The sequence below is a fragment of the Chlorocebus sabaeus genome, chromosome X, assembly GCF_047675955.1.
Source record: "Chlorocebus sabaeus isolate Y175 chromosome X, mChlSab1.0.hap1, whole genome shotgun sequence".
Classification (NCBI taxonomy): domain Eukaryota; kingdom Metazoa; phylum Chordata; class Mammalia; order Primates; family Cercopithecidae; genus Chlorocebus; species Chlorocebus sabaeus.
The window spans coordinates 81589470-81730739 of record NC_132933.1 but is presented as its reverse complement, the minus strand read 5'-3'; the positions used below and the strand labels follow the sequence as shown (position 1 = coordinate 81730739).

At 47.4% G+C, this 141270-nt stretch overlaps 5 protein-coding genes across 11 annotated transcripts in view; 3 read left to right on the top strand and 2 right to left on the bottom strand.

Annotated features, from left to right (window-relative positions):
• Window positions 1–47930: 47930 nt before the first annotated feature.
• On the top strand, window positions 47931–50378 carry GJB1 (gap junction protein beta 1). The gene is made up of 2 exons (XM_007992023.3): window positions 47931–48042; window positions 48401–50378. The coding sequence occupies exon 2, from the start codon at window positions 48417–48419 to the stop codon at window positions 49266–49268; it is 852 nt and encodes a 283-aa protein (XP_007990214.1). The 5' UTR covers window positions 47931–48042; window positions 48401–48416; the 3' UTR covers window positions 49269–50378.
• A 13377-nt stretch (window positions 50379–63755) lies between these two features.
• ZMYM3 (zinc finger MYM-type containing 3) lies at window positions 63756–79176 on the bottom strand. Of its 7 annotated transcripts, none has more exons than XM_007992027.3 (25): window positions 79125–79176; window positions 77055–77740; window positions 76026–76069; window positions 75643–75715; window positions 74897–75191; window positions 74493–74670; window positions 73930–74148; window positions 73488–73638; window positions 73155–73270; window positions 72906–72992; window positions 72630–72780; window positions 72203–72375; window positions 71814–71979; window positions 71069–71166; window positions 70824–70986; window positions 70458–70570; window positions 70112–70286; window positions 69783–69929; window positions 68941–69044; window positions 68453–68621; window positions 67982–68133; window positions 67125–67239; window positions 66324–66578; window positions 65369–65486; window positions 63756–65256 (listed from the first exon to the last, which is right to left on the bottom strand). In XM_007992027.3, the coding sequence occupies exons 2-25, from the start codon at window positions 77719–77721 to the stop codon at window positions 65064–65066; spliced, it is 4122 nt and encodes a 1373-aa protein (XP_007990218.1). In that variant the 5' UTR covers window positions 77722–77740; window positions 79125–79176; the 3' UTR covers window positions 63756–65063. The 7 variants fall into 7 exon arrangements, with proteins under 7 accessions (XP_007990218.1, XP_007990220.1, XP_007990217.1 ...); XM_007992029.3 differs by lacking the exon at window positions 79125–79176 and adding an exon at window positions 78948–79115 and having other exon boundaries at window positions 75643–75709; XM_007992026.3 differs by lacking the exon at window positions 79125–79176 and adding an exon at window positions 78948–78970.
• A 28790-nt stretch (window positions 79177–107966) lies between these two features.
• On the top strand, window positions 107967–126677 carry NONO (non-POU domain containing octamer binding). Its single transcript, XM_037988906.2, has 12 exons — window positions 107967–108092; window positions 108767–108819; window positions 116215–116377; window positions 117132–117325; window positions 119560–119861; window positions 121861–121956; window positions 122151–122347; window positions 122684–122768; window positions 123140–123242; window positions 123763–123802; window positions 123997–124106; window positions 125456–126677. Exons 3-12 carry the CDS (start codon window positions 116224–116226, stop codon window positions 125588–125590), a joined length of 1416 nt encoding a protein of 471 aa, XP_037844834.1. The 5' UTR covers window positions 107967–108092; window positions 108767–108819; window positions 116215–116223; the 3' UTR covers window positions 125591–126677.
• An 86-nt stretch (window positions 126678–126763) lies between these two features.
• ITGB1BP2 (integrin subunit beta 1 binding protein 2) lies at window positions 126764–131424 on the top strand. The gene is made up of 11 exons (XM_007992032.3): window positions 126764–127373; window positions 127646–127695; window positions 127785–127841; window positions 127920–128065; window positions 129092–129186; window positions 129291–129349; window positions 129463–129533; window positions 129641–129740; window positions 130016–130129; window positions 130371–130433; window positions 130802–131424. Exons 1-11 carry the CDS (start codon window positions 127310–127312, stop codon window positions 131027–131029), a joined length of 1047 nt encoding a protein of 348 aa, XP_007990223.1. The 5' UTR covers window positions 126764–127309; the 3' UTR covers window positions 131030–131424.
• Window positions 131425–140343: 8919 nt separating this feature from the next.
• The window catches only part of LOC103232155 (zinc finger CCHC-type and RNA-binding motif-containing protein 1-like), a 1476-nt gene continuing 549 nt past the window's right edge, over window positions 140344–141270 (bottom strand). Inside the window, 3 exon segments of the mRNA XM_073013198.1 lie at window positions 140344–140604; window positions 140947–141138; window positions 141140–141270. The exon segment at window positions 141140–141270 is cut by the window's right edge and continues 549 nt beyond it. Coding sequence (XP_072869299.1) covers window positions 140403–140604; window positions 140947–141138; window positions 141140–141249 — 504 coding nt within the window. The 5' untranslated portion in view covers window positions 141250–141270 and the 3' untranslated portion in view covers window positions 140344–140402.

Sequence of the window (141270 nt, the reverse complement as noted above, 5' to 3'; positions counted from 1 at the left end):
AAGTCTTCCCACACTTCTGGTCTCTTGCTTTTGTACATGCTCCAGGTTGCTAACATCCCTGTTCATATATGGTAATCCAAGGCTAAAGACAATCATCCACTGTGGTCTAATGAGCAGACAGGAAAGCAGAACTGTAATCTCTCCCATTCCAGACCCTAACATATTAGCATTTGGGGCAGCTAGTGTCAAAAATAATGAGGTTACAATTACTCCAAACACTTAAAACCTTTTCACACATGTCTCTCTTACCTTGCACTTAAGCATTTGGTTTTAAAAACTTGATTATGAAACTTTACATTTCATCTTCCTCGTTCATTATGGACTCTTGGGATTCTTTCTGAAGCCAGCTTCACGTCATTTGCAAATTTGATCAGTGTGCCATCAATGTCCTCATCCAAGTCATTAATTAAATTATTGGCTAGGCAAAGGACCTCCCTCCAGGCTGACAAAGATCCATTAGTCACCAGCTGTGAATACACCCAACTGTCCTGTCTTCACCCCACATTTTTCCTTCTTATCTACAAGGACATCTCACGCCAGGGCATTCTTCAACAAAACAAGATTGCATTTTGAAATTCTTTTTGGAAACAGGGAGTGGGGAGGAGAAGGGAGTGGGAACGAAAGGAGTTTGACCTTTAGATCTTCTCCTCCCTTCTCCCCAGCCCCCAGGATGAGCCCTGTGGCTTCAGTCTCCAAGAAGGAATTTTCCAACCAACAGCTCAGATGTAGAAAGTTGAAATAACTGGACTTAGGGTCAGAAAACATGCATTCAGATCCATCTCTGCCTCTTCCTAGCTGGATGACCTTGGTTGAAGTGTTTAACGTCTCTGAGTCTGTTTGCTCATCTGTAAAATAGGGACAGGCCGATTACACCTACCTCACAGGGTTGTTGTGAGGATTAAATGAGATGTATGTGAATGTGCTTTGGAAACTGTAAGCGTTATACAAATGTAAGATATTATTATTATGACTGAATGCCTACTGTGTTCCTCAGTATAAGCTATAAAAAGATGAATACGACATAGTCTTTGCCCTCAGGGAGCTCACAGTTCTGTAGGGGAGATATGTTCATAAATAGCCATGGTATAAAGTATAACAGGGCAAATGACCCAAGTTGTTACAGTAATTCAGAAGAGGGAGCAGGCCCTTCAGACTGGGGGGAACCAAAAGAGAGGCTTCAAAGAGTTTGATCTGTACCCTGACAAATGGGATGGATCTGACACATGGACACGGCTGAGAGAGGACAGCATTCCAGGTGGAGGAGTCTAGGAATGGGTATTTATGGAACGCGTCTGCGGTGCTGGAAGCAGGCCTGTTTGATTGTAAGAAGTAATGAGGCTGGTCAGCCACATCACAACTTTTTTAGACACGGTCATTTTCAGCATGCCCAGGGTAGAGCATATAGTCCTTCAGAATGAGGACTAGAATTTAAGCAGAGCCTCTGAGGTCTCATGTCCACTGTTCAACTGACCTCCTTGGAGAAAAACAACTCTTCTGGAGGGTGGAGGCATCCACAAAGGTTCTAGGAAAATCACCCTTTTCGAAACTCTTCTGAAGCTGAAAAATAGGTCTCTGGGAAGAGCAGGGACTAAGGCCATATTTAAATCCTAAAAATTGGCCGGGCGCGGTGGCTCATGCCTGTTATCCCAGCACTTTGGGAGGTCAAGGCGGGCGGATCACCTGACGTCAGGAGTTCCAGACCAGCCTGGCCAACGTGGTGAAACCCCATCTCTACTAAAAATACAAAAATTAGTTGGGCGTGGTGGTGGGCACCTGTAATCCTAGCTACTCGGGAGGCTGAGGCAGGAGAATCGCTTGAACCCAGGAGGCAGAGGTTGCAGTGAGCCAAGATCACGCCATTGCACTCCGGCCTGGGCCACAAGAGTGAAACTCCGTCTCAAAAAAATAATAATAATAAATCCTAAAAATCTTCAGCTGGAAGTGGCTCTGGCTTAAGAATTTAAGAGTTTTAATTGAAGGAGGGTCATCCACCATATCTGAAAGGCTTCATACTCTTCAATTTCATGTGGGGAGTGGGGAGGGAGAGGAAAATAGTTCAAGGGCTCTCAAGGTCCATTTCCTGATGGTTTCTTTGGAGCTATGGTTATGATTTGGTGCCATCTGGTGTCCAAGACAGAATATAGCGCCCTCGTGTAGAAGCTGCCTTCCCCCTCCTTCCTAAATCAAGAGCACTGAACTGCTTCCCAGCATCTAGGGATGGGGCTATCTTCCTTCCAGCAGGATAGAGCTAGTCATTCAGAGGCATTCTGGGGTCTGTGTAAATGGAAAAGAAGAGGAGGAAAGGGAAAGTCCTGCACCAGGCCTCATAGCCATCCTTTCCTATGTTACCAAAGTTTCTATTTTTCCCCAGAGCACCCCTGGGGTAAACAGAGTATCTTCCCTCAGAGTACTTTCCCCAGAATACTACAGGACTGGGTTTGCCATGTCCCCCTCTCTCCACCCACACGCATTCTCTTATGATGGCTTGAGTATCCACAAAAGATTATTACAATACCTCTCTCTCAGACGTGACCAAGAGAAATTGTCATGATTGTCTAGGGTGGCCAAGGGAGGAAGAGTAAATGAGTCTTGTTCCCCACTCAGCTCAAGTTTAAGTGCTGTTTCTTCCTGAGTGGGCTATACTATTCTAGAATGACTGAGCTAGAATAGCTCCTCCGTAAGAAACCTGTTCATTGAAACTACACTTAGAAATCCTACAGCCCCTCTTAAAGGTTAGGGGAGGGAAAAACGGTGCCTCTGATAATAGAACAGATGGTGGCCCCCTTTTCCCTCAAGCCCCTTTCCTAAATAGATTCAAAAGGATCAATAAAACTGACATTGCAGCTGGGTGTGGTGGCTCACACCTGTAATTCCAGCACTTTGGGAGGCCGAGGTGGGCAGATCGCTTGAGGTCAGGAATTTTCAAGACCAGCCTGGCCAACGTGGTGAAAACCCATCTCTACAAAAAATACAAAAAATTAGCCAGGCATGGTGGCAGGTGCCTGTAATCCCAGCTACTCTGGAGGGTAAGGCAGGAGAATCACTTGAACCTGGAAGGCCGAGGTTGCAGTGAACTGAGACCGCGCCACTGCACTCCAGCCTGGGAGACAGCATGAGACTGTGTCTCAACAACAACAACAATAAACAAACAAACAAACAAACAAAAACAGAAAAAAACTGGAGTGGTCTGATGATGTCTTATAAAGGAGTATTAGTAGAGCATAGTTTGAGGGGATGGCTTGAACTGGGATGGCCAGAGCTGAGCAAGGACAAGACTGAGCTAATGAAAAGGTTAATCCTTCTGCCACTACTTCCATTCCTAGGTACCCTTAAAGTCTGAGTTTCTGTTGTGTCCACCTCAGGCTCTTCTGGGTGCTGGAGAATCCTGGACCAGCTCTCAGTTTGGATTGTCAATTGCAGGTGAGGGGCATGAAAATGGCAGAAGTGCAAAAGAAAGAAACCATCAGCTAGATTAGCATGCTTCAATTCATGGATCACTACTTTTATTTGCCTCAATTCTTCCCTGGTCCCTACATTACAGGGCTGCCAGAGTGCATGCCCTCTAACTGTACTGGCTAAGAAGTAAACAAATTCCTTTTTATCTTTTAGTTAAGACAAGGCTGCAATTTTTGAAAAGTAACATTTGCTAGGACACTAATGGATAAGAGAGTAACCAAAAAAGGTAACAAGAGAACACACAAACAAATGGGCTTACAATGTTCACATTTCTTATCCTGTATCAACTAAAGTTTAACCATAGTTGACCGGGCCTGATGGCTCACACCTGTAATCCCAGCACTTAGGGAGGCCGAGGTGGGCAGATCACCTGAGGTCAGGAGCTTGAGACCAGCCTGACCAACATGGTGAAACCCTGTCTCTACTAAATAAAAATAAACCCCATCTCTACTAAAATACAAAAATTAGCTGGGCATGGTGGCACACTCCTGTAATCCCAGCTACTCAGGAGGCTGAGGCTGGAGAATAGCTTGAACCCGGGAGGTGGAGGTTGCACTAAGCTGAGCCACTGCACTCCAGCCTGGATGACAGAGCGAAATTCCATCTCAAATAAATAAATAAATAAATAAAGCTTAACCATAGAGGAGGCCGGGTGCAGTGGTTCACGCCTGTAATCCCAGCACTTTGGGAAGCTGAGGCAGGTGGATCACCTGAGGTCAGGAGTTCGAGACCAGCTAGGCCAATATGGTGAAACCCTGTCTCCACTAAAAATACAAAAAATTAGCCAGGCGTGGTAGCAGGCACCTGTAATCTCAGCTACTTGGAAGACTGAGGCAGGAGAATTGCTTGAACCCGGGAGGCGTAGGTTGCAGGGAGCCGAGATAGTGCCATTGCACTCCAGTCTGGGCAACAAGAGTAAAACTCCGTTTCAAAAAAAAAAAAAAAAAAAAATTAATAGAGGAAGTTATCTGGTTCAACGTATAGGGCACCTTAGCAAATCCTTTTTTGCCAGGGCAACCTTTCCCAATTAATGATAGGTCAGAGGTTAGACAAAGCTGCCTAGACCCGAACCTGAAGGTTGGTGCAAAAGTAATTGCGGTTTTTGCAATTAACGTTAATGGCAAAAAACCGCAATTACTTTTGCACCAGCCTAACAGATCTACTGAGTTTCACAGTCCCTGGTGGAATCAGTTTCCCATACTGCTCTGAGTGCAGAGACCCTAGTGGGTGCCTTCTATCCTGGCACGTGCTGCTTGCCGGTTCTACAGTCACCCTGGCCCTTGGGTTTCCCCCACCCTCCTCCCACCCTTTTCAGGCCTCCGGAAAGAGAAGACCCCCAGTGAAACTCTACCCCTTCACATAGTTTTGATGACTTAGGACATGTGTTTGGACAAATACAAATAAATGTGCTTTCGATTCTAATTAGAAAAAGACACTTAGAATTGAGACTGCTTCTGAAAAATCTGATCCTGTGCTGGCAGTTCCTGTTGATATCAGCTAGTATTTCGTTTTAGTCCCCTAAAGTGGCCATGTGACCTTGATGGCAAACGCCATCTTTCTGCGGAGCACGCCTGCGCTGCATCAGGCTGCCCTGACGGCTCTCTCGCGCTCCGCCTTTTCCGATTTCAAAAGCTTTAGACCGCCCACTAAGACCCTTTTTCCGGTAGGAGAGGCCGGGTAGGCTCTCAGGTCATTTGCGGAGCAAACGTGATTGACACAATCTGCGTCTAATGAATGTTCGTCTGCTTCCCAGCTCGGATTACTAGTTCCGCTCCCTTTCCCAGCTTCTTTTTGATGACTCATCCCTCAAATTCTTCACACGCTCGCCTGATTCCCGCCCCTCCCGTCCTCTCTCGCCTCGTTCCCACTTGACGCCCACCCCCCACCTCCGCCGCCTTGCTCTAGGGAAATGGATTTGGTGAATCCTATCGAGGATCGTTTTTTACAGTGTATTTTGAACATATAGAAGCAAAAAGCACAATTTCCGCACAGGAAAGAGGAGGTTCATTTCCTTATAAGGAGCTTAACCCCTCATTGTTCTTTGAGCTTTCTCCCTTCCGCAAGATCGGGGTGGGGGCAGGGGCGGGAGAAACGACAGCGGGGCTTTTGCCTCTCGGTTTCCAGTTCAATTCCAGACCCCCCGCAGCTCTGAGTCCCTAGCAAAGGTCAGCTGCCTTGCCCCAACCGCCAGCCCCACCGAGAGAGGAGTCCGGGGAAGTACAATCAGGGTTGAAGGTTTACAAACATTTCTCCGGGTCTTGGGCATCTGCAGTGGGCACCTGCAGTGGGCACGTATGACAGTTTTGCCGGGGACTGCAAATGCAAAATTACAGCCCTAAAGAGGAAACAGACCTTCAGTCGTTAATAGGAGGAGGGGGAACGGTAGGGGAAGTAAGAAAAGTAGGGAGCTGAGACTGAAATAACAAGCTGTTCTGGACCCAAACTCCTGAAATAGGCGAATGAATGGACTTCCACCTGCACAAGAAATCCTAGCTTTCCTGGATAGGGTCAAATGAAGCCAATAGAACATCCATAGTGGGAAGTTGGCAAGAGACTGGCTAAGTTTGCCCCCTTTGGGCTGCTGCTTGTAGTCTCATTTGCTCTTTGATGCTCACGCAACCATCACCACTTCTCTGCTGTGTCTCTTCATCCCACAGCTAAAGCATGTGATTGAAAACTTGCAGTTTGACCTAAGTTTAACACTGCCTTGTATAGAGCTTTGTGAATAATGGGTGCAGGATCAATTCCCCGGAGCCTGAGTATCATACCAAAGGCTAGAGACTCAGGGGCTTCCCAGTCTGCAAAGTGCTCTCAGACTCAGGCACATATTCTGAGAGAGCTTTTGCATTTTGGTATTGGATCTCCAGGAGAGGGGAGGAGTTTGCCGATTGGGAAAACAAAGAAGGTGCTAAGAAATAGGTGGCCACCTTATTTTTCGATTCCCTCCTAAGCAGCCCTGCTGCTCTCCCTTTGGAGGCCCCTTGGCTAAGTCTCATCCAAAGTTCATTTGCATTGTCCAGCTTGCCCCTCTGGCCTCAGAGAGGAATGTAGCCAATGAACAGGAAAGAGGAGGCATGCTTTCTGTCCCTGCTGGGGTGAAGAGTAAGTGGAGACACAAATCCTACCCCCTCCCCAGCTTCTGCTTCCAGCGCCTCTCCTTCATCTTCATCACAAAACGTTTCTAAGGCATTTCTCTGTCCAATACTCCGTCCACATTAGTTTACACGCAGTCGTTGCCTTGACAATCAGAGACAACAAGGGCTGAGTGACACTGAAAATGCAGAAAGCGGCCAGTCATGGTGGCTCATGCCTGTAATCCCAGCACTTTAGGAGGCCGAGGCAGGCGGATTACTTGAGGTCAGGAGTTCCAGACCAGCCTGGTCAACATGGCGAAACCCTGTCTCTACTAAATTACAAAAGTTAGCTGGGCATGATGGTGCATACCTGTAATGCCAGCTACTCAGAAGGCTGAGGCAGGAGAATCGCTTGGACCTGGGAGGCGGAGATTGCAGTGAGCCAAGATTGTGCCGCTGCACTCAGTGAGACCCTGTCTCAAAAAAATAAAATAAAAAAAGAAAGAAAATGCAGAAAGCACATATATGCAGGGTGGGGAGAAGTAGGTTCATGTGTAAAATATGTAATCCACAAATGTTCACACCAGCCACACATCCGAGATCAGTGCAATTTCAGGGGGAAGGAATCAGGATAAATGCATGTAACAGATGAAAAGTGGGAGTGGACAATTGTGAGAGTTTTTTATTTATCTAGGCAGATTGGGACCAGGAAAGCTATTGGCTCTCGACTGCACAGGATTCCTAGAGGACATGGGATTGCAGAAATATCTGAGCGACAGAACCAAATGGTGATAAGGTACTTGCCTCCTGAGGTGGGAGTGGGATTAGCAAATGGAATAGACTTTGATCAGGAAATGGAATAACCAGTGATTGTTATTTCTTTTCCTCCTCCCCTCTCAACACACATTTGTTGAGTGCCAATTCTGTCGTAGATACTGGAAACATAAAAACAATAATGATAGAAAATAGTTCTTGGATATTTACTTGGGTGCCAGCTACTATATTAAGCATGTTATCGTCTTTAAATCTCACAGTGACGTTCTGATGTAGGTATCATTATCATGCCCATTTTGCAGATGAGCCAGCTGTGGTTCAAAGAGATGAAATGACTTACCCCAAGACCACACAACTGGTTGTAAGTGAAAGAAGTGGGATTTGAATCTAGGAAATTAAAGTCTAGAGCCTGTGCATTTAATCAGTATGCTCTACCTTATCTTTTAGCAGGACAGTGATAGAAATTGGATTCCTTTGGTGACAGGGGATGCTAGAACAGGGAGGGTCAGGACTGTGAGAGCAGACAGATGGTCCAGGGTAAAGCAGAAGATCCCAGAAGTAGAAGCAGAGCCTCAGCCAGCTATTTAGACAGGCAGGTAGAGCAAGCATCTGGGTAACCAGGATGCAGCAGAAGCCAGGAGGAAGCCCAGACAGGCAGGTGGTTGGCAGCCAGAGTGTCTGGCAGCCAGTGACAGAGGCCCTGCCATGGGGCCTGGGCTTCCAGGGAAGGATGCCAGGTGTCAAAAGGTCTGGCAAGAGCTAGACAAGCACTATCCCTGTGAAGATGAAGGTGCCAGACAGGGCACTAAGGTAGGATGCAGGAGCTGGGGGCACCAGAACAGATGCTTCAGGTAGGGGCTTCTGTACAACAAAGCAGGAAACAGTCTTATGAGAGCAGGGACCAGCTTCACTCATTCACCCTTCAATCTACTCTTTCAACAACATTTTTTGAGCTCTTGCCATGTTCCAAGTACTATGCTAAGCTCTGAGGTAACACACAGTCCGGCAGGGGAGCCAGACCTGTTTTACAGGTATCTCCAATACTGTGTGATAAGTTCTATATTAGAGGCACAGACAGTGTGGGGATGGGGGTGGGGAATACTAACTTAATCCTGACAGAGTTCTCAAATAATTGGGTTTTTTTTGTTTGTTTGTTTGTTTTTTTTGATGGAGTCTCGCTCTGTTGCCCAGGCTGGAGTGCAGTGGTGCAATCTCGGTTCACTGCAACCTTTGCCACCCAGGTTCAAGCGATTCTCCTTCCTCAGCCCCCTGAGTAGCTGGGATTACAGGCATGGGCCACCATGCCCAGCTAATTTTTGTATTTTTAGTAGAGACAGGGTTTCACCATGTTGTCCAGGCTGGTTTTGAACTCCTGGCCTCAAGTGATCCGCCCTCCTCAGCCTCCCAAAGTGCTGGGATTACAGCCATGAGCCACTGTGCCTGGCCCACAAAGAATATTAACTCTGAGCTGGGTCTTTAAAGAAGAGAAATTTTGGCCGAGCGCGGTGGCTCACGCCTGTAATCCCAGCACTTTGAGAGCCCAAGGCAGGTGGATCACGAGGTCAGGAGATTGAGACCATCCTGGCTAACACAGTGAAGCCCCGTCTCTACTACAAATACAAAAAAATTAGCCGGGCGTGGTGGCGGGCGCCTGTAGTCCCAGCTATTTGGGAGGCTGAGGCAGCAGAATGGCGTGAACCCGGAAGGCGGAGCTTGCAGTGAGCCAAGATCATGCCACTGCAGTCCAGCCTGGGCGACAGAGGGAGACTCCATCTCAAAAAAAAAAAAAAAAAAAAAAGAAGAAGAAGAAGAGAAATTTTCCAGGCTCAGAGTGGTGGGGAGGATTTCAGACAGAGGGAATAAAGTTTTGAAAGAGTAAGGCACATTTCGGGGACAGTAAGCAATTCATACAGCACAATGGGTACATGGTAGGGAGGGGTGGGGAACATGAATCTGAAGAAGACCTAAGGCAAAATTTTAAAGGCTTTTCTGAGAGCTGCTGAAGATCTTGGATACTCTCCCATAGGTAAAGGGGGGCCAGCTGTGGTCTTTATGTCAGCAAGTACCTGGATTACACTGGGGTGTTTTAGAAAGACCGCAAGGGACAGTACCCAGATGCACTGGAGGCAGGCAGATAACCCAAGAGGTTCTTGCAATTGTGCAGGCAAAAAAAAAAAAGAATGATAGGAGCGGCCGGGCGCAGTGGCTCACGCCTGTAATCCCAGCACTTTGGGAGGCCGAGGCAGGCAAATCACAAGGTCAAGAGATCGAAACCATCCTGGCCAACATGGTGAAACCCTACCTCTACTAAAAATACAAAAATTAGCTGGGCATGGTGGCACATGCCTGGAGTCCCAGCTACTCGGAAGGCTGAGGCAGGAGAATCACTTGAACCCAGGAGGCGGAGGTTGCAGTGAGCCAAGATTGCGCCACTGCACTCTAGCCTGGCAACAGTGCAAGACTCCGTCTCAAAAAAAAAAAAAAAAAATGATAAGAGCTTGAACTAAGATAGTGACAGAGAAGATTAGTTTGGGAAAACATTTCTGAAGGAGAATTGACAAGACTCAGTGATTGATGTTGTCGGTGAGGGGGGAAAAGGAGTCATAAACAACTCAAAAAATTTTGTGCTTGAGAAACTGGGCCTGTGGTGACATCATTCACATAGGGACTGGGAATCTAGGATGGGGAGCAGGTTTTACGGAGGGAGATAAGTGATTCAGTTTGGCATATGTTGAGTTGGAGGTACCCAGTGGTGTGCTGGAAGACATTTAACTACTGGCTGTAGATGGTGGGAAAAGCCTTGATGAACCAATTCCTGTGGTAAATACTCCCACCCCTAATTTCAAGCCACCCCTAATGTGACATCAATCACTCGAAAAATTCCTAAAATTTTAACAACTGGTCTCAGAGACCCATGGAAAGAACTATACCAGATACTTTGAGAGCACAGGCTTCTGATGGCATTGCTTAAATAACTTTGAGACTGTACCACTGGACTAAGTCGAGATTTCCAGAACTCCAGTGGAGAAGCCGATGGGGTCACAAAACTGCTAACCCAGTATCTTAACAGAAAAAGAATTAATTACATAGGACTGAATAAACTGATGAAAGATTATTATGGTTTTTATTTAGAATATTGCTGCTGGATTTAAGAAAGCCCTTTTCTCTTTTCAGCTATCTATACTCATAACAACTAGTAGATTATACTTTTATTTATTTGTTTATTTTTATTTATTTGAGATGGAGTCTTGCTCTGTCGCCCAGGCTGGAGTGCAGTGGTGCAATCTCAGCTCACTGCAAGCTCCGCCTCCAGGGTTTATGCCATTCTCCTGCCTCAGCCTCCTAAGTAGCTGGGACTACAGGCGCCCACCACCACGCCCAGCTAATTTTTTTTTTGTATTTTTAGTAGAGACGGGGTTTCACCGTGTTAGCCAGGATGGTCTTGATCTCCTGACCTCGTGATCCGCTCACCTCGGCCTCTCAAAGTGCTGGGATTACAGGCGTGAGCCACCGCACCCGGCCTATTTATTTATTCATGTATTTATTTTTGAGACGGAGTCTCACTCTGTCGCCCAGGCTGGAGTGCAGTGGCGTGATCTTGGCTCACCGCAACCTCTGCCTCCCAGATTCAAGTGATTCTCCTGCCTCAGCCTCCCTAGTAGCTGGGATCACAGGCGGTGCCACCACACCTGGCTAACTTTTGTATTTTTTAGTAGAGATGGGGTTTTGCCATGTTGGCCAGACTGGTCTCGAACTCCTGACCTCAGGTAATCCACTCACCTCAGCCTCCCAAAGTGCTGGGATTACAGGCATGAGCCACCGTGCCCAGCTTTTATAAACAGAAATGAGATATTTATCTTCTCTCCCTGACTGATTCCTATGGAATTTGGGAACTCTTATTGAGTACTCTTATTTTCATGGCAATATAATTATCTGCATAAATTCAATAAGAATCTGTCCTCTTCTAACAGGACATAATTGAAAACATTGGTTCTATAACCAGGACTCTGACCGGAATGTCATATTCAAGAATAGTATGCATAGAATGAGATATGACCAAACAGTTTTAAGAAGCTAAGGTTGACTTTATGGACCAAATGCTTACAAAGCCCTCATGAGAAAACTGACCTGGTACCTGGCTTATAGGGATCCCAACCTTATTCTTGTTTACAAAACAAGCCTGGTCTCATTAGATTCAGTGTTATTCCCCGGGCATGATGGCTCATGCCTGTAATCCCAGCACTTTGAGAGGCTGAGGCGGGTGGATCATTTCCCCAGGTAAGACAAGGTCACTTCATGGCAGGCAGGCTCAAAAACCTTAGGATATTTGTGGGACCTTGAGAAGAGAGGAATTCACCCAAATTTATAAGTACTGCAGGTAAAATCTGGTCACAAGTTCTTGGCTTGGCTTCCTAGCCTCCAGATGGCTTTTAAAAATCTAATATGAAACTCCAGGCCTGGCACCGTGGCTCATTCCTATGATCCCAGCACTGTAAGAGGCCAAGGTGAGTGGATTGCTTGAGCCCAGGAGTTTGAGACCAGCCTGGTCAACCTGACAAAACCTCATCTCAACTAAAAATATAAAAAAATAGCCAGGGATGGTGGCATGCAACTGCAGTCCCAGCTACTAGGGAGGCTGAAGTGGGAGGATCACCTGAGGCCGGGAGGTCAAGGCTACAGTGAGCCGAGACTGCGCTGCTACACTGCAGCTGGGGCAACAGAGTGAGACCCTATCTCAAATAAAAAGAAAAGAAAAGAAAAAACTAATATGAGTTTCCTTATTAAAAGTTACAGCAAAGCAAACTGAAAAAGTCCTATGTGGCCACATACCATTCTTCCTGCTCTTATGTAAATAATAACCCCAAGTTATTTTATTTATTTATTATTTATTTATTTATTTTGTTTATGTATTTATGTATTTATTTTGAGACGGAGTTTCGCTCTCGTTGCCCATGCTGGAGTGCAATCGCACGATCTCGGCTCACTGCAACCTCCGCCTCCTGGATTCAAGCGATTCTCCTGCCTCAGCCTCCCGAGCAGCTGGAATTACAGGCATACACCACCATGCTCGGCTAATTTTTTGTATTTTTAGTAGAGACAGGGTTTCTCCATGTTGGTCAGGCTGATTTCGAACTCCCGACCTCAAGTGATCCACCCGCCTCAGCCTCCCAAAGTGCTGGGATTACAGGCGTGAGTCACTGCACCTGGCCCATTTATTTATTTTTGAGACAGGGTCTCACTCTGTCATCTAGGCTGCAGTGCAGTGGCATGATCTTGGCTCATCGCCACCTCTGCTTCCTGGGTTCAAGCAATTCCCCTGCCTCAGCCTCCGGAGTAGCTGGGATTACAGGCATCTGCCACCACACCCAGCTAACTTTTGTATTTTTTAGTAGAAACAGGGTTCACCATGTTGGCCGGGCTGGTCTCGAACTCTTGACCTCAAGTGATCCACCTGCCTCAGCCTCCCAAAGTGCTGGGGTTACACACATGAGCCACCATGCCCAAACAATAACACCAAATCTAATGAAACCAGACTTGTTGTGTAAACAAGAATAACCTTACTGGCCTGGGTGTGATGGCTGGCTCATGCCTATAATGCCAGCACTTTGGGAGGCCGAGGCAGGTGGATTACCTGAGGTCAGGAGTTCGAGACCAGCCTGACCAACATGGAGAAATCCCATCTCTACTAAAAATACATTAGCTGGGCGTGGTGGTGCATGCCTGTAATCCCAGCTACTTGGTAGGCTGAGGCAGGAGAATGGCTTGAACCTGGGAGGCGGAGGATGCGGTGAGCTGAGATTGCGCCATTGCACTCCAGCTTGGGCAACAAGAGTGAAACTCCATTTCAAAAAAAAAAGAATAATCTTACTCTGATGATTTTTTGTTTGTTTTTGTTTTTTGTTTTTGTTTTTGTTTTTGTTTTTGAGACAAAAACAAAACGACCCTCTGTCACCCAGGCTGGAGTGCAGTGGCGCCATCTTGGCTCACTGAAAGCTCCGCCTCCCAGGTTCACGCCATTCTCCTGCCTCAGCCTCCCAAAGTGCTGGGATTATAGGCGCCAGGCGCCCGCCGCCATGCCCAGCTAATTTTTTTTTTTTTTTCTTTTTTGTATCTCTTAGTAGAGATGGGGTTTCACCATGTTAGCCAGGATGGTCTCAATCTCCTGACCTCGTGATCCGCCCACCTCAGCCTCCCAAAGTGCTGGGATTACAGGTGTGAGCCACTGCACCCGGCCTCTTTTTGTTTTTAATTGAGACAGAGTCTTGCTCTCTCACCTAGGCTGGAATACAGTGGCATGATCTCGGCTCACTGCAACCTCTGTCTCCCGGGTTCAAGCGATTCTCCTGCCTCAGTCTCCCGGGTAGCTGAGATTACAGGCACGTGCCACTATGCCTGGCTAATTTTTGTATTTTTAGAAGAGATGGGGTCTCACCATGTTAGCCAGGCTGGTCTCAAACTCCTGACCTCAGGTGATTCCCCTGCCTCGGCCTCCCAAAGTGCTGGGATTACAGGTGTGAGCCACCGTGCTGGGCCTTGTTTGTTTGTTTTTAAACTCCCCTTCTGCACACTGATTTTGGTTGTCATTGATCAAAAAAGGGGGTGACTATAGAAAGAAATTTTATGTTTCAATAGAAAACTTTAGCACACCCTTGTGGGTTATTAGATTCTAGTCCTGTTCATTGTCTTTGAAATATTTTTCACCACTTGGCAATCTACATTTTACGTTTTACTTTGTTATCTACCTGTAAGTTGGACTAGATTCTGCTGTCCTGTGCATTTTGTTAGTCCTCAACAAATTCTCAATTCTTCCAGTTTCCTTCAATATCTAGCTACAACTCTCTAAATTGATCTTTCCAATTATTTTCCCACCCTCCTGACTTGGTGACACTGGGAACTAAAACCTGACTGCCTAGATCCTTACTGGGACTCTAGATTGTCTTGTAGCTGACTTTCTTTCTCCCCAGGATCTAAAGAAGCCCTACAAGCGAAAGCAAGACACCTTGATATAAAACTTCAAGAGGATTCATCACCAAAGCCGATCATGTATGAACAACCTTCATGCCTGCTGCTGTGTGGGCCACTCAGGAAGTTCAGTGGAACTTCCATGCTCTTCCATGCTTCGCTCCAGGAAATAACCATGCAAACTGCAAATCAGAAAATCCCTTGGCTTGCCACTGCAGTCCTCACTCCACCATCTAAAGATGCTTCAAGCCCAGTGTATAGAAATCTTCTCAACTGGTTGTCCTCTGGACTCATGAATTTATAGTCTGCTCCAACCATCAGTCTTTTTTTTTTTTCTTTTGTTTTCACAGAAACCACCCTCATTAAATACCTGATTGCAAATATCCTCTACTACCAAGTCTCAACACATGGTTCAGCTGGTCCTTAATGAACAAAAGGCTACTGAATAAGAAATTATTTTAAATTGTTCAGAGGAAAGAAGAATGTCACTTCTTGCCTTGAACAAGAGGAAGGACTGAAAAAGAATCTCGCATTGACCAAACTTTATTTAGGCTCCTCTGAGCTCTCTTTTTGACTAGGCCTCTACATTGGCCCTTGTCCTTCCTTGTCCTGCCCAGTCAAGTCTTAGCAGGGAATCCTGCTAAGTTATCCCCATCTCGTTAATATCTGATCAAGTTCTTCATTGCCCCACTTTTTGGTTTTTTTTTTGTTTGTTTGGATGTTTTGTTTGTTTGTTTTGAGACGGAGTCTCGCTCTGTCACCCAGACTGGAAAACAGTGACACGATTTTGGCTCACTGCAACCTCTGCCTCCTGGGTTCAAGCGATTCTCATGCCTCAGCCCCAGAAGTAGCTGGGATTACAGGCAACCGCCACTACGCCTGGCTAATTGTTGTACTTTTTTTTATTGTATTGTATTTATTTATGTATTTATTTATTTATTTTTGAGACAGAGTCTTGCTCTGTCGCCCAGGCTAGAGTACAGTGGCATGATCTCGGCTCACTGCAACCTCCACCTCCCAGGTTCAAGCAATTCTCCTGCCTCAGCCTCCTGAGTAGCTAAGACTACAGGCGCCCGCCACCACGCCTAGTTAATTTTTTGTACTTTTAGTAGAGACAGGGTTTCACCCTATTGGCCAGGCTGGTCTCGAACTCCTGACCTTGTGATACGCCCGCCTCGGCCTCCCAAACTGCTGGGAATGCAGGCATGAGCCATGGCACCCGGCCTTATTTTATTTATTTATTTATTTATTTTATTTTATTTTATTTTATTTTATTTTATTTTATTTTATTTTATTTTATTTGTGGAGACAGAGTCTCACTCTGTTGCCCAGGCTGGAGTGCAGTGGCACGATTTCAGCTCACTATAACCTCTGTCTCCCAGTTCAAGCGACTCTCCTGCCTCAGCCTCCCAAGTAGCTGGGATTACAGGCGACTGCCACTACACCCGGCTACTATTTTTGTACTTTTAGTAGAGACGGGGTTTTGCCGTGTTGGCCACTCAGGTCTCAAACTCCTGACATCGTGATCCGCCCACCTCGGCCTCCCAAAGTGCTGGGATTACAGGCATGAGCCACTGTGCCCGGCCATTCCCCTACTTTTGATCTCTAAATCCTTAGTCCTACTCTTGATGTCTCCTCTCAGTAATTGTCCATCCACTGACCCCTTACCCCACTCCTCAGCTATAAATAAATCCCCACGTGTCCTTACTGTATTTGTATTGTATTTGGAGTTGAACTCCACCTTTCTTCCCTATTGGAATAGAATAGTCTTTTCTTTCTTTCCTTCCTTCTTTCCTCCCTCCCTCCCTCCCTCCCTCTCTCTCTCTCTCTCTCTCTCTCTCTTTCTTTCTTTCTTTCTTTCTTTCTTTCTTTCTTTCTTTTCTAGAGACAGGGTCTCACTCTGTCACCAAGCTAGAGTGCAGTGATGTGATCATAGCTCACTGTAGCCTTGAGCTCCTGGGCCCAAGTGATCCTCCTGCCTCAGCCTCCCAAATAGCTAGGACCACACCAGGCTAATTTTTTATTTTTTAATTTTTATCTATTTATTTCATTATTTATTTATTTATTATGAGACGGAGTCTCGCCCTGTCGCCCAGTCTGGAGTCCAGTGGCGTGATCTTACCTCACTGCAACCTCTGCCTGCCGGGTTCAAGCAATTCTCCTGCCTCTGCCTCCCGAGTAGCTGGGACTACAGCTGCCCGCCACCATGCCCGGCTAATTTTTTGTATTTTTAGTAGAAACGGGGTTTCACCATGCCAGCCAGGCTGTTCTCAAACTCCTGACCTCGTGATCCACCCGCCTCGGCCTCCCAAAGTGCTGGGATTACCAGGCGTGAGCCACTGCTCCCAGCCTATTTTTTAATTTTTATTTGTTTTTCTTAATTTTTAAAGTATTGTGTAGAGATGAGGACTTGCTGTGTTGCCTACCCAACTACTCGGGAGGCTGAGGCAGAAGATTTGCTTGAACTTGGGAGGCAGAGGTTGCAGTGAGCCAAAATTGCAACACTGTACTCCAGCCTGGGTGACAGAGTGAGACTCCATCTCAAAAAAAAAAAAAAAAAAAAAAACAGGCCGGGTGCGGTGGCTCACGCCTGTAATCCCAGCACTTTGGGAGGCCGAGGCGGGCGGATCACGAGGTCAGGAGATCAAGACCATCCTGGCTAACATGGTGAAACCCCGTCTCTACTGAAAATACAAAAAAAATTAGCCGGGCGTGGTGGTGGGCGCCAGTAGTCCCAGCTACTTGGGAGGCTGAGGCAGGAGAATGGCGTGAACCCGAGAGGTGGAGCTTGCAGTGAGCCGAGAGCATGCCACTGCACTCCAGCCTGGGCAACAAAGCGAGACTCCATCTCAAAAAAAAAAAAAATTAACAATTGGCTGCCAGTACAAGCTGACTTCAGCACATCAGTAGAGGTGCCTGAGGAACATCCAAGAGATGTTTAGAAGAGCACTGGAAACACAGATCTAGAGCTAGCAAGTTTGGGGCTGCTCTGCCTTTATCCTCGTCCTTGCCCCACCCCAGCTGTTCCTGCCTATGATGAGCTGATGAGTCCAGCTGATGAGCCTGCCCACGCACCTGTACTCTGAGGCTATGCTCCCCTCAGCCTTGCCTTCGAGTCCAGCAGGTCAGGATGAGGAATCTGTCCCCCGCATACCATACCAACTGGATTGGTAATTTAACCTTTTTCACAATTAAATGCAAGAGTGTCTTGCTAGACTCTCCCAGGACACAGTTTAGCTTAGTTCTCACCTGAATATTCTGGCAAAATTTCCCAAACTTTAGTTATTCAAGTATCACATTCACAATTTTTGCTCTATTTGCATGACTACTTGTACTATTATTTACTTAACATTTTTCTTTAAATTGCCTTTAAATCAACTCCTTCCCTCTTTTTGTAATATTGCCTCTTCCGAAGCAACAATAATCTAACTCACCCTAAAAAAAAAATCCATGAGGAGTATGTCACACTAGAGACCAACATTCTTTCTCTCAAGAAATTCAACACAGTCATCTTGAGACAGATTTCTGTTTCTTTCTTTTTCCTTTTTTGTTTTTGAGATGGAGTCTCGCCCTGTTGCCCAGGCTGGAGTACAGTGGCACGATCTCTACTCACTGCAAGCTCCGCCTCCCAGGTTCACACCATTCTCCTGCCTCAGCCTCCCAAGTAGCTGGGACTACAGGCGCCTACAACCACATCCGGCTAATTTTTTGTATTGTTTAGTAGAGATGGGGTTTCACCGTGCTAGCCAGGATGGTCTCCATCTCCTGACCTCATGATCCGCCATTCTCGGCCTCCTAAAGTGCTGGGATTACAGGCGTGAGCCACCATACCCAGCCCTTTATTTTTTCCTTTCTTTCTTTTTCGAGATGGAGTCTCGCTCAGTCACCCAGGCTGGAGTGCAGTGGCGTGATCTTGGCTCACTTCAACCTCTGCCTCCCAGATTCAAGCATTATCTTGCTTCCACCTCCCACTTAGCTGGGATTACAGGCGTGTGCCACCATACTGGCTAATTTTGTATTTTTAGTAGAAACAGGGTTTCATCGTGTTGGTCAGGCTGGTCTCGAACTCCTGACCTCAAGTGATCCACCTGCCTTGGCCTCCCAAACTGCTGGGATTACAGGCGCGAGCCACCGCACCCGGCCTTCTTTTCTTTTCTTTCTTTCTTTTTTTTTCTTTTTTGCTTTCCTTTTTTTGAGACGGAGTCTCGCTCTGTGGCCAAGCTGGAGTGCTGGAGTGCAGTGGCATGATCTTAGCTCACTGCAACCTCCACCTTCCGGGTCCAAGGGATTCTCCTGCCTCAGCCTCCCAAGTAGCTGGGACTACAGGCGTACGACAACATGCGCAGCTAATTTTTGTATTTTTAGTAGAGACGGGGTTTCACCATGTTGGCCAGGATGGTCTCGATCTCCTGACCTCGTGTTCCACCCACCTCGGCCTCCCAAAGTGCTGCGATTACAGGCGTGAGCCATCGCGCCCGGTGTGTTTTCTTTTTTTTGAGATAGGGTATCGTCCTGTCACCCCTGCTACAGTGTAGTGGCGCAATCTCAGCTCACTGCAGCCTCGACCTCCCAGACTCAGATGATCCTCCCACCTCAGCCTCCCTAGTAACTGGGACTACAGGTGCATGCCACCACGCCTGGCTAATTTTTTATATTTTTGGTAGAGATGAGGTTCTGTCATGTTGCCCAGGCTGGTCTCAAACTCCTGGGCTCAAATAATCCTCTCACCTTGGCCTCCCACAGTGCTGGGATCATAGGCATGAGTCACAGTGCCCAGCCTGGAATCTCATATCAGATTTTTAAAAGTCTTCTGGAGGTTAGGAATCAAGTCAAGAACTTGAGACCAGATTTCACCTGTGGTATCTATAAATTTGGGTGAATTCCTCTCTTCTCAAGGTTCCATAAATATCTTAAGGTTTCTGCCAAGAAGTGACCTTGTGACTTACCTGGGCAAGTAATCCGCCTGCCTCAGCCTCCCAAAGTGCTGGGATTACAGGCATGAGCCACCGCACGCCTGGGCAATAACACTGACTAATGAGACCAGGCTTGTTTTGTAAACAAGAATAAGGCTGGAATCCCTGTAAGCAAGGTACCGGGCCAGTTTTCTCACGAGGGCTTTTTTAGCATTTGGTCCATAAAGTCAACCTTAGCTCCTTAAAACTATTTGGTCATACCTCATTCTCTGTCTCAAAAAAAAAAAAAAAAAAAAAAAAGGAACAGGATGTGGTCATCACCCCCAAGGTCTCATAGTGTAGTAAGAGACAGACATCGAGATCCAGGAGCACAAGAAGGGAAGATAATTTCTATCAGAAGAAGGGGTTGGGAATCTGAGAAGCCTTCACGGAGGAGATGACGTTAGAGTTGGGATTTGAAAGATGAGGAGAAGTTATCCCAGTGAAGAGTGGGGAGGGCATTCCAGGTAGAGGGACACATGAGCAAAGGCATTCAGATGTAAATGTCTGTGACATGGTTGGGGATGACTAACAGTTCAGTGCAGCTAAACTGCAGGCTGCTGGGGGCTAGACTGTGAAGGGACTCCTTTAGCCATGTTCAGGAGTTTGGACTTTATTCTGTAATCTAGATAATGGGAGCCTTCAGAGATTTTTTTAAGCTGGATTGATCACATGTCCGGAATTGGAAGGGTAAAATTGCAAGTGGCGAGACCATTTGAGACACTTTCATAATTGTCTGAGCAGGAGGGGATGAGGGCCTGTTCTAAGCCAGTGAAAAAATGCTGGGGGAGAGTGAAGTAGAAGTAGAAATAGAGAAGTAAGGGAGGTGATCTGATTTAGGAAATAAAGATAATGACTTGATTTTTAGATCGATTATAGTGAAACTATTAAGCTCTCAGGCTGTGGAATCAGGAAGAATCTTGACTACATGACACCCCAGTTATGTGACCTTGGACATTATTTAACATCTCCGGGCTGGGTGCTGTGGCTCATGCCTGTAATCCCAGCATTCTGGGAGGCCGAGGCGGGAGGATCACTTGAGCCCAGGAGTTCGAGACCAGCCATAGGCAACATGGTGAAACCCCACCTTTACAAACAATAGAAAAATTAGCCATGCATGGTGGCAGGCACCTGTAGTCCCAGCTACTCAGAAGGCTAAGATGGGTGGATCACTTGAGTCCTGGAGACGGAGGTTGCAGTGAGCCAAGCTTACGCCACTGCACTCCAGCTTACGCCACTGCACTCCAGCCTGGGCAACAGAGCAAGACTCTGTTTCGAAAAAAGAAAAAATCTCTGACCCTCAGCTTCCTCATCGACAAAGTGGGGATAATAAAATACCTACTTTGTAGGATTGTTATAGGATGTAAAGAAGATAACATATGTGATATGCTTAGTACAGGACTCACAATTAAGTACTGAGTGTTAGCTATTATCATTAGTATTATTAATTTTACTGCAAGCTAAATTTAATAATTTAAATAATACTATTTAATTTAATACAATTTAAATTTAAATCATACTATTATCATTAGTATTACTAATTTTACTGCAAGCTCAATTTCAGTGACTGGTGGAAACGTCCAATAGACAGTTGGAAATGTGAACTGAGGTGCGAAAGGAAGGTGTGAACCAGAGATTTCTGATCCACCTTGTAGAGATAACAGTTGCTATAGGAGTGTGACCAAGTATCTGTGGAGGGCAGAGAATGAAAAAAAAATTTTTTTTTTTTGAAGCGGAGTTTTGCTCTTGTTGCCCAGGCCGGAGTGCAATGGTACGATCTCGGCTCACCGCAACCTCCACCTCCCAGGTTAAAGTGGTTCTCCTGCCTCAGCCTCCCAAGTAGCTAGGATTACAGGCATGCGCCACCATGCCCGGCTAATTTTGTATTTTTAGTAGAGATGGGGTTTCTCCATGTTGGTCAGGCTGATCTCAAACTCCCAACCTCAGGTGCTCCGCTCGCCTTGGCCTCCCCAAGTGCTAGGATTACAGTCGTGAGCCACCACGCCCGGCCAGAGAACGGAATTTTACAGAATGTTCACATTTAGAGATGGTAGGAGAAAGGTCATAGAAAATTAGTGGCTTGAGAGGGAGGGGTCCTTACCTTGGAGAGGATCTTTAAATTGCTAATCAGTGGCTTCATTTAAGTCCTCAGTCTCTGATGCCTCTGCAGCATTGGATGCAAGTGACCTCTTAAAGCCTCCTTTCAGAATCTCTCTTCAGTTTCCATGGTGTTCTGTACACTTCGATCTTCTGTGATTATGCATAGATGTCACAGCTGAGAGCCTTATAGAGCTTACTTACTCCAGCCCCCTCATTTTACAAATGAGGAGACTAAAGAGTCAGAAAATGGAAGTAGCTTGTTCAAGGCTCACAGTCAGTTGTTCCTTCCTTGTCTTCCCCCCACCAGCTTCTCTCACTTCCCATGGTTCTTCGCTCTTTGCTCTCATATACTCATTTCCTCTTTTGATAAACTCATCAGTCTGCATAGCTTCTAGTGTTGCTTTCAGGCTTTTGGTTGCCAAATCGAAATCTCTCCCACCCTTGCCTCTCTTCAGAGCTGCTATCCCACCCTTTGTACAGTCAGCTAGATGTTCCACTAACACCTCACACCCAGCATGTCTGCACATCATCTTTCCCCATACAACTAGCTTCCCTCTTTGACTCCACTATCCTATTAATGGCACCTCCACTTTCCTAGTTAATCCTTTACCAAGTCTGGTCAGTTAGTCCTACATAAAGCCCCTTGCAGTATAGTCGTTAAGCACATTCCAGCTGTAGGAAACCTTAAAGGTATTTATTTCTCCCAGCTTCGCCTTTTCCTTTCTCTTTCTTTCTTTTTCCTTTTTTTTTTTTTTTTTTTTCTGAGACGGAATTTTGCTCTCGTTGCCCAGGCTGGAGTGCAATGGCGCGATCTTGGCACACCGCAACCTCTGCCTCCCAGGTTCAAGCAATTTTTCTGCCTCAGCCTCCTGAGTAGCTGGGATTACAGGTGCGTGCCACTACACCTGGCTAATTTTTGTATTTTTAGTAGAGAGGGGGTTTCGCCATGTTGGCCAGGCTGGTCTTAAACTCCTGACCTCAGGTGATCCACGTGCCTCGGTCTCCCAAAGTGCTGGGATTAGAGGCATGAGCCACCATGCCGGGCCAGCTTCGCCTTTTTTGAAAGAAAAAATTGAGTCTGTGGGAGGCAAGGCAATACAGCCTGTGAATAGAAGTCAAGACTAGAACCCAGGGGGCCAGACGTAGTGGCTCACGCCTGTAATCCCAACACTTTGGGAGGCCGAGGTGGGCAGATCACCTGAGGTCAAGAGTTCAAGACTAGCCTGGCCAACATGGCAAAACCCCATCTCTACTAAAAATACAAAAATTAGCCAGGCATGGTGGTGGGCGCCTGTAGTCCCAGCTACTTAGGAGGCAGAGGCAGGAGAATTGCTTGAACCTGGGAGGTGGAGGTTGCAGTGAGCGGAGGTCACGCCACTGCACTCCAGCCTGGCCGACAGAGTGAGACTCTGTCTCAAAAAACAAAAAAAAAAGACTAGAACTCAGGGATATTGGAAACCCCGTCCAATGTACTTTGTACCACACCACATTGCCTCTTGCAATCTTATTAGATTTGTCACTTCCTTTTCATCATTATTGCCACCTCCCTAGATTAAACCTTCATAATCTCATGCCTAGATTGTTGACATGGCCTCCTACCTACCTTTGCAGCCTCTAGCCTACCTAGTTCCCCAGTGCATCCTGCCACATTAATCGCCCTAAAGCATTGTTTCCACCTTGTCTTTCTCACTGCAAAGCTTTTAGTGGTTCCTCACTGCCTACAAAATAAAAAATAAAATTCAAATTTCCAAGCCAGGCACTAAAACTCCTCCAAAATCTGGTGCCAGCCCACCTTTCCATGCCTCATTACCCACACTACCCTTTTATACCCTATGGCCCAGCCATATCCAGTACCCTGTGTTCCTTGAACAGCTTATGCACTTTCATGCCCTGTTGCCTTTTTACACGCTGTCCTCTCAACTTCAAGCGTTCTTCCTTTGATTTTCTCCTGATCCAATGTCTACTACTCACCTTCCAAGGCCCAACTCAAACGTCCTAGTGCATGAAATCATTTCAGATTCCCCTAGTCAGAATTAATCTCTGTGAAAACATGTGTGACAAGACTTCCTGTCATAGGTGTTCAGTAAATGTGACTTCCCATCTCCCTTCCCCTTTTCACCTGTGTTCCCATAACATATTGCTAATACCTCTGTTTGACACTGATTTCACTTACCTTGTAGTAGAGCTACTTATTTAAACAACCAATGAGACTCATCTCATTCCTTTTGCATCCTCCACAGCCCCTAACAGAGCTCCTGGTACACGATAGGTACCAGGAACTTAACAAATATTTATTGAAATGAAATCTGTGGTGCCAAGTTTCATTAGTAATTCAGCAATACCCACTCCTGTTTCTGAACATGAAGTGATATGTTGAGAGAAGAGAATCTGGGAAACCTTGTTGGAAAATCGCCAACAATTTGCTTCAGAGCAGCCTCAGTAACTTTCAACCTGACTGTTTGCTTGAGGATAATGAGGTATGAGGTAGGAAGGGTGACAACTCAAATAAGGTTCTTGTCCACACATTCTTTTTTTTTTTTTTTTTGAGACAGAGTTTCTCGCTTGTTGCTAGAGTGCAATGGTGCAATCTCAGCTCACCACAACCTCCACCTCCCTGGTTCAAGTGGCTCTCCTGCCTCAGTCTCCCGAGTAGCTAAAATTACAGGCATGTGCCACCACGCCCAGCTAATTTTGTATTTTTAGTAGAGATGAGGTTTCTCCATGTTGGTCAGGCTGGTCTGAAACTCCCGACCTCAGGTGATCCACCCACCTTGGCCTCCCAAATGCTGGGATTACAGGCGTGAGCCACCAAGCCTGGACTGTCCACGCTTTCTTTCTTTCTTTATTATTTATTTATTTATTTATTTATTTATTTATTTATTTATTTTTTGAGACAGAGTCTCACTCTGTCAGCTAGGCTGGAGTTCAGTGGCGTGATCTCAGCTCACTGCAACCTCCATCTCCCAGGCTTAAGCAATTCTCCTGCCTCAGCCTCCCAAGTAGCTGGGATTACAGGCGTGTGCCACCACGCCCGGCTAATTTTTGTATTTTTAGTAGAGACAGGGTTTCACCATGTTAGCCAAGCTGGTCTCGAACTCCTAACCTCAGGTAATCTGCCCGCCTCGGCCTCCCAAAGTGATGGGATTACAGGCGTGAGCCACCAAGCGTGGCCTGTCCATGCATTCTTTAAAATCAGCTGAGGTCCAACTGAGCACGGTGGCTTACGCCTGTAATATCAGCATTTTGGGAGGCCAAGGCAGGAGGAACATGAGGCCAGGAGACCAAGATCATCCTGGCCAACATAGTGAAACCTCGTCTCTACTAAAAATACAAGAATTAGCTGGGCGTGGTGGTGCGTGCCTGTAGTCCTAGCTACTCGGGAGGCTGAGGCAGGAGAATCACTTGAATCTAGAAGGCAGAGGTTGCAGTGAGCTGAGATTGTGCCACTGCACTCCAGCCTGGCGACAGAGTGAGACTCTGTCTCAAAATAAATAGATAAAATTAAATTAAATTAAATTAAATTAAATTAAAAATCAGCCTTAAGTCAATGCAGGCCCATCATCCCAAGCTAGTGGGTTACAAGTAGTGGGTTACAAGCCAGTGGGTTACAAGACAGCAGTAACTGGTGCTGAAGAGGTGAGGAAGTGGAAGCAGAAGCTCCTTGGAGCCATTCAGAAAAAGAGGCTACCACGATCCAGAAGTTAATCTTTCCCTGGAAAGGAATTCTTGACCTTGGAAGAGTGGGTAACCATGATGGATGATGCAGGCCAAGTAGGTTGGCATGTGTGACACACCTTTATGGTCTCTCCAGGCCATACTGGACACAGCTTTTATAATAGCTAAGGCTGCTGTGCAGATCATTCCAATTCTGGAAGTGCTGCCTGAAATGTGGCCAAGATAAAAAGATGACTGGATTCTCATGCTGACAGCTGAAGGACAGCTTGAAGGCCTCAAGTCATTTCTTTGTTGATCACCTTCATTCATTCATTCATTCATTCAGTCAATCATCATCAAACATATTCTAAACACCTACTATGTGCAAGGCACATAGGTGCTAATACAAAGATGAATGGTTCCCTGTCCTTAAAACGTATTTTGTCTAGGCCAGGTGCGGGAGCTCATTCCTGTAATCCTAGCACTTTGGGAGGCTGAGGCGGATGGATCATTTGAGGTCAGGAGTTTGAGACCAGCCTGGCCAACGTGTTGAAACCTTGTCTCTACTAAAAATACAAAAATTAGCCGGGTTTGCTGGCACATGCCTGTAATCCCAGCTACTGGGGAGGACGCTGAGGCAGAATTGCTTGAGCCCAGGAGGTGGAGGTGGCAGTGAGCCAAGATTGCGCCACTGCACTCCAGCCTGAGTGACAGAGCCAGACCCTGTCAGAAGAAAGAAAGAAAGAAAAAAGAAGGAAGGGAAGGGAAGGGGAAGGGGAAAGGGAAGGGGAAGGAAGGAGAAAAAGAAAAAGAAAAAGAAAAAGAAAAGCCGGGCACGGTGGCTCATGCCTATAATCCCAGCACTTTGGGAAGCCGAGGCGGGTGAATCACCTCAGATCAGGAGTTTGAGAGCAGCCTGGCCAACACTGAAATCCCGTATCTACTAAAAATACAAAAATTAGCCGGGTGTGTTGGTGCGCACCTGTAATCCCAGCTACTTGGGAGGCTGAGGCAGGAGAATCACTTGAGCCCAGGAGGCGGAGGTTGCAATGAGCCGAGATGGCACTGCTGCACTCCAGCCTGGGCAACAGAGCAAGACTCTGTCTCAAAATAATAATAATGTCTCATGTGATGACAATTTTATTTTAAAAGCATATATATATATGTATATATTTCTTATTGAAAAATGAATTTAAGGGGCTGGGCACAGTGGCTAACTTCTGTAATCCCCAGCAATTTGGGAGGTCAAGGTGGAAGGATTACTTGAGCCCAGGAATTTGAGACCAGCCTGGGCAACAAGGTGAGACCCTTCCTCTACAAAAAATTAAAAAATTACCGGGATATGGTGGTGCATGCCTGTGGTCTCAGGTACTCAGGAGGCTGAGATAGGAGGATCACTTAAACCAGGGAGGTTGAGGCTGTAGTGAGCTGTGAGCTGTGATCGTGCCACTGCACTCCAGGGGACAGAACGAGATTGTCTCAAAAAAAAAAAAAAAGAAAAAGAAAAATGACTTTAAGGTTTCACATCTGTTAGTAATGTTTTTTGTTTTTTGGGTTGTTTTTTTTTTTTTTTTGAGATGAGATCTCACTCTCTCTCTCAGGCTAGAGTGCAGTGGCGTGATCTTAGCTCACTGCAACCTCCGCCTTCTGGGTTCAAGCAATTCTTTTTCTTTTTCTTTTTCTTTTTTTTTTTTTTTTTTTTTTTTTGAGACAGAGTCTCGCTCTGTAGTCCAGGCTGGAGTGCAGTGGCATGATCTCGGCTCACGGCAAGCCCCACCTCCCAGGTTCATTCCATTCTCTTGCCTCAGCCTCCCTAGTAACTGGGACTACAGGCGCTTGCCACCACGCCCAGCTAATTTTTTTTATTTTTATTTTTAGTAGAGATGGGGGTTTCACCGTGTTAGCCAGGATCGTCTCGATCTCCTGACCTCGTGATCTGCCTGCCTCGGCCTCCCAAGGTGCCAGGATTACAGGTGTGAACCACTGCGCCCAGCCACTCAAGCGATTCTTGCGCCTCAGCCTCCAGAGTAGCTTGGATTACATGCATGCACCACCATGCCCGGCTAATTTCTGTACTTTTAGTGGAGACAGGGTTTCATCATGTTGGCCAGGCTGGTCTCAAACTCCTGGCCTCAAGCGATCTGCCTGCCTTGGCCTCCCAAAGTGCAGGGATTACAGGCTTGAGCCACTGTGCCCGGTGACTATTTTTATTTTCACCCTTACCCTTATGATTTTGTTTTTTCTTTTTTTTCTTTTTTTCCTTGTTTTTTTTCTTTTGAGACAGAGTCTCACTCTGTTGCCCAGGCTGGAGTGCAGTGGCACAATCTTAACTCACTGCAACCTCCACCTCCTGGGTTCAAGCAATTCTCCTGCCTCAGCCTCCAGAGTAGCTAGAATTACAGGTGCATGCCACCACACCCAGCTAATTTTTCTATTTTTAGTAGAGACGGGGGTTTCACCATGTTGGCCAGGCTGGTCTCGAACCCCTGACCTCAGGTGATCTGCCTGCCTCAGCCTCCCAAAGTGCTGGGATTACAGGCATGAGCCACCATGCCTGGCTGATTTTCCTTTTTTAATTTTCAGTTTCTTATTTTATTATAAACCATTATTTCTTCTTTATTTTCTTTATGTTTTAACTTTTAAGTTCAGGGGTACATGTGCAGGTTGTTACACAGGTAAACTTGTGTTATGGTGGTTTGCTATACACATTAAACCTAGTACCCATTCGTTATTATTCCTGATCCTTTCCCTCCTCCCACTCTCTGCCCTCCAATAGGCCCCAGTATGTGTTTTTCCCCTCTCTGTGTCCATGTGATTTTCTTTGTACTTCTCAGTTTTTCTGTAAAGAACAGGCATTACAGCCGGGCATGGTGGCTCACGCCTGTAACCCCAGCACTTTGGGAGGCCGAGGCAGGTGGATTGCTTGAGCTGAGGAGTCCGAGACCAGCCTGAGCAACACAGTGAAACCCTGTCTCTACCAAAATACAAAAAATTAGCCGGTCGTGGTGGCATGTGCCTGTAGTCTCAGCTACTTGGGAGGCTGAGGCAGGAGAACTGCTAGAACCCAGGAGGCGGAGGTTGCAGTGAGCCGAGATCGCGTCACTGCATTCCAGACTGGATGACAGGGCGAGACTCCGTCTCTGGGGGGTTAAAAAAAAAGGAGAAAAATAAAAGGGTGAAATGTTTGATGAAGGTGGGAATGGTCAACTGTATCAAACACCTCAAAGAAGTGCAGTGAGGCTAGTCCTGAAGGGTGTCCATTGGATTTAGCAACAAGGTGACCTTGGCAAAAACCATTTAAATGAAATGGGGAGTGGTGGAGGAAGCCAGGTTGGAGGGGAATTGAAGAGTAAATAGGAAACGAAGAAGTGTAGACAGCAAATATAGAGTTGTCATTGAGGCCAGGTGCAGTGGCTCATGCCTGTAATCCCAGAATTGTGGAAGGTCGAGATGGGAAGATCACCTGAGGTCAGGAGTTCGAGACAAGCCTGGTCAACATGGCAAAACCCCATCTCTACTAAAAATTTAAAAATAAAATTTAAATTAGCGAAGCGGGTGGGGCGCGGTGGCTCACGCCTGTAATCCCAGCACTTTGGGAGGCCGAGGCGGGCGGATCACAAGGTCAGTAGATCGAGACCATCCTGGCTAATATGGTGAAAACCCGTCTCTACTAAAAAAAAAAAAACAAAAAAATTAGCTGGGTGTGGTGGCAGACGCCTGTAGTCCCAGCTACTCGGGAGGCTGAAGCAGGAGAATGGCATGAACCTGGGAGGCGGAACTTGCAGTGAGCCAAGATCGCGCCACTGCACTCCAGCCCAGGAGACAGAGCGAGACTCGTCTCAAAAAAAAAAAAAAAAATTATCCAGGCATGGTGGTGGGCGCCTGTAGTCCCAGCTACTTGGGAGGCTGAGGCAGGAGAATCACTTGAACCCAAGAGGCAGAGGTTGTGATGAATCAAGATCAGGCCACTGCACTCCAGCCTGGGAAACCGAGCGCGACTCCATCTCAAAAAAAAAAAAAAAAAAAAGTGTCTTTCAAAATATGTGGTTAAGAAGGAAAAGAGAGAGAGCAGAATCCCGGTTTAAGATATCTTCCAATTTGGGGGCCAGGCACTGCGGCTCACGCCTGTAATCCCAGCACTTTGGGAGGCCGAGGCCGGCAGATCACTTGAGGTTGGGAGTTCAAGATGAGTTTGGCCAGGATGGCAAAACCCTGTCTCTACTAAAAATACAAACAGATTAGCCAGGCATGTGGTGCACACATATCATCCCAGCTACTCAGGAGGCTGAGACATGAGAATCGCTTGAACCTGGGAGGCAAAGGCTGCAGTGAGCCAAGCTCGCACTACTGCACTCCAGCCTCTGCGACAGAGTGAGACTCCGTCTCAAAAAAAAAAAAAAAAAAAAAAAAATCTTCCAGTTTGGGAATCCCACACTAAGTGTGGTAGCTTTGAACATGCTGAAGGGAGTAGGTTATGAAGGTCATCTGACATCCAGTTTTTCAATGTAAGGGGTATATACAGCAGAATGCGGAATTGGAAGTGGTAGCCAGCTCAGGGTATCAACATCAGAAATTGCTCCTCAGAATCAGAGATAAACTTATTATTATTATTACTACTACTACTATTATTATTATTACAGGCACCTGCCACCATGCCTGGCTAATTTTTGTATTTTTAGTAGAGACGAGGTTTTGCCATGTTGGCCTGGCTGGTCTCGAAATCCTGACCTCAGATTATCCATTCGCCCACCTCAGCCTCCCAAAGTGCTGGGATTACAGGGTGAAGCCACCGTGCCCCGCCAATAAACCTATCATTATTAAAACTGAGCAAAATAGCTGGGCGCGGTGGTCATGCCTGTAATCCCAGCACTTTGGGAGGCCGAGGTGGGTGGATCACAAGGTCACGAGTTCAAGACCAACCTGGCCAATATGGTGAAACCCCGTGTCTACTAAAAATACAAAAATTAGCTGGGTGTGGTGGCACGCGCCTGTTATCCCAGCTACTCAGGATGCTGAGGCAGGAGAATTGCTTGAACCCGGGAGGTGGAGGTTGCAGTGAGCTGATGTCATGCCACTGCACTGCAACAGAGGAAGACTCCGTCTCACACACACACACACACACACACACACACACGCCTCCTCCCCGCCCCCAACTCCGCCTCCAAGGCTTGTGATGAGTATGAACTAGTTATGGAAGTTCGTATGACTCATGTAACAACAATAAGGCGCTTCTTCTCCGAGAAAACACCAAATGGCGGATGACGCCGGTGCAGCGGGGTACCCGGAGGCTCTGGTGGCCCTGGGATGGGGAACCACGGTGGCTTCTGTGGAGGTTTCGGCAGAAAATGTGGCACATATACACCATGGAATACTATGTAGCCATTAAAAAGGATGAGTTTGTGTCCTTTGTAGGGACATGGATGCAGCTGGAAACCATCATTCTCAGCAAACTATCACAAGAACAGAAAACCAAACACCGCATGTTCTCACTCATAGGTGGGAACTGAACAATGAGATCACTTGGACTCGGGAAGGAAAACATCACACACCGGGGCCTATCACGGGGAGGGGGGAGGGGGGAGGGATTGCATTGGGAGTTATACCTGATGTCAATGACGAGTTGATGGGTGCTGACGAGTTGATGGGTGCAGCACACCAACATGGCACAAGTATACATATGTAACAAACCTGCACATTATGCACATGTACCCTAGAACTTAAAGTATAATTAAAAAAAAATCCAAATCAATAAAGTAATAGTATATAAACTGTAAAAAAAAAAAAAAAAAAAAAAAAAATTGAGTTCTTCTAAAGGCCTGAGGTCATTCAATGACATTTACCTCCAGGTGATAGTAATATCTTCGGTTTTCTAGATGGCATGTATCTTTTAAAGTCATGATGCTGATTGCTGCTATCTAAATAATTGACCTACCTGGAAACTAGGCAACTGAATTATAACAAGGTTTTGTGGTATTGTTTAAGCTTTAAAAGATCAATTCTATTCAAACTGAAAAACAAAACTGTGGTTTAAGAGTAGTATTGAACATTTATTGAACATCTATTATCAGTTAGGCAAAGTATTGAGAATTTACAGACTGTAAGTATTGGATAGGAAATTATTAGTCTGCATCTATATATCACAAAATACTGAATAAAATGTCTTAAGTGCCTCAAAAAAAAAAAAGAAACAAAACAATAAGGTAATAAGGGCTTCTTTTTTTTTTTTTTTTGAGACGGAGTCTCAGTCTGTCGCCCAAGCTGGAGTGCAATGGTGCGATCTCAGCTCACTGAAACCTCTGCCTCTTGGGTTCAAGCTATTCTCCTGCTTCAGCCTCCCGAGTAGCTGGGACTACAGGTGCCTGCCACCATGCCTGGCTAATTTTTGTATTTTTAGTAGAGATAGGGTTCACCGTATTGGCCAGGCTGGTCTCGAACTCCTGACCTTGTGATCTGCCCACTTCGGCCTCCCAAAGTGCTGGGATTACAGGTGTGAGCCACCGTGCCCAGTCAATAAGGGCTCCTTTATCAATATGTGTAGCTCATTTGCAGAGACAATATTGTTTCTCTAGGAATAAGCCAAACCCCAGTGCATTCTATGGCTCCACTCAGCCCCAGCACTGTGAAGTGGAATGTCAGCAGTGAGAAAAAGCTGTTTACGTTCATTGGAAAGCACAAGCTCAGATTCAGAAATAAGTAACTGCTTGACATTCTGCAAAGTGCCCTCATGCTGGCAGATGCAATGCCACTGAACACCCATTTCCTAGGAGACAATGAAGTAGCTCAATTATCCTTGTCTTTTGTAGGAAGAAAACAACCAAAATGGAGGCATCTTCAGAGAGCCTTCAGAAGCGTCTTCAAAGCCCTTGCTTTATATCTGAAGCAGGGGATCCCAAGATTGTGGAATCCTTATTCTGGATGTGTCTGCTTCTGCGATGAGCAGAGGGAGGAGGATCCTACAGGTATCCAGCTAGAAGAGCTTTTCACCCGAGGAGGTCCAGGGTGGCAAAGCCTTACAGGAAAACTGTAGTTGTCTATCAAAGGGAAAGGCAAAGATGAAAACAAAAGGGAGGCTGGACATGGTGGCTCATGCCTGTCATCCCAGCACTTTGGGAAGCCGAGGTGAGATGATTGCTTGAGCCCAGGGATTTGAGACCAGCCTGGGCAGCATGGCAAGACCCCCTCTCTACAAAAATAAAAATAAAAAATTAGCTGGACATAGTGGCATGCACCTGTGGTCCCAGCTACTCAGAAGGCTAAGGCGGAAGGATCGCTTGAGCCCAGGAGGTCGAGGCTGCAGTGAGCTGTATTCAGGCCACTGCACTCCTGCGGGGTGACAGAGTGAGATGTCCTCTCCGAAAAAAAAAAGAAAAAGAAAAAAAGAAAAGGAAAGAAAGAAAAGAAAAAGTGACTCCCGCCTGTAATCCCCAACATTTTGGGATGCCAAGGCAGGTGGATGGCTTTGGCTCAGGAGTTTGAGACCAGCCTAGCCAACATGGTGAAACCAGATCTCTACTGAAAATACAAAAATCATCTGAGTGTGGTGGTGCCCACCTGTAGCCCCAGCTACTCAGGAGGCTGAGATGGAAGTGCCACTGCACTCCAGCCTGGATGACAGAGCAAGACCGTGTCTCAAAAAGACAAAGAAAGAAAAAAAAGAAAGAAAGAAATAGGAAGACAAAATATTTGGCCAGAAGACTTGGGAGCAAGATTGTTCTGATTGTTCTGTTCAGGTGCAAGACACAAATTCAGACCAGGCACAGTGGCTCATGCCTGTAATCTCAGCAATTTGGGAAGCAGAGGTGGGAGGATCACTTGAGCCAAGGAGTTTGAAACTAGCCTGGTCAGTTTGGTTGACATAGCAAGACCTCATCTTCAAACAAACAAACAAACAAACAAAAAACAGATTGAGGAGAGTAGGTTAGTTAGAATATGAATGTAGGGTCCTGAGTCAGGCACCAAAGGGGAGAAAAAAGATGGATGTAAAGAATGAAGGGTGGGGCGCGGTGGCTCACACCTGTGATCCCAGCATTTTGGGAGGTTGAGGTGGGCAGATCACCTGAGGTCAGGAGTTCAAGACCAGCCTGGCCAACATGGTGAAACCTCATCTCTACAAAAATTAGCTGGGCATGATGGTGGATGCCTGTAATCCCAGCTACTCTGGAGACTGAGGTAGAAGAATCACTTGAACCTGGGAGGCGGAGGTTGCAGTGAGCTGAGATCGTGCGATTGCATTCCAGCCTGGGTGACAGAGGGAGACTCCATCTGGGAAAAAAAAAAAAAGAATGCAGATGAGCCAGGCTCAGTGGCTCACGCCTGTAATCTCAGCACTTTGGGAGGCCAAGGCAGGAGGATCATTTGAGCCCAAGAAGTCAAGGCTGCAGTGAGCCATGATTGCTGCACCACTGTACTCCAGCCTGGGTGACAAAATAAGACCCTGTCTCAAAAACAAAAACAAAAAAGAACGAAGATGTATTAGAGCTCCGGTTTGTTGTTGTTGTTGTTGTTGTTGTTGTTGTTGTTGTTTTGAGACGGAGCCTTGCTCTATTGCCAGGCTGGAGTGCAGTGGCGCGATCTCGGCTCACTGCAACCTCTGCCTCCCAGGTTCAAGTGATTCTCCTGCCTCAGCCTCCCAAGTAGCTGGGACTACACGCGCGCGCCACCACGCCCAGCTAAGTTTTGTGTTTTTAGTAGAGACAGGGTTTCACCATGTTGGCCAGGATGGTCTCGATCTCTTGACCTTGTGATCCACCCACCTCAGCCTCCCAAAGTGCTGGGATTACAGGCGTGAGCCACTGCGCCCAGTTTCAACTTTGCTTTTGTTCTCCACTCCAAACTGTCCTTAGAGTAAATGGTATATGTCTAACTCTCAAGTGAATTGGGGCACTATCTGGTACAATTCTTCAGAAACCTCCTTGGAAAAATACTGATAACTCCCTCTAGTTGGCTTCTTCAAAGAATATGAATTCCTGGGGCATAGATTCATTCATATGATCATGTGGCCTTTTGAAAAGGATTTGTGAAAAATAATACCAATTATGAGTACAAGACCACTTCCATGTTTCCCTTGCACCTCTCACTGGGAACAGTTTGCATGATTTTCCACAGCCTGAGCTGGCGTGGGGATTTGGGAAATGTTCTGTAGCTTCTCAGCGTTAGCCATCTCCTTAAGCCTATGGACCCATTTGGGAAGAGTTTTTGCCTGTGTGTCATAAACAACATTTATATTGGAAGCTGTCCCTTTGATTTCTGAGTCATACAGCAATGCTGTCTCATTGATCAAAGCCATACAAAATGCCACATTTTGTTCGGTAATGAGACCCAGGGACAGGCTGGATGATGGACTCCACATGCGAGGCTGTGCTGCTGCCTGCCATCCCAGAAAGCCTCAAGATTGCCGTTGCTGAGGCAGCTGCCACAACTCCCTGATGTAATGAGCAGAGCTCTCACCAGGCTGCCGATTCTGTTTATGAGGCCTAAAGCTCGGAACTATGACAATGTCGGTCGTAAGATGTGCTTTTAAATAATGTGATCGGTTTGCTCCCTCAACTCTCTTGGTCTTCGGTGGAACAGGAATGAGGAAAGCCCTTGTTTGGGCTGATGTTTGAGCCATGCTGGAGACAGCAGGCTTGTGTTTAGGGTCTCTTACCTGTCTCAAGATTTAATGAAGATTTCCTTGAGTGAATATCAGGAAATAAGCAGGCTGATTTTTTTTTTTTTTTTTTTTTTAAGACGGAGTCTCTCTCTGTCGCTCAGGCTGGAGTGCAATGGCATCATCTTGGCTCACTGCAACCTCTGCCTCCCGGGTTCAACCGATTCTCTTGCCTCAGCCTCCCAAGTAGCTGGGATTACAGTCATGTACCACCACGCCTGGCTAATTTTTTATTTTTTGTAGAGACGAGGTTTCTCCATGTTGGTCAGGCTGGTCTCGAACTCCCGACCTCAGATGATCTGCTCGCCTCAGCCTCCCAAAGTGCTGGAATTACAGGCATGAGCCACTGCGCCTGGTTGTAAAGTTTTTAAATATTCCCCCAAAACATTCATTGTAATGAGAAAGACTGGGCAGAGCACCTGTTATCTCAGCACTTTGGGAGTCCAAGGTGGACAGATCACTCAAGTTCAGGAGTTCGAGACCAGCCTGGTCAATATGGCGAGACCCCCATCTCTACAAAAAATTTGAAAAGTAGCCGGGTGTGGCGGCACACACCTGTAATCCCAGCTACTTGGGAGACTGAGATGGGACGATTGCTTGAGCCCTGGAGGTAGCTAGAGGTAGAGGCTGAAGTGAGCTGTGATGGCGCCACTGCACTCCAGCCTGGGTGACAGACCATGACTCTGTCTCAAAAAAAAAAAGAAGGAAGTCTGCTTAGGATTCCAGGTAGCAGCTGAATTCAGCTGCATCACAGGAGCAAATGGATTTACATTGTTTGCTGTAGTCATTTTCCCTTTGTCCTCTTTTTTTTTTTTTTTTTTTTTTTGAGACAGAGTCTTGCTCTCTCGCCCAGGCTGGAGTGCAGTGGCGCGATCTTGGCTCACTGCAAGCTCTACCTCCCGGGTTCATGCCATTCTCGTGCCTCAGCCTCCCGAGTAGCTGGGACTACAGGCGCCCGCCACCAAACCTGGCTAATTTTTTGTATCTTTAGTAGAGATGGGGTTTCACCGTGTTAGCCAGGATGGTCTCGATCTCCTGACCTCGTGATCCGCCCACCTCGGCCTCCCAAAGTTCTGGGATTACAGGCTTGAGCCACCATGCCTGGCCTGCTCTCCCTCTTTTCCCTCCCTTCTCTCTCTTTACCTTTCCTCTCTCTAGCAACCGCACTCCATCCAGAAGATGGGCTCAAGTAACAGTCAACAGGCAGCAGACAGGTCAATTCTAGCAACGGTATATTTTATACAGCTACAAAGTATCCAAATAGACTTCCTATAGTTTAGAACTATAAGCACCACAAAGAAATCCTGCCAGAGCTCCAAGGAACAATGAGTACACACTAATATTAACCTGTAGTTTCCCTTCCTAGGAACTCCGCTATGTATAGGAACTCTCTCTTCTGGTCAAACAGGTCTGCCTACCGTTCCCCAAACACAGCTCACAGCTTCCTGTCACCTGAAATGTTTGTCCCTCCATCTCCTTTATGACCCACATCCAACTCTGCCTTTCTGTTAAACCTACCCTTTTCTTCTGCATCTGAACTTCTGGCATCTCATATCTACATATGGCATTTAGGAGAAACTCCCTTGTAGTTACTCAGGTGAGTGTCTCATCTGTCCTGTTAGCTTAGAATCTTCTGGAGTTAGGGACCACCTCTAACTCAGATTCTCAGTGGGACCCTGTAGAGCTCATCAGCTGTGATATAGTGGTCAAGTGAACAAGTTCTGGAGCCAGACTGCCTGGGTTCAAATCCAGCTTTGTTACTTACCAGTAGCCAGCTAACCTCAATTATGTCACTTAACCTCTGTGTGCCTTAATTCCCCTGTAACATGAGAATATTAGTAATGCCTACTTTGTAGGGTTATTTTGAAAATCAAACAAAGTAATACAAAACACTTTGAACATTGCCTTTTATGCATTCAGTACTCGGGAAACGGTAGTCCTCTTTATCCACTACAACTTGTACTCTCAGAAGGAAGAATGGTGTTCAGCCTGTCCCCCACCCACCATGATGTCCAGCTCAGTTTTGCCTTTCACCAGGTTTACCAGGCACAACTAAAGGATTCCCTATCTGGCTTTAAATGTCCTCCATACTCTAAGCCTCTTAACTGACTGACAGTTTCCTCCAGAGCTCCTCAACACAGTCCTGCCTCCTTACTGGCTCCCAGATATGCCTTGCTCCTTCCTACTCTGTGCCTTCACTCACACTGTTCCTCCTCCCTGGAATGCTAACCCTGTCCTTCCCCTTCCGGCTCCTACCTGTCTTTTACGTCTCCACTCAAACCTTACCTCCTCTAGGAAGCCTTCCCTGATCACTTCAGTTTACTCTCATCATTCCCTTCTCTGGACTCTCTCAGGAATCAAAGTTACAACCACATGATTGAATACACACTGATATTTTTCACAGCAATTTATTGGGTCTTGGTCGCCTCTCCTCCAGAAGTTCGGCAGGGCATGATAGCTCACACCTGTAATCCCAGTGCTTTGGGAGGCTGAGGTGGGCGGATCACTGGAGCCCAGGAGTTCAAGACCAGCCTGGCCAACATGGCGAAACCCCATCTCTACTAAAAATACAAAAATTAGCCAGGCGCCTGTAATCCCAGCTACTTGGGAGGCTGAGGCAGAAGAATCGCTTGAACCCGGGAGGCGGAGGTTGCAGTGAGCCAACATTGCGCCATTGCACTCTAGCCTGGGTGACAGAGTGAGACTGCAACTCAACAAAAAGTTGATAAATCTCTTATGAACAGTTGGGATGTTTTCACCTCCTTTGCTACCTGCACCTGGCACGTAGCCCTTTGTTGGGTTCCTAGTAGGTGTCCAACACTCATGGACTGATGTATCCATATGCCCAGGTTTGGCTAAGGAAAGCTGAGGCCCTGACTCCCTTTCTAGCAGTGAGCTCAAGCTGGAGTGAAGAACAGAAGGCAGGGGGCCAGTTTCTCTGCTAACTTCCCTTATTTCTCCGCTGCCATTCAGGCCACAGAACCCAGCAGGGTCTTCAGGTAAGTCGTCAGTGGTACAGACCTTGAAACTAGACTGATCCCTCAGTTAATGGTTGACATTCTCTGTTTACCTTAATGATTGCCAAGATTCATTGCTGCACATGATACACTTTGCAGTTCAACTGCCTTGGCCTTGAGGGTAGAAAGCAATTTCTGAGGTTTTAGGGTTCTGGGATAGGATTAGAAATACTTTGGTCCGTCCCCAGCCACTCAGGATGTGGACAATAAGCAAGTGGCTGAAGGGCACCCTGGTACTGCCATATGGTGGGAAGCACTGCCAGCTCCCATCTTGACCTCAGGTGCCAGCAGGCATCACCCGTGGCTTTTTCCTCCCCGTTGTCATAGAATGTGTTTATTTATTTATACTTTTTGCAGAGATGGGGTCTTACTATGTTACCCAGGCTGGTCTCAAACTCCTGGCTTCAAGTGATCCTCCTGCCTTGGCCAAAGTGCTGGGATTACAGGCATGAGCCACCATACCCAGCCCTGTCATATAGTTTCAGAGGCTGGGAGCTAGAAGGGTTGACCAGGATGGCAGCCTGTACAGGATCCATCTCTGCAGCTTGCCTGCACTGTGGATCTACCTAAGGCTAGGGCATGGGGGAAGCCTGAGGGATGCTGAGGAGCACAGGTCCAGCTCAGTCTCCCAGAGAGACTAAACATGGGTGGGTGACAATGATGCCTCTCTTCCTCTGGGACAAGGCAGTGACTCCAGGCTATGTGATCTGTCTCTCCAAACTCATAGGGCACTCAGAGGATCAATCGTGTTTAATGACTGTATGTGGGAGGAGGTGGGGCTGGTTAATGTTTGTCTGGTTCCTCTTGGGCTGTGGGCCATTTCTGGCTCTGGCCCTGAGCTCGTTGTCCCTCCCCTGGGCTGGGCTGACAGTACCTGGTGGCATAGGGCAGACACACCTGCAGACATTCTCTGGGAAAGGGCAGCAGCAGCCAGGTGTGGCAGTGACAGGGAGGTGAGGAGACTGGGGGCTGAGGGAGGTGGGCCAGGGAGGGCTGATGTGGCACAGGGGGCCGGAAATAGGGGCCGGGTCTTGCCTTCTATTGACCTCCGCCTTCAGTCACTTAGGTCCCTTCCATGGTTCCTTCTGAAGCTGGGGTGAGGCCCCTCCTACCAGGTGCCAGGCTTGCTTAGCCTCTCTCTGCAGCCTCTTTCCAAGTTCGGTGTTGCTTCTCCTCTCACTTTTTTTCCTTCAGCCAGAGATTCCCCTTATTTCCATAGGGTCAGATTCGCAGGAAGACTTGAGGGACCCCCTAGGTGCAAGGTGGCCAAGTTTGTCTCTCTGAGACATTTCCTGCCGCACAGGGTTAGGGTTTAGTGGGAATGTTGGGCACTGCCAGGTGCTGTTTTCCTTCCTTGATTACAAGGCAAACCAGGCATGCACCCAACACGGTGCTGCTAGTGGATGAATAAAGCGTGTTCAGCGGGCTGCAGAGGGCTAGCCAACAGGGCCAAGGATTTGGGAGCGTGTGTTTCCACTTTCTTGAAGGAGGCAGACAGACTCAAGTTGAACTTGGAGTAATTGATGGTTTGGAGATTTTTTTTTTTTTTTTTTTTTTTTTTTTTTTGAGACAGAGTTTCACTCTTGTTGCCCAAGCTGAGGTGCAATGGCGCAATCTTGGCTCACCGCAACCTCCGCCTCCTGGGTTCAAGCGATTCTCCTGCCTGAGCCTCCCGAGTAGCTGGGATGACAGGCATGCCCCACCATGCCTGGCTAATTTCGTATCTTTAGTAGAGACAGGGTTTCTCCATGTTGGTCAGGCTGGTCTCAAACTCCCGAACTCAGGTGATCTGCCCGCTTCGGCCTCCCAAAGTGCTGGGATTACAGGTGTGAGCCACCATGCCCGGCCGATTTGGAGATCTAAAGGAGAGGTGTTCCCCAGCTGTTTGAAAGTTTTGCAGCTGGCCGGGCGCGGTGGCTCAAGCCTGTAATCCCAGCACTTTGGGAGGCCGAGACGGGCGGATCACGAGGTCAGGAGATCGAGACCATCCTGGCTAACACAGTGAAACCCCGTCTCTACTAAAAAATACAAAAAACTAGCCGGGCGAGGTGGTGGGCGCCTGTAGTCCCAGCTACTCGGGAGGCTGAGGCAGGAGAATGGCCTAAATCCGGGAGGCAGAGCTTGCAGTGAGCCGAGATCTGGCCACTGCACTCCAGCCTGGGCGACAGAGCGAGACTCCGCCTCAAAAAAAAAAGAAAAAAAAAAAAAAAGAAAGTTTTGCAGCTGTTGGGAATGGCACAGCAGAATGTGTAAACTTAGAAAACGAGATGAGGAGAGGAGAATACAGACAAGAGGGGTTTTAATGGAGAGAAGTATAGATTAGAATGCAGCCTGGCAGTGGAAAAGGGACCCAGGCTTGGGTGAGGGGCCAATACGATTCCTACTCTTTCCTACTCGCAGCACTTGCTTACCACCTGTGTAGTAAGTTACTCAGCTTCTGTTAGCCTTCATTGCCTCACCTGTGAGTTGAAGACAATAGCTCCTGGCTCACGGGGTTGTTGTGAGCGTGAGAGTCTGTGACTATACACACAGGGAGCACTCCATAAATGGCAGCTGTTATAATAACCCAAGCAGAGAGCAACAGGAAATCAGGTGGGTGATGGAAGAGTAAGGGAGTAGCGTCCAAACAATGGGGAAGGGAGCTGGCATGAGCAGAAGCTCTCTGAAAAGACTGCAGCAGAGACGGGGAAAGAACAAATTGGAATGAGCTTTCCAATTTGGGTCAGACTGGACCTGACCCAAGCCTGGCCACGGAATATGCATGGCAGGGTGGAGAGGCTAAGTCCAGTGACTGAGATACTGTAGAACCACAGGACGGAGGCAAGAGAGAGAAGCAGGGGAAGGGGAAGAGAGCTGGAGGAGTTTGGCCTTAGCCACACCAAACTGATGAAGGCAGCCAGAAATTCCTAAGTAAATCTCAAAGAAAACCCCATGTCCCTTCCTGACGAGTGACTGCCTGTGAAATGGGGGAGGGAGCATGGAGTCGCAGGCTGAATGTAACCCCATCCATCCCAGCCCGTCCCTCTTCCCCAAACCCCACATCACAAGGATTTTCCTGTAGTTAGAAGGATAGGGAGGAGGTGAGGGCAGAAACAGAGAGAGACAGAGACAGACTAAACGAATGTGTGTGTGTGTGTGTGTACGTGCCAGCACATGCAGGAAAGTGTATCGGTTTTTGAATAGTAGGCCTGGTCTCAGTTAGAATGCAAACTCCTTAAAGGAAGAGAGGCCACCATAAGCAGCACTATATACAAATACTTTGAGGTAAGAAAATAAACTCAGAACTTGATTCTACCATTTAGCAGCAGTGCAATTGCCGTTGAGGCAAATTACTTAACGTCTCTGAGCCTCAACTTCCTTGTCTGAAAAATGGGGATAATATTACAGGACTGTTGTAAGGACTAAGTGAGATCACCTGATTTTGCACTGTGCTTGAGTGCTAGGGCAAATCTAAATTTGGCCAAATCTAAATTAGGGCCAGAGCCTGACAAGGCCAGAGAAGTCCTGTCTAATTAAACATGAGAGCAAAACACACCTGCAGCAACACGGAGGATATCAATACCTGGACTTTAACCCAAAGTCACAAAAACAGTTTGGATTTCAAAATTAGGTCACTCCCCTGGATGTTTTTAGAATGAAATCCTTGAGGCATTGATGTTGACATAGGGATCAGTTCTCCTTCCAAAGGGAACAGCAAAAATTGAGATCACAGCACCCAGACAAGGGTCCTTAGAGGCCCCACAGGGAGCTACTGGCTATGTCCCAGAAGCCTCAAGAAAAAAAGAGGCGGAGAGTTACAAGAACCTAGAAACTCAGGGGTGGCCAGGATGTCTGTGGCACACCCCTGAAGGGCAGAAAAAAGAGAACAGCTAAGGTTTGCTTTGCAGTTTGAGAAAGCAGCCCAAGAAAGGTAAGGAAAGGGAAAAGCAGACCAAATCAAGAGGCAGCAAAAAATCCTGGGACAGGAGAGGGAAAGAGTTGTCAATTGCTACAATAAAAGTACCTTAGAAAAAAAAGAGCTGGGCCAGGCACAGTGGCTCACACCTGTAATTCCAGCACTTTGGGAGGCTGAGGCAGCAGGATTAACTGAGGTCAGGACTTTAAGACCAGCCTGGCCAACATGATGAAACCCCATTTCTACTAAAACTGCAAAAATTAGCCAGACATGGTGACACGCACCTGTAATCCCAGCTACTCGGGAGGCTGAGGCAGGAGAATCGTTTGAACCTGGGAGGCGGAGGTTGCAGTGAGTCGAGATCACACCACTGCACTCCAGCCTGGGTAACAGAGCAAGACTCATCTAAGAAAGAAAGAAAGAGAGAAAGAGAGAAAGAGAGAAAGAGAGAGAGAGAGAGAGAGAGAGAGAGAGAGAGAGAGAGAGAGAGAGAGAGAGAGAAAGAAAGAAAGAAAAGAAAAGAAAGAGTTGTCAATTGATAGGAAAGGAGAGAAGGGGCTAAAAGAAAATAGGACATAGCAGTTTCGAATCTCCCTCCCTGTTCCTTCTTTTTTTTTTTTTTAATCTCCCTGTTCCTAAAAAATACCCACAGAAAGTAAAGTTATACTTCTAGCCAAGTAGAGCTTATGGGAAAAAGTATGTGCTCTGTGAGAATCATGTGAACCTGGGAGGCAGAGCTTGCAGTGAGCCGAGACCGTGCCACTGCACTTCAGCTTGGGCTACAGAGTGAGACCCCGTCTCAAAAAAAACAAAAGTGTGTGGCCAGGCGCAGTGGCTCACACCTGTAATTCCAGCACTTTGGGAGGCCAAGGTGGGCGGATCACGAGGTCAGGAGATCGAGACCATCCTGGCTAACATGGTGAAACCCCGTCTCTACTAAAAATACAAAAAATTAGCCAGGTGTGGTGGCGGGCGCCTGTAGTCCCAGCTACTCAGGAGGTGAGGCAGGAGAATGACGTGAACCCGGGAGGCGGAGCTTGTAGTGAGCCGAGATCACGCCACTGCACTCCAGCCTGGGTGACAGAGCGAGACTCGCTCTCAAAAGAAAAAAACAGTGTGTGTTCTGGAGTCAGCTTGATCTGGCTCAAATCCCAGCTCTATCACTTAACTGACTATGTGACTCTTAGATAAGTCCTTTCACCTTTCTTTGCCTCAGTTTGCTCATCTGTGACACGAGGATAAATCAAAACTTACCTCAAAAAGTTTTTTTGAGGATTAAACGAGAGTGCATGTGCAGGGGCCTGGCATATAACAGGTACTCAATAATTTTTTTTTAATAAAAATGCTACAATGTTGGGAGGTCTTATTATTTTCTGAGACAGGCTGGAATGCAGTTGGCACAATTGAAGCTCACTGCAGCCTCGACCTCCTGGACTCAAGAGATCCTCCTGCCTCAGCCTCTCGAGTAGCTAGGACTATGGGTGAATGGCACCAGCCACCATGCCTGGATAATTTTTGTGTTTCTTTTTTTGTAGAGATGGGGTCTCACTATGTTGCCTATGGCTGGTCTTGAACTCCTGGACTCAAGCGATACTCCCACCTCAGCCTCCTTTTAATTTTTTTTTTTTTTTTTTAAGAGACAGGGGTCTCCCTGTGTTGCCTAAGAATAACCTGGCCAGGGGCCAGGCGCGGTGGCTCACACTTGTAATCCCAGCACTTTGAGAGGTCAAGGCAGGTGGATCATGAAGTCAGGAGATCGAGACCATCCTGGCTAACATGGTGAAACCCCGTCTCTACTAAAAATACAAAAAAAAATAAAAATAAAAAGATAAAAGCTGGGCGTGGTGGTACACACCTGTAGTCCCAGCTACTCGGGAGGCTGAGGCAGAAGAATGGCATGAACCCGGGAGGCGGAGCTTGCAGTGAGCCGAGATCATGCCACTGCACTCCAGCCTGAGTGACAGAGCGAGACTCCATCTCAAAAAAAAAGAACCTGGCCAGGTTATTCTATTATTATTATTATTATTATTATTATTGTTTATTTTATTCTTTTTTTTTTTTTAAGAGACAGAGTCTCATTCTGTCACCCAGGCTGGAGTGCAGTGGCATGATCTCAGCTCACTACAACATCTGCCTCCCGGGTTCAAGTGATTCTCCTGACTCAGCCTCCTGAGTAGCTGGAACTACAGGCATGCGCCACCACGCCCAGCTAATTTTTGTATTTTTAGTAGAGACGAAGTTTCACCATGTTGGTCAGGCTGGTCTCGAACTCCTGATCTCAGGTAATCCACCAGTCTCTGCCTCCCAAAGTGCTGGGATTACAAGCATGAGCCACTGTGCCTGGCCTTTTTTTGTTGTTTTTCTTTTCTTTTTTTTTTTTTTTTTTTTTTTTTTGAGGCGGAGTCTCGCTCTGTCACCCAGGGTGGAGTGCAGTGGCACAATCTGCTCACTGCAAGCTCCGCCTCCCGGGTTCACGCCATTCTCCTGCCTCAGCCTCCCGAGTAGCTGGGACTACAGGCACCTGCCACCACGCCCGGCTAATTTTTTGTATTTTTAGTAGAGACGGGGTTTCACCATGTTAGCCAGGATGGTTTCGATCTCCTGACCTCGTTTTCCACCCACCTCAGCCTCCCAAAGTGCTGGGATTCCAGGCGTGAGCCACTGCACCTGGCCTAGGTTTTTTGTTTTGTTTTGTTTTCCCAAGACAGAGTCTCACTCTTTCCGCCAGGCTGGAGTTCAGTGGTGGGATCTCCACTCACTGCAACCTCTGCCTCCTAGGTTCAAGCAATTCTCCTGCCTCAGCCTCCTGAGTAGCTGGGATTACAGGTGCCCGCCACCACACCTAGCTAATTTTTAGTAGAGACGGGGTTTCACCATGTTGGTCAGGCTGGACTCAAATCCCTCAGTGATCTGCCCGCCTAAGCCTCCCAAAGTGCTGGGATTGCAAGCGTGAGCCCCTGCACCCAGCCAGTTATTAATAATTCTCTGGCCACCTGTTCTAGAGTGTAACACATCTCACCACCTGAAGCATTTCTTTTTTCTTTTCTTTTCTTTTTTTTTTTTTTTTTTTTTTTTTGAGACGGAGTCTCACTCTGTCACCAGGCTGGAGTGCAGTGGTGCAATCTCGGCTCACTGCAATCTTCACCTCCTGGGTTCAAGCGATTCTCCTGCCTCAGCCTCCCGAGTAGCTGGGATTACAGGTGCGTGCCACCATGCCCAGCTAATTTTTCTAATTTTAGTAGAGTCGGGGTTTCACCATGTTGGCCTCGATCTGCTGACCTCGTGATCTGCCCACCTTGGCCTCCCAAAGCGTTGGGATTACAGGCATGAGCCACCGTGCCCAGCCTCTGAAGCATTTCTTTATGGCTAGCTGTGATGCCTAGTGCAACAGCTTTGCATGTAGAATCCTAGGCTTGGGAGAAAGGGCACCCATATCCCTGCTTCCCCATGCTGGTTGGCACATGACATGAACTCACTAAGGCTATTTATTTAGTTAGTTAGATGAGGAAACCTTGTTCTGAGAAGTAATCTATGTCCTGTGGACTGTCCTTCTTTCCCCTGATTCTTTCATCCCATTTCCCAACTTTCGCAGTTGCTGTTACCCCACCCCTTTCCTCTACAGCATAGAGGACCACCCAGGGCTGAATATGAGGCTTCTTCCACAACCACTTGCTCTGCTGTGGAGCATGGCATTGGGGTCAGGAAATGACTCCAGGGATCACTGCATCTCCTATGGTCCAGGCCTGCATGTCCTCCTCACATTCAGTTTCCTGCTGCCAGTATGATCTCCTTGCAACTTAATGGCAGAAGTGGCAAGAGATGGGAGAAGCCTTCTTAGCCTGCCTAAGGGATGGAGGAGAATTTCCTCCCTAGAGCAACTGGCAAGCTCCTGAAACCACGAGGTTACAATATGCACTTGGGGTTGGGGGCTGGTCTCAGACAGACCCTATAGGTCAACAACAGCATCGGGGGCTGCTCAAGGTCGCTCACGCCTGTAATCCCAACACTTTGGGAGGCAAAAGTGGGAAGATTGCTTGAGCCCAGGAGTTCAAGACCAGCCTGGGCAACATAGCGAGCCCCCGACCTCTACAAAAAAAAAAAGAAAAATTCGCTGGGCATGGTGACACATACCTGTGGTCCCAGCTAATTGAGAGGCTGAAGTGGGAGGATCGCTGGAGCCCAGGAGGTCAAGGCTGCAGTGAGCAGTGATTGTGCCACTGCACTCTAGCCTGGGTGATATAGCCAGACCTTGTTCCCACCCTCTAAAAAAAAAAAAAAAAAAACACCTACAGCATTAGGGAGAAAAAGGAGAGATCTTGGGTTTGGCAGACCATTTACTCCCCCAAGGCAACTTTGTTTTCTCTTCCCGAGAAGAATTTTTTTTTTTTTTTTTTTTTTTTTTTTTTGAGACGGACTCTTGCTCTGTCGCCCAGACTGGAGTGCAGTGGTGCAAACTTGGCTCACGGCAACCTTCGTCTCCGGGGTTCCAGTGATTCTCCCACCCAGCAGCTGGGATTACAGGCATGCGCCACCACACGCGGCTACATTTTTGTATTTTCAGTAGAGATGGAGTTTCACCATGTTGGCCAGGGTGGTCTCAAACTCCGGACCTCAAGTGATCTGCCCACTTCAACCTCCCAAAGTGCTGGGATTACAGATGTGAGCCTCTGTGCCCGGCCCCTGAGAAGATTCTTAACCCCTTTGGTCACCAACTATGATCCTGGAGCTGGGCTAAGAACTTTTGCAGATTGCCTCGTTGAATCTCACAATAACCCTGGGTATTAATCTCATTTATAGATGAACAAGCAGGCTCAGAGAAGTTTAGTAGCTAGCCCAAGGTCACACCAAATGAAGAACCAGAATCCAAACCTAAAGCTATGTGACTGTAGGTAAGAGTCACAGCCTATCTCCTGACCCTCTGTTTGCTCAGTGACTTTTTTTTTTTTTTTTGAGATGGAATCACGCTCTGTCACCCAAGCTGGAGTACAATGGCATGATCTTGGCTCACTGCAACCTCCACCTCGCAGGTTCAAGCAATTCTCCTGCCTCAGCCTCCTGAGTAGCTGGGATTACAGGTGTATACCACCATGCCCGGCTAATTTTTGTATTTTTAGTAGAGACGGGTTTTCACCATGTTGGCCAGGCTGGTCTCGAACTCCTGACCTCAAATGATCCACCCGCCACAGACTCCCAAAGTGCTGGGATTACAGGCGTGTGCCACGGCGCCCGGCCTGCTCGGTGACCTTTTGCTTTCTCCTTCTGGCTTATGCTCACCGTGTGCCCACTTGACCACCCCCTGCATGAGTTCCCTTTCCTGAAACTCAAAGAGAGACGGCCAGGGTTTGCTCCATGACACTGGAGTTGGAAAGTGCTCACGGATTGACAGCTTCCATACTTCTTGTGCCTTTATGGTTAACATTCGCCTTTGCTTTTTTGTTTGTTTTTGTGATAGAGTCTCACTCACTCTGTCGCCCAGGCTGGAGTTCAGTGGTGCAATCTTGGCTCACTGCAACCTCGGCCTCCTGGGTTCAAGTGATTCTCCTGCCTCAGCCTCCCAAGTAGCTGGGACTACAGGCTCATCCCACCACGTCCGGCTAATTTTTTGTATTTTCAGTAGAGACAGGGTTTCACCTTGTTAGCCAGGATGGTCTTGATTTCCTGATCTTGTGATCCGTCCGCCTCGGCCTCCCAAAGTGCTGGGATTACAGGCGTGAGCCACTGCGCCCGGCCTTTTTTTTTTTTTTTTAATGGTTAGCCTTTGCTTTCTAAGGACACTATCTGCAGAAGCACAAGGAGCCTGCTGTAGAAAGACTTCTGTCTCAGAGACATTGTTTCATCCTACTTATACTACCGCTTTGTAACAGTGTGACCTTGAGGAGTTACTTACCTGAGCTTCAGCTTCTTCATCTGGAAAATGGGATAACAGGCTTCCTAAATGGGTCGAAAGAAAAAAGGTGTGGAACAACACTCAGCACAGTTCCTGGCTTGATAAATGAGCTCTCTTTCCTCTCCATATTCCGGAGGGGATCTAACTAAGCCTCAGGGAAAATCCTGCTGACCTTAAACTTCTGATGGGGCCATGGGGAAGGGCCTCAGCCCAGAGCCTCCGGGTCCCCTGAGGTCCCCTCTTCACATCCACCTGCCTGAGTTTTATCTCCCTCCCCCACGTGGCCATTCTTCTGGTGGGGCTATGGGGCGGGTGCGGCGATGGACCGGGCGGGCACAGAACAGGTGGGTGCAGGCTGGGTGTCCGGCGCTGGGACACAAGTGCTCTGTGTGTAGGGTGGGCGGAAGTCAGGGCGTTTGATCTGAATTCTAAAGGGCGTTGTTCAGAGCCCCACAAAGGTCTCATTGTGCAGACACTGGGTATAAAGCAGCATATGACTCCCCAGCACCGGGCGGTGATGAATTGGGACGCAGGCGCGGAGCCCAGGGACCACTCCCCCTGCACAGACATGAGACCATAGGGGACCTGTCTGGGTGGCCTCAGGGACAGGCGCTTCCCAAGGTAAGAGGGCTTTGTTGAGTTTGCCCCAGGTCTGGAGTTAAGGAGCTAGGGAACAGGGAGACATAGGGGATGGCTGATATCAGAACAAGATGGGCTTGGCAAAGAAAGGGGCTGGCGAGAAAAGAATGTTGGATGAAAGCAAAGAAGGGGGATGGGGCTCAGGGAGGTCAAGTCAAGTGAGTGAGGAGGAGGAGAAGCTGGCAAGGGGATGGGGTGACGAGGAAAGTCATGACCATCCTTCCTTTCCTGCTACTGGCTCTTGGAAGAGTTGGGTGGGGGGAGTGCGCAGGCAGTGCTATGGCACCCGACTTTCCACCCCAGCTTTCTGACAGCTTGCTTCATGGCTGGTGTTTTGCAGGTGTGAATGAGGCAGGATGAACTGGACAGGTTTGTACACCTTGCTCAGTGGCGTGAACCGGCATTCTACTGCCATTGGACGAGTATGGCTCTCAGTCATCTTCATCTTCAGAATTATGGTGCTGGTGGTGGCTGCAGAGAGTGTGTGGGGTGATGAGAAGTCTTCTTTCATCTGTAACACACTCCAGCCTGGCTGCAACAGCGTCTGCTATGACCAGTTCTTCCCCATCTCCCATGTGCGGCTGTGGTCCCTGCAGCTCATCCTAGTTTCCACCCCAGCTCTCCTCGTGGCCATGCACGTGGCTCACCAGCAACACATAGAGAAGAAAATGCTACGGCTTGAGGGCCATGGGGACCCCCTACACCTGGAGGAGGTGAAGAGGCACAAGGTCCACATCTCAGGGACACTGTGGTGGACCTATGTCATCAGCGTGGTGTTCCGGCTATTGTTTGAGGCCGTCTTCATGTATGTCTTTTATCTGCTCTACCCTGGCTATGCCATGGTGCGGCTGGTCAAGTGCGATGTCTACCCCTGCCCCAACACAGTGGACTGCTTCGTGTCCCGCCCCACTGAGAAAACCGTCTTCACCGTCTTCATGCTAGCCGCCTCCGGCATCTGCATCATCCTCAATGTGGCCGAGGTGGTGTACCTCATCATCCGGGCCTGTGCCCGCCGAGCCCAGCGCCGCTCCAATCCACCCTCCCGCAAGGGCTCGGGCTTCGGCCACCGCCTCTCACCTGAATACAAGCAGAATGAGATCAACAAGCTGCTGAGCGAGCAGGATGGTTCCCTGAAAGACATACTGCGCCGCAGCCCTGGCACCGGGGCCGGGCTGGCTGAGAAGAGCGACCGCTGCTCGGCCTGCTGATGCCACATACCAGGCAACCTCCCATCCCACCCCCGACCCGGCCCTGGGCGAGCCCCTCCTTCTCCCCGCCGGTGCACAGGCCTCTGCCTGCTGGGGATTACTCCATCAAAACCTTCCTTCCCTGGCTACTTCCCTTCCTCCCAGGGCCTTCCATTTGAGGAGCTGGAGGGGTGGGGAGTTGGAGGCCACCTATGCCAGTGCTCAAGGTTACTGGGAGTGTGGGCTGCCCTTGTTGCCTGCACCCTTCCCTCTTCCCTCTCCCTCTCTCTGGGACCATTGGGGACAAGAGATGGGATGCTCCGACAGCGTCTCCAATTATGAAACTAATCTTAACCCTGTGCTGTCAGATACCCTGTTTCTGGAGTCACATCAGTTGGGAGGGATGTGGGTAAGTGGAGCGGAGGGCGGGGGTACTGTGGACATGTGGGTGGAGAAGGGAGGGTGGCGAGCACTAGTAAAGGAGGAACAGTGCTCGCTGGCCACAAGGAAAAGGAGGAGGTGTCTGGGGTGAGGGAGTTAGGGAGGGAGAAGCAGGCAGATAAGTTGGAGCGGGGGTTGGTCAGGGCCGCCTCTTCCTCTAGTCCCCAAGGCCTCTCTCTGCCTGAAATGTTACACATTAAACAGGATTTTACAGTAAATGAAGAGGTGGCTCGTGTGTTTGTCAAGTTCTTTCTCCTGCAACCTCTGACCTCCCCCAGGATGAGCTGGCCTTGGGTTTTTACTGATTAAGAAAGGAATAGGGCAAAAGAAGTAGTTACTTGAGTAGCTGAAGCTGCAAATGAGGAACCACTACACTTCTGGGCTGCAAAGCCAGCCGCTGAGCCATTCCGCCCTGTTGTTTTTGTTGTGGTTCTTGTCTTTTTCGTTGTCTAATAACAGCTTTATTGGGATTTAATTGACATACCTCCATCCTCTGATTTTGAAAAGATTAAAAATGACAACTCCCTCTGAAGAGACAAGAAATGATAGGGAAATTTCTCATGCCCCAGAGAGTGGCACACATTCCCTGGGCACCTCGGTGAGAGCCCCTTCCCCACACACCTGGAGAACTATCTCCTTACTCCCTCCAAACTCAGCATCCCCTACAAGCTGATGTCCCACAGTCCACCTGTTGGGTTGCACGATGACCCTGGCCCCTTTCCTCTGGACATAGCCCCTAATTCCATCCTCTTTCCCAGTTTCCTTCTCTCAGGAATCAATGCTTCCCACTCCAGAGATGCCTCCACACAGGTCAAACGTTTCACAGCAGCAGTTTCCTCACCAGCATCACCCTTCCCTGTCAGCTGTGGCAGGAAAAGCCCCAGGTTGAGACTTGGAAAAGCTGCGCTGGAGTCCTGGTGCTGTCACTTAGCAGCAAGGCATTCCCTTCCCCAAGCCTCAGCTTCCTTATGAACTAAGGAGAACTGGCCCAGCACATCTCTCAGCATCCTTCAACACTCTGTGCTTCTGGGATTCCTAAAAGACTTCCCCAAGTAACAACGCATCATCTTCCCGCAGCCTCACGGGGGTTTCCTCAAAGTCACTGCCCCCACAAATAGCGTCTCAGAGTAAAAGTTTCCCCCATGGCAAGTTTGCCTCCTCAGCTTCCTCACCTCCAAACAGGAGAAATTATTTGTCACTCCCTCTGAGAGTATGTGGACTCCATGTAGGAAGTGCTGGATATCAGAAAGGGAGAGAAAATCAGACACAATCTCATATGAATTTTTCTCCCTTGAAACAGTTTTTCCTCTTCAGAGAAAAAGCATGGAAGTTTTCCTTATTTGAGATTTCTCCTTTAGAAAAAAAAAAAAAAGGAAGGCTGGATGTGGTGGCTGTAGTCCCAGCAGTTTGGAAGGCCAAGGAGAGAGGATCACTTGAGCCCATGAGTTTGAGACCAGTCTAAGCAACATAGAGAGACCCCATCTCTACAAAAAAAAAAAAAAAAAAAAAAATTAGTCAGATGTGGTGGCATGTGCCTGTAGTCCCAAGCTATTTCGGAGGCTGAGGTGGGAGGATAACTTGAGCCCAGGAGGAGGTTGAAGCTGCAGTCAGCCGTGATCATGCCACTGCACTCCAGCCTGGACCAGAGAGTGAGACCCTGTCAAGACAGAAACAAAGGAAGGAAGGAAGGAAGGAAGGAAGGAAGGAAGGAAGGAAGGAAGGAAGGAAGGAAGGAAGGAAAGGAGGGAGGAAGGGAAGGAGGGAAGGAAAGGAGACCTTTAGAGGCCGAGGCAAGAGGATTGCATGAGGTCAGGAGTTCAAGACTAGCCTGGACAGCATAGCAAGACCCTATCCCTATCTCTATTTTTAAAAAATTGAAAGAAAGGAGAGAGTAAGTATTCCTTTCCACCACACTTAGCAATCCCTGAGAGAGAGCTTCCTCGGCCTTAAAAGAGGAACATTCCTTTCCTACAAGAAATTTCCTTTCCCCTTAGAAACTGACATTATGTTCCATCATAGGAGAGGTCCCCACCCCCTCACGGTGGAAAAGATTCCTTTTCTTATCAAAATCCATTCTCTTCACCCACAGCAATACAACAAACACATCCCCTCTCCATACAACATGCCATCAGGAGAAATATTTTCTTTTGAAAATTCCATCCTGGCCCTGGGCGGAAGCAGGGAACCTCATGCCCTCTCCACATTGAGAAATGCTAACCCCACCATCACATCAGAAATGTGGTTTCTCTTGTAAGATTCTACCAATCCCCCTTGGAAAGAGACTCCAACTCTAGATCAAGGCTTTCCTCTCCAGGGGGCAGTGGTGGGACAATAAAGCTATCAGGCAGGGTGTTACAGCCCAAGTGAGAGACACAGGATTCTTGGGTCCCATGAACCAGGTAGGAGCAGGCCCAAGGAACCTTGAGGGCAGTTGGTGGACACAATGTCTCGGGGAGGTAGGAGGCAGAGTTAGACTGACTCCAAGACTGACTTTTCAAATCAGGCTCTGTCACAAGAGTATAAGAGAGAGACGTCGAGGCAAATGAGGCATGCTCTCTGCCACGCAGTAGAAATTCAATGTACTGAGTGACCTGGGTTTTGAAGAGGACATTGGAATTAGGAGACCTTGTTCTCCACTGATGAGCTCTGTTCCCTTGGACACGTGATATTTACCCTCTCCAGGTCTGTTTCCTCATCTCCAATAGAGAGTTAATAATAACCTCTCTACCTCTTTCACAGAACTTGTGTGAGAATCAGACAAGATGTGTTCAAAAGCTGGTTATGAACTAACGGTAAAGTAAGGTGAGATAGTATCGTAAGCACTGAGACCATGGCCTTACGACATGCTAGAATTCTCATTGAGCCAGAAAGGAGTGAGGCTGGTTCAGGTAGGCTGAAGCTAGTTAAAACGATTTGGCAATAATAGTGTTGGCTCCCCCAAGGAGTGGACACCAGTCCAAACAGCAAAGTCCAAGAGAGGTTGCAAACCTGAGCATGATTCATTTAAGGATCAATATTCAAGGGGTCTGATCAGGAGGCAGAAAAGGCCTAGTAACAGGAAGCTCTTGCATGCTGTATCTCATGGAACTGGTCCTTTTAAGAATGTCTATGATCTTTTAGAGGTGTCTGTGCACAGAGACGCCAGGAGCTGGGGGGCAAAGGAACAGAGGCAGATGAACTAGGAGAGTAATCAAGGCCTCCAGCCAGCTGAGTTGGGATTTGAAAGCAAGCTGCGGTATCCATAGAGAATTGGCATGGCAACCACAAACTGGTTCAGATGTTCAATCAGATAGCCTGGGTGCACACAGTGGGGGCTAGAGGGGAATGTTTGCTCCATTTACTGACTCCACAGTACTTAAATGCCAGACCTGGCCTACGGTGCAGAAGGGGCTATACAATCGTACGAAACTGAGCTCCTGTTGATTCCTGGAGTAGGCCAGGAAGAATGTACAGGGTCAAATGGAGAATGGATTGGGACATTCCAGCAAAGGGCAAATAAAACAGACGAAAAATACCCTACAGATATGACAGGAGTTGGCTGGACACAGCGGCTCATGCCTGTAATCCCAGCAATTTGGGAAGCCAAAGCAGGCAGATCACTCGGAGCCAGGAGTTCGAGACCATCCTGGCCAACATGATGAAACCCTGTCTCTGCTAAAAATACAAAAGTGGTGGCACATGCCTATAGTCCCAGCTACTCAGGAGGCTGAGGCGGGAGAATTGCTTGAATCCGGGAGGTGGAGGTTGCAGTAAGCCAAGATCGTGCCACGGCACTCCAGCCTGGGCGACAGAGTAAGTGAGGCTCTATCACAAAAAAAAAAAAAAAAAAAGTCAGACCCGGTGGCTCACGCCTGTAATCCCAGCACTTTGGGAGGCCGAGGCAGGTGGATCACTTGAAGTTAGGAGTTTGAGACCAGCCTGACCAACATGGTGAAACCCCATCTCTACCAAAAATACGAAAATTAGCCCCGTGTGGTGGCAGGTACCTGTAATCTCAGCTACTTGGGAGGCTGAGGCATGAGAATCGCTTGAACCCGGAAGGCAGAAGTAGCAGTGAGCCAAGATCATGCTACTGCACTCCAACCTTGGTGACAGAGCGAGATTCTGTCTCAAAAAAAGAAAAGGAAAGAAAAGGTATGATGGGAGTGATACCTTCAAACTTGTGTGTTTGGAAGGTCAGTCAGCAGCTGCATGGAGACTGGATTGGGGATTGAAGACTGAGACAGATTGACCAGGTACTGCCAGGTGCAGTGGCACACCTGTGGTCCCACCTACTTGGGAGGCTGAGGTGGAAGGATTCATTGAACCCAAGAGTTTGAGACTAGTCTGGTCAACATAGTGAGACCCTGTCTTTAAAAAAAAAAAAAAAGCCGGGCGCGGTGGCTCAAGCCTGTAATCCCAGCACTTTGGGAGGCCGAGACGGGCGGATCACGAGGTCAGGAGATCGAGACCATCCTGGCTAACACGGTGAAACCCCATCTCTACTTAAAAAAATACAAAAAACTAGCCGGGCGCGGTGGCTCACGCCTGTAATCCCAGCACTTTGGGAGGCCGAGGTGGGCAGATCACAGGGTCAGGAGATCGAGACCACGGTGAAACCCCGTCTCTACTAAAAATACAAAAAATTAGCCAGGTGCGGTGGCGGGCGCCTGTAGTCCCAGCTACTCAGGAGGCTGAGGCAGAATGGCGTGAACCCGGGAGGCGGAGCTTGCAGTGAGCTGAGATCCGGCCACTGCACTCCAGCCTGGGCGACAGAGCGAGACTCCATCTCAAAAAAAAAAAAAAAAAAAAGACCAGCTATGGAGCTGTTGCAATAGCCCAAGTGGGACCTGTAGAACTAGGACAGTGGCAGAGGAATATGAAGAAGAGACAGGTGTGAGAGACATTGTGGGTAGAACCTACAACAGGACTTCATGTCTGAGTTGTGGGGTGTGGAAGAGCCAAAGGTAATTTGAGGTTTCCTTTCCCTCCTTTGACTAGACAACTCCGAATCATTCAAAACTCATCTTAAACGTCATTTCCTCTGTGAAGCTGTCAACTCTTCTCTCCCCGCTGACCAAGTCCCTTGGAGGGAACGAGTTTTCCCCTCCACTCTGAATTCCCACAGTATGACTGTGGTATATGTGATAAGAGCACTTATCCCACTATGTGGTGCCAGGTGCGGCGACTCGCAACTGTAATCCTAGCTGCTCGAGAGGATGAGGTGGGAGGATCGCTTGGAGACCAGCCTGGGCTACACAGTGAGACCCCGTCTCTAAAAAATACCACCACCACCACCACCACTACACACACACAAAAAAGAAAAGCACACAGGCCAGGCACAGTGACTCATGCCTATAATCCCAGCACTTTGGGAGGCTGAGGCAGGCGGATCTGTTGAGGCCAGGAGTTCAAGACCAGCCTGGTCAATATGGCAAAACGCTGTCTCTATTAAAAATACAAAAATTAGGCAGGTGTGGCAGTGGGGACCTGTAGTCCCAGCTACCCAGGAGGCTGAGGCAAGAGAATCAGTTGAACCTGGGAGGCAGAGGCTGCAGTAAGCCGAGATCGTACCACTGTACTCCAGCCTGGGTGACAGAGTGAGACTGAAAAAAAAGAAGGAAGGAAGGAAGGAAGGAAGGAAGGAAGGAAGGAAGGAAGGAAGGAAGGAAGGAAGGAAGGAAGGGAAGGAAAGGAAGGAGGGAAGAAAGATTAGCTCATAAAATCTGTGTCTTAAAAAAAGAAAGAGGCCAGGCGCAGTGGCTCACGTCTGTAATCCCAGCACTTTGCAAGGCCTAGGCAGGTGGATCTCCTGAGGCCAGGAATTGGAGACCAGCCTGGCCAACATGGTTTAACCCTGTGTCTACTAAAAATAGAAAAATCAGCTGGGTGTGGTGGCACGTGCCTGTCATCCCAGCTACTCAGGAGGCTGAGGCAGGAGAATTGCTTCAACCCGGGAGGCGGAGGTTGCAGTGAGCTGAGATCATGCTATTGTACTCCATCCTGGCTGACAGAGCAAGACTCCATCAGAAGGAAGGAAGGAAGGAAGGAAGGAAGGAAGGAAGGAAGGAAGGAAGGAAGGAAGGAAGGAAGGGAGGGAGGGAGGGAGGGAGGGAGGGAGGGAAGGAAGGAAGGAAGGAAGGAAAGAAAGGGAGAGAGAACGAAAGGGAAGGAAAAGAGAGAGGAAAAGAAAGAAACCATTGTGTGGTAATCACTTGCATAAGCTTACCACATAGTAGGTGCTTAGTAGCCTGTGGAATTCAGGGCAGCAGGGAAGAAGACACAGGCATGTGCGAAGGTTCAGAGTCTTGAGAGAGTAGAGTGTGTTCACTGTGACTAGAGCAGAATGGGGAGTGGGGTGGTTGCAGTAGGAGATGAGACTGGCAAAGCAGGTCGGGGCTGGTCAGTGAAGACTCTCATAGAAATGCATGCAGGTTTGCACAGGAGTCTGGACTCCAGTATCACGTGTAGAAGCCCTTCTGACATAAAAGTTAAGTGCCTACTAGATTAACAGGCAATTCTGTACTCATGATCATGGATGGACTGTAGAGGTCTTCAGGAGATCCAGATCAGGGCAGACCTTTGCACAAACAGATATGTTAAAGTTGACAGTGAACTATGGAAGAAAGACCAGAATTATTTGAAAGTGGACTTCAAGGAGAAAGGGTAATTTACATATGATGGTGACCAACTGTTCTCCATTTTTTTCACCACAACTGAAGCCCCTGTGAAAAGTCAGTGTCACATAGTGATTAAGAGCATTGTTGGCCAGGTGCAGTGGCACACGCCTGTAATCTCAGCACTTTGGGAGGCTGAGGTGGGCAGATCGCCTGAGGTCAGTAGTTCGAGACCAGCCTGACCAACATGGAGAAACCCTGTCTCTACTAAAAATACAAAATTAGCCAGGCGTGGTGGCGCATGCCTGTAATCCTAACTACTCGGGAAGGCTGGGGCAGAATAGCTTAAGCCCATGAGGCAGAGGTTGCAGTGAGCCAAGATCGTGCCGTTGCATTCCAGCCTGGGTAACGAGAGTGAAACTCCGTCTCAAAAAAAAAAAAAAATTGTTTACTTCCTACCTGTGTGAGTTTGACCATGTTACTTGGCCACTCTAGGCCTTAGTTTCCTCATCTGTAAAGCATGACTACCTGTGTCACAGGGCTGTAGTGAGGATTAAATGTGTTCATTATATATAAAGCACTTCAAACAAGGCCTGGTCCATAGTAAGTCCTACACAAGGATTTGCAGTTATTATTTCATCTTGCCATCTTCACTGCTTCTCCAGCTATTCACCAACTCTCTCAAACACTGCGTTAAACTCTTTCTCACCTAATTAACATGCTTGCTTTTTTTTTTTTTTAAGACAGGGTCTCACTCTATTGCCCAGGCTGGAGTGCAGTGGTGCCATCACAGCTCACTGCAACCCCAAACTCCTAGCTCCAGTGATCCTCCCTCCTCAGCCTCCCAAAGTGCTGGTATTACAGGCATGAGCCACTGTGCCTGGCCTAACATGTTTTCTTGACTATCTAACTGTCCATTGTCATGTGCGTGTGCTTAAGCAAGCAAGTCTGTATGTTTGCATGCATATGTATCATTGTGTTGACACATATGACCACATTCACATGTATGTGGGAGGATGGCTATGAGGGGAATGCCCATTTTTTTTTTTTTTTTTTTTGAAACTGAGTCTTGCTCTGTCACCCAGGCTGGAGTGCAATGGTGTGATCTTGGCTTACTGCAACCTCCATCTCCCAGTTTCAAGCGATTCTCCTGCCTCAACCTCCCGAGTAGCTGGGATTACAGGCGTGTGCCACCACGCCAGGCTAATTTTTGTATTTTTTTTTTGTAGAGATGGGGTTTCACCATGTTGGCCAGGCTGGTCTCCAACTCCTGACCTCAGATAATCTGCCTGCCTCGGCCTCCCAAAGTGCTGGGATTACAGGCGTGAGCCACCGCGCTTGGCCAAGTGCCTTAACTCTTAATGTAGTTTTAATGAAAAGGATGTTTCCCAATCATAATATGGTCTGAAACTTTATGACCAGGCTTAGAAATGACTTAGGTGGGCCAGGGGCACCATACTATGGAGCACCTAATATGTGCCAGATTTGGTGCTGAATTAAGCACTGACATGTATACTGGCAAGGTAGCTATTATTATCCCCCTACTTGTAGATGAGGAAATGGAGACTCAGAGAAGTTAAGTAATATGTCCAAAGGTTGCACTGCAGAGCTAGAATTAAAACCTAGTCCCATTCTAATCCAAAACCTGTGCTGTTTCCTCTATTCCAAAGTAACCACTCTAGCTGGGCATGGTGGCTCACACCTGTAAATCCCCACACTTTGGGAGGCCGAGGCGGGTGGATTGCTTGAGGGCAGGAGTTCCAGACCAGCCTGGCCAACATGGCAAAACCCCATCCCTACGAAAAATACAACAATTAGCCAAGCATGATGGCACATGCCTGTAATCCTAGCTACTCAGGAGGCTGAGACGGAAGAATCGCTTGAACCCGGGAGGCGGAGGTTGCAGTGAGACGAGATGGCACCACTGCACTCCAGCCTGGGTGACCGAGCAAGACTCCCTCTCAAAAAAAAAGCAAACACAAAAACAAACAAACGAAAAAGACAAAGTAACAACTCTATGCTGCTTTAGGAAGTGTTTCAGGGCATGTGGGGTGGGGAGCACAGTATGATATTAAAATATCCCTAAGTACTAATGTGCTGGAAAACAACATGTTTGTACAGGACCCCTAAGGTTAAGAGAGAGAAATGGTGAAAGTTGAGGAAGGGGCTGCCCTGCACTCAGGCAAGGAAGGGCAGTTTTGTGGGGAGAGGGCCCTTCCCAGGAGGTCTACCCGGAGCAGGATCCAGAAATTGTCCATCCCTGGGAAGGGAGGCAACTTGAGGAGTACAGGGAAGATGTGGAGAGACAGTTATTCGGAACCCCTTACCCTCGTTTGGCCTAAGTCAAGACAAGCTATTGAAACTGTCGCCCTTTCTCTCCCTCCACCTTAGGGGTCCCAAACACACTTTATTTTCCCGCAGTCTCCCCTAATCCCTTTCTGTTTCTGCTCCAGCTTTCTTCAAAGGACAAAGCCTTTCATTCCTCAGTTAGAGATAATTGTCTTGAAATGCAGATACCTGGGAGAACTCATTCACACTAAAATATAATCAATTAACCGACAAACAAGTTCTGGTAATTCTGCTTCTCAAATCTTTCTCAAATCTCTTTTCTCCTCAGCATCCCCATTGCCACTGCTGCTTTCCTTCAGGCCTTGCCAGAATCTAACTGAAAATGTGGAGGAGAGTGAACTTGGATTAAAACACTTGCTCCATGCCAGGCACTGCGCTAAACATTACCTCCTTTAATCCTCACTGTCACTGAGGCAAGCTCCGTATTGTTCCCATTTTAGACACAAGGAAATCAAGGTTCAAGTAGGTTAAGTAACTTGCCTTGGTCACACAGGAAAGAAAGGGCTGAGCCAGGGAACTGGAATTCACATCTGGTGGATGCCAAAGGCAAAGCACTAACCATTTCTTTTTCTTTCTTTCCTTCCTTCCTTCCTTCCTTCCTTCCTTCCTTCCTTCCTTCCTTCCTTCCTTCCTTCTTTCTTTCTTTCTTTCCTTTCTTTTTTGAGATGGAGTCTCGCTCTGTCACCCAGGCTGGAGTGCAGTGGCACAATCTCGGCTCACTACAAGCTCTGCCTCCTGGGTTCACGCCATTCTCCTGCCTCAGCCTCCAGAGTAGCTGGGACTACAGGCGCCCACCACCATGCCCGGCTAATTTTTTGTATTTTTAGTAGAGGCAAGGTTTCACCGTGTTAGCCAGGATGGTCTTGATCTCCTGACCTCGTAATCCACCTGCCTCACCTCCCAAAGTGCTGGGAATACAGGCGTGAGCCACTGCACCTGGCCTCTTTCCTTCCTTCCTTCCTTCCTTCCTTCCTTCCTTCCTTCCTTCCTTCCTTCCTTCCTTCCTTTCCTTCTTTCTTTCTGAAATGGAGTTTCACACTGTCACCCAGGCTGGAGTCCAATGGCGCGATCTAGGCTCACTGCCACCTCTGCCTCCCAGGCTCAGGTGATTCTCCTGCCTCAGCCTCCCGAGTAGCTGGGATTACAGATGCCCGCCAGCACGCCTGGCTAATTTTTTGTATTTTCAGTAGAGACGGGGTTTCACTATTTTGGCCAGGCTGGTCTCGAACTTCCGATCTCGTGATCTGCCTACCTCGGCCTCCCAAAGTGTTGGGATTACAGGCATGAGCCACCACTCCCGGCCTCTCTTTTTTTCTTTTTTCTTTTTTTAGATGGAGTCACATTCTGTCGCCCAGGCTGGAGTGAGTGTCAACCTCCACCTCCCGGGTTCAAGTGATTCTCCTGCCTTAGCCTCCCAAGTAGCTGAGATTACAGGTGCCCGCCACCAGGTCCAGCTAATTTTTGTATTTTTAGTAGAGAAGAGTTTTCACCTTGTTGGCCAGGCTGGTCTCAATTACAGGCATGAGCCACTGCACCCGGCCACCTCTGTAATCTTTCTTGATTTCCTGGGAGAGAGTGAGAAACAATTACATTCTACCTTGGCTATTTTATTGACATATGAGTCTTTCCCAGGGTCAGGACTAGGGTGAGGCAGTCGAGGCACCTAGAATGCAAATGTAAGGAGGCACTCCCTCTCAGGGTCATACAAATGCCCACCCTGTACGTATGTGACCCTGAGAGCAAGTACCCTTACATTTTTCACCCTAGGTGCCTCAGTTGCCTCACCCAGTCCCAGCCCTGGTCTTCCCTATCAGACTAGGAACTTCTCAAGAGTAGACCCCAGGTTTTTGTTATTGTTGCTGTTGTTTGGTTTTATTTTTTGAGACAGAGTCTCGCTCTGTCACCCAGGCTGGAGTGCAGTGGTGCGATCTCAACTCACTGTAACCTCTGTCTCCCAGGTTCAATCGATTCCCCTGCCTCAGCCTCCGGAGTAGCTGGGACGACAGGGGCCTGCCACCATGCCCAGCTAATTTCTATATTTTTAGTAGAGGCGGGATTTCGCCATGTTGACCAGGCTGGTCGTGAACTCCTGACCTCAAATGATCCACCCACCTTGGTCTCCCACAGTGCTGGGATTACAGGCATGAACCACTGTGCCAGCCAACCCCAGGTTCTTATTCATGTTTGTATTCATAGTGAGTAACAAGAGGCTCTGCACAGAGTAGATATCTAGTTGAACAAATGACATCAGGCCCTTCTCTGTTTCAACAAGGGAAGGAGGTAAGAGGAAGTGGATAGTTTGGTGCCCTGTTGTGAATGGGAGAAGGAGAAGGTCAATTTAAGACTTCATCCTGGCCTGGACTGTAAGGACAGTTTTTCATCAGGTGGTTATGTCTTTGGCGTCTGGCAGATTTGGGACTCCTCCTACTTCTCTGGTCTCTCCCTCTCAGTGCCTTTCTCTGGTTAACTGGAGACATTCTCCAAAGTACTGTGTTTGGGTTTTTTGTCCTCTTCTCTCTTCACTCTATTTTCCCAAGTGACCTTGTTTACTCCCAGAGCTTCAGTGAGAAGCTCTGCAGATGACTTCTAAATTAACACCTCATCTCTCTCCTAAGCCTCAGACTTGAATTTCTAACTGCCTACTACATACAGTAACACGTAGCATCAATATTTGCTCTTTTGTGTCTGTTGTCTCATCTGACCTTCTCAACACTTCTGTGAGAAAGTCAGGGCAGAATATGAACTCATTTTTTAGGTGAGGCTCAAAAAGGTTGTCTTGCCCAAGGTTTTATGGCAGATCTATGATTAGAAACTCAATCTGGGTGTTCTCCCTGTGTGCCATGTTGCATGGTGCACCACAAGGGTGTTTCAATGGAGTCTCGAAACCAATGTGATAAAAATCTCAACTTATTAGCAATCTTCTCCTATCCCTGACAGAACACACACACACACACACACCCCTAAAACAAAACAAAACAAAACAAAAAAAACACTTGGCTGGGCATGGTGTCTCATGCCTATAATCCCACCACTTTGGGAGGCCGAGGTGGGCAGATCATGAGGTCAAGAGATCAAGACCATCCTGGCCAACATGGTGAAACCCTGTCTCTACTAAAAATACAAAAATCAGCTGGGCATGGTGGTGCGCACCTGTAGTCGCAGCTACTCGGGAGGCTGAGGCAGGGGAATCGCTTGAACCTGGGAGGCGGAGGTTGCAGTGAGCTGACATCGCGCCACTGCACTCCAGCCTGACAACAGAGCAAGACTCTGTCTGAAAAAAGAAACAAAACAAAAAAAACACTTGTCCCTGTGCTACCCATCTTGTTTTGTTTTGTTTTGTTTTGTTTTTTGAGACGCAGTCTCGCTCTGTCGCCAAGACTGGAGTGCAGTGGCTGGATCTCAGCTCACTGCAAGCTCCGCCTTCCGGGTTCACACCATTCTCCTGCCTCAGCGCCTCCCCGGCCGTCCACCGAGTAGCTGGGACTACAGGTACCTGCCACCACGCCTGGCTAATTTTTTGTATTTTCAGTAGAGATGGAGTTTCACCATGTTAGCCAGGATGGTCTCGATGTCTTGACCTCGTGATCCGCCCGCCTCGGCCTCCCAAAGTGCTGGGATTAGAGGCATGAGCCACCACGCCCGGCCTGTGCTACCCATCTTGGTTAAAGGCATTTCACTCTCCCAGTCATCAAGGCTAGAAACCTGGGGTTCACGCTCAATTCTTCCCTTTCCCATAACCTTTATAGCCTTTACCTTTTATTATTATTACTATTTTTTTTTTTGAGATGAAGTCTCACTCTATCACCCGGGATGGAGTGCAGTGGCATGCTCTCAGCTCACTACAACCTCCGCCTCCCAGGTTCAAGCAATTCTGCCTCAGCCTCCCAAGTAGCTGGGATTACAGACACCTGCCACCATGCCCAGCTAATTTTTGTATTTTTGTAGAGATGGGGTTTCGCCATGTTGGCCAGGCTGGTCTCAAACTCCTGACCTCAAGTGATTCACCCGGCTCTGCCTCTCAAAGTGCTGGATTACAGGCATGAGCCACCCCCCAAGAACCTTTATTTCTAATGATTCATCAGATCCTGCAACCTTGACCTTCAAAATGCCTGAAATTTACTTTGAGTCTATCTTTTTTTCCCTTCCCTATCCCCACAGTCCCCATTGAGGTCCATAGAACCTCTTAGCCATACTCCTTCCACCAATCTCCAGGCTTCCAGGCCTACTCCCACTCGCTATTCTTCATATTGTTCTGGGGATTGTCTCCCTAAAGAAATAGATCTGAGCCTACCACCCCTTGGTTGGAAAAATCTCAGCCTTGCACTTCCCACCCCTACATCTGTGGCCTCCCAACCCTTTCCACTTTGTCTTTGAGGCCCAGGTCTAATTCCACCTCCCTTGGTAAACCCTCACATAGCCTCCCTATAAACGTGTTTTGTCTGTTTTTGAGACAGAGTTTCACTCTGTCACCCAGAATGGGTGCAGTGGGGTGATCACTGCAACCTTGCCTCCCAGGCGTTATAACCATCCTCCCCAGCCTCAGCTTCCTCAATGGCTGTGACTACTGGCGTGCGCCACCACGCCCAGTTAATTCTTGTATTTTTATTAGAGATGGGGTTTTGCCATGTTGCCCAGGCTAGTCTTGAACTCCTGGGCTCAAGGGATCCTCCCACCTTAGCCTCCCAAAGTACTGGATTACAGACGCAAACCACCGCACCCAGCCTCCCTGTAAACCTGGAGTAATTTATTCCTCTGTCCTCCCATAGCACTATTTATTTTATTCTGCCTGTATTACGACTAATTGTGTACTATTTGGTCTCCCCTATAGCCTGGGAGCCTGCTGGGGATTGGATCCTGGTCTAACCAGTCTTTGTCTTTTTTGAAGCATGTAATCTAGGTCTTTAAACATAATAGGTCCTTAATACATGGCTAGTGAGTATTTTTTTTCCTTAAGTGTTTGGGAACTTGTTATAAAAAAAAGACCACATTCCCAGTAGATTCAAAGTAAGACAATAAAGTAAGAATGATTCTCAAACACCTGACTTGTTTACACTTGGAGAGATTTGATGTTATCCAGTGTTGCTCCTCTATATCCATCACCCAGAAAAGACAAAAGACCAAAGACAATTTTAACTCTTTATTTGAAACAAACAATTTCAGAGACAGAAGGTTAGTCGTGACAACAGCTTTTCACTACAACACAAGGGTGGGCATGGCTCACTGAAGGGACAGGCCAGGTGCCTCAGAACAATATATACAATTTAAACAGTGGCTAACTGGTGACAGTTAAAAAAAACACAAAAAGGAGCCTGGGAAACAGCAAAGTCAACAGGGAAAGAACTGGGTACCCCCTTTGCCAGAAGTTAATTGTTTTCTAGGACCTCCAAGGCAAGATGGGGAAGAGAGAAGATGTAGGCAGTGGGGCAGGCCCTGTGCCCACAGCTCCTCGCCTGTCCTTTGACCACAGATCCCATCCTGCATGACTCAAGCCCCCACAGGCTTGGCCTGGCTCTTATGATGGGGGAATAATAGAGGGGAACCCAGCCTCAACCCAAGTCAGAAGGTAGTTTTTGCCTTGGGAGCTCTGTCCATTGAACTAAAGGGAGGCAGTTACAGAGGGGGCTAAGCATGTTGACACCATGGCTCATGGCAACCTAAGATGGCAGAGAGACAAACACAGAAACCAAGGGGACAGGAGTCTGCACAACAGGAGTCTGCTCCCCGTACTTAGTCATTCTCTGCCTCTGAGGAAAAAAAGGCATTTGGAAAATTTTAAAAACTGCAGCACCAAGGGTTGGTGCTTGCCGGGGGGGGGGGGGGGGGCGGGGGTGAGGGATACGCGGTGGTGAGAGGGTGCCAACAACCAATTATTTCATAGGAGGGGAAGAGTGTCTAAGCTCTGTGTTTTATGTACATGGTCCCCTCATCGCTTTCATTGTTTATTTCATACCTTTCAGATAAGACCTTTTTGCGTGGTGCTGGGGAAGAGTAGAGAAGGGAGTGGGCACAGGGCAGAGAAGGCAGCTGGGTTTTTCCCTAGGTCATGCCTGGGAACAAGAGGCTTTACCTATGCGGGATGGGTCAGGAAACCCAAAGCCAACAGGATCACCAGAGCTATGAACACTCCACCCAGAGTCTGGACCCAGAAGGAGGGGTTTACTCTGAAGCATAAAGAAAACGGGCAAGCTGGCTTTTGCCCATCACTGGGAGACCAGCCCCTGAGTACAGAAGACCGGGGCCCCATGGTTGTCAAGTGGTATGGAAGAAGATAAAAGCCAGGGTTCCTAGAGAAGGCAGGGAATGGGTGAGCGGAAAGGAGCAGTCAGGGCCCTTCAGAATGAGTAGCATTGGTTCCTGGGCCTGTCACCCTGAGGGACATGACCACAGGACAGACATTGATGTGAAAGATGGATATGGATGGCACACGAGCTCAGTCCAGGTCTTCCTCCCCAGGACGACCCAGTTCCTCATAAATCTCGCGCACAGCCAGGATGCGATTGAGCATGCTCTCCAACATGCTGCGGTCCATGGGGATCACAGAATACCAGAGAGGTGACTCGGCGATGCAGGACCTTTCTGGTTGCAGGTAGAACACATCGTTGCGAGTCCGGAGGCTTTCAGGACTGCAACATCGGGGGTGGGGGTGGGGATGGCAGGACAGAAGATCAGTACCAAGGCAAAGTAGATCCCTTGGGTCCCCATGCTAACGCTCTTCCTGCCAACCCACCAACTCACCATTTTGATAGATAGAATTCATAGAACTTGACGGGGCAGCGGAGAGGATTCATGCGGTTCTCACGCTGCTCTAAGATAGGGGCTTCATCTTCTCTCTTCCGTTTTCCAGGACCCATGTCTGTAGGGGAGGGAAATGACTCAGACTCATTAAGAGCACAGGCTTCACGAGCATCATCCAAGAGCACAGTCCAGGGCACAGGGAGAAGGCATCACGACACAAATTACAGTCTCATCAAGATGGAGAGGTGGAAGAAGAGGTCAGTCTCCCTCTCCCACGCCAACCCAACATCCTGTCGAGCTGTTGTTATGCAACCCTCCCCAGTTCCCACTGCCAAAGACTCTTTTTAAAATCTCCCCCAAGTTGCTGTCTTGAAGAGGTGATCTCAGAAGTTATTCAAAAAACCTGATAAAACAGACCCTACTGCAAGGGCGGGCTTGCCTTCTGGGATAGAGAAACAGCTATGGCCCCAACCCCTCGCGCATTAGTCCAGGTAGAAGCATGGGTCCAGAGAAGGGACCTTGGGAACTGCACTCAGACAGGACAGAAATCCAGAACAGAAAAAATGGAAACCAAGGTGCAGTTGTTGTTAGGCCCGACAGCAAAGAATCAGAGAAAGCCTGTCATTCATTCAGTCTACCCGCCCCCCCACAGTCAAACACACCCAAAGGTTTCCTACCTGTCCACCACCCAGAAAAAGCAGGCAAGCAAGTAAACTGTCTTAAATGAGGAAAGGGGGGAGAGAGGTCACAGGGTGACCTCCTATTTATGCGACAGCCACTGCCCATCAAGTAGGAGGACTGGCCGTTTCTACCCTTTCTGCACACAGCAACGGAAGGAGAGGGAAGCTAGGGGCCAAGGAGAGGGCCGACCTGGCAGGTATGGTGGGTTATGGCAGGGCATGGAAGGGGAAGGCAGAGACGGGGCAAAAGCACAGGGGAGGGGGCAGCCTCGTACCTCGCCCTTTCCTCTGGCGGACTGGGGCATAGTAGCGGATGCTCACCACCTTGGTGGTGCCCCGAGGGGTGGTACACTTGCGGGACTGCCGCACCACATTGGTGAAGGAGAGTTGCATGTGTTCCTCAGCTGTCTGCAGCCCAAAAAACTTAGTGTTGAAGAACATGAGGGTGTTGAGGAGGACAAAGGGCGAGTAGACCCCCAGTTGCTTACACTCCCAGAGGTGCTCCTCCTCCACTCGAGAGAACACCGTATCTACAATGGTCAAGGGGGAGAGGCGGGTCAGGAGGGAGTGGCTGCCCAAACCCAACCACTTCCCATCCCATGTGCGCTGCTCATTTCCCACACCATTCTCATTTGGTGAGTAACTTTCATATATAAAACACTGTCACTTTGCTACACTTGCTACACTACACAGTGGGACAGGGCTTTTAAATAATACATACTTTCCACTGCTGCATTTGGAACGTCTCTCACCACCCTCAAGTTGTAGACAGGTAAATGTAAACCTTGAGGAGTCCCACGATTTCTTGCTTTCTTTCTTTACTTACCACCCAAACCCAGGCCATCTTTTTCTGGTCCTAGAGATAGCTCTTCAGACCTAAGTCTTGATCCCCTCCTCATGTTCAAGAACAGGTGCTCCTATGCTCCTTTAACTCTAAACCCTGAGGCATCCAGCTACACGCTCCTGCCCTCGGGCCCTTTGTGAAGAGTGGCAGACCAAATAGCACAGGACTCTTGGGATGGTGGATTGGAAGAATGGAAAAAGGGTGTAGGGGTTGCTACGTCCCTGTCCCTTACTGTTGGGGAGGAGTGTGGGCTGCCAGGTACTCAGAGACTTATTGAGTTCTTGAACGAAAGTCAGGTAGTAAAGGTCCGTGAAAATGTTCACCATCCGGTTATTTTCCAGCAAGTACTGGGGAAAGAAAAACAGACACACATAAGGCTAGACTGTAGGTCCTCGAAGAAAGATAATGATGCTGAAGCCCCCAGGTATGGTGTCGTCAATCATTAGGAGACAATGGGAAACAGTTGCTTGATTAGGAGGCCTCGAGTGCTTTCCCCCAGATATACCTACAGCTCTGCGCTACTCAGGCTTTGCTGGAAGAGGAGGAGGCTTGGAGGAGATGTTCTTTAGAAGCCCACACCTCCTTGTCAGGTAATACGTGGTTGACTTCTCCCAGGGGGAACTAAACATTACGCCAGCACTCAAGGATCCCAGCTCCACCCATCCCTCCCCTCCTAGAATGGGCTTAAATATTACAAAGGGGACCTGGATAGTAATGAAGACTGCTCCTTGGCCAACAGTCCTGGAATGCAGTTTTGATTTTAGAAAAGTATTGATATCTCATGTTCTATTTGGAATAGGAGATTAAAGGCAAGCTGCCTGCTTGAGGTAGGGGACAAGATGAGGAACAGGGAGTGCAACAGAGTAATTGCTTTTTTTTTCATTAAATATTTTTTGGGTAGAGATGCGGTATCACTTTGTTGCCCAGGCTGGTCTCAAACTCCTGGCTTGAAGCGATGCTCCTGCCTCAGCCTCCCAAAGTGTTGGGATTACAGGCGTTAGCCACCGTGCCCAACCCAGAATCATTTCTGGTTAGACCCTGCCTGCTGTGTTAAGAGTGACGGGAAGCAAGGTGGTGCATGAGAGGTACCTGCTGGATGCCAAGACACAAATAGTAGATACTGTCAGGTTCGTATCGTTCACCATTGGGCCGAGTGATTTCTCTCACAAACTGGGCCAGACCGTAGTTGAGCTCAGCAGCTGAGCAGGCGAGAATATCCTCTTTGATACGCATGGGTTTGGCTGCAGTGATATGTTGTGCAGGGACAGGATTAAGAAAAACTCTACATGGAGAATTTCACTTAGCTCCACCACCATTAACCCCTTCATCCCTTAGTCATGCCTAGCTCCTGAACAATTACAGAAAAAGCCCCTAACCTTGAACCTAGACAGCATTTCCTTTAATCTACAACTCCTCCCCATCTTCACAGGGCATCCTTAAGTCGTCACACCCTTATCACTCCTAGACATCTTCAGCTGAATCACAGGCCCAGCCCCTTCTTCCCTTTCCCCTCCTCCTCCCTGTCTTTGCCCTCCCCTACCCCCAACCCCAAGTACTTACGGCCAAAGCGCAGCTCATCACCCTTGCTGGTTTCTCCATTGGCATATTTTGACTGCACCCAGCACTTCCAAGCATTGACACCATATGAATAGTTGAGCCCGGTACAACTAGGCTGACTGCTCATGGAGTCCCGGGAGCAGCTTTCGGAAAGCACCAGCCGCTTTTGACCCTGGAGGAGAAGAGAAAGCAGGGGCATGGCAGAGGTAAGGCCAGAGGCAAGGTGAAAGCTAGTCAGCACCATATTTACTGCTGGCCAGGGCAGGGGCTGATGTAAGTACACGGCAAGCTTCCACAGCACAGAGCCCCAGGAATAGCTTTGATGACCTTGTGAAATGGGGGAAGAGTAAAGTTTGGCTTTATCTCAGTACTTCTAGTGTTGGAGAAAGGAGGTTAGGGAAGGTCAAACTATGGTTGCTGGCTTGGATCTCACATCCTCTCCCCTTTGGGCCTCCATTCTTCTTTTGTACATACGGTAGCCCCAGCCCTACCTTCCTCATGGTTCGGGGAAGGTCTTGTTCAGTAGACACATCCTCAGGCCCTACCAGGCCACAATCAAAGAGGAAGTCTACACTGGGATTAATGTCCAGAGGATCTAATAAAAAGGAAAGAAAGAAGAAATCAATTCCTTAAGATCTCAACCCTGCAGCCCTCCTGCCCCACCCCTGCTGCTTGCCCACTGGACACTAGATGAGCCAAAGGAACCAGTAAAGCTATACCGAAAAGCATGCTCAGAGTCACAGGAACGCAAAACACAGCAATGAGAACTACTGAACTGTAAACATGTTGAACATAGTGAAAATTTTTTTTTTTTTTTTTGAGACGGAGTCTCCCTCTGTCGCCCAGGCTGGAGTGCAGTGGCCAGATCTCGGCTCACTGCAAGCTCCGCCTCCTGGGTTTCCTGCCTCAGCCTCCCGAGTAGCTGGGACTACAGGCGCCCACCACCACGCCCAGCTAGTTTTTTGTATTTTTTTAGTAGAGACGGGGTTTAACCGTGTTAGCCAGGATGGTCTCGATCTCCTGACCCCGTGATCCGCCCGTCTCGGCCTCCCAAAGTGCTGGGATTACAGGCTTGAGCCACCGTGCCCGGCCGAACATAGTGAAATTTTTATTTTTTTTACAGTTTAAAAATAAAATAAAATAAAAGCATGACTCAGAAGTCTAAAAGAATGCACCTGTCCTGGTATCTCTGGCACTGCTCCCTGTGAGAACCTTCTGTCTTAGAATCACAATGAACACTTTTCAGGGTCATACTCAGGGACACAAGGAACATTCCCTTCCTGATGGCACGAATGCTACCATACCCAGTGGGCACGGCTCCAATCTTACTCACTCTTAGGGAAGTCTGCCTCCAAGTCTTGCCCAGGCTCATCCAAGACATTGGCCATCTTGACTGCCATGGCCAGGACATCATCTCGAGCAGGCCCAAACAGGTCACAGTCTTCCAGGAGTCCCTCTGCACTCTGGTTGCTCACAAGATCTGGGAAGCAAAGAAGTGGGCTCAGTGTCTACAAGCTCCTGCTAGCACCCTCACAAGCTTTCAGGGGCTGATCCCAACTATCCTCCCATTCTACTAGGCACCAAGATCATCAATAGCTCCCCCTCGGGCAGAGACACGCTGGTAGCACCCTGTCTCCCTCATCGCCACCATCTATGGCATACCACAAAGGTCAGATGAGGCCTTGTCTAACTCCTCAGCCTCTGCAATCATTTCTGCCATAGCCAGGATGTCGGCCTCCAAGGGGTTGGAAGGGATCTTCACCTTCAGCTCCTCAATGGTCTCTACAATCTTGTCTGTGCTCTCCAAGGTAGTGGGCAAGAACATGGGCACAGGCACCTGGAGGCACGAATCCCAACTAAATGCCAAGAACCACACCAGCAGTTGGGGGGAAGGGGGGGACAGATGATGAGAGTGAAGGGGGACAGTTGATGAGAGTAAGGGGAAAGGGTGGATCTCAAACCTGGAAGGGGAAAGGAGGACCCAGCCAGGAAGGGCAGGGAAACTTACCGGGATAGGCATCGAGAAAGGCACCGGGACTTTCTGGCAGTACAGATGCATAGGCACTGGCACGAAGATGGGCACTGGGATGGGCAGCACAATCACTTGTGGCTTCCACTCTTCTGTGGATGAGAAAGGGATCTTCTCAGAGACCCTGCTGGACTGATCACATCGGACCCGCCAAAAGCTCTAACGTGCTCAGTGTCACAAAACTGCCCTTGAAGCAATGGCTGAAAGACACCTCTCGATTCTAGCACAACCATATGCACGAGGCTTCAGCTACCTAAGGAATCCCCTTGTCCAGCTCACGGACATAGGGCTGGCAGGCCTAGGACTCCGGAATACAGCCTGTGGCATCGAGGTACCCTGGCTCACCTGTCTGACTCCCTTTGGACTTCATCTCCACCTTGCAGGAGACGCCCCGATTCTGCATCAGCGGCTTACACATGGCAGCCTTGTTTTTGCGGGGTGTTGCTGGGGGCGGCGGGGGTGGAGGAGGGGTGGGAGCCGTGGGAGCTGATCGGGTCTTCACAGGGATCTGCAAAGAAAAAGGAACATTTGTGCCGCCAACTGCCGTACCCTCCTCTGAGATTATCCTCCCCCTTGGCTTTTGCCCCGACCTTGCCCAAATTCCCATTTTCCTCTGGGGTCCTCACTGTGTTGCTGTTCTCCACTTTGGTTTGAGAGGGTGTCTGGGGTTTTGACTCAGGAGACTGACCTGCAGATCAAAACAAATGAATGCTCTCATCCAAGGGACTAGCTCTCCATTTTCCTTACCGCTGTTCCAGGAGAGCTTCATTAACAGGCACACCAAATACAGATGGGAAGTTCTAGGATTTGCCCCCCTTGCCATCCCAGATCTAGTCTCCTCTGTACCCCAGCAATAGTAGCCTAAAAGACTCTTTGCTCCTTGAGAATGAAACATTACATTTTCCCCAAAAACCCACAATTGAGACCTTCCATTTAGATAGCCTGGGTATCCCTGGAGTTGTGGAGGGGCAGGGGCAACATTCTAGAAATGGCAGTCTTCAGTCTCACTAAAGGTAGAGTTTATGCTGAGATTTCCTTATCTCAGAAAAGTAACCATAACCCCTATATGCCCCATCCTATCAGGATAGGCACCCACTCCCTAATAATATACATTTCATAGACAATCAGTAGACGCTAACTCCAAGAAGTTTTAAATAAGACTTCCCCTTCCGAACCTGCAGGGTTCAGAAGCTGAAAGAGAATACAGTTCACAGTACTAGCACCCTATCTGGCCAGGGATGAGGTGAATGCAAGAGGAAGGAGAAAGGGGCTAGGCTTAGGATTAGGAGAGTCCAGGCCCCCTCTAACAGAGCGTACCCCCTGCCCGGGACTCACTGTTCAGGAGGCTCTCGGGCCCACTCTGGGTATCCAGGTTGGGTTGGTTCTGCTGGCTATAGAAGCGTAGAAGACACTGCTGGTTGCAGAAATGACGGATCTGCCCACGCCAGTGGATGGTCTCCAGCAGCTTCCCCTGGCGCTTACAGGCATGGCACCGAGCAGCCTGAGGATGTCAAAAGGATAGTCAGACCTGCCTCCCTAAAATGCGTTGGGCCTTTTCTTTCCCCTGGGATAAGCCATGCTCCTCCGCTTGGAGATCGGGCCGGCTTAGAGATGGAAGGCTGGCTGCCCTGCCTGGAGATCTGTCCACACCCCGAGCTTAGTACCACAGCCTGTGCTCCCCGCCGCCCTCTTTCCCGCCTCGCTCGCGTGCTGACCCTCCTTACCTTGCAGTACCACAGCAGGTACTTGCTTTTACAGTCCTCACTGCAGAAGTCCCAGGTGCTGCCATCCAGTTGCTCAGTGACTCCGCGCTGGCAAGTCTGGGAGCAGTAAGTACAAGTGATACAGCACAAGCCCAGCTTCTTAGTGAAGTCCTGTTTGTACAGCAGCACACAGCCTGGAAAGAGGGGAAGAGGAAAGAGAGTCCAGAGACACAGATACCCAAGGGCAAGAGACCCAACCTTTTCAAGGTGCTACACCTGAAACCTCTCTCTAAGCAGCACCTTGTGCCCAAAGCTTTAGGGGAGATGGGGATAGGGCATCCCGAGCAGAAGGCCCTGCCTCAAGGACCACTTTCCCAGCCTCCCTCCCTTCTCCTCCATTCTCCTTGGTTGGGAGTTACGTGTCTTCTGCCCTTCCCCATCTCCTTACCTTCGCTGCAGAAGCTCTTCTCCACTCCGCTGAATCGGAGTTTCTCATGCAAGAGTTTCTCCTGCCGACAGTGCTCACACTGGGACACCACACCCCGAAGCCGCTTGAAGTCCTCACAGCAATCACGGCAGCAGAACTGGAACACTTGGTCCTGAGGTGGGGGCACAGGGCAGGGAGGATAAGCTGTAACATCTGGCCTCAGCAGGCGCCAAGTGGAAGGACCCCTTCAGACAGTCTGGTCATGTGGCAAGATGTAGGTGGGGGTGGGGCTCTTACCTGCCAGTCCAAGACCTCAGGCTTGCCACTGAAGAGGCTGTGGCAGTAGTGACAGCTCAGGTGAATGCCCCCTTCGGGGCTTGTGCGCTGGAGGGAAGGAAGACAAGTAAGGGAGGGGGCAAGATGTGTGCAGCGGTGGGGAAGGGGAGTCAGGCTTGTTCTTTGCTCTGCCCAGGCCTGCCTACCCCAATTCTCCGACCCTCTTTATGTTACCACACCCTTCTATCCCTGATCCAGGGCCTGGAGTACCTGGAACTTGGTCCAGCAGCTGGGGCTGCAGAACTGGTAGACTGTGCGGTCAACCTTGTTGTAGTAACAGGGGTCAGAGAGGCTGCGGCGGCAGAAGCTGCAGGGTCGGGGAGGGCCTGGGGCATAGAGAGAAAGAGAGAGAGGAAAAGAAAAAGAGAGAGGGAGAGAGAGAGCACACAGAAGGTGTAAGGCAGTGCAGGAGACGAACAGAAATTCCACGGGGAGATGTGGTTGGGGCTAAGGTCGGGCAGCAGGGATTACTCTGGAAGAGGGGAGTATGGGAGGTAGAGAGAAGGCCAGCAGGGGACTCAGAGAAGAGGGCTTTGCACCTACCAGTGAGCCCTGCCTGCTTCACTTTGTAAGAAGTGGTACAGCACAGGGAACAGAACAAGCTGGTCTTGCCATTACGATCCACATGTGATAGCATCTCAAAGTTCTTACACAGGGTCTTGCACCAGACACATGGGTACACACGTGTGTTTTTCTGTGAGGATGGGGAAGGAGAGGCTGAGGCTGGATTTGTCCCTTCACTTTTATTTTTTAAATGTTTTAAACATGAAATATTTCAGGCATACAAAAAAAGTATAGATGATGATGTAACAAAGACCTGTGTATCCACCAGCCAGCTTCAAAAATAAAACATAACAGATACAATTGAAACCCCCTTTATTTGTTTTATTTCTCCCAGTCCTTGACCTGTCAGCCACCTTTATTTATCACCCAAGAACCACACCCCCTTCCACAGCCCTCTAATGCACTACTCCCTCGGCCCCACCTTCTTATACGCCCCCAAGCAGGTTGTGTTGCAGAACCGCTTTTGTTGGCCCTCGTGGAAGAGGAGCTCAGGGCCAGGGCTCCCGGTCTTGGTGTAGATGTAAGCCCCACACTGGTCACAACAGTTGGTTTTCAGTCCCTTGTTGGCCCGGAATTTGGAGAAGCAAGAATCGCTGCAGAGCCGGTGCACCACGCTGCCATTGCTGACCTCATGCAGGACCTGCCACACACACACGCACCCTGAGCTAGGGCCTGGCCACCACCGCCCACCCCAATGCAAGGTCAGCCCCCCACCTCACCCTAGACCTTCACAGCAGACAGTGGGCCCAGGGACCCCCCAACCTGCGCCGCAGGCTGCCGACTTGATGGTGAGGTCCTGGGAGGTAAAGAAGGCCAGCTGTGCGCATCCTGGAGAAGCTGTGTCCTTGAATACGCTCCCTCATGATGGCCGCCTTTCCTCCCCACTCCCCTTTCCACAGGGCCTGGCCCCTGCAGCCCCAGGATGGGAGGGGCAGGTCAGGGCTGTCCAGGCTCTGTAAATCAGCCCCCATCGAGTGTCCTCACCTCTCCAGTCTTCTGGCATATGCTGCAGCGAGTGGCATCGGCGGGATCCCCAGACTGGGGGATCGGGCGCTGCTGCTGGGCCTCATACAGGGAGAGACAGACGGACGTGCAGAACTCATGGAAGGAGCCTCCAGAACCAGTCTGCGCCACAACTGAGTCCTTGGTGTTCCAGATCTCCCTAGAGGTGGGAACAGGTTTGAATATTCACTCAAGACCACCCTCTCATTTCCTCAGCTTCCGCCCCTCGTCCAGGATCAATGACCACAGAGCCAAATACTCTGACTCCCTCCCTACATCGCTCTCTCGCCCAGCTCCATCCTGCTAGGTTCTTACCAACAGTCTGTCTTACTCATACTCCTGCCCAGATCCCTGCCCTCTGCACAGCCCCCAAGACCCTCACGCACTTCTTGCAGAAGGTACAGGTCTTTTTGCCCGAGGGCTTCTTGGAGAAAGTGGTGAGGCAGGATGATGAGCAGAAGAGCTGAGGCAGCCCCTTGCGCTGATAGGCAGTCTGCCCCTTCTGCAGTGGTGTCCGGCAATGTGCACAAGTCATCTTGGTGCCCACTGCAGAGCGCCCGGCCCTTTGTGACACACTTGAGCGTAGGGACATGCGAGGAGAGCGCCGGGGCCGGAATGGCACAAAGTCCTCATCATTAGGGTCATCTACCATGGCATCAGAATCCTCATCTGACACTGGAACTGCGAAAGTAGGGGGGTGGACATGAGAAAGGCCACCAAACCAGGTCTCCAACCATCCCCTGACCAACAGTTCAGTCCCTCTCCTGGGATCTCTGTTGTTCTGGCCTTTACACCCTGGCCCTCGTTACATTAGTATCTTAAGACCTCGGTGTCTCTCTCCCTTGGTTACTCTGTAACCTCCCAGGGAGGGAAAGGGAGAGGCTCTAAATGAGAAGATTCGGAGACAGAGATGGCATAGCTGAAACAGGAAACTCGCCATTCTCACTGCTCTTGTTTTCAATTTCCCCCACTGCCCCTGGTTCCCATGCCAACCCATAGCGGAGACAGGCACTTCACGCGCTGCATGGAGCAGGACTACAGGAGCTAGAAGATCCATGCCCTGCCGCGTGCCACTTTCGGATCTTTTCCACACCCAGAACTCCCAGGTCACACTTCCTCAAATCCTACTTACTGCTCTCAGTGGAATCTACAACCTCAGGTTTTGGAGGTTCTGCTCTCCTAACGCGTTCGCTTCTCTTCTGTACCTTGGAAAGACGGGAGGGGAGGAAAACTGACACCCTGGCCAGGCTAACACTAGTACAGGGTTTGGGGGGGCGGGATAGAAGATGGGAGGGGGAAGGGAGAGTGGGGACCCTTGGCCCAGCCCTTAGGAGGAGGGAAGAAAAGGAGGCTGGACTTTCTCCCCAACAAGCAGTAGACACTAGTGCTCCCTCCCTCCTCCTAACTCTCCTTATACACACTCTCTACAGAACAACATCTGGGAGGGAAAATGAAGGGTCTGTCCTTCCCAGAGCTAAGGGGGAACCAGACTCCTTCCAATCCCCTCCCCCTCACCCGTTCAGGCGGCTTCTCACTCGCCTTCGCAGTCAGGCCATCTCCTGCAAAGGAAGCAGAAGGCAGCCTAAATGTTGAGCCTGCCCTCACCACCCCCTCCCCGGCCCAACCCCCGCCTCCATTCCTGGGGAAGAACTTACTCAAAACTGAAAGGGAAAACTCGAGTGCCTGTGGCTTCTTGGGGCCCCTCTCAGGGTTACCTCAGGCTCTGTACTAAGGTGGGGGGGGGTGCACGTGCAGCTATTCCATGAAAAAAAAATCTATCCTTCCCACCAGCTTTCTGTCCCAATCCTTGGGGGTTAAGGAAACACAGGTAATATACCTTTCATTAAGAATTTATATTTTACCAATGAAAAACACACACAACCACCCAAAGGTAGCAAAAGGAAAAGGAAGCATCATTGTATGGGTAGCTTCCCCTGGATTCAGGTGGTTATATAAGCCCTAAGACCCTCGTCACAGCCTGATAGAGGCACACCACTAGGCAGAAGAGGGGAGAAACTAGAGCCTCTCAAGTCAAGGTTGTCTCTCCCCTATCAGAGACTCAATCCCAGACCCTGCATTTCTACCGCTCTGCTGAAATCCTTATGCTGTTAGGGGCTCCAGAACCTAGTTACCATTCATCAAACCCAGAAATCCCACTCCCATCTGGAACCAAAAAGCTGTAAAGGTCTTAGAACCAAGAAGCCTGGTGTACTCCTCCAAATCCTGAAGGAAGGACTCTGGCACCAAAAGCCCATTGGGGCAGGAAAAAGGGAACCCTTCCCACCAAATCCACTCCTCCCAACCTACGCTCCCTGAAACCTTACCTCATTCCTCCCCCACAGCCTGTGCCCACCCCTACTTTCCTTAATCTTCCTCTACACACTACCCCACTCCTCCCTCCTAAACCCCAGGTCCTTCCCCACACACATCCCTACACTTATCTCCCCACCCTCCTCCTCCCCACTACTTCCCAAAGCACATAGCCACCCCTCCTTACCACCACCCTCTCCCAGCCCTGATTCTCCAGATAATTAGGCAACCTACCTGGCAAGGAAGGATGCGCAGGGGGGCTAGAGCCCCCAGGTTTGGTCTGAGAACTGTTGATTCCATCCCCCAGAGTCTCTCCCACTGAAGGGCTAGGGGGGGCATTTGGGCTCTGTGGCTGCCCTTGGGGAAGCTCCTCCTCCTGCCCAGGGGAGCCCCTTCTCGCAGTAGCTATGGAGGTGGTCTCCTCCTCTTCAATATGTGGGGACTGCAGGGTTATTGGAGAATCTGGAGCCAAAGGCTCTAGTAGCCCCTCGGGTGAACAGGAATTTGCCCCAGCCCCCGGATCAGGTGGTACCACCTCAGGGGTCTGGCCCCCTGGTCCAGGCTCTAGGGTCTGATCCCCCGCATCCCATGCCAGGGTTCCCTCAGGACCGTGGTCCACCTCCGGGGGAGAGGGGGCTTTATAGAGCAGCCCCCCCAGCCCCAGCAACTCAGTGGCTCCATCCAGGACTCCAGGGTCTTTTTCCAGGCCAGCAGGGGTATCAAGCAGGTCCAGGGCTCCCGAGGATGGAGAAGGGCCAGGGGGGGCCCATCCTCGAGTTGGGGCAGTCTGGGATTCCAGCAGATCCTCTCCAAATTCCATGTCTACTGGTAGGTCTCCAGCCAGGGGCTTCTCTGGCAGGGTCAATGGGTCAAATGGACTGGGGAAATCACTGGGGTCCATGAGTATGGCTGGATATGTACTGCAGATTAGGAGGAGAAGAGGAGGCAGTAGAGGTGGTCTTAGCCAGAATTCCTTCTTACATGGGCTCTGAGACACACCCCATCATCCACTTGGATTTCTCATGAACAGCCCCCACCACCACAATCTACAAGCATTTCCGAAGGCTTTAGTCCTAATGACCACTCCCCCCAATACAGCGCCCCCAGTGGGGAGAGGCGTTCCCCGCCCTGGCCCCGTGCCCACACTGGCCAGGCAGTCGGTCGTTCCACCCGCCCACCCCCCTACTCGACTGCAACTCCCATTCCCTTCCCCCTTACCTTTCACCCCCCGCAACTCAGGCTGAACGCCCCCTTAGAGTCTCCTAAGGCCGTCGCCACCAGGAGCCTTTCCCGCCCCCGCGATCTCAGTTTCTATTCCCTCCCCACTCTGCTGGAGCCCCCCAGCTCCCCAGTCTTTACCCACCCAGTCTGGCCCCACCCCCCCTCCCCGCGTTGCTAGGTCCTCCCTGGGCCCTTCCCCCGCCCCCACAAACTGCCCTTCGCAACCCCTTCCCCCAGTTACCTTTCAGGTCGCCCACTTCCTCAGCCCCGTCCCCCTTTCCCATTGCTCCTCCAGTCCTCCCTTCTCCTGTTGCCCACCCCCAACCTCAGGCATTTACAGGAAGACATTTTGGAGCTACGATCTCTCCTTAGACCCCCCCCCCCCCACAGCCTCCCGGCTACTGCAAGATCCCGCTTGCAGGTTCGGTTCGGCTTCAGCAGGCCCGACCCCTACCTGCGGCAGGGTTAGTGCAAAGGCTACAAGCCTAGAACTGCAGACAGCGACGGCCCCGCGCTCCTTCTCCACCTCCCTCCCTAGCAGCCGGGACAGGGGTCGCGGCCCCTTTAAATGGCAGCGCCGCTCGCAGCGCCCAGCGCTCTGCACCAGGCGGGCGGGCGGTGCCAGCAACCAACCCCATTGGCTGGCTCCAGGAGGGGGCTCGCGAGACAGCGCCGGCCCCCGGCGCGAGACTCCCAGTCCAGTGGCCGCCTGGAAATTGCGGAGTGGAGTACAGCCACTGGAGACGGCGCCTGAGCCCCCGCCCGGGGCCCCGTTAGTTGAGAAGGAAAAGATAGCCTCTGGAGCTTTGAAGCCGGCCCCCCGGGAAAGGCGGCGTCCCCTTTCCATCCAAGGGCCGAGTGCGCTCACCCACCAAAAACACAGATCTACGCACCTGCTCCCCTTACCTGGCTCAAGAGTCTGGCCCCCGTCACACCCTGCCCGCCCTGCCTCCTGGAGCCCACTCTACCCGTGATCCCCTCCTCTCATTCAAATGGTTCCCGGTCCCCTCCCCCTCCCGTGTCTCTCTTCGCTTCCCACTCGTGTTCACCCCCCCGGCGTCCGCCCCCCTCAATAGTCCCTACCTACGCCATGCAGCAGGCGCCTGCCAAGATTACCCTCCCCCATCCCCACCTCTCCGGGGCCCGCCCCCTGGGCGACTGTTGGGGTAGTGAGTGACAGCGGAGGATGGGGGGAGGCAGGGACCCAGCCCTCACGTGCCCCTCCTCCCCTTGTCTGCAGCCCCGGGGCCCCCAAAACAGTCTGAGAGTCAGAGTTATGGGGTATCTGAAGCTTGATCCCCAGCCACACAGGTCGGGTTAAATGGCTCTGGCTCAGTGGCAACGCCTGTGCAGTAACCGTTACTGCTTGATGACCCCCAAGCCAGGTCCTGCAAAGCCACCCCCTACTCTCTCAACAGTCTTAGGGTAAGTTCTGGGATCTTCTCCCTGAGTCTTCCTGCAGGAGCTCCCTGCATTATCTCTGGAGTTTTCCTCCCTCACCAGGGCTGATCTCTCTGTCTCTGTCTCTGTCTCTGTCTCTCTCTCCCTCCTCCCGCCCCCTTTCTGTCCTTGTCTGTCTCTCTCTTCTCGCTCTCTCTTTCTCTCTCTCCCCCTATCTCTTTTTGTCTCCGTCTCTGTCTCTCTGCTTCTCGTGCGCACGAGCACGCAGGCGCGCTACACGCTCCCCCCTCCTGGATGGTCCTTAGCATGTGGGTGTGGCTGAGGTTAGGCTAGAGAAGTGGAGTAGGGGTAGGTGGCACTAGCGTTAAGCCTACTGCCTTTAAAAAAATGTGTGCCAGCATCCATTCTCAGTCCGCATTATATTAATAGTTAGAGCACTTTACAATCCCCGCTCCCCACTTCCCACCCTAGCCCCTAAGGGCTGAGAGCATTTAGTAGCTGAACTACCAGAGGAGGCTCAGGCTGGAAGGAAGTCTCCTTAGGAACAGGAAGGTTTGGTATCCAGTGCCTATTCTAGCCTGCCTCGTTGACTTCTGGCCTCTCCTCTTGGCCACACAAAGCCTCCCCTGGCCTTGTAGTCCTCGGGAGTTTACCCTCCCTTTTCTCATTCCTTTTCTCAGAAACCTTATCCTTCCTAGCTCCCCACATGGCCTTGAGGTTATCTTTGCTCCCTCCTACATACAGAGATAAAAGCCAGAGTTTCTTACTTTCAGGTTTCCCAAATCCAGCTTTTTCTTTATCTTAACCAGCATTCTATGTACCCATCTCCTACCTCCTGTTTATTTCTATTCCTGGACCTCCCCTTTGCGTTTTCTGCTTGTTCCATCTCAGTTGAGCCACCTAGTTTTTTCTATATTGCCTGCCTTCCTCGATATATACTTGAATCCTTGGCTGCTCTGCTTGTGGAGGTGCCTGGTCACTATCTTTCAAGTTGAGGGGAGCTGATCTAATGGAGTTAAGTGGTGTATTATTAATTCTAGGCGCAGTGTGGTGGCCTAAGAATGGGTTCTGGAGTCAGACCAGATTTCTAATCTCAGTTCTGCCTACTTTTTAGCCAGGTGACTTTGGACAAGTGACTTGTCAAGTGAAGGGCCTTAGTTTTCTCCTCTTTAAAACAGATAAGGAAACAGTCTAAATGTCCAATAATAGGGGATTTTGGTTATACAACGGACGTAGTCATTAACAACCACATTTTAGGTAGGGCGCAGTGACTCATGCCTGTAATCCCGGCACTTTGGGATGCGGAGGCACATGGATTCTTTGAGCCCGGGAGTTCCAAAGTGGCCTGGGAAACGTGGTGAAACCCCTTCTCTACAAAAAATACAAAAAATTAGCAAGGTGTGGTGGTGCGCACCTGTAGTCCCAGCTACTCAGGAGGCAGAGGTGTGAGGATCACTTGAGTTGGGAGGCAGAAATTGCAGTGAGCTCAGATGGTGCCACCACACTCCAGCCCGGGGCAACAGAGGAGGACTCTGTCTCAAACCAAACAAAACAAAACCTCACATTAAAAAAAAAAAAAAAGAAACTAATGGCAGACAGCACAGAGAATTTTTACAGTAGCGAAAATACCCTCATGATACTGTAATAGTGGATACATGTAAATATACATTTGTTCAAAGATACACAATGTAAACAACAAGGGTGAACTAACTCTAATGTAAACCGCAGGCTTTGGTTAGTAATGATGTGTCAATGTAGGTTCATCGATTGTAACAAATTTACCACTCTGACCCGGATGTTGGTAGTCAGGGAAGTCATGACTGCGTGGGGGAAGGGGGTATATGGGACTCTCCGGACCTACCTGTCAGTTTTGCTGTGAAACTAAAATTGCTCTTAAAAAATAAAATCTTCATTAAAAAAAATTAAAACCCATAGAATGTGCAACACCAAAAGGAAGCCCTTATGTAAACTATGGGCTTTGGTTGATAATGTGTCACTGTACATTCATCACTGCAACAAATTTACCACTCTGGACAGGATGTTGATAGGGAGGCTGTGTCTGTGTGTGGAGAGGGGTACAAAGGACTCTTGATACTTTCAGCTCAATTTTGCAGTGATGCCAAAACTGCTCTAAAAAATAAAGTGGGCTGGGCGCAGTAACTCCTGTAATCCCAGCACTTTGGGAGGCCGAGGCGGGTGGATTACTTGAGCCCAGGAGTTCAAAACCAGCCTGGGCAACCCTGTCTCTACAAAAAATACAAAAAAAAACTATCCTGGTGTGGTGTCGAGCGCCTGTATTCCCAGCTACTCCAGAGGCTGCGGGGAGGGTCGCTTGAGCCAGGAGGCAGAGATTGCAGTGAGCCACAATTGCTTCACTGCACCACTGCAGCCTGGGCGACAGAGCAGGACACTATCTGAAAAACAAAAACAAAAAACAAGGCTTGGCGAGGTGGCTCACGCCTGTAATCCCAACACTTTGGGAAGCCGAGGCGGGCAGATCACCTGAGGCCAGGAGTTCGATACCAGCCTAGGCATCATGGTAAAACCCCATCTCTACTAAAAATACAAAAATTACCCAGGCATGGTGGTGCACGCCTGTAATCCCAGCTACTCAGGAGGTTGAGGTAGGAGAATCGCTTGAACTTGGGAGGCAGAGGTTGCAGTGAGACGAGATCGCGCCACTGCACTCCAGCCTGGGCAAAGAGCAAGACTCTGTCTCAAAAAAACAAAAACAAACAAACAACAACAACCAAAACACACACACACAAACACCACTTTAAAAAAAAACAACAACAACAGCTGGGCGCAGTGGCTCAGGCCTGTGATCCCAGCACTTTGGGAGGCCGAGGTGGGCGGATCACCTGAGGTCAGGAGTTCAAGACCAGCCTGCCCAACATGGTGAAACCCTGTCTCTACTAAAAATACAAAACAAACAAAAAAAAATTAGTCAGATGTAGTGGTGGGAGCCTGTAATCCCAGCTACTGGGGAGGCTGAGGCAGAACTGCTTGAACCCAGGATACAGAGGTTGCAGTGAACCAAGATCAGGCCACTGCACCCCAGCCTGGGCGACAGAGACAGACTACCTCTCCAAAGAAAACAAAAACTAGCCGGGCGCGGTGGCTCAAGCCTGTAATCCCAGCACTTTGGGAGGCTGAGACGGGCGGATGATGAGGTCAGGAGATCAACACCATCCTGGCTAACCCGGTGAAACCCCGTCTCTACTAAAAAATACAAAAAACTACCCGGGCGAGGTGGCGGGCGCCTGTAGTCCCAGCTGCTCGGGAGGCTGAGGCAGGAGAATGGCATAAACCTGGGAGGCGGAGTTTGCAGTGAGCTGAGATCCGGCCACTGCACTCCAGCCTGGGCGACAGAGTGAGACTCCATCTCAAAAAAAAAGAAAAAAAGAAAAAAAAAAAGAAAGAAAGCAAAAACCAATGGCAGGAGGCACAGAGGATTTTTAGGATAGCTAAAATACTTTTCATGATATTTTAATAGTGGATACATGTAGGTATACATTTGTAAACTGCAGGCTTTCGTTAGTAATGAAGTGTCTTTTTTTTTTTAATCTGATGTGTCAATGTAGACTGATCCATTGTAACAAATTTACCACTCTGGTCAGGATATTGGTAGTCATGGAAGCTGTGCCTGCATGGGTGAAGGAAGTATATGGGAATCTGTACCTACCTGTCAGTTTTGCTGTGAAGCTAAAATGCTTTTTTTTTTTTTTTGAGAGGGAGTCTCACTCTGTCGCCCAGGCTGCAGTGTTGCGGCGGGATCTCAGCTCGATGCAACCTCTGCCCCCCAGGTTCAAGCGATTCTCAAACCTCAGCCTTCCCAGTAGCTGGGATTACAGGCGTGTGCCACCATGCCCAGCTAATTTTTGTATTTCTAGTAGAGACTGGGTTTCACCATGTTGGCCAGACTGGTCTCAAACTCCTGGCCTCAAGCTATCCACCCACTTCGGCCTCCCAAAGTGCCAGGATTACAGGCATAAATCACTGTGCCTGGCCTAAAACTGCTATTAAAAATGGCTGGGTGCGGTGGCTCACCTGTAATTCCAGCACTTTGGGAGGCCGAGACGGGCGGATCACGAGGTCAGGAGATGGAAACCATCCTGGCTAACCCGGTGAAACCCCGTCTCTACTAAAAAATACAAAAAACTAGCCAGGCGAGGTGGCGGGTGCCTGTAGTCCCAGCTGTTCGGGAGGCTGAGGCAGGAGAATGGCATAAACCTGGGAGGCAGAGTTTGCAGTGAGCTGAGATCCGGCCACTGCACTCCAGCGTGGGCGACAGAGCGAGACTCCGTCTCAAAAAAAAAAAAAGAAAGAAAAAAAGAAAACAAAAACCAATGGCAGGAGGCACAGAGGATTTTTAGGAGAGCAAAAATACTTTTCGTGATATTTTAATAGTGGATACATGTAGGTATACATTTGTAAACCGCAGGCTTTCGCTAGTAATGAAGTGTCTTGTGTCAATGTAGGCTGATCCATTGTAACAAATTTACCACTCTGGTCAGGATATTGGTAGTCACGGAAGCTGTGCCTGCATGGGTGAAGGAAGTATATGGGAATCTGTACCTACCTGTCAGTTTTGCTGTGAAGCTGAAATGCTTTTTTTTTTTTTTTTTTTCTTTTTTTGAGAAGGAGTCTCACTCTGTCACCCAGGCTGCAGTGTTGCGGCGGGATCTCAGCTCGATGCAACCTCTGCCCCCCAGGTTCAAGTGATTCTCAAACCTCAGCCTTCCCAGTAGCTGGGATTACAGGCGTGCGCCACCATGCCCAGCTAATTTTTGTATTTCTAGTAGAACCTGGGTTTCACCATGTTGGCCAGACTGGTCTCAAACTCCTAGCCTCAAGCTATCCACCCACCTCGGCCTCCCAAAGTGCCAGGATTACAGGCATAAATCACTGTGCCTGGCCTAAAACTGCTATTAAAAATGGCTGGGTGTGGTGGCTCACCTGTAATCCCGGCGCTTTGGGAGGCCAAGGTGGGCAGATCACGAGGTCAGGAGTTCTATAACAGCCTGGCCAACATATAGTGAAACCCCATCTGTAATAAAAATACAAAAATTAGCCGGGCATGGTGGTGGGTGCCTGTAATCCTAGCTACTCAGGAGGCTGAGGCAGGAGAATCACTTGAACTTGGGAGATGGAGGTTGCAGTGAGCTGAGATCATACCACCGCACTCCAGTCTGGGGGACAGAGCGAGACTCCATCTCAGGAAAAAAAAACCAAAAAACAAAAAAAACTGCTATTTAAAAAAAAAAAAAAAAAATGGCGAGGCATGGTGGCTCACTCTGGTAATCCCAGCACTTTGGGAGGCCGAGGCGGGCAGATCACCTGAGGTCAGGAGTTCTATACCGGCCTGGCCAACATATAGTGAAACCCCATCTCTACTAAAAAAATGCAAAATGAGCTGGGTGTGGGGGCACAAGCCTGTAGTCCCAGCTACTTGGGAAGCTGAGACAGGAGAATCGCTTGAACCTGGGAGGCAGAAGTTGTGGTGAGCTGAGACTGAGTCACTGCACTCCAGCCTGGGCCACACAGCAAGACTGCATCTCTCAAATAAAAAAAATATATATATATGTATATATAAAATTTTTTTTTTTAGATGGAGTCTCACTCTGTCGCCCAGGGTGGAGTGCAGTGGCCCAATCTCAGCTCACTGCAAGCTCCACCTCCCAGGGTTCATGTCATTCTCCTGCCTCAGGCTCCCAAGTAGCTGGGACTACAGGCGCCGGCCACCACGCCCGGCTAATTTTTTGTATTTTTAGTAGAGACGGGGGTTTCACCGTGCTAGCCAGGATGGTCTCAATCTCCTGACCCCATGATCCACCCGCCTTGGCCTCCCAAAGTGTTGGGATTACAGGCGAGAGCCACTGCTCCTGGCCATAAATAAAATTTTTATTTAAAAAAATTTAGGCCGAGCGCATAGGCTCATGCCTGTGATCCCAGCACTTTGGGAGGCCAAGGTGGGTGGATTGTTTGAGCTCAGGAGTTCGAGACCAGACTGGGCAACATGGCAAAACCCCGTCTCTACCAAAAATACAAAAAATTATCCTGGCGTAGTGGCGCACGCCTGTGGTCCCAGCTATGCAGGAGGGTAAGGCTGGAGGTTGCAGTGAGCTGAGATTGTGCCACTGCCCTCCAGCCTGGGCGATAGAGCAAGACCCTGTCTCAAAAAAATAAATAAATATATAAATAAAAATAATTTTCTGCATTTTGTATTTCCTAAACTTTTTTTTTCTTAGACAGTCTCACTCTGTCTCCCAGGCTGGAGTGCTGTGGCACGGTCTCGGCTCACTGCAACCTCTGCTTCTCAGGTTCAAGCGATCCTCGTGCCTCAGCCTCTTGAGTAGCTGGGACTACAGGTGTGTGCCACCACACCTGGCTAATTTTTGTATTTTTTTTAGTACAGATGGGTTCCACCATGTTGGCTATGGCTGGTCTGGAACTCCTGACCTCAAGTGATCCACCCACCTCGGCCTCCCAAAGTGCTGGGATTGCTAAAGGCATGAGCCACCACTCCCAGCCTTGTATTTTCTAAACTATTCTACTGAGCACATATTGTTTTTATAATCATGAAAAAATATTAGCACCTAAAAATAAGGGCTGGCCAGGCACGGTGGCTCACGCCTGAAATCCCAGCACTTTGGGAGGCCGAGGGGGATGGATCATTTGAGGTCAGGAGTTCAAGACCAGCTTGACCAACGTGGTGAAACCTGTCTCCACTAAAAAATACAAAAATTAGCCAGTGTGGTGGCAGCTCAGGAGTTTGAGACAAGCCTGGGCAACATGGTGAAACCCTGTCTCTACCAAAAATACAAAAAATTATCCAGGTGCAGTGGTGCACGCCTGTGGTCCCAGCTACTTGGGAGGGTAAGGCTGGAGGTTGCAGTGAGCCAAGATTGTGCCACTGCCCTCCAGCCTGGGTAACAGAGCAAGACCCTGTCTTGAAATATATATATATAAAATTTTCTGCATTTTGTATTTCCTGTTTTATTTTATTTTTGAGATGGAGTCTCGCTCTTGTTGCCCAGGCTGGAGTGCAGTGGCGTGATCTTGGCTCACTGCAACCTCCACCTCCTGGGTTCAAGCGATTCTCCTGACAGGCTTAAATTTTTTTTTTTTTTTTTTTTTTGAGACGGAGTCTCGCTCTGTTCATGCCATTCTCCTGCCTCAGCCTCCCAAGTAGCTGGGACTACAGGCACCCGCCACCACGCCCAGCTAATTTTTTGTATTTTTAGTAGAGACAGGGTTTCACTGTGTTAGCCAGGATGGTCTCGATCTCCTGACCTCATGATCCGCCCGCCTTGGCCTCCCAAAGTGCTGGGATTACAGACGTGAGCCACCGCGCCCGGCCAACATTTTGTTTTTAAGGAGCTGATGTGCATAGAAAGAGCCTGGCCTTTACAATCAGAAAGATGAGGATCCAAATCCCAATTCTACCATTGAGTATTTATACAGCCACTTTGAACCTCAGTGTCCACAAATGTAAAATGGAGATAATACATCATAGAGATGCTATTAAATGAAATGTACACCTGCGTGACCACAGGTGCTCAATAGATACTGGTTATTGTTTTGTTTTTAATTTTATTATTATTATTTTGAGATGGAGTTTTGCTTTTGTCTCCCAGTCTGGAGTGCAATGGCGTGATCTTGGCTCACTGCAACCTCCACCACCCAGGTTCAAGCGATTCGCCTGCCTCAGCCTCCCGAGTAGCTGGGATTACAGGCATAGTCCACCATGCCCAGCTAATTTTTGTATTTTTAATAGAGACGGGATTTTGCCATGTTGGCCAGGCTGGTTTTGAACTCCTGACCTCGGATGATCCACCTGCCTTGGCCTCCCAAAGTGCTGGGATTACACGTGTGAGCCACTACACCCAGCCTGGTTACTGTTATTCTAAGAGAAATACATCTGGTTCCATGGAAGGTCTAGGATTTCCCAAACTGGAGCTTTTGTATCCTTAAAATGAATATATATTTTGTCTTTGAATAGACCAAGAGTGGCCACAATTGGTAAGTTTGAGTATGTATCTGCCACATATGAAAGGCTCTAACATAGAATGGGCTAATATTTCAGGGGAAGGAAGAGTGTGGCCTGCAATATAGTGAGACTCTGTCTCTACAAAATAAAAAACAAAAATTAGCTTGGAATGGTGACATGTACCTGTCCTCCCAACTACTTAGGAGGCTGAGGTGAGAGGATGGCTTGAGCATGGGAGGTCAAGGCTGAAGTCAGACATGATCATGCCACTGCACTCCAGCCTGGGTGACAGAGTGCGATCTGTCTCAAAAACAAACAGGGCCAGGTGTGGTGGCTCATGCCTGTAATCTCAGCACTCTGGGAAGCTGAGGCTGGTGGATCACTTGAGGTCAGGTGTTTGAAACCAGCCTGACCAACATGGTGAAACACCGTCTCTACTAAAAATGCAAAAATTTGCGGGGCATGGTGGCATGTGCCTATAGTCCCAGCTACCTGGGAGGCTGAGGTAGGAGAATCACTTGAACCCGGGAGGCGGAGGTTGCAGTGAGCTGAGATCGTGCCACTGCACTCCAGCCTAGGTGACAGAGGATGAAGTGAGACCCTGTCTCAAAACAACAACAAACAAAAAACAAGCAAACAAACAAAAAAACACAACAGAATCCATGTGGTTCCAGAGTTGGTTCTACAGAGTGAACCTCACCCTAATCAAATGACCACTAAAGAGTCTGCAGCATAATGCTTCTTTCAGAGTTAACCATTCAGATGTTTACTTGGGGTTCTACAGAGTCCCTGTTGATGTCCATGGAAATCCCTGAATTCAGAAAATATTATACCTTCATTTGTTTGATCAAATTATATGTGAGTTTGCCTGTTGTGAAAAAATAAAGTTTGAGGCCGGGTGCAGTGGCTCATGCCTGTAATCCCAGCACTTTGCGAGGCTGAGGCAGGTGGATCATGAGGTCAAGAGATCGAGACCATCCTGGCTAACACAGTGAAACCCCGTCTCTACTAAAAATACAAAAAATTAGCCAAGCGTGGTGGCGGGCGCCTGTAGTCCAAGCTACTCAGGAGGCTGAGGCAGGAGAATGGCGTGAACCTGGGAGGTGGAGCTTGCAGTGAGCTGAGACTGCACCACTGCACTCCAGCCTGCAAAAAATTGCTCCTAACTCCACTATCTATCCCAAACCTTTAAGAACTAATGATAATCCCACTACCCTTTGCTGACTTCTTTTTTGGACTCAGCTTGCCTGCACCCAGGTGAAATAAACAGCCTGTTGCTCACACAAAGCCCGTTGGTGGACTCTCTTCACATGGATGTGTGTGACATTTGGTGCCGAAACCCGGGACAGGAGGACTTCGTCAGGAGACCAGTCCCCTTTCCTCGCCCTCACTCTGTGAGGAGATCCACCTACGACCTCGGGTCCTCAGACCAACTAGCCCAAGGAACATCTCACCAATTTCAAATCAGATAAGCAGTCTTTTCACTCTCTTCTCCAACCTCTCTCGCTATCCCTCCACCCTTTAATCTCTCCCTTCCTTAATTTCAGTTCCTTTTCCTTTCTGGTAGAGACAGGAGATGCGTTTTATCCATGAAGTCGAAACTCTGGCACTGGTCACGGACTCGGGAAGGCAGTCTTCCCTTGGTGTTTAATCACTGTGGGGATGCCTGCCTGGTTATTCACTCACATTTCAGAGGTGTCTGATCACTGTGGGGATGCCTGCCTTGATCCTTCACCTTGGTGGCAAGTACCACCTCCCCTGGGTGGCAAGTACCACCCCACCACCACCACCACACACACACACACACACACACACACACACACACACAAAATGTGTCTCTACCCTCTCTTTTCTCTGGGCTTGCTGCCTTCACTATGGGCAACCTTCCACCTTCCATTCCTCCTTCTTCTCCCTTAACCTGTGTTCTTAAAAACTTAAAACCTCTTCACCTCACACCTGACCTAAACACCTTATTTTATTCTGCAGTACCACTTGACCCCAATACAAACTCAACAATGGTTCTAAATAGCCAGAAAACAGCACTTTTGATTTCTCCATCCCACAAGATCTAGAAAATGCTTGTCGTAAAATGGGCAAATGGTCTGAGGTGCCTGATGTCCAGGCATTACATATCGGTCCCTCCCTAGTCTCTGTTCCTAATGTGACTCATCCCAAATCTTTCTTCTTTCTCTCCTGTCTTTTCCTTCAGTCTCCACCCCAAGCTCTGAGTCCTTTGAATCCTCCTTTTTAACGAACCCATGTGACCTCTCCCCTCCTCCCCAGACTACTCCTTGCCAGGCCAAGCCAGGTCCCAATTCTCCCTCAGCCTCCGCTCGCCCACCCTATAATCCTTCTGTCACCTCCCCTCCTCACACCCAGTCTGGCTTACAGTTTTGTTCTGCGACTAGCCCTCCCCCATCTGCCCAACAATCTCCTCTTAGAGAGGTGGCTGGAGCTGAAGGCATAGTCAAGGTTAATGCTCCTTGTTCTTTATCTGACCTCTCCCAAATCAGTTAGCATTTAGGTTCTTTTTCATTAAATACAAAAACCCGGCCGGGCGCGGTGGCTCAAGCCTGCAATCCTAGCACTTTGGGAGCCCGAGACGGGCGGATCACGAGGTCAGGAGATCGAGACCATCCTGGCTAACACGGTGAAACCCCGTCTCTACTAAAAAATACAAAAAACTAGCCGGGCGCGGTGGCGGGCGCCTGTAGTCCCAGCTACTCGGGAGGCTGAGGCAGGAGAATGGCGTAAACCCGGGAGGCGGAGCTTGCAGTGAGCTGAGATCGGCCACTGCACTCCAGCCTGGGCGACAGAGCGAGACTCCGTCTCAAAAAAAAAAATAAAATAAAATAAAAATAAATAAATAAATAAATACAAAAACCCAGCCCAGTCCATGGCCCATTTGGCAACAACCCTTAGACATTTTACCACCCTAGACCCAGAAGGGCTAGAAGACTGTGTTATTCTCGGTATGCATTTTATTACCCAATCTGCTCCCAACATTAGAGAAAGCTTCAAAAATTAGATTCTGGCCCTCAAACCCCACAACAGGACTTAATTAACCTCACCTTAAAGGTGTACAATAATAGAAAAGAGTTGCAATTATTTGCCTCCACTGTGACAAAAACCCCAACCACATCTCCGGCACACAAGAACTTCAAAACACCTCAACCACAGTGGTCAGGAGTTCCTCCAGGACCTCCTCCCCCAGGATCTTGCTTCATGTGCCAAAAATCTGGCCACTGGGCCAAGGAATGCCTGCAGCCTGGGATTCCTCCTAAGCCATGTCTCATCTGTGCAGGACCCCACTGGAAATTGGACTGTCCAACTCGCCTAGCAGCCACTCCCAGAGCCCCTGGAACTCTGACCCAAGGCTCTCTGACTGACTCCTTTCCAGATATTCTTGGCTTAGTGGCTGAAGACTGATGCTGCCCAATCACCTCAAAAACCTCCTGGACCATCACAGACGCTTTGGGTAACTCTTACAGTGGAGGGTAAGTTCGTCCCCTTCTTAATCAATACAGAGGCTACCCACTCCACATTACCTTCTTTTCAAGGGCCTCTTTCCCTTGCCTCCATAACTGTTGTGGGTATTGACGGCCAGGCTTCTAAACCTCTTAAAACTCCCCAACCCTGGTGCCAACTTGGACAACATTCTTTTTTTTTTTTTTGAGACGGAGTCTCACTCTGTTGCCCAGGCTGGAGTGCAGTGGTGCGATCTTGGCTAACTGCAAGCTCCGCCTCCTGGGTTCATGCCATTATCCTGCCTCAGCCTCCTGTGTAGCTGGGACTATAGGTGCTTGTCACCACGCCTGGCTAATTTTTTATATTTTTAGTAGAGACAGGGTTTCACCATGTTAGACAGGATGGTCTCGATCTCCTGACCTCACGATCCACCCACCTCAACCTCCCAAAGTGCTGGGATTACAGGCATGAGCCATTGTGCCTGGCTGACAACATTCTTTTATGCACTCCTTTTTAGTTATCCCCACCTGCCCAGTGCCCTTATTAGGTCAAGGCATTTTAACTAAATTATCTGCTTCCCTGACTATTCCTAGGCTACAGCCACACCTCATTGCCACCCTCCTTTTCCCCAGTTCAAAGCCTCCTTCCATATCCTCCCCTTGTATCTCCCCACCTTAATCCACAAGTATGGAATACCTCTACTCCCTCCTTGGTGACCGATCATGCACCCCTTACCATCCCATTAAAACCTAATCCCTCTTACCCTGCTCAATGCCAATATCCCCTTTAAAAGGATTAAAGCCTGTTATCACTCGCCTGCTACAGCATGGTCTTCTAAAGCCTATAAACTCTCCTTACAATTCCCCCATTTTACCTGTCCAAAAACTGAACAAGTCTTACAGGTTAGTTCAGGATCTGCGCCCTGTCAACCAAATTGTCTTGCCTATCCACCCCGTGGTTCCAAACCCATATACTCTCCTATCCTCAATACTTCCCTCCACAACTCTTCCACAACCCATTATTCTGTTCTAGATCTCAAACATGCTTTATTTACTATTCCTTTGCACCCTTCATCCCAGCCTCTCTTCGCTTTCACTTGGTATGATCCTGACACCCATCAGTCTCGGCAACTTTCCTGGACTGTACTGCTGCGAGCCTTCAGAGACAGTCCCCATTACTTCAGTCAACCTCTTTCTCATAATTTACTTTCTTTCCATCTGTCTGCTTCTCAAAGTATTAAATATTTTGATAATCTTCTACTTTATAGCCCCTCCTACAAATCTTCCCAACAGGACACTCTCCTGCTCCTCCAACATCTGTTCTCAAAAGGACATCGCACATCCCCCTCCAAAGCTCAAATTTCTTCCCCATCTGTTACCTACATGGGCATAATTATTCATGAAAACATGTGTGCTCTCCCTGCCGATCATGTCCAGCTGATCTCTCAAACCCTAACCCCTTCTACAAACCAACAACTCCTTTCCATCCTGGGCATGGTTGGATACTTTCACCTTTGGATACCTGGTTTTGCCATCCTGACTAAGCCATTATATAAACTCACAAAAGGAAACCTAGCTGACCCTATAGATCCTAAATCCTTTCCCCACTCCTCTTTCCATTCCTTAAAAACAGCCCTAGAAGCTGCTCCCACACTAGCTCTCCCTAACTCATCCTAACCCTTTTTCATTACACACAGCCAAAGTGCAGGGCTGTGTGGTCGGAATTCTTACACAAGAGCCGGGACCACACCCTGTAGCCTTTCTGTCCAAACAACTTGACCTTACCGTTTTACACTGGCCCCCACATTATTCCTGATACCACATCTGACCTCCATGACTGTATCTCTCTGATCCACCTGGCATTCACTCCATTTCCCCATATTTCCTTCTTTCCTGTTCCTCACCCTGATCACACTTGCTTTGTTGATGTTAGTTCTCCCAGGCCCAATCGCAAATCACCAGCAAAGGCAGGCTATACTATAGTGTCTTCCACATCTATCATTGAGACTACTGCTCTGCCCCACTCCACTACCTCTCAGCAAGCCAAACTCATTGCCTTAACTCAGGCCCTCACTCTTGCAAAGGGACTACGTGTCAATATTTATACTGACTCTAAATATGTCTTCCATATCCTGCACCACCATGCTGTTATATGGGCTGAAAGAGGTTTCCTCGCTACACAAGGGTCCTCCATCATTAATGCCTCTTTAATAAAAACTGTTCTCAAGGCTGCTTTACTTCCAAAGGAAGCTGGAGTCATTCACTGCAAAGGCCATCAAAGGGCCTCAGACCCCATTGCTCAAGGCAACAATTATGGTAATAAGACAGCTAAAGAAGGAGCCAATATACCTACTTCTGTTCCTCATGGCCAGTTTTTCTCCTTCTCATCAGTCACTCCTACTTACTCTCCCACTGACATTTCCATCTATCCATCCCTCCCCACTCAAGGCAAATGGTTCTTGGACCAAGGAAAATATCTCCTTCCAGCCTCACAAGCCCATTCTATTCTGTTGTCATTTTATAACCTCTTCCATGTAGGTTACAAGTTGCTAGCCCGTCTCTTAGAACCTCTCATTTCCTTTCCATTGTGCAAATCTATCCTCAAGGAAATCATTTCTCAGTATTCCATCTGCTATTCTACTACTCCTCAGGGATTTCTCAGGCCCCCTCCCTTCCTTACACATCAAGCTCAGGGATTTTCCCCTGCCCAGGACTGGCAAATTGACTTTACTCATATGCCCTGAGTCAGGAAACTAAAATACCTCTGTCTGGGTAGACACTTTCACTGGATGGGTAGAGGCCTTTCCCACAGGGTCTGAGAAGGCCACCCCAGTCATTCCTTCCCTTCTGTCAGACATAATTCCTTGGTTTGGCCTTCCCACCTCTATACAGTCCAATAATGGACTGGCCTTTTTTTTTTTTTTAATTCTCCAACTTAAATATTTTAATTAAAAAGTAAACTTTGGCCGGCTACAGTGGCTCATGCCTGTAATCCCAGCACTTTGGGAGGCCGAGGTGGGTGGATCATGAGGTCAGGAGATTGAGACCATCCTGGCTAACGCAGTGAAACCTCGTCTCTACTAAAAATACAAAAAAAATTAGCTGGGTGTGGTGGTGGGTGCCTGTAGTCCCAGCTACTCGGGAGGCTGAGGCAGGAGAATGGCATGAACCTGGGAGGTGGAGCTTGCAGTGAGCCGAGATTGTGCCACTGCACTCCAGCCTGGGTGACAGAGCAAGACTCCATCTCAAAAAATAAATAAATAAAAATAAAAAGTAAACTTTAATGTCAAAAATGCAAACTTGGGGAAGGCAGAAAGATCACACACAAGGCTGTCACTTCACACTTGGAGGGTTGCACAGCAGCCAGGCAGAGGCTCTCCTCACTTCCCAGACGGTGGGTAGCCGGGCAGAGGTGCTCTTCACTTCCCAGTCAGTTGGGCGACCGGGCAAAGGGGCTCCTCACTTTCTAGAAGGTGGGCGGCCAGGCAGAGGTGCTCCTTATGTCCCAGGCAGGGCGGCAGCCGGGAAGAGGTGCTCGTCTCTTCCCAGACAGGGCAGTGACCAGAGAGAGGTGCTCCTCACTTGCCAGATGGCATGGCGGCCAGGCAGAGTTGGTGCTCCTCACATCCCAGACGGTGGGGTTGGGGGGGCGGGCAGAGGCGCTCCTGACTTGCCAGACAGGGCGGCGGCCGGGCAGAGGTGCTCTTCATTTGCTAGATGGGGCAGCGGCCAGGCAGAGGCACTCCTCACTTCCCAGATGGGTGGCAGCCGGGCAGAGGCACACCTCACTTCCCAGACAGTGGGGCAGCCAGGCAGAGGTGCTCCTCACTTCCCAGACAGTGGGGCAGCCGGGCAGAGGCGCTCCTCACATCCCAGACAGGGCGGTGGCCAGGCAGAGGTGCTTCTCACTTGCCAAACGGTGGGCAGCTGGGCAGAGGTGCTTCTCACATCCCAGACGATGGGCAGCTCAGACTGGCCTTTATTAGTCAAATCACCCAAGCAGTTTGCCAGGCTCTTGGTACTCAGTGGAACCTTCATACCCCTTACCGTCCTCAATCTTCAGGAAAGGTAGAACAGACTAATGATCTTCTGAAGACATATCTCACCAAACTCAGCCTCCAACTTAAAAAGGGCTGGACAGTACTTTCACCTCTTGCCCTTCTCAGAATTGGGGCCTGTCCTCGGGATGCTACAGGGTGCAGCCCATTTGAGCTCCTGTATGGATGCTCCTTTTTATTAGGGCCCTGTCTCATTCCAGACACCAGCCCTCTAGTTGATTATCTTCCAGTCCTCCAGCAGGCTAAACAGGAAATTCGCCAGGCTCCTAATCTTCTCTTGCCTACTCCAGATTCCCAGCCATATGAAGACACCCTAGCTGGACGATCAGTTCTTGCTGAGAATCTGACCCCTCAAACTCTACAACCTTGATGGACCAGACCCTACTTAGTCATCTATAGTACCCCAACTGCCGTCCAACAGCAGGACCCTCCCCTTTGGGTTCACTGTTCCAGAATAAAGCTATGTCCATCGGACAGCCAGCCTGATCTCTCCTCTTCCTCCTGGAAGTCACATGTACTCTCCTCTACTTCCCTTAAACTCACTCGCATTTCTGAAGAACAGTAATAACCCTTATGAGCCTAATACATCCTTTCATTTTTATTAGGTCTCTTCTTCCTTACCCTACTCTATACAATAGGGCTTTACACAGTCACCCCCCACTAATTGGACTGCACCCCAAAAACTTGTCATCTCTACTATCTTCTGTCTAGTCATACTCCTACTCAACATTCTCAACTACTCGTAAATGCCCTGCCCTTGTTTACATGGCTGGTTTACACTTTTCCTCCAAACCATCGTAGCAGATATCTCCTGGTATTATCCCCAATCCGCCATTCTTGACTCCCTCTTGGAGTGGATGGATGATCTTTGCTGACAGGGCACACTCCAATACTTCCACCCTGATGAAGTCCTATTCTTTACTTTTATACTCACTCTTTTTTTTTTTTTTTTTTTTTTTGACACAGAGTCTCACTCTGTTGCCCAGGCTGGAGGGCTGTGGCATGATCTCAGCTCACTGCAAGCTCTGTCTCCTAGGTTCACGCCATTCTCCTGCCTCAGCCTCCCGAGTAGCTGGGACTACAGGCACATGCCACCACGCCTGTCTAATTTTTTGGTAGAGACAGGGTTTCACCATGTTAGCCAGGATGGTCTTGATCTCCTGACCTCGTGATCTGCCTGCCTCAGTCTCCCAAAGTGCTGGGATTACAGGCATGAACCACCGCACCCAGCCTACTTTTATACTCACTCTTATTCTCATTCCTGTTCTTATGCCACCCTCTACTCTCCCCAGCTATCTCCACCACACTATCAATTTCACTCACTCTCTCCTAGCCATTTCTAATCCTTTAACAAACAATTGCTAGCTTTGCCTTTCTCTTTCCTCCAAAATTACCCAGGCCTCAACTTACTCACTGCTAAAAAAAGGGGACTCTGTATATTTTTAAATGAAGAGTGTTGTTTTTACCTAAATCAATATGGCCTGGTATATGATGACATAAAAAAAACTCAAGGATAGAGCCCAAAAACTCGCCAACCAAGCAAATAATTACACTGAACCCCCTTGGGCACTCTAATTGGATGTCCTGGGTCCTCCCAATTCTTAGTCCTTTAATACCTGTTTTTCTCCTTCTCTTATTCGGACCTTGTGTCTTCCATTTAGTTTCTCGATTCATACAAAACTGCATCCAGGCCATCACCAATCATTCTGTGGGACAAATGCTCCTTCCAACAACCCCACAATATCACCCCTGACCCCAAAATCTTTCTTCAGTTGAATCTCTCCCACTCTAGGTTCCCATGCCGCCCCTAATCCCACTCGAAGCAGCCCTGAGAAACATCGCCCATTATCTCTCCATACCACCCCCAAAAAGTGTTCGTCGCCCCAACACTTCATCACCATTTTATTTTATTTTTCTCATTAATATAAGAAGACAGGAATGTCAGGCCTCTGAGCCCAAGCTAAGCCATCATATCCCCTGTGACCTGCACGTATACATCCAGATGGCCTGAAGCAACTGAAGATCCATAAAAGAAGTGAAAATAGCCAGTTCCTGCCTTAACTGATGACATTCCACCATTCCTGCCCCACCCTAAATGATCAATTGACTTTGTGACAATACACCCTCCCCGCCCTTGAGATAATATACTTTGTGATATTCCCTCATCCTTGTGAATGTACTTTGTACGATATACCCTCCCCACCCTTGAGAAGGTACTTTGTAATATCCTCCCCAGCCCTTAGGAAGGTACTTTGTAATATTCTTCCCACCGTTGAGAATGAACTTGGTAAGATCCATCCCCTACCTGCAAAAAATTGCTCCTAACTCCACCGCTTATCCCAAACCTATAAGAACTAATGATAATCCCACCTTTGCTGACTACTTTTTCGGACTCACCTTGCCTGCACCCAGGTGAAATAAACAGCCTTGTTGCTCACACAAAACTTGTTGGTGGACTCTCTTCACAAGGATGCACGTGACAGTCAGGAGTTTGGGACCAGCCTGGCCAACATGGTGAAACCCCCTCTACTAAAATACAAAAATTAGCTGGGCGTAGTGGCGTGTGCCTGTAATCCCAGCTACCTGGGAGGCCAAGGCAGGAGAATCACTGGAACCTGGGAGGCAGAGCCTGCAGTGAGCTGGAATCATGCCACTGCACTCCAGCCTGGGAGACAGAGCAAGACTCCATCTCAAAAAACAAACAAACAAAAGAGAGAGAAAATATATAATTTTTCTTGGGATGACAGTAATAGTATTAACATGATCATATTAACTTTTCAGGCCAGGCGCAGTGGCTCACGCCTGTAACCCCAGCACTTTGGGAGTCCGAGGCAGGTGGATCACGAGGTCAATAGATTGAGACCATCCTGGCTAACACAGTGAAACCCCATCTCTACTAAAAATACAGAAAATTAGCTCGGCGTGGTGGCGAACGCCTGTAGTCCCAGCTACTCTGGAGGCTGAGGCAGGAGAATCTCTAGAACCCAAGAGGCAGAGGTTGCAGTGAGCTGAGATTGCGCCACTGCACTCCAGCCTGGGCAGCCTGGGTGACAGAGTGAGGCTCCCTCTCAAAAAAAAAAAAAAAAAAAGCTGGGCACGGTGGCTCACACCTGTAAATCCCATCATTTTGGGAGGCCCAGGTGGGTGGGTGGCTTGAAACCAGGAATTCTAAACCAGCCTGGTCAAAATGGTGTAACCCTCTCTCTACAAAAAATACAAAAATCAGCCAGGTGTGGTCGTGCATGCCTGTAATCCCAGCTACAGGGGAGGCTGGGGCAGAGAATCACTTGAACCGGGTAGGAGGAGGTTGCAGTGAGCAATTGTGCCACTGCACTCCAGCCTGGGTGACAGAGCAAGATTCTGCCTCAAAAAAAAAAAAAAAAAAAAAAAAAACCGGGCTGGGCATAGTGGCTCACGCCTGTAATCCCAGTACTTTGAGAGGCTGAGGCGGGTGGATCACCTGAGGTCACCCGCCTCAGGTTGTTCAAGACCCGCCTGAGGCTGTTCAAGACCAGCCTGGCTAACATGGTGAAACCCCTGTGTACAAAAATACAAAAATTGGCTGGCAGTTTGAGGGGCCAAGGCGGACAAATCACAAGGTCAAGAGATCGAGACCATCCTGACCAACACGGTGAAACCCCGTCTCTACTGAAAAAAAAAAAAAAATTAGCTGGGCATGGTGGCTCGTGCCTGTAGTTCCAGCTTTTCAGGCGGCTGAGGTAGGAGAGTCACTTAGTCACTTGAACCCGGGAGGCAGAGGTTGCTGTGAGCCGAGATGGCGCCACTGCACTCCAGCCTGGTGACAGAGTAAGACTCCATCTCAAAAAGTTTAGAAAAAATCACCTGAGAAGAGGAAAATATTTATTTTAGAAAAAAGAAATTAAAAAATAGCTCGGGTGTGGTGGTTCGTGCCTGTAATCCCAGCACGTTGGGAGGCCAAGGCGGGCAGATCACGAGGTCAGGAGTTCGAGACCAGCCTGACCAACATGGTGAGACCCCATCTCTATTAAAAATACAAAAATTAGCCAGGCGTGGTGGCCTGCGCCTGTAATCCCAGCTACTCAGGAGGCTAAGGCAGGAGAATCGCTTGAACCTGGGACTGTAATCCCAGCTACTCAGGAGGCTGAGGCAGGAGAATCATTTGAACCTGGGAGCCGGAGGTTGCAGTGAGCCAAGATCGCACCATTGCACTCCAGCCTGGGAGACAGCGAGACTCCATCTCAAAAAAAAGAAAAAGAAATTTAAAAATAATTACGTATACAATTCAGTGGATTTTAGTATATTCACAGATACGTGTATACAATTCAGTGGATTTTAGTATATTCGCAGATATGTGTAACCATTACCAGTCAATGCTACATTTTCATTACCTCAGAAAGAAGGCCTATACCCTTTAGCTATCAACCCCATTTCCCCATCCTCCCAGCCTTTTCCTTTTCTTGGTTTTTTTTTTTTTTTTTTCATTTGTTTGTTTTGCCGATTGGGAAGTCTCTCGAGCCAGAGTAGGCTCAGATACTTATTTTTATTTATTTTTTAAATTTTGTGTATTTATTTATTTTCCTCCCAGCCTTAAATAACCACCATGCTACTTTCTATCTCCATAGATTTACTTATTTGGGACATTTCACACAAACGGAATCATATAATATGTGGTCTTTTGTGGTTGCCTTTGTTCAAGTAGCATATTTTCAAGGTTCATCCACATTGTAGAATGTACCATTAGTTCATTCTTTTTGTGGCTGAATTATATTCCATTGTATGGATAGACCATATTTTATTTATGCATTTAGTTGTACATCTGGGTTGTTTCCACTTTTGGCTATTATTAATAATGCTGCTATAAACATTTGTGTACAAGTTTTTGTGTGAACATATATTTTCAGTTTTCTTGGGTAGATAACTGGGAGTGGAAATGCTGGGTCACCTGCTATGTTTAATTGTTTGAGGAACTGCCAGACTGTCTTCCAAAATAGCTGTACCATTTTACATTCCCACTAGGAAGGTTTCAATTTCTTCACATCCTCGTCCACACTTGTTACTATCCGACTTTGATTCTAGCCATCCTAGTGGTTGTGAAGTGGAATCTCATTGTAGGTTTGATTTGCATTTCTCTGAAGACTAATAATGTTGAACATCTTTTCATGTACTTTGAACCTTTTGTATATCTTCCTTGGAGAAATATATATTTAAAATTTTGTCCATTTTTGAATTGGGCTAGTGTTTTTTTGTTTGTTTGTGTTTTGTTTGTTTGTTTTGAGACAGAGTTTCACTCCTCGCCCAGGCTGGAGTGCAATGGCGCAATCTTGGCTCACTGCAACCTCCACCTCCCAGGTTCAAGCGATTCTCCTGCCTCAGCCTCCCAAGTAGCTGGGACTACAGGTGCACACCACCATGCCTGGCTAATTTTTGTGTTTTTAGTAGAGACGGGGTTTCACCATGTCGGCCAGGCTAGTCTCGAACTCCTGACCTCAGGTGATCTTCCCACGTTGGCCTCCCAAAGTGCTGGGATTACAGGCATGAGTCACCAGGCCTGGCTTATTTGTCTTTTTATTATTGAGTTGTAAGGGTTCTTTGTATATCCTGGATACAAGCCCCTTGTCAGATGTATGATTTACATATATTTTTTCCCATTCCGTGTTGAAATTTTCATTTTCTTAATAATGTAATTTGAAGCATAAAAGTTTCAATTTTTTTAGGACACCCGCCCAGAAAGTTTTCATTTTGATGTGGTCCAAGTTATCTATTTTTTCTTTTTTATTTTGAGACGGAGTCTCACTCTGTTGCCCGGGCTGGAGTGCAGTGGCCAGATCTCAGCTCACTGCAAACTCCGCCTCCTGGGTTTACGCCATTCTCCTGCCTCAGCCTCCCAAGTAGCTGGGACTACAGGCGCCCGCCACCTCGCCCGGCTAGTTTTTTGTATTTTTTAGTAGAGACGGGGTTTCACCGTGTTAGCCAGGATGGTCTCGATCTCCTGACCTCGTGATCCGCCCGTCTTGGCCTATTTTTTCTTTTGATGTCTTTGCTTTGGGTGTTATATTTAAGAATTCATTGCCAAATTCAAGGTCATGAAGATTTATCTCTATGTTGTCTTCTAATAGTTTTATAGGCCAGGTGCAGTGGCTCACGCCTGTAATCCCAGCACTTTGGGAGGTAGAGGTGGGTGGATCACTTGAGGTCAAGAGTCTGAGACCAGCCTGCCCAACATAGTGAAACCCCGTGTCTACTAAAAATACAAAAATTAGCTGAGCATTGTGGTGCACGCCTGTAATCCCAGCTACTCAGGACTCTCTCAAAAAAAAAAAAAAAAAAAATTAGAAAATGTGAGTCCTTGGCCTCACAAGAGCTTGTTAAAAAGAGAGAGAGAGAGAGAGAGAGAGAGAGAAAGTGTGAGTCCTCCAATTTTGCTCTCATTTTATCAAAGTTGTTTTGGCTAATCTGGGTCCCTGGGAATTCCATATGAATTTTAGAATCAGCTTGTCAAATTCTACAAATAACTTAGTTAGGATTCTGATAGGGATTGCATTGAATTTTTGGTTAACTTGGGGAATATTGTCATTTTAACAACATTAGGCCTTCCGATCCACAATCATCAGGTGTTTTTCCATTTACTTAGATCCTCTTTAATTTCTTTTTTTTTTTTTTTTTTTTTGAGATGGAGTTTTGCTTTTGTTACCCAGGCTGGAGTGCAGTGGCACGATCTCAGCTCACCGCAAGCTCCATTTCCCGGGTTCAAGTAATTTTCCTGCCTCAGGCTCCCGAGCAGCTGGGATTACAGGCGTCTGCCACCACGCCCAGCTAATTTTTTGTATTTTTAGTAGAGGTGGGGTTTCACCATGTTGGCCAGGCTGGTCTTAAACTCCTGACCTCAGGTGATCCACCCGCCTCGGCAAAACCTGGCCAACATGGTGAAACCCTGTCTCTACTAAAAATACAAAAAAAAAAAAAAAAAAAAATTAGCCGGGCATGGTGCTGTGCGCCTATAATTCCAGCTACTCCGGAGGCTGAGGCAGGAGAATCGCTTGAACCCGGGAGGTGGAGGTTGCAGTGAGCCGAGATCAAGCCACTGCACTCTAGCCTGGGTGACACAGTGAGACCGTCTCAATAACTAAACTAAACAAAACAATATTTTGTAGTATTCAGAGTGTAGGTTTTATACTTCTGCTGTTACATTTATTTCTAAGCATTTTATTCTTTCTGATGCTACTATAAATGGAATAGTTCCCTTAATTTTTTTTCTTTTTGTAGTACATGTTGTGGCTGTGGTGTTTCCTTAATTTCATTTTCAAATTGTTCATTGCAAGTGTATAGAAATATACTTGACTTTCCTATATTGACTTTTGTATATCCTGCAGCCTTGCTGAATTCATTTCTTTGTTCTAATAGGTTTTTTTTTTTTTTAGTAGATGCCATAGGATTTTCTATATACAACATCATGTCATCTGCAAATAGATACAGTTTGACTTCTTCCTTTACATTCTGGATATCTTTTCTTTTTCTTGTCAATTGCTCTAGCTAGAATCTCTAAGTACAATATTGAATACAATTGTCATTCACTTATAGTCCTTAAAGCAGAATGTTGCAAACTGGGCCATTCACTTTTTCTTGATTGATATTTTTTATGTATCTAGTTACTTATTATTGAGGACAGAAATCCTTAGTATTGATTAAGTATTCAAGTAGTATGGAATTAATAATGATACTTAGAAAAAAATGGCCTCTTGGCTGGGTGGGGTGGCTCATGCCTGTAATCCTAGCACTTTGGGAGGCTGAGGCGGGTGGACTCTTGTCTCAAAACAAACAAACAAACAAACACACAAACAAAATTAGGCGTGGTGGCAGATGCCTGTAATCCCAGCTACTTGGGAGGCTGAGACAAGAGAATGGCTTGAACCCAGGAGGTGGAGGTTGCTGTGAACTGAGATCGTGCCATTGCACTCTGAGACTCAAGGGAAAAAAAAAAAGACCAGGAGCGGTGGCTCACGCCTATAATCCTAGCACTTTGGGAGGCCAAGGGGGCAGATCACAAGGTCAGGAGTTTTGAGACCAGTCTGGCCAACATCGTGAAACCTTGTCTTTACTAAAAATACAAAAATGAGCTGGGCATGGTGGTGCATGCCTGTAATCCCAGCTACCTGGGAGGCTGAGGCAGGAGAATTGCTTGAACCTGGGAGGTGGAGGTTGCAGTGAACTGAGATCACGCCACTACTCTCCAGCCTGGGCAACAGAGCAAGACTGTCTCAGGGGGAAAAGAAAAGAAAAAAAATGGCCTCTCAAAGCCTTGCTTGGACCTTCTTTCTCTGTTGCTTTGGCTGACTCCTCTCCATCACCTGCCTCTTAACTGTAGATGTTTTGCAGGCTTCTGTCCTAGGTTGTCTTTTTTTTTTTTTTTTTTTTTTTAACTTCAGTTTTCTCATTCCCTCATGCCCTCAGCTTCCACTACCAACATTAGGTTGACAACTCACACATTGTCTATGTCGACAATCCAGACCTCTATTTTGTCATTTAGACCTACATTTCAATTGGCTTGTAGCCAATTACATGTTATCTCCACCCGGACATTCTGCATACACTTAAACTCAACATTACCAAAACTGCACTGATTGACTTTCCCCAAATTTTGCTCTTTTTCCTCTATTTACTATCCGGGTTAGTGGCACAACCAGACTTCCAGGCACCTAAATCAGAAACCTGGGAATCATTCTAGTCTTCTTCCATTCCTTACCCCCTACATTTAACTGGTTATTAAGTTCCCTTGATCCTACCTTCTAAATATCTGAATTTGGTTTCTTTCTCTTTACCCCTACAACCTCTGCTGTAGTTCAGTACTTCCTGGTTTCTTACCTGAATTATTATCATTGTATCCTAATTGGTGTCCCTATCTCCTAGCATAACTCCTCCAATCTATTTTACACTCTGTTCCCAGGGTTATATCCATGTCCTCTTCCCTGGAACCTATGAGTGTTAATTTATATGGCAGAAAAGAAGGACTTTGCAGATATGATTAAGTTAAGGATCTTGAGATAGAGAGATTATCCCAGTGGGCCCTAAATGTAATGACAAATGTCCTGATAAGAGAGAGAGAAATTTGACACACAGAGACGAGGAGAAGGCCATGTGATGATGGAGGCAGAGACTGGAGTGAAAGGGCCACAAGCCAAGGAATGCCAGCAGCCACCAGAAGCTGGAAGAGACAAGAAACAGATTCTCCCCTAGAGCCTCTGGAAGGAGTATGCCCCTACCAACACCTTGATTTCATCTCAGTGATAATGATTTCAGATTTCTGTCCTCCAGAACTGTAAGAAAATACATTTCTCTTGTTTTAAGCCATCAAATTTGTGGTAATTTGTTACAACAGCCTCAGGAAACTAATACAGTGACTTTCTAAAATTCAATCCTATCACAGATGGAAAAAAATGATTTTCTCTGTCTCTGTGTCTCTGTCTCTATATATCTATCATTCCATTTATGTATTTATGTATCTATATGTCTATGTATGTATGTATGTATCTATCCATGTGTGTATATACCTGAAAGAAAAAACTACCAAAATGTTAAAAATTATTTCTGGACAGTGGGATTATGATGATTTTTATTCTGTGCATTTTCCAATTTTTACCTCAAAAAGCATATATTACTTTTGTAATCAGAAAAAGCAATATAAATTTGTTTTAAACCCTTCAATGGCTCCCCATCACTTACAGATTAAAGTGCAAACTTCTTTTTTTTTTTTTTTGAGACGGAGTCTCGCTCTGTCGCCCGGGCTGGAGTGCAGTGGCCAGATCTCAGCTCACTGCAAACTCCGCCTCCCGGGTTCACGCCATTCTCCTGCCTCAGCCTCCCGAGTAGCTGGGACTACAGGTGCCCGCCACCTCGCCTGGCTAGTTTTTTGTATTTTTTAGTAGAGACGGGGTTTCACCGTGTTAGCCAGGATGGTCTCGATCTCCTGACCTCGTGATCCACCCGTCTCGGCCTCCCAAAGTGCTGGGATTACAGGCTTGAGCCACCGCGCCCAGCCTAAAGTGCAAACTTCTAAGCATAGCACAGGGCCTTAATTTTTTGGTCTTTGCCTATGTCTCTAGACTAATTTCCTATCACTCAGCCTCCCAACTTCTCTTCAGCCATGAAAAACTACCCAAAACATATCATTCTGCCTCTGACACTTTGCATATTGACCTTTTTGACTTCATCCTCTTGGTCAAGAACTAATTCATATCAGGGAAGGTGGCTCATGCCTGTAATCCCAGCACTTTGGGAGGCTGAGGCAGGAGGATGGCTTGAGCTCAGGAGTTTAAGACCAGCCTGGGCAACATGGCAAAACCACGTTTCTACAAACACACAAACAAACAAATTAGCTGAGTGTGGTGGTAAGCATCTGTAGTCCCAGCCACTTGGAGGCTGAGGTAGCAGGATTGCTTGAGACCAGGAGGTCAAGGCTGCAGTGAACCGTGTTCATGCCACTGCTCTCCAGCCTGGGTGACAGCCAGATAGTGTGTCAAAATAAATAAATAAATATATAAACCAATTCAAAGGTATTCTTTCCTGTGAAGCCATTCCTGATCTACTTAAGCAGATCTGTTACCCTTTACTGCTAACTGTACCTTTTATTTGCATAAGGTATTGCAATTATTGGTTATTACATGAACATCTTTCCAATTATTTTATTAACAACGTATAAATTCATTAAAATGTTATTGAATCTATAGTGGTTTTTTGTAATTATGTATTTTCTCACTCAGCAGATAACTAAAAACTATCATGTGGCAATCTATAAAATGTTTGACATTAAAAAGTAGTCCTGGGCAGGTACAGCGGCTCACGCTTGTAATCCTAGCACTTTGAGCGGCCGAGGTGGGCAGATCACTTGAGGTCAGGAGCTTGAGACCAGCCTAGCCAACATGGTGAAACCCTGTCTCTACTAAAAATACAAAAGTTAGCCGGGCGTGGTGGCAGGCCCCCGTAATCCTAGCTACTCGGGAGGCTGAGGCAGGAGAATCGCTTGAACCTGGGAGGCAGCGGCTGCAGTGAGCCGAGATCACACCATTGCACTCCAGTCTGGGCAACAGAGCGAGACTCCGTCCCCCCGCCAAAAAAAAAAGTGGTCCTCCGCTGGGCGCCCTGGCTCATGCCTGTAATCCCGGCACTTTGCCAAGCGGAGGCGGGATTGCTTACACCCAGGAGTTTAAGACCAGTCTGGGCAACATGGTGAAACTCTGTCTCTACAAAACATAGAAAACATACAAAACGCACCCCTCCCCCGGGCGTAGTTGTGCACTCCTGTAGTCCCAGCTACTCAGGAAGCTGAGGTGGGAGAATCGCTAGAACCTGAAAGGCAGAGGCTGCAGTGAGCCGTGTTTGTGTCACTGCACTCCAGCCTGAGTGACAGAACAAGACTCTGTCTCTAAGTAAATAAATATAAACAGTACATACATAGAAAATAGAAACGCAAGAAAGTGGTCATAATTGCTATCTCTAGAGAATGAATAGAGGGGGAGACTTTTCCTTTATACTGTTGGGTATTTTTTTTTTCCATGAGTAGGTATTAATTTTCTTCTTTTTAAACTGAGACGAGGTCTCACTCTGTCACTCAGTCTGGAGTGCAGTGGCGCGATCTCTACTCATTGCAGCCTCTGCTTCCCGAGCGAGCTCAAGCTATCCTCCCACCTTAACCTTAACCTCCCGAGTAGGTGGGACTACAGGGACGCTCCACCATGACAGGCTAATTTTTGCTTTTTTTTTTTTTTTTTGAGATGGTTTTTCGCCGTGTTACCCAGGCTGGTCTCGAACTCCTGGGCTTAAGCGATCCTCCCATCTCGGCCTCTCAAAGTGCTGGGATTACAGGCATGAGCACTGCACCCAGCCAGAATTTAAAATTCGGGTTCTCAGTTGCATTAGTTCTATTTCAATGGCTACTTATAGTTAGTAGCTGCCATATTGAACACAGCAGACATAGGACCTTTCCATCATTGCAGACAGTTCTATTGAACAGCCCAAGTCTAGATCATTGCGTTCCCACATAAGGTGGCGCCCACTGGGATACCCTGCAACCCTGAGTGTGAATTAATTAATGGGAATTAACAACAAATGCTTATCAATTGATCCTTGTAGTCCTCGGTTAACCACGGGGGCAGGGCGAGTTAGGCATTACTGAAACAATGAAGGTTAGTTACTGATAGGCCTCCTATGGAATATACAGTCTGATCTAGAGGCCTACAACATATCCATGGCAATGACGACACCTGTTGAATCTCTCTGTAAATCATAGGAACAATAGTGATGTTTGGACTGCTAAGTTTTCTGGTTACCATGGAAATGAGGGTGCTGGTTACAATTCTGTGTAATCACGCAGAGACTAAGGTGTGATGCACCCCCTCCTCCCCCATCCCGTCTGTAACCATGACCAAAGAGTTGACTATTTCATTTGCGTTTCATGAGCAGCCCCAGCAACAGGAGAAGCACCTAGAAATCTGATTAAGTATGTAGTGTCAGGATGCAAGCCCTAAAAAGGAAGTGTGAAAAAAGAAACATGGCGGGGCACTTTTTCAGTAGGAAAAGGCCAAATCTATTACATTGAATACAATGACATTGTTACTCTTGCTTCTTGCACAGGCGCAGTGCAGGACGGCTCCGAGCACGCCTACGCGCGCATTTTCTCCCCTTCCTCTCCCTCTTTCCACTTTCCTCTCCCATTTTCTCCTCTCCTTTCCCCCTCCCACCACTTAGTCTTTGAGTCTTTCAGTTAGTTCGTTTATGTCTCTCCTTCCGACCCCCAGCCCCAGCTCCTCTCCTTTTCCTTTTCCCCCTCCCCCTTTCCTTTTCCGTCTCACGCGCCAGGCCGCTTGCACATGCGCATTAGGTACAGAGCCTCGCTCTTTGTCCCCATCTGTCGTTCACACGAACGCAAGCCTTTGGCATTCGGCAGCCAATAGAATCTAAGAAATGGCGGAAAAATGATTCCGCCTCGGGAGATAAACCTTGATTGGCAGTTCAGCTAACCAATCGAGAACGCCACTTTGTACCCCTGGGAGGCACCGAGCTCCGTCGTCTCGTTTCCGGCGGTCGCGCGCTCTTTTCTCGGGACGGGAGAGGCCGTGTAGCGTCGCCGTTACTCCGAGGAGAGAGCAGTCGGTAGAGGGTGAGTTTTGGGACGGCTTGGTTCTTGTTTGGGAGGGTAGTGGGATTTCTTGGAACAATCAGCGAAAGAAGAGGCGAGGGTGAAGCTAGGTTTGGAGGGAGGATGGCGGTTCCGAGGCCCCTTGAGGCCTTGTCTCCGCCGCCACACTGCCTTCTCAGCCCACCCGCGGGGGCCCACCTCTCTTAACTCGCTTCGCATCGGGCTTTCCCCGTTTTCGTTCCCGCCGCGTTTCTTTGTGCAACTCATCTCCGAATCTTACCCGTGTCAGTGTAAGTTGCTGGCCTCTGAGCCGCTCTGGGCCCGAGGGTGTGGGGTCTATTATGAGAGATCGCTGAAGTCGTGGTTGGTTGGAGGAGGAGGCGCTTTGTCGGGCGCTCCTCCTCTCGGCCCCGCGAGGCCATTAATTCAGAATGGGCAAATGGGGCCCCTCGAGCGATATTTCTTTGTCAAAACTCTTAGCTGGAAAGTTCCTCTGCATATCCAGAGCCCACCGCTTTCGTAGTTTGATTTCTGTATGCCCTTTTTCTAGTCTTACCGCCTGGCTCCTTGACGCATTTATATAGCGTCACTTTTTAAAATGAAACTTACATTTATGGATTTCGCATCGAGTATTTTATTTTCCAGATTGAGAAACTCTTACCATAACCTGACACGTTTCTTTGTGTTTTTAACAGAGAAGTCGAGGTTAGAACTGGGAGGCACTTTGCTGTCTTTAATCGAAGTTGAGGTAGGTGTAAAGGATAGGGTTGCCAGACAAAACACGGGGCACCCAGTTGAATTAGAATTTCACATACACAACCAATTATTTTTAAGTATACGTTGCATAGTTTCAACTAAATTTGAAATTCAAATTTAATTGTGGGTTGTGTATTTTATTTGCTAAATCTGGCAACTCTAGTGGGGAGGGGGGCCTGGCTATATTTATACTGTGTGTTTGTCCACCTTCTTTGTTATTAAATGAAAAGTCCTAAGAAACTCTTAGCAAAGGACCTTACTTCATTTTGCAGCTTTCAGGCTGGCCATCCAGGCGGCCATCTCAGTCTCGTAAATTTATACCAGATTTAGATTTCAGATATGTGTGATGTAGTGTTTGGTCCTGTACCTAAACATTTGTTCAATTGTAACATGCCCAGTAGTTAGTCTTTCTAACCAGCAATACGTATTTTCTCTCAAAATTCTTCATCAGGATTATCAGTCTCAGGAACACATAAGTAGATAGAAATCTTTGCTGCTGATGTTTGCGCTGTGTTCACTTTTCAGAGGCCCAGTATTTAGGCGACAGTGAATTTATTACTCTGAAGAGGGCTCTGCACTTATTTCCAAATTATATTGGTGGTCATGAGAAGTAGGTGATAGGAAGAAATACTTCTCGAGCTACTTGCTACTTGGTAGGCACTGTTCTGGGTGCTTTATACAGTATGACAGTCTTCACTAGTACATTCCATCTTGGGCCTCTCCGGGGCCAGGGGGAGAGGTAACACCTGGAACCCAAATAGGAAAAGATTTGATTCTGATGCCCACCTTACCCCATCCCCAGCTGTTTCCAGGGTGGACTTTAGATTTCGTGTGTTTTAACTTCCGGCTTTTATATCTTATTTTTTAAAACACTATTTCCTTTTTTTTTTTTTTTTTTTTTTTAAGGTATCTCATTTGCCGTGAAACTGCTACACCTGCTCGTGGCATTTAAAATCCTTACAACTTTTTGAGAAAACGATGTTGCACTATGTGGCAAGGGTCACAGGGTAGATTCTATTTTTAAGAATTTATCCTATGGAAATAATTAAATGAAAATAAAACTGAAAGCCAGAAGACATTTACTGCAGCATTATAATAGGAAAAGCCAAAAACAACCACCTAAATGTCTTATAGTAGGGTGTAGTTTAGTAAATTAAATTAGTACATCCTGGGGAACTTTAGTCATTAAAAATTACAATTATGTTGACGTTAGCAGAAATTAGGAAACTGAATATACAAGGGTGTATTATCAGTTGCCAAAATGATAATGTATGTCTAAATAAGCAAGAATGGAAAATTGTGGGAGGAATATTTAATCATGGATATGTCCAAAGATTTAGCTATGAGCATTGATTATAATGGTGAAAAATAAGAAGCAACCCAGGTGTCCAACACAATAGGGACTTGGTTGACAACTGCATGCTGTGTCCATTAACGTAAAAGATTTAATGATGTGAAAACTGTTTATGATACATCATAAAGTGGAAAAAACAGGTTACAGAATAGTTTTTATCATATCTCATTTCAAATAACCTAAATTAATGATTAGAAGGATATACTAACATGTTAACAGTGACTATTTTTAGTGGCAGGTCTGTGGATTTTTATATTTGTATTTTTATTTATTTTGGTTTTTCTAAATTTTCTATATTAATACATTTTGTAATAAGTATCTGATTGTAATTTCTGTTTAAAAATTTTTAAATAGGATTTTAAATTGTAATTTCTGATACCTTATAAAATTAATGAGAAACAAAATTGATTAAATGATATAAATGTGAAAATTTAAATCTTGGCTGAAATGTCAAATATTGTGAGGTTTATTACCATCTGCCTCCTTCCACTCCTTATCCACTTTACCTTTCTCCCCCGTTTTAATTTATTTTCCCATAGCAATTACCTCTTCTTAAGTACTATATAATTTACTTATATATGTTGTCTCTCACTAGAAGTAAGCTCTGTAGGCAAGAATCTGCTTTGTTCACTGATCCACTCTAACCATCTAGAATAGTGCCTAGCAAATGGTAGGCATTCACTGAATATTTTTTGAATGAAATCGTGAATTGAAAAATTATCAGTAACCTACAAGCAATGCAGTTTTCATTTTTGCCTACCTTCTGTTCCTTGTCTATATTCACACCTTTAAAATTAAAAAAAAAACCCTTTCCCCGTTAGAGTATCAGACATACTCGTGTTTATGTGGTCTTCATAATTTTTAATGCTGTGAATATTCTATTATATAGATGTACCATAATTTCATGAAAACCTTTCCCCTAGTTTTGCAAATTTAAGTCATTTTTATTATTTTGTTACCATAAAGGCCATTACAATGAACATTTTCACGAGTGTAGTTTTCAATTTTAAAATTATTAGGATAAATTTCCAGGAGTAGAATTTCCGAATTAAAGACTATGAATGAACATCTTGATAGCTCTTGTTAACTGTTCTCTTACTAAACTTTTGGATACAGAATTTGGTAATTGCATTGTTGTTTTCAGTTTTGGTGGGATGTGACATAAAATGGATTAGGAATGTTTTTATACACATGAAAGTATTCCCATATACTCATCGTCAAAAGCAGTAGTTATCAAGCCTGTGCCACATTTCTTTCATCTGAGAAATATAATTTTTTGTGTTTATTATGTTTTGAGACAGTCTGTTGCCCAGGCTGGAGTGCAGTGGCACCATCTTGGCCTACTGCAGTCTCCGCCTCTCAGGTTCAAGTGATGCTCCTGCCTCAGCCTCCTGAGTAGCTGGGATTACAGGTGCCCACCACCATGCCCAGCTAATTTTTGTGTTTTTGGTAGAGATGGGGTTTCACCATGTTGGTCAGGCTGGTCTTGAATTCCTGACCTCAAGCAGTCCACCCTCAGCCTCCCAAAGTGTTGGGATTACTGGTGTGAGCCACCACGCCTGGCCAATTTTATTTTTTGTTTTTTGTTTTGTTTTATTTTGTTTTGTTTTTGAGATAGTCTCAATCTGTCGCCCAGGCTGGAGTGCAGTGGTGTGATCTCAGCTCACTGCAATCTTTCTCTCCCGGGTTCAAGTGATCCTCCCACTTCAGCCTCCCAAGTAGCTGGGATTACAGGTGCACACCACCATGCCTGGCTAATTTATTTATTTTATTTTTTGAGATGGAGTCTAGGTCTGTCGCCCAGGCTGGAGTGCAGTGGCACAATCTCGGCTCACTGCAACCTCCGCCTCCTGGGTTCAAGCGATTCTCCTGCCTCAGCCTCTCGAATAGCTGGGATTACAGGCACCCACCACCACTCCCAGCTAATTTTTGTATTTTTAGTAGAGATGGGATTTCACTGTGTTGGCCAGGCTGGTCTCAAAACTTCCTGACCTCATGATCCGCTCACCTTGGCCTCCCAAAGTGCAGGGATTACAAGAATGAGCCACTGCGCCTGGCCTGATTTTTGTATTTTTAGGAGAAACGGGGTTTCACTATGTTGGCAAGGCTGGTCTTGAACTCCTGACCTCAAAATGATCCACCCACTTCCACCTCCCAAAGTGCTGCAATTACAGGCGTGAGCCGCCGTATCCTACCTAATTTTCTTTATTTTTATTTATTTGTTTATTTTTTGAAGTGGAGTCTTGCTCTGCCGTCCAAGCTGGAGTGCAGTGGCGTGATTTCAGCTCACTGCAACCTCCACCTCCTGGGTTCAAGCAATTATCTTGCCTCAGCCTCCTGAGTAGCTGGGACTACAGGCACCCACCACCACGCCTGGCTAATTTTTGTATTTTTAGTAGAGATGAGGTTTCACCATGTTGGCCAGGCTGGTCTCGAGCTCTTGATCTTTGTGATCTGCCTGCCTCAGCCTCCCAAAGTGCTGGGATTACAGGTGTGAGCCACCGCAGCCAGCCAATTTTCTCTTATTTCAAAGGAAGCATATAGTATTAATACGATGCTCGTAAAAGTCCTTTTCTGCATCTTTCCTTCAGCTAAATTATTACTAGAACGTCTTGTGTTTGAGGGAATGGATTTAGGTTTGATGTCCTTTTAATTCCTGGAGAACCGTCCTTGAATAAGGAAGACTGTCCTCAGTTTGTTAACCTGATCAATTTGAAAATTTGCCTTTTAAAACTCCACTTTTGAATTCAGTCTGGATTATACCAATAATCTTGTGGTTTTTTTCCTTTATTTTTATTTATTTATTTATTTATTTATTTATTTTTATTTATTTTGAGATGGAGTTTCGCTCCTGTCGCCCAGGCTGGAGTGCAATGGCCATGATCTCCGTCCACTGCAACCTCCGCCTTCCAGGTTCAAGCGATTCTCCTGCCTCATCCTGCCAAATAGCTGGGATTACAGGCATGCGCCACCACGCCTGGCTAATTTTTGTATGTTTAGTAGAGACAGAGTTTCACCATGTTGGCCAGGCTGGTCTCGAATTCCCGACCTCAGGTGATCCTCCTACCTTGGCCTCCCAAAGTGCTAGGATTACAGGTGTGAGCCACCGCGCCCGGCCTGTTTATTTTTGAGACCAAGTCTCACTCCGCTGCACAGGCTGGAGTGCAATGGCAGCATCTCTGCTCACTGCAATCTCGGCCTCCTGGGTTTGAGCAGTTCTCCTGCCTCAGCCTCACAAGTAGCTGAGACTACAGGTGCACACTGCCACACCTGGCTAATTTTTTGTATTTTTAGTAGAGACAGGGTTTCACCATGTTGGCCAGGCTGGTCTCAAACTCCTGACCTCAGGTGATCTGGTCTGCCTCAGCGCCCCAAAGTACTGGGATTACAGGCATGAACCGCCGCGCCCAGCCTATTTTTTTCATTTTTTTTGAGATAGGGTCTCATTTTGTTGCCTAGGCTGGAGTGCAGTGTTATGATTTGCCTCACTGCAACCTCCTCTTCCTGGGCTCAAGTGATTGTCCAGCCTCAGCCTCCCAAATAGCTGGGACTACAGGCATGAGCCACTGCACCTGGACTCCCCTCCCCCCTACCCTTTTTTTTTTTTTTTTAAAATAGAGACTGAGTCTTGCTATGTTGCCCATGCTGGTCTCCCGGGTTCAAGCCATCTTCCCGCCTCAGCCTTCCAAAGTGCTGGGATTACAGGCCTGAGCCACCATGCTGGCCTTGTTTTTTTTTTTTTATTTCAACATTTGGGAACACAGAACACTTGTTTTCTTTTTAATCTTATGTTGATTTTTAAATGATAGAATTTAACATTGTATTATTTTTATTTTTTTTAATTTATTTATTTTTCTTGAGATAGGATCTCATTCTCCCTGCCCAGGCTGGAATACAGTGGCGTGATCACAGCTCACTGCAGCCTCAGCCTCTCAAGTAGCTGGGACTACATGAGTGTGCTATCATGCCTAATTTTTTTATACATATTTTTTGTAGAGATGGGGTCACTATGTTGTCCAGGCTGGTCTCTTAACTACTGGGCCCAAGCAGTCCTCCCATCTAGACCTCCCAAATTGCTGGGATTACAGATGTGAGCCACTGTGCCCATCCTGTTTATCTTTTCTCCTTTTATTTTTTTTGTTTGCTTGTTTTTGTTTTTGTTTTGAGACAGAGTTTCGCTCTTGTGCCCAGGCTGGAGTGCAGTGGCACAATCTCGGCTCACTGCAGCCTCCGCCTTCCAGGTTCAAGTGATTCTTCTGCCTCAGCCTCCTGAGTAACTGGGATTACAGGCATGTGTCACCGCGCCACTCAAATTTTTGTATTTTTAGTAGAGATGGGGTTTCACCATGTTGGTGAGGTTGTTCTTGCACTCCTGACCTCAGCTGATTCACTGGCCTCGGCCTCCCGAAGTGCTGGGATTACAGGCATGAGCTGTCTCGCCTGGCCTATCTTTTTATGTTTGCTTTTATTGCTTTAGTAGTCATTTGTCTTTCCGTTGTGATTAATAAATATTTAGAGTGTGTACTGTATGCCAGTAGTGAGCCAGCATTTTCACATGTTTATTCTCATAGCCTCTTTGAGAGCGGTATTTTTATCATCCCCTTTAGAACAGCTGAAGAAACAGGTACAGAATAATTTACTAGTAAGTAGTACACAATTGAGAAACACAATTCAAACTTAAGGATGCCTAACCTCACAGCTCATACTTGTACCACTGTTACTTACACAGTATGTACTGTGGGCTAGGATTGGTAGGTGCCAGAGAAGATAAGACTTTACTAGTCTTTGTCCTTGTGATAACCAGAATCTATTTCAATCATTTTGTTTTTATAGTGTGCCTGAATGTGTGATGGGGCCAGTTTTTAAGAGTAGATTCTTTTGGAAAAGTAGTTTTCTATTAATGTATAGTATTGAACTGGGAAGTTCCTTAAGCCATTCTAGTATAAACTGTCCTCATCCAGTACTCATTTAGTTTTTATGTGCAGTATAACTGCTAATGCCTGGTTGTTTTTAGATTTTTGTTTTTATTTATTTTTTTTCAGATAGGGTCTTGCTCGGTTGCCCAGGCTGGAGTGCAGTGGCACAGTCGTGGCTTGTTACAGCCTCTAACTCCTGGGCTCAAGTGATCCTCCAGCTCCAGCCTCCTGAGTAGCTGGGACTATGGTGCCACTGTGCCTGGGTAGTGTTTTTTTGTTTTTTGGAGACGGAGTCTCGCTTTGTCACCAGGCTGGAGTACCGTGGTGCGATCTCGGCTCACTGCAACCTCCGCCTCCCAGGTTCAAGCAATTCTCCTGTCTCACTCAGCCTCCCAAGTAGCTGGGATTACAGGCACCTGCTATCATGCCTGGCTAGTTGTTGTATTTTTAGTATAGATGTGGTTTCACCATGTTGGCCAGGCTTGTCTCAAACCCCTGACCTGGTGATCCACCCACCTCGGCCTCCCAAAGTGCTAGGATTACAGGCTTGAGCCACGCACCCAGCCTGCCTGGGTCATTTTTAAATGTTTTTGTAGAGATGGGGTCTCGTGGTATTGTCTAGGCTGGTCTTGAATTCCTGGGCTCAAGTGATCCTCCCACCTCAGCCTCCCAAGTACCTGGAACCACAGGCGTGTGCCACCGCACCCAGCTAATTTTTGTATTTTTTTTTTGGTAGAGATGAGCCTTGTTGCCCAGGCTGATCTCAAACTCCTGGACTCAAGCAGTCCTCCCACCTCCGCCTCCCAAAGTGTTGGGATTATAGGCATGAGCCACTGCACCCGGCCTTTTTCTTTATTTTTTCCTTTTTTGTTTCATTTTTGCTATATTTTGTAACCTCCAGAACGCAAGATTTTTTTTTTTTAACATAGTTTCCATATACAACACTGATACATTTTTGAATTGTTCTTCTTTGTCATGGTTGTTCAAAGTAACCAATTGTTTGCCTCTGGCAAAAGCCAGAGCACCAAAGGTGATGAATTACATATAATTCATCAGGAAGGTGGCTGATTGTGTTATTAGTACTGAATTTATTTATTAGTCTACTTTTTCTTTGTAGGGTGCAAAAATGCAGAGTAATAAAACTTTTAACTTGGAGAAGCAAAACCATACTCCAAGAAAGCATCATCAACACCACCACCAGCAGCAGCACCACCAGCAGCAACAGCAGCAGCCGCCACCACCACCAATACCTGCAAATGGGCAACAGGCCAGCAGCCAAAGTGTGTATATGCTAGGTGATGGAGTAGAAATAGATTCCCTCTGGGAATGGTTTCTTGGTTTTTATATTAGTTTCTCGGGCTTATAAGGGAATAGATAGGCCTTTATGGCACACCTTTGTTCTTTTTTCTCTTTATCTCTTAATACTTCTTATGATGGAAAAGGCTGATTTTCCGAAACCAAGGAGCAAACATGTATGAAAGCAGTTGAGTACAAGTTGCTTTGCTGTGTTGGCACATTCTACTGCTCAACAGATGTCTGCATGTTTTACCTCAGCGTGGTTCTTAGGGGTAGTCATCAGATGACTGGTAGTTAAAAAGAATATAGAAAAGTCTTTAAGGCTTAAATGGAGGAGTCTGGTACTGAGTACTGTACTTACAGCCTTGAGCCTGTACCAGCTCATTGTGAAAAGTCTTTAAGTATATGTTCCCGTTTTGAGTACCAATTGTGTGCCTCTAAGACTAGAACCAATCCCAACTTTATTTCCAGAGATTACTATAAAGAATTACTCTTTCATAACTCATCATTCCGTTGCCCCCAGCCTGAAAGAATGGGAACTGTTAAGGTTATGAAAATTGGTGAGAGATTAGGAAAATGGAACCGTTACTTTGTTTTGGTTTTGTTTTTGTTTTTATTTTTATTTTATTTTTGTTTGTTTATTCTCATGTTTCCTAATCTATCAATGATTATAGGTCTTTGAGGATACAACTGTAATTCTATTTCCCCAGTCTTTTAAGTGACTGTGTCTTCTCTCAGATGAAGGCTTGACTATTGACCTGAAGAATTTTAGAAAACCAGGAGAGAAGACCTTCACCCAACGAAGCCGTCTTTTTGTGGGAAATCTTCCTCCCGACATCACCGAGGAAGAAATGAGGAAACTATTTGAGAAATATGGAAAGGCAGGCGAAGTCTTCATTCATAAGGATAAAGGATTTGGCTTTATCCGCTTGGTGAGCAACTGTTGGCTTTTGAGGCATGTAAAGGTGGGGAAGCTGGAGAAGAATAGATATGCAAAAATAGGCAGTGGAAATGATTCTCAGATGATTTGTTCATTAAAAGCTTGTTGATGAAACAGCCACCAAAATGACACATTTTAATTTTTCTTCATTGGTTTTGTTTCAAGGATAACAGGTTTTTTTGCCTAGGATACTGGAGTTAAAGTATGCCCTTTTGAGACGGAGTATCACTCTTGTCACCCAGGCTGGTGTGCAGTAGTGGGATCTCAGCTCACTGCAACCTCCACCTCCTGGGTTCAAACGATTCTCCTGCCTCAGCCTCCTGAGTAGCTGGGATTACAGGCATCTGCCACCTTGCCCGGCTAATTTTTGTATTTTTGGTAGAGATGGAGTTTCACCATTTTGGCCGGGCTGGTCTTGAGCTCCTGACCTCAGGTGATCCACCCACCTTGGCCTCCCAAAGTGCTGGGATTACAGACGTGAGCCACCACACCTGGCTGGAACTCTTTTGTTTTAATTGGGAAATTTCAAGCATACAGAAGTAGACAGAATAATAATGAACCTGCACATGTGCATTGTATAGCTTTAGTCATTATCAAGTTGTAGTTAATTTTATTTTATCTATACCCTTCCCCTATTTGGTCCCCCCATGATCAAGAGATGGGTGTCTCATCTTGTTGCCTTGGCTGGACTTGAATTCCTGAGCTTAAGCAATTCTCTGTCCTCAGCCTCCTGAGTAGCTGGGACAGTAGATATGCACCACGGTGTCTGGTTTATTTGTATCTTTAAAATTTTTTTTTTAATTGAATTAGCCAGACATGGTGTGTGTCTGTAGTCCTAACTACTCAACTAGGCTAAGATGAGAGGGTTGATTGAACCTAGGAGTTCGAGGTTACAGTGAACTATGCTCATATCACTGCACTTCGGCCTGGGTGATAGAGTGAGACCCAGTCTCTTAAAAAAAAATTAGTGATGGTAAAACAAACATAACATAAAATTTACCATCTTTACCATTTGTAAGTGTAGACATTATTTTAAAATCTGTTTCGATTTAGGGAAAGTATATGAGAGGAAAACATTTCTAGACATTATCTACCTCCATAAATGGAAGAGAATAATGTGACAGCAGGATCACTGAATGGGGTGGTCAGAACTGGTTTTCATTCCCATCTGCCACTAACTGTACTATATAGGCAAGTCATTTTTCTCTGTGTATCAGATTTCTCTTTAGTAATATGAAAGGGATCCTATCAAGGTTCCTGGTTCCAAAGAGGCTTCTTGGAGGATATACATGATTCTGGTACATACCTAGCAAAAATTAGAATGAGCACGGTGGCTCATGCCTGTAATCCCAGCACTTTGGAAGGCCAAGGTGGGCAGATCACTTGAGGTCAGGAGTTTGAGACAAGCCTGGCCAACATGGTGAAACCCCGTCTCTACTAAAACTACAAAAATTAGCTGGACATGGTGGTAAGCGCCTATAATCCCACCTGCTCAGGAGGCTGAGGCAGAATCTCCTGAACCTGGGAGGCAGAGGTTGCAGTGAGCTGAGATCGCTCCACTGCACTGTAGTCTGGGCGAAATAGCAAGACTCTATCTCGGAAAAAAAAAACTAAAATATTCTGGGTGATTTTAGGGTAGTCTTTGTGTTTTTGTTTTTTTTGAGATGGAGTTTCACTCTGTTGCCCAGGCTGGAGTGCGGTGGTGCGATCTTGGCTCACTGTAACCTCCACCTCCCGGGGTCAGGCGATTTTCCTGCCTCAGCCTCTGGAGTAGCTGGAACTACCGGTGCTTTCTACTGCACCCAGCTAATTATTTGTATTTTAGTAGAGACAAGGTTTCACTGTATTAGCCAGGTATTCACCTACCTCGGCCTCCCAAAATGCTGGCATTACAGGCGTGAGCCACTGTACCCGGCCAATGGTCTTTGTTTTCTGGATGATCTGTTGTCACTTGGGAGAATAATACCTATGAAATTGATGACCGACCACCTAAGTGTTATTAACTTCTAGGATTACATGTGATTTATTGCAAGGCCATCAGAAGCAGACTAGGGTGGCCAAAGAGCTGAAGCACACAGTTAAGTTCTTTCACTTCTGTTTCTTTGTATGGTTGTTAGTTTTTCAGGGGAGATACTTTGTTATTGAACTATACTGTTTTAGACTGTCGATGGCTGCTAAGGTATTCTTTGTCAAACTGAGTTATTCTAATTTTCCTCTGCTTCCTAGGAAACACGAACCCTAGCGGAGATTGCCAAAGTGGAGCTGGACAATATGCCACTCCGTGGAAAGCAGCTGCGTGTGCGCTTTGCCTGCCATAGTGCATCCCTTACAGTTCGAAACCTTCCTCAGTATGTGTCAAACGAACTGCTGGAAGAAGCCTTTTCTGTGTTTGGCCAGGTAGAGAGGGCTGTAGTCATTGTGGATGATCGAGGAAGGCCCTCAGGAAAAGGCATTGTTGAGTTCTCAGGGAAGCCAGCTGCTCGGAAAGCTCTGGACAGATGCAGTGAAGGCTCCTTCCTGCTAACCACGTAAGTGAGGGTCATTTTCAGACATAGACCTTAGATTGCTAATTCCTTCCATGGTCTGGAAAATTAGCCTCTAGTAACCACGTTTCTATGTTTAAAGACTTTTGGTCAGCCGGGCATGGTGGCTGACACCTGTAATCCCAGCACTTTGGGAGGCCGAGGCAGGCGGATCACCCGAGGTCAGGAGTTCAAGACCCGCCTGGCCAACATGATGAAACCCCGTCTCTACTAAAAATACAAAAAATTAGCCAGGCATGGTGGCATGTGCCTGTAGTCCCAGCTACTTGGGAGGCTGAGGCAGGAGAATCGCTTGAACCCAGGAGGCAGAGGTTGCAGCAATCTGAGATCACGCCACTGCACTCCAACCTGGGCAACAGAGTGAAACTGCCTCAAAGAAATAAATAAATAAAAGGCCAGGCATGGTAGATCACAAGGTGAGGAGATCAAGACCATCCTGGCCAACATGATGAAAGCCCGTCTCTACTAAAAATACAAAAATTAGTTGGGTGTGGTGGCACACACGGGTAGTCCCAGCTACTCGGGAGGCTGAGGCAGGAGAATCACTTGAACCCGGAAGGCGGAGGTTGCAGTGAGCTGAGATTGTGCTACTGCACCCCAGCCTGACGACAGAACAAGACTCTGTCTCAAAAAAAAAAAAAAAAAAGACTTTTGGCCGATGTGGGTGGATCACGAGGTAAGGAGATCGAGACCATCCTGGCTAACACGGTGAAACCCCATCTTTACTGAAAAATACAACAAATTAGCCGGGCATAGTGGTGGGCACCTGTAGTCCCAGCTACTCGGGAGGCTGAGGCAGGAGAATGGCACGAACCTGGGAGGCGGAGCTTGCAGATTGCGCCACTGCACTCCAGCCTGGGCGACAGAACAAGACTCTGTATCAAAAAAAAAAAAAGACTTTTGATGTTAGGCTGGGTGCGGTGGCTCACGCCTGTAATCCCAACACTTTAGGAGGCTGAGGCGAGTAAATCACGAGGTCCTGAGTTTGAGACCAGCCTGGACAAGGTAGTGAAACCCCGTCTGTACTAAAAATACAAAAATGTGGTGGGCGCCTGTGATCCCAGCTACTCAGGAGGCTGAGGCAGGAAAATCGCTTGAACCCGGGAGGCAGAGGTTGCAGTGAGCCGAGATAGCACCACTGCACTCTAGCCTGGGCGACAGAGCAAGACTCTGTTTCAAAAAAAAAAAAAAAAGACTTGGTACTAAGTGAGCTTTCTCATATGATTTTTGCTATAATCTTATATTAATAGAAGTGGAATGACGATTATGAAAATTAACTTTTTAGTCACTCGGTACATTTTAATTTAATTAGTGTTAAGTCTGTCCTTACTTTGAAGTTTTAGAGCTCTGAAAAGTTGATTTGTGCATGCAGTATCTCTTAGTGTTTACCACAAGTCATTTCTCAGATTGTCTGTAGATGTTCAGGCTGTACTTAAGTACTGCATCTACCTACTTGGAATATCTTTGAGACTGTATTCAGAGATCTGAGGCCTGATTTCTCCTATCAACCCCAGATTTTCTTTTTTTTTTTTTTTTTTTTTTGAGACAGTCTCACTCTGTATTCCGGGCTGGAGTGCAGTGGTACAATCTTGGCTTATTTCAACCTCTGCCTCCTGGGTCCAAGCGATTCTCTTGCCTCAGCCTCCCGAGTAGCTGGGATTACAGACGTCCGCCACTACACCCAGCTAATTTTTGGTATTTTTAGTAGAGTCAGGGTTTCACCATGTTGGCCAGGCTTGTCTTGAACTCCTGACCTCGTGATTCACCTGCCTCGTCCTCCCAAAGTGCTGGGATTACAGGCATGCGCCACCGCCCCTGGCCCAACCCCCAATTTTTTATGATGTCATTAGGTATAAAAACTCCTTCAGAAGTGTTTGTCCAATCCCCAATCCTGAGCCCTAGCTAATTCATTGTGCCAGTGATATGTGTAGAGAAGAAGCCTGGTGGGGTATGATTTAACACTGAACTTCGTTCTTTCTCCTAGATTTCCTCGTCCTGTGACTGTGGAGCCCATGGACCAGTTAGATGATGAAGAGGGACTTCCAGAGAAGCTGGTTATAAAAAACCAGCAGTTTCACAAGTATGCCGTCTTGATAGATTTCCCTATTAGGTGTTTCCTTCTTAAGGAAGCTTATAAAGGGATATGTAAAAGAGGCAGGTCTTTCTTTGCTGCACATGTTCACTGGCAGCCATTATCTTGGTCCTCACAAGGAATGCAATACTTAGCTGGGGTAATCCTGGACAAAGTTAGTAACCTAGGAACCTTGCCTATAGGGAACGAGAGCAGCCACCCAGATTTGCACAGCCTGGCTCCTTTGAGTATGAGTATGCCATGCGCTGGAAGGCACTCATTGAGATGGAGAAGCAGCAGCAGGACCAAGTGGACCGCAACATCAAGGAGGCTCGTGAGAAGCTGGAGATGGAGATGGAGGCTGCACGCCATGAGCACCAGGTCATGCTAATGAGACAGGGTGAGTCTAGGCCTATAAGTTTTAAAGCTGAAAGGACAAAATGACATTTTTAAATGGGTTTCTTTGTATCAATTAGCAGAAAGGCCTAAATCTCTGCTTTTATACTTTGAAATATTTTGCGTTGATTTTGGTAGATAAGTAGATTTGGAGATGTGGCAGAGATACTGGATTCTGTGAAGAAGGAAATGATAGGTTTGACTTCATTTTGGAATCTAGACACCACAGGTGGCTCCAAAGGAATTATATCCTCTTTGCTTTCTGGATCTTTATTTGAAGAAAGTCATTAGATCTATATGAAGACAGTGAAGAATATCCTTAAGTCTGTTGTTTCTTTAGATTTGATGAGGCGCCAAGAAGAACTTCGGAGGATGGAAGAGCTGCACAACCAAGAGGTGCAAAAACGAAAGCAACTGGAGCTCAGGTAACTTTTCTCGAACCCTTTTTCTCTGACAACTCTAAAAGGTAATGTCTCATTCCTCTTTCCTACTGCCATGCTACCTCATGCATTTATAAATATGTTGGCAAATATTTCCTGGCTGCTTCTCAGGTTCTTTCTTTGGATTGGAGATGTTTTAGCTGCCCATGGTTCTAGAAGTTACCTGCTAAAAAGAAAGCTGAATACTGGTCTCATGAGGTTTCTTTGGGGGTTGCCTCAGGGCTGGGCACACTTAACAGTGAGTTTCCTGGTGAACTGTGATAGTTTTCAGTAGGCTGGTCTGCTCGGTCGAGTCCCCTGTTAACCTACTCAAGTTCTGAAATGCCTCTATCTTAAATATATTGGTGACTCTCTAGGCAGGAGGAAGAGCGCAGGCGCCGTGAAGAAGAGATGCGGCGGCAGCAAGAAGAAATGATGCGGCGACAGCAGGAAGGATTCAAGGGAACCTTCCCTGATGCGGTATATCTCCCATGTGCCCATGATGTGCCAGGCCAGTCGTGATAAGACAAACTCACCATGAATTGTCTGCTAGGTTATCGGTTATGACCACTTTTCCCATGTTGTGAAGTAACCCTTTAGAAAAAAGAATTCATAAGGAGAGGTAAGGTTTAAAGAGGAGTTCTTGCCTCACAAGCAATATAGGATGAAAAACTGGGTCTGCTGTATTCTGTTTAGACTCACTATAGGAAGAGATATGCAACCTTGGCTAGTTCTCTGCTGTCCTTGCAATTGTACAAGTTGGACCTTTAGAAGAAATCTCTTCCCCCTTTCACCTCTCTGGAGGCTCTGGCTTGTGTCCTAGTAGCTCTGTGACCTTGAATTTGTTGCACAACTAGCAAGGGTTGTGCTCCTCAGCTTGGTCTCAGTGCTCTTTGGATGTGTTATCACTCTATCTACTTCCCTTAGTGTGTGGTCCTTGATGGATTGTGGTAGAATGCACTGCTGTCTTGGACTTTCTTGAGTATTTTTTGTTTTTCAGAGAGAGCAGGAGATTCGGATGGGTCAGATGGCTATGGGAGGTAAGGACTTAAGAGATTAATGGCTCTGATTTCCTTTTTTGTTTGGTCTCTGGTGAACTATGTAGCTTTTGCTACCTACTTTAAGGGGGTGACGTGCATGTGTTAGCTCAGAGGTCTTGTAGAATTGTTTCCTTTGGCATAGAAAGAGACTAACAGTCTTTATCCCTTGTACTGATCTTACTACTCTGCCTTAGGTGCTATGGGCATAAACAATAGAGGTGCCATGCCCCCTGCTCCTGTGCCAGCTGGTACCCCAGCTCCTCCAGGACCTGCCACTATGATGCCGGATGGAACTTTGGGATTGGTAATAAACTGCAAGGCCTTAACAGTAATTCTAAATGGTGGTAGGAGGAGAATAGGCATTGCTTTCATAGCCCCTGGGGGCCTACCTCAATTTGCTACAGATAGCAACCTTTTTTTTTTTTTTTTTTGGAGACAGAGTTTCCCTCTTGTTGCCCAGGCTGGAGTGCAATGGCATGATCTTGGCTCACTGCAACTTTGCCTCCTGGATTCAAGCGATTCTCCTGCCTCAGCCTCCTGAGTAGTTGGGATTTCAGGCATGCGCCACTGTGCCCAGATCATTTTGTATTTTTAGTGGAGACCGAGTTTTACCACGTTGGTCAGGCTATTCTCGAACTCCTAACCTCAAATGATCCGCCCACCTCGGCATCCCAAAGTGCGGAGACTACCGGCGTGAGCCACCAAGCCCGGCCTAGATAGCAGTCTTTTTTTTTTTTTTTTTTTTTTTTTTTTTTTTTGAGACGGAGTCTCGCTCTGTCGCCTGGGCTGGAGTGCAGTGGCCGGATCTCAGCTTACTGCAAGCTCCGCCTCCCGGGTTTACACCATTCTCCTGCCTCAGCCTCCCGAATAGCTGGGACTACAGGCGCCCACCACCTCGCCCGGCTAGTTTTTTGTATTTTTTAGTAGAGACGGGGTTTCACTGTGTTAGCCAGGATGGTCTCGATCTCCTGACCTCGTGATCCGCTCGTCTCGGCCTCCCAAAGTGCTGGGATTACAGGCTTGAGCCACTGCGCCCGGCCGATAGCAGTCTTTAGGACTGCTGGTATCCATTAAATGTAACCTCAAGGTCTTTATTTTTGAATCTTGAGCAAACTCGGTCTCTATACTTAATCTAGGAGTTAAGTAAATGCCACCGTCTGTCTGGCCACTCTGATTGACTATGTTTGTTGAAGGGAAATCAATGAAGACTAGGCATTATCATATAAAATAGTTGTGAATACAAATACTTCATGGCTCATGCAATCCTGAGGTTGTTTTGGTTATGGTGTTAAGATGCCAAAACTAGATAGTTTGGTTTATTGTTTTTTCTTTTTTTTCTTTTTGAGACGGAGTTTTGTTCTTTGTCGCCTAGGCTGGAGTGCAGTGGTGCAGTCTTGGCTCACTGCAACCTCCGCCTCCCGGGTTCAAGCGATTCTCCTGCCTCAGCCTCCTGAGTAGCTGGGATTACAGGCATATGCCACCACTTTTGGGGTTATCCACTAGAGTTCTAAACAGACTTAATCACCCACTCCTACCTACCATCAGGAGCCTTGAATAGTTGAATGGAAATAGCCTCCAGTGGAGGGACTACAGATGGGTGGGAAGCTTCCAGCAATGGCTCTGTTACAATGTTGCTCTCTTTTTCTCTTTAAGACCCCACCAACGACTGAACGCTTTGGTCAGGCTGCTACAATGGAAGGAATTGGGGCAATTGGTGGAACTCCTCCTGCATTCAACCGTGCAGCTCCTGGAGCTGAATTTGCTCCAAACAAACGTCGCCGATACTAATAAGTTGCAGTGTCTAGTTTCTCAAAACCCTTAAAAGAAGGACCCTTTTTGGACTAGCCAGAATTCTACCCTGGAAAAGTATTAGGGATTCCTTCCAATAGTTAGATCTGCCCTGCCTGTACTACTCTAGGGAGTATGCTGGAGGCAGAGGGCAAGGGAGGGGTGGTATTAAACAAGTCAATTCTGTGTGATACATTGTTTAATCAATTCTGTGTGGTGCATTCCTGAAGTCTCAAATGTGATTGTTGAGGGCCTGGGGAAACCATGGCAAAGTGGATCCAGTTAGAGTCCATTAATCTTGATCATTCCGTTTTTTTTTGTCCATCTTGTTTCATTTCCTTGCCCCGCCCCCAAGACAGAGTGTCACTCTGTCACCCAGGCTGGACTGTACTGGCACGATCTCGGCTCACTGCAGCCTGCCTCCCGGGTTCAAGCTTGTCCAGGCTGATCTTGAACTCCTGACCTCATGATCCATCCACCTCGGCCTCCCAAAATGCTGGGATTACGGGGTGAGCCACAGTGCCCATCCTCACTTGCTTTCTTATCCTTACACTCCCCCAGTCCCAGAGAAACTGCCACATACACCACAAAAACCAAATATCCCCCAATGACCTTAGCCCCATTGCTCCATTCACTCCCAGGTGAGAATTCAGGCAAACGTCCACAAAGGTCACAGGCAACGTGCGTACGGTTCTGTTATATCCCATATATTACCCCTTCATGTCCTAAAGAAGACATTTTCTCTTAGAGATTTTCATTTTAGTATATCTTTAAAAAGAAAAATCTTGTGTTAACTTGCCTCCATCTTTTTCTTGGGTGAGGACACCCAGGAATGACCCTTTTGTGTCTATGATGTTGCTGTTCACAGCTTTTCTTGATAGGCCTAGTACAATCTTGGGAACAGGGTTGCTGTATACTGAAGGTCTGACAGTAGCTCTTAGACTCGCCTATCTTAGGTAGTCACGCTGTGCATTTTTTTTTCATTGGTGTACTGTGTTTGATTTGTCTCTGATATATTTGGAGTTTTTCTGAGAAATGGAGCAGTAATGCAGCATCAACCTATTAAAATACATTTTAAGCCTTTTAATTTTCTGTGGTGTTTTTGAAGGGGAAAGGAGGGAGGGGAGTTATCTTAGGAGATGAGCAGTAGGCTCTATAAAGGTAATCCTTTAGACATTTTGATTACAGTATTCATTTAGACAAACATGGGGAGGTGGGGGTGAGATGCGTCAAATGGCTGAAGTGGTCGGTGAGGATTAGTGCTGTTGACACTATATGGAAGTAATAATGGAGGAAAGCTCCCCCTTTGAAAGAGGCAGAAAATGGGCTTAACCCTCATTGAGCTGGGGGTGGGGGAAGTCTCAAAATTGGTGTTTGTTTCTTAGCAGCTGCTGCTGTGTCCAAGGCTTGGAATTGCCGTGGTGAATCTAAAACTGTCTCAGTAGTGGTGAGCTGACCTCACCCAAGTTCCAAGCCCTACTCTGCCTGATCCTTTTTTCCTGAGCCTCAGAGCTAAAATGCCCCTGAGCTCTTTTCTATTGGCTGGAAAGACCAGTTGAAGTTCCCTTGCCCATGTTAGGAGGTGTACGCCTCCTGAACTAAAGATAGAAACAGCTGGCCCTTCCAGGCATCTAAAAGCCTCCAGACTAAGAGGTGTTCCCCATTCGGCAGCCAGACTCCTTGAAATACCCTTTCAGTAATTATTCTACCAACGCTTCCATGTCTCTACTCTGTCGTAACAAAGGCTGTGGGCAGCACTTTGACCCTAATACCAACCTTCCTGGTAAGTAAATGATCCTGACCTGGCCAGGGGCTGTGCATGGGTGTTGTGGAGTGGTCAGCTGGGGGGCAGTATGTTTGAGGAGCAGGGAAAGAAACTACCTGCCCTAGTTTAATTGGTCTAAGTGATCTTACAGCCTTGGATGCATTTTTGTTTTTGTTTGTTTTTCACGTTATATGGGAAGAAACCATAAATATAAACCCGGGGAAGAGGTGAAAAATTATACTTGGTATAGTTATCTTCCCTTTCTTGATAACTTGTACTGATGTCCACAGATTCCTGTTGCCATCACCCTGGGGTCCCAATCTTCCATGATGCACTTAAGGTGAGGAGTAGGTAAGGGGGGTTAGCAAGAGCATTTCCCAGAAGAGATATACCCAGGAAGCTAAGCTGATCTGGGTCTCTTGTTATCAGGGTTGGTCCTGCTGCCGAAAGCGAACTGTAGATTTCTCTGAGTTCTTAAACATCAAGGTAAATTATTTACATACTTGGATTCTGCCCCCAGTAGAAGGATTCTATCCCTAATCCTTATCTCCTTATCTATACTAGGGCTGTACTATGGGACCACACTGTGCTGAGAAGCTTCCTGAGGCCCCTCAACCTGAAGGCCCTGCTACAAGCAGTTCACTTCAGGAGCAAAAACCTCTGAATGTGATTCCAAAGTCAGCAGAGACCTTGCACCGGGAGAGGCCCAAGTAAAGAGGAGGAGGCCCCTGGACTTTTCCTATTTTCATGTAGCTTCCTAGGAGTGATTAATGGGTCATTGAGGGCTGGGAACCAGGGACCAGGGATGTGAGGAGGGCCAGATGTCAGGGTTTGGATGGTGTATATCCTGTGCCTAAGGGGAAATTTGTGTCTGGAAATAACGCCCTTTTCTCTAAGGTGGTATGGGATGATGGGATAGATATCTGAATCAACAGAGTAGATAAGGCTGGGCGCGGTGGCTCACGCCTGTAATCCCAGCACTTTGGGAGGCTGAGGCGGGAGGATCATGAGGTCAGGAGATTGAGACCATTCTGGCTAACACAGTGAAACCCCGTCTCTACTAAAAATACAAAAAAATTAGCCAGGCATGGTGGCGGGCACCTGTAGTCCCAGCTACTCGGGAGGCTGAGGCAGGAGAATGACGTGAACCTGGGAGGTGGAGCTTGCAGTGAGCCGAGATTGCGCCACTGCACTCCAGCCTGGGCAACAAAGCGAGACTGTCTCAAAAAAAACCAACAACAACAACAACAAAAAAAAACAGAGTAGATAGCCCCTCACAAATACATCCTTAGTATATAACACAAAAGGGATTGTTGAGAATGACTTCTCTTTCTAGAAAAGAACTTTAAGATAAATCTCCTATCGAGAAAAGGATGTATTATTGGCAGCCAGGAGACTTCCCAAATTTTATGGGAATAATAAGAGCAACAGAAGGAAGTCATATTAGGTCCACGATTAAATAAAAGAGGAAGAGGATATGACTCAGTTCTGCAGAGAAAATGGTTAGGTTTAGAGCAACTGAGTAGATGGGTAAGAGAAGTGCTGGGGATTTCTCTAGGGTTCAGGTATTTGGGATGTCCACAGAGATGAAAATTGGCAATGGGGTTGCTACCCAACCTCTCCAACTCTGCCTCACTTTCACCAGGCTTCTTTAATTCCATTACTATCGGTGGGAGTGTTGGAGCTAGCAATCATAGCTAATGGGTCAGAACTAAATCACCACCCATAACCCCTAGGTCAGAGTTGCCTCTGAAGCTGCTGCCGCTAAATATATCCCAAGCCCTGGAAATGGCATTGGAACAGAAGGAATTAGACCAGGAACCTGGGGCAGGTAGGTGGGTCTTTAGTAAGATCAACTTCATAGACTGGAATTTAGTGGAAGTGCCAATTGAGTGGGGGGATGGATAAGTTCCTGACTCTGTTTCCCTTGCCCAGGACTTGATAGTAGTCTGATCCGGACTGGTTCCAGCTGCCAGAACCCAGGATGTGATGCTGTGAGTGAGAGTTTTGAGGGGCTCAAGCATATGGCTGAGGGATGACTGGGTATAGATATGAGGCTGAGTGGGATATACCTTAGAATGACCTGGTTCTACTTTATCCTTCTTAGGTTTACCAAGGCCCTGAGAGTGATGCTACTCCATGTACCTACCACCCAGGAGCACCCCGATTCCATGAGGGGTGAGGGAGGGGACTGGGTGGGCTATGAGACAGGTTTCTCCTAATATTTGGTCATAAGATAAATACTGGGGGTGAGAGAATTCAGTTGAATTATCTTCCTACTTCAGGATGAAGTCTTGGAGCTGTTGTGGCATCCAGACCCTGGATTTTGGGGCATTCTTGGCACAGCCAGGGTGCAGAGTTGGTAGACATGACTGGGGGAAGCAGGTAAGCCCCAGTTTTCCTGAACTCTTGATTAGGACCCAATCTCAGAGGTAAATTCTCCTCCCTCTCTGTACCACATAGCTAAGCTCCCTGTCTTCTCCCTTTAGTACAGACCAAATAAGATTCTGCTCCTTATCCCTCAACAACCCAGAGGCTTAGCAATATGAGGTTGTGTTAATCTTTTTGAGACTCTCTGTCTCTTCTCCATATGTATCATGAGAACTCCCCTTGGGCTAAGAATTTATTCTTACCACCTACATTTCACATCTTCTCTTTAGCTCCCAGCATCTTGCCGCCATGATTGGCACCAGACAGATTCCTTAGTAGTGGTGACTGTATATGGCCAGATTCCACTTCCTGCGTTTATCTGGGTGAAGGCCAGTCAAACTGAGGTGAGCAATGATCTGATGTTGGATGGGAGGATAGTGAATTGGGTGATACTACAATCTCACAGGCAGAGTTGCCATATGCTGTTAACCTGTAGGCTCTATAGTACCCTTAGAGGAAAGGAGAGCTATTAGGTCAGGGCTGTCTGGCCAATCTGTGGATCACACCTCTGACCTGGATATCTGTCGTAATGACCTGTTCTGACCTTCTGGGTTTGTTACTACCCCTGTAATTCTTTTCTCTCAGCTTCATGTCCACATTGTCTTTGATGGTAACCGTGTGTTCCAAGCACAGATGAAGCTCTGGGGGGTAAGTGAAGACCAGGGGGCACAGGAGGGGGAGGCAGATGGGGTGAAAGAGCGACTAGACTGGAATAGAGGGTGTCTTGAGGGAAGGAGTTGTAGTAGGAAAATAGAGATTTTCTCTTCATTTGCTTTCATTTTCTCTCTCTCTCCTGCTCTTCCTACTTTCCTCTTTCCCTCCCCTCTTCCTTCTCCCTTTTCATCTCTCATTTCTTTCCTCTCTCTCCCTTATTATATTGTCTTATTCCTCCCTTGTCTTTTTTCTTACCTTATTTTAAAATTTTTTCTCTCTCATTTGTCACCACTCTACGCTGACCCCAATGCCTTTGATTTCCTCATTCTGTCTTTCTTCTGTTTTCCTTTGCTCCTCCTCAGGTCATAAACGTGGAGCAGAGCTCTGTCTCCTTGATGCCATCTCGGGTTGAAATCTCCCTGGTCAAGGCTGACCCAGGATCCTGGGCCCAGCTGGAGCACCCTGATGCACTAGCTAAGAAGGCTAGGGCAGGGGTTGTGTTAGAGATGGATGAGGAAGAATCTGACGATTCAGATGATGATCTGAGCTGGACAGAGGAGGAGGAAGAGGAGGAAGCAATGGGGGAATAGTGACCAGACAGTTGATGTCTAGATAGGACCTCAATGATTCCTTAGAATCTTAGAGACCAGGATATTGTTGGCCATGTGGTGTCATTGAGCAGCAGGAGGCTGAAGGAGGGGAGAACAAAATTGTCCAAACCATGCTGTTTTTTCCCTTAAATAAATCTTGTATTCTTCAGTTTCACATAGTGTCATTCTCTCACCTCACTATCTAAGATTGTATTTATTACCCCCAACTGTGTGTTCAACACACATTGTGAAAACAAGCACATGCACATTCAATCTATTCCTCACAACCACCAGGTATTTACTGAATACTTCCTATACGCCCAGTTATGTGTTAGGTGGTTTAGAAATATCTGAGAAGCAGAAGACTTACTCATTTCTCTCAACAAAGTAACAACCTGGCTGACAAGTCAAGACCAGTCTACATGAAATAATAATAAACATTATCAGGTAGTTTAACTGAGTGCTAAATTGTGCAGTACAGTTTTTAAGAACTGTGGTTGAAAGAATGGAAAAGTTAATGTGGACAGTAGTGAAAAGGGAAGACTCCGTGGAAGAAGTCCTTTTTTTTTTTTTTTCTTTTAGAGACAGAGTCTCTCTCTGTCGCCCAGGCTGGAGAGTGCAGTGGTGCAATCTCAGCTCACTGCAACCTCTGCCTTGTGGGTTCAAGCGATTCTCCTGCCGAGTAGCTAAGACGACAGACGCTCGCCACCATGCCCAGCTAATTTGAAATACAGTTTATTTTTTTCTTTGGTTGCTTATACTTTTGATGTCATATCTAAGAAACCATTACCTAATCCAAGGTCATGAACATTTGTCCCTATGTTTTCTTCTAAGAGTTATATAGGGCTGGGCACGGCGGCTCACGCCTATAATCCCTGCACTTTGGAAGGCTGAGACAGGTGGATCACCTGAGGTAGGGAGTTCGAGACCAGCCTGGCCAACATGATGAAACCCCATCTCTACTAAAACTACAAAAAATTAGTTGGGTGTGGTGGCACACGCCTGTAATCCCAGCTACTCAAGAGGCTGAGGCAGGAGAATCGCTTGAACCCGGGAGGTGGAGATTGCAGTGAGCCGAGATCACTCCACTGCACTCCAGCCTGGGCAACAAAGAGCAAAAACTCCGTCTCCAAAAAAAGTGATACGGTTTTTTAGCTCTTACATTTAGGTCATTGATTCATTTTCAATTAATTTTTGTATGTGATGTGAAGTAGGGGTCCAACCTTATGCTTTTGCATGTGGATGTCCAGTTGTCTCAGTACCATTTGTTGAAAAGACTATTCTTTCTCCCATTGAATTGTCTTGGTTCCCTAGTTGAAAATTAACCATAAATGTGAAGGTTAAGAAGTCCAGTTGACCCTTGAACAATGCAAGGTTGGGGCACTGACTCCCTACATTTGACTTCTTTTTTAAAATTTTTATTTATTTATTTATTTTTTGAGACAGAGTCTCACTCTGTTGCCCAGGCTGGAAGGCAGTGGCATGATCTTGGCTCACTGCAACCTCCGCCTCCTAAGTTCCAGCAATTCTTATGCCTCAGCCTCCTAAGTAGGTGGGATTACAGGCATGTGCCACCACACCTGGCTAATTTTTTTTATTTTTAGTAGAGATGGGATTTCACTGTGTTTCCCAGGCTGGTCTCAAACTCCTGACCTCAAGTTATCCTCCCACCTCTGCCTCCCAAAGTGCTGGGATTACAGGTGTGAGCTACCACACCCAGCCACCACATAGTGGACTTTTTTTTTGTTTGTTTTTTGAGACGGAGTCTAACTCTGTAGCCCAGGCTGGAGTGCAGTGGGGCAATCTCGGCTCACTGCAACCTCCGCCTCCCGGGTTCAAGTGATTCTCCTGCCTCAGCCTTCTGAGTAGCTGGGATTACAGGCGCCCGCCGTCACGCCCAGCGAATTTTTGTAGTTTTAGTAGAGACGGGGTTGGCCAGGTTGGTCTTGAACTCCTGACCTCATGATCCACCTGCCTCGGCCTCCCAAAGTGTTGGGATTACATGCGTGAGCCACTGCCCCCAGCCCATAGTCGACTTTTGACTTCCCAAAAACTTAACTACTAATAGCCTACTGTTGACCAGAAGCCTTACTGATAACATAGTCAATTAACACATATGTTGAATGTTATGCGTATTATATACTACATTCTTACAATAAAGTAGGCTAGAGAAAAAAAAATGTTATTAAGAAAATCATAAGGGGCTGGGCATGGTGGCTTATGCCTGTAATCCTAGCACTTTGGGTGGCTGAGGTGGGCAGATTGCTTGTGCCTAGTTCAAGACCAGCCTGGACAACATGGCGAAAACCACTCTACAGAAACATACAAAAATACAAGAAAATTAGCCAGACATGGTAGCGCACACCTGTAGTCCCAGCTACTTGGGAAGGTAAGGTGGGAGGATCACCTGAGCCCAGGAGATCGAAGCTGCAGTAAGCCGTGATCGTCGCATTGCGCTCCAGCCTGGGCAACAGAGTGAGGCCATAAGGAAGGGAAAATATATTTATTATTCATTAAGTGGAAGTGGGTTATCATAAAGTTCTTCATCATTGTCTTCATATTGAGTAGGCTGAGGAGGAGGAGGAGAAGGAAGATGAGGGGTTGATCTTACTATCTCAGGGGTAGCAGAGGCAGAAGAAAATCCACATATAAGTGGACCCGTGCAGTTAAAACCCTTGTTCAAGTGTCACCTGTACATTTGAATGGAAATCTGAATAATGAGAAATTAATTTTGATGGGTATGGAAGATTAGGGAGAGCGATACTAGGGCAAAAGTTGTTTTAATTTATTTATTTTGTTTCATTTTAAATTCCAAAAGTAGTATATTATCACTGAAAAAAAATTAAATGCAGAAGTATGTAGAGTAAAAAGTAAATGCTTCTCTTCAGAGTCTCTCCAAGCTTAGTCCTCTTGTAAGCACTGGTAACATATCAGAGGTTATGTTGAAGAAAGAAGACGAAAAAGTTAAATAGAGTGTGGCTAGATTAACAGGAGCCTAAAATTCTAGGTCAAGGATTTTCAAAGTGATTTAAAAGAGAGTTAAAAGGGCATTATAGGCCTTTTAAAATACATATATATATATTTTTTTTTTCTTTTTTTTTTTCTTTTTTTTGAGGCGGAGTCTTGCTCTGTCGCCCAGGCTGGAGTGCAGTGGCACTATCTCAGCTCACTGCAAGCTCCGCCTCCTGGGTTCACGCCATTCTCCTGCCTCAGCCTCCCGAGTAGCTGGGACTACAGGCGCCTGCCACCACGCCCGGCTAATTTTTTTTTTTGTATTTTTAGTAGAGATGGGGTTTCACCGTGTTAGCCAGGATGGTCTCGATCTCCTGACCTCGTGATCCACCCACCTCGGCCTCCCAAAGTGCTGGGATTACAGGCTTGAGCCACCGCGCCCGGCCTCTCTTTTTTTTTTTTAAGACAAGGCCTCGCTCTGTCTCCCAGGTGCACAGTGGCCGCAATCTTGGCTCACTGCAACCTCTGCCTCCCGGGTTCAAGCCTTACCCTCACGATTAGCTGGGACTACAGGCATGCACCACCACGCCTGGCTAATTTTTACATTTTTAGTAGAGATGGGGTTTTGCCATGTTGGCCAGGCTAGTCTTGAACTCCTAGCCTCAAGTGTTCTGCCCACCTCGGTCTCCCAATGTGTTGGGATTATAGGTGTGAGCCACCATGCCCAGCCAATTCTTTCTTTTTTCTTTTTTTGAGACAGAGTTTTACTCTGTCACCCAGGCTGGAGTGCAGTAGCATGATCACGGCTCACTGCAGCTACAACCTCCCTGGCTCAAGCAATCCTCCCACCTCAGCCTCCTGAGAAGCTGGGACTACAGGCGTGCGCCACCACGGTCGGCTAATTTTTTGTATTTTTAGTAGAGGCAGGATTTTGCTATGTTTCCCAGGCTGGTCTCAAACTTCTGGCCTTAAGCAATCCTCCCACCTCAGCCTCCCAAAGTGCTGGGATTACAGGTGTGAGCCATTGCACCCAGCCAAATGTAGATTCTTTTTATGTATGTATGTGTGTATGTATGTATGTATTTATTTATTTTTGAGACACAGTTTCACTCTTGTTGCCCAGGCTGGACTGCAATGGTGTGATCTCGGCTCACCGCAACCCCCGCCTCCCGGGTTCAAGCGATTCTCCTACCTCAGTCTCCCAAGTAGCTGGGATTACAGGCGCCTGCCACCACACGCAACTAATTTTTTGTATTTTTAGTAGAGATGGGGTTTCACCAGCTTGGCCGGGCTGGTCTTGAACTCCTGACCTCGTGATCCACCCGCCTTGGGCTCCTAAAATGCTGGGATTATAAGTGTGAGTCATAGCGCCCGGCCTCAAATGTAGATTCTTAATCAGAGGAGGAGTGAGGAGTGATCTCTCTCTCTTTCTCTCTCTCTTTTTTGTTGTTGTTGTTGAGGTGGTGTCTTGCTCTGCCATCCAGTCTGGAGTGCAGTGGTGCCATCTCGGCTCACTGCAACATTCACCTCCCAGACTCCAGTGATCCTACCACCTCAGCCTCCCAAGTAGCTGGGACCACAGGCACATGTCACCACAACTGCCTGATTGTTGTATTTTTTGTAGAGATGGGGTTTTGCCATGTTGCCCAGGCTGGTCTTGAACTCCTGGACTCCCTGCCTCAGCATCCCAAAGTGCTGGGTTTACAGGCACACGCAACAATGACCAGCTAATTTTTGTATTTTTAGTAGAGATGAGGTTTCACCATGTTGGCCAGACTGGTCTTGAACTCCTGACCTCAAGTAATTCGCCTGCCTTGGCTTCCCAAAGTGCTGGGCTTATAGGCATGACCCACTGCACCTGGCCCATTAATCTTAAATGTACAACTTTTTTCTATCTTCTTATCAAAATCAGGGAACCAGCAAATATCCAGAAATTCTAAAGAGAACAGAGGTGAGGAATCAAAAGTTCAAGTAACTATTGGCCGAGTGCAGTGACTCAAGTCTATAATCCCAGCACTTTGGGAGGCCGAGACGGGCGGATCACGAGGTCAGAAAATCGTGACCATCCTGGCTCACACGGTGAAACCCCGTCTCTGCTAAAAATACAGAAACAAAAATTAGTTGGGCGTGGTGGCGGGTACCTGTAGTCCCAGCTACTTGGGAGGCTGAGTCAGGAGAATGGCATGAACCTGGGAGGCGGAGCTTGCAGTGAGCCAAGATCACGCCACTGTACTCCAGCCTGGGCGACAGAGTGATACTCCTCTCAAAAAAAAAAAAAAAAAAAAAACACCAAGTAACCCTTGTTGTATATAAATTTAACATATACAATTTGAAAGTCAAGTGCGGTGGCTTACACCTGTAATCCCAGCACTTTGGGAGCCAAGGTGGGCAGATCACTTGAGGCCAGGAGTTCGAGACCAGCCTGGCCAACGTGGTGAAACCTCTCCTCTAGTAAAAATACAAAAATTAGCCGGGCATAGTGGTGGGCACCTGTAATCCCAGCTACTCAGGAGGCTGAGGCAGGAGAATCACCTGAAACCGGGAAGCGGAGGTTGCAGTGAGCCAAGATCATGCCACTGCATTCCAGCCTGGGTGACAGAGCTAGACTCAGTCTCAAAAAAATAAAAATTGAAATTTATAGCATTAATAAAGTAGGGTACTAGCTCATTTCACATGGACAAAGCCTAAAAGGTGAGAAATTTTCAAGCAGGTGTATGACATAAAAACAACAACAATAGCCATAGTTACCATTTCTGATACAAACTGTGCCAGGCACTATGCTAAGTGCTTTGCATGCGTTATCTCATTTAATTCCCCATTTCCCACCATCAAATCTACATATTTGCTCACATTAGAACAAATCCTCTTCCTACCTCCTTTTATACTTCTCATTTCTTCCTACTATATGCGATCTCCTTACACCTTCCCAGAAACCTTCCACTATTAATTATCCCTTCTCTCTCCTGTTTATTCAACATTCCCCTCTCACTGAGGTTTTTTTTTGTTTTGTTTTGAGACGGAGTTTCTCTCTTATTGCCCAGGCTGGAGTGCAATGGCAGGATCTCAGCTCACTGCAACCTCCACGTCCCGGGTTCAAGCGATTCTCCTGCCTCAGCCTCCCGAGTGGTTGGGATTACAGGTGCCTGCCACCACACCTAGCTAATTTTTGTATTTTTAGTAGAGACGGGGTTTCACCATGTTGGCCAGGCTGTTCTTGAACTCCTGACCTCAGGTGATCCACCCACCTTGGCCTCCCAAAGTGCTGGGGTTTCAGGCGTGAGCCACTGCATCCGGCCTCGTTGACATATTTTTATTGACATTTAAATATGCTCCAGTCTCTCCAGTCTTACAAAAATGATTTCCCTTGAGTTCACATCCCTCTCCAGCTACCAACTAACACCCTTCTATCCGTTATAGCCAAACTTCTTGAAATAACTATTATTTTTCCATTTCCTTCTTCTTACTCCCTTTTATTAATATAACACACTCTAATCTGACTTCCTCAGTCTGTGGTGATAATGTCACCAATGACTATCAAATCACTAAATCCAATGGATACTTTTAGTCCTCATCTCACTTGACCTGTCAAGCAAAATATGACAAGAAATAATCCTTGAAATACTTTGATACATTGGCTTCTGTGACCTATCATGCCTCTTCTTTGTCCTACTTCTCTGGCCATTCCTTTCAATCTCATTTTTATTTTTATTTACTTATTTATTTTTCTTTTTTTTTTTTTTCTTTTTTTTGAGACGGAGTCTCACTCTGTCGCCCGGGCTGGAGTGCAGTGGCTGGATCTCAGCTCACTGCAAGCTCCGCCTCCCGGGTTTACGCCATTCTCCGGCCTCAGCCTCCCGAGTAGTTGGGACTACAGGCGCCCGCCACCTCACCCAGCTAGTTTTTTGTATTTCTTAGTAGAGACGGGGTTTCACCGTGTTAGCCAGGATGGTCTCGATCTCCTGACCTAGTGATCCGCCCGTCTCGGCCTCCCAAAGTGCTGGGATTACAGGCTTGAGCCACCGCCCCCGGCCTATTTATTTTTCAAATAAATCTTCTCAATATATTTTTTCTTGGGATGACAACAATAGTATTATTATGATAGTATTAACTTTTCTTATTTTTATTGCTTTTATCAGTTAAAAAAGTAATAAATGGGTATTCTTACAAAGTTAAACAATATAGGAATACACAAAGTAGAAAATTAAAGACTCTCTAATCCCATTCCCCTATAACTACCTGCAGACAGAATGGGAAGATTTCATCATAAATACAAAGAAGATACATGGAAAAAAATGGACAATTATTAACTCTAGGAAAAATATAATCATAGCATACTCCTCGGCTCAGAAGTGAAAAGTATTTACGTGGTCATTAAAAAAAATACGTATGGATTTTCCCCCCATTTTTTTTTTTTTTTTTTTTTTTTGAGAAGGAGTCTCGCTCTGTTGCCCAGGCTGGAGTGCAGTGGCACAATCTTGGCTCACTGCAAACTCCGCCTCCCGGGTTCACGCCATCCTCCCACCTCAGCCTCCTGAGTAGCTGGGACTACAGGCGCCTGTCACCACGCCTGGCTAATTTTGTTTTTATGTTTTTAGTAGAGATGGTGTTTCACCGTGTTAGCCAGGATGGTCTCTATCTCCTTACCTCGTGATCCAACCGCCTCGGCCTCCCAAAATGCTGGGATTACAGGCATGAACCACCGCACCTGGCTGTAATTTTTTTTTTTTTTTTTTTTTTTTTTGAGATGGAGTCTTGCTCTGTCACCCAGGCTGGAGTGCAATGGTATGATCTCGGCTCACTGCAATGTCCATCTCCCAGGTTCAAGCGATTCTCCTGCCTCAGCCTCCCAAGTAGCTGGGATTACAGGTGCCTGCCACCATGCCCGGCTAATTTTTGTATTTTTTAGTAGATACCATGTTTCACCATGTTGGTCAGGCTGGTCTCGAACTCCTGACCTCAGGTGATCCACCCGCCTCGGCCTCACAAAGTGCTGGGACCCAAAATTTTTATCACAGCCACATTGGGAAGATTGAGGAAGGTAGGAGAAGTATAAGAGACTGAATAATTCCCCTTTATTCTTTTATTAAGTGACAGAGATATATGTATTGTATTTAGCAACATGTATGCACATATGAGTAGTTTCTTCTAGGGAATGGAATTTGGTGCTATGGGTAGGGCAGACAAATAACACCTGTGTTTGATTTTAAGCCTTTTAGAGCTATATTACTTTATATTTTATAGGTATTTACAGTTTATTTTATAGTTACTTTCAATTTATCCAGATTGGGATAAAGCTGCAAGAAATATGATGACAAAACACCCATATTTAAAGACAAAATTATCTTGAAAAGTGTATTAACATAAATAACAATAAATCATTCAACTTTTCGGTCTTCAGGAAGTTTGTGGGGTTTTTTTGTTTTTTGTTTTTTGTTTTTTTTTTTGAGATGGAGTCTTGCTCTGTCGCCCAGGCTGGAGTGCAGTGGCGCAATCTCGGCTCACTGCAAGCTTCGCCTCCCGGGTTCATTCCCTTCTCCTGCCTCAAGCTCCCGAGTAACTGGGACTACAGGCGCCTGCCACCATGCCCGGCTAATTTTTTTCTATTTTTAGTAGAAACAGGGTTTCACTGTGTTGGCCAGGATGGTCTCGATCTCCTGACCTGATGATCCGCCCACCTCGGTCTCCCAAAGTGCTGGGATTACAGGCATGAGCCACCACTCCTGGTCAATTTTTTGTATTTTTAGTAGAGATGGTGTTTCACTATGTTGGCCAGGCTGGTCTCGAACTCCTGACCTCGTGATCTGCCCACCTCGGCCTTCCAAATCTTTTCTCAGCCAGGCGCGGTGGCTCACACCTGTAATCCTAGCACTTTGGGAGGCCGAGGCAGGCAGATCACCTGAGGTCAGGAGTTCAAGACCAGCCTGGTCAACATGGTGAAACCGTGTCTCTGCTAAAAATACAAAAATTAGCCGGGTGTAGTGGCGTGTGCCTGTAATCCCAGCTACCTGGGAGGCTGAGGCAGAAGAATCGCTGGAACCTGGGAGGAGGCAGAGGCTGCAGTAAGCCTGGATCACGCCACTGCACTCCAGCCTGGGTGACAGAGTGAAACTCCATCTCAAAAAGGAGAGAAAATATATCATTTTTCTTGGGATGACAGTAATAGTATTAACATGATAGTGTTAACTTTTCTTATTTTTATTAAAATCAGATCATCAAGATTGTTACTAACAAATCTTAATTTTTATTACTGTGCTAGGGCAAGATTTTAATCACTAAGTTTCTTCCTCATCACGGAAATATGTGCTTTTCTTTATCCTTGGGCATCTTGAATCATCTTGTTCTTCAATTTTGGCTTGCTGGAATGCTGTGGCCTGACTCAGGCTGTCAAGAGCAGGATTCTTCCCTTCATCTTTACTTTCTTCTATTCCTCAATTTCTTCTGATTCAGGAACTTTCTTTTTTTTCTTTTTTTCTTTCTTCTTTGGAGGCCCACGTTCTCCAAGCATATTTTTCGGACAGGCATAACTTAAATGTCCACTTTCCCCACATTCATAACACTTGGATTTATCCAAGTAGTTTCGCCTTCGGATGAACACAGCTGCTCTTCCATTGTCAGTAGCAATGCTTCCTCTTGTTTTTGTTTTTGTTTTGTTTTGTTTTTTGTTTTTTTTCTTTTCTTTTTTTTTTTTTTGAGATGGAGTCTTGCTCTGTCACCCAGGCTGGAGTGCAGTGGCGTGATCTCCGCTCACTGCAACCTCTGCCTTCCAGGTTCAAGTGATTCTCCTGTCTCACCTCACTAGTAGCTGGGATTACAGGTGCGCCACCACACCTGACTAGGTTTTGTATTTTTAGTAGAGATGGAGTCTCGCCATGTTTGGCCAGGCTGGTCTTGAACTCCTGGGCTCAAGTGATCCGCCCACTTCGGCCTCCCAAAGTGCTGGGATTACAGGCATGAGCCACCGCAACCAGCCAATGCTTGCTTTTATCACTCCACCAAATAACTGTTGTGTATTGCCCTGGTACAGTTTTGTGCAGTGTTTATGCAAAAATACAATAAATGCAACCCCTTTACTCTTCCTGATATCTTTATCTTTCATTATGGTAACCTTTACAACTTTGCCATAGTTGGAAAATATCCGCTACAGGTCATCGTCAGGGAAAGGGCAAGCTGGATACATACACTGTGCTCTTACTTGGAGCCAATCCACCACTCATTTCTTCAGGTGGGGCAGTCCTGGGAGACCAGAAGAGTGCGAGCCCTCGGCTCATTTGGGGCTCAACCCCACCTCA

Excerpts from the sequence above, each read along its gene's own strand:
- GJB1 (XM_007992023.3), top strand. The coding sequence starts at position 48,417 with ATGAACTGGACAGGTTTGTACACCTTGCTCAGTGGCGTGAACCGGCAT.
- ZMYM3 (XM_007992027.3), bottom strand. The coding sequence starts at position 77,721 with ATGGACCCCAGTGATTTCCCCAGTCCATTTGACCCATTGACCCTGCCA. Across the intron at positions 68,622-68,940 it reads TTCCCCGAACCATGAGGAAG|GGTCAAAAGCGGCTGGTGCT; the intron begins GTAGGGCTGGGG and ends CTTCTCCTCCAG. Across the intron at positions 65,257-65,368 it reads GAATTCTATCTATCAAAATG|TCCTGAAAGCCTCCGGACTC; the intron begins GTGAGTTGGTGG and ends CCGATGTTGCAG.
- NONO (XM_037988906.2), top strand. The coding sequence starts at position 116,224 with ATGCAGAGTAATAAAACTTTTAACTTGGAGAAGCAAAACCATACTCCA. Across the intron at positions 116,378-117,131 it reads GCAACAGGCCAGCAGCCAAA|ATGAAGGCTTGACTATTGAC; the intron begins GTGTGTATATGC and ends GTCTTCTCTCAG. Across the intron at positions 119,862-121,860 it reads GGCTCCTTCCTGCTAACCAC|ATTTCCTCGTCCTGTGACTG; the intron begins GTAAGTGAGGGT and ends TCTTTCTCCTAG.
- ITGB1BP2 (XM_007992032.3), top strand. The coding sequence starts at position 127,310 with ATGTCTCTACTCTGTCGTAACAAAGGCTGTGGGCAGCACTTTGACCCT. Across the intron at positions 127,842-127,919 it reads CTGAGTTCTTAAACATCAAG|GGCTGTACTATGGGACCACA; the intron begins GTAAATTATTTA and ends TATCTATACTAG. Across the intron at positions 129,187-129,290 it reads AGACCAGGAACCTGGGGCAG|GACTTGATAGTAGTCTGATC; the intron begins GTAGGTGGGTCT and ends TCCCTTGCCCAG.